We start from the raw sequence: 132,381 nt of genomic DNA on the forward strand, positions 1-132,381 counted from the left end.
TTATAAACATTAGGCTGAACAAAAGAAAGTATACGCAGAAAACATATTCTGCATAATTCCACTTACATGAATTTCTAGAACAGGTAAAATTAATCTGAACTTGAATGCAAAACTTTTTTTAAAAGGAATGGCAAAATAGATTCATCAGGGAAAATGAAGCAGGGGAATTACATATAGAAGGCTATATTTGAGATGACTTCACACCTGTCTGATGTGATTAGAACAGTGAGAAGATAATCTCGTTTCCTTTCTTATATACTTTAATGCTTTTTCACACTTTAAACAGCGTTTCTTTAAAAGAGTTGCTGTGAGGACAGCGGATATCTCCGCTGTCCTCTCTGCCTCTATCACACCAAATACAAACGCAACATGATCGACCACATTGTGCTGCACCGAGAAGAGCGGGTTGTCCCCATTGAAGTGTGCCGATCCAAATTGTCCAAATACTTGCAGGGAGTAGTTTTCCGCTGTGATAAGTGTACCTTCATCTGCTCCAGTGATGAGAGCCTCCAGCAACACATAGAAAAGCACAATGAACTGAAACCTTACAAATGCCAGCTCTGCTACTATGAGACCAAGCACACGGAAGAACTGGACAGCCACCTTCGGGATGAGCATAAGGTAGGGGCCTGGCCTCCCTGCTCCCACCCTCGGCACGGCGTTGGGAGGGGCCGGGCCAAATCTAGCTATGCCGCTCTGTGCAGGACAGACGCACGTGCTAAAATAATGTTTAAAGTGAGGTTCAGTTTATTCCATTATCAATGAACTGTAAGGTCATTTTAGAAAATTGGAACACAGATGAGGGAAAGAAAGCCATCCATAATGCCACCCCCCACGTCTAACTGCTTAATGCTTTTGGTCTCTTCTGTACCCACTTCCTTCTGTTTTATTTCATTCTGAGTATATGCGATCCCTTCTATGAAAGAGTGTATCTTCCCTTTCTTGTTTTCATCTTACCCTAACTAGAGTACTTTACCATATTATTTTAAGTGCATTATCACAAAGCTTGATAATTTTTTTCTGTAAAGGGCTGGGTAGTAAATATTTTAGGCTTTGCGGGCCAGATGGTCTCAGTGGCAACAATTCAATTCTGCCCTTGTAGCAAGAAAGGAGTCCTAGAGAAGACATCAATGAATGGGCATGGCTGTGTTTAAAAAAAAAAAAAAAAAAACTATTTACAAAATTAGGCAACAGGCTGTGGACCCGTAGTTACTGGCCCCCTCTTCTCTCTGATGGCTCTGCCAGCAAGAGTCTCAGTCATGTAAGTTGTTTCCCAATATATTGCTGACTACAGACATTTTCCAAGGCATTACTATTCATGTCTAAGCATTATAAGGACTGTAAAATGTGTGTTATATTTGCGGGAGGGAACAAATTGGTACAGGACATAAAATACGGGGTTTATGAAAAAAATTCTCTTCCAAAAGTCTGCTGATCAGAGGGTAAGATATCCCAGGTGGCTTCCTCACTTCTCGGAGGATAGCGTAGCGCGGATTAAGACCATTGTTTCTGGTTTTGTATATTGTCCAGAGTTCGGGGAGTGTGTGTGGAGGGGGGCAGGGGGAATGATTAGTATTTGTTTCATGAAAAGAGCCTGTTGAAATGTTTTGTAATTAACCAACAAATCCCAAACATCTAGTGAGTGTTTACTTAAAGCACAATGAGAAGCAAAAAATAAATAAATAAAGAGTTGCTGTACTGCTCAGCCATAAAAAATAATGAAATAATGTCATTTTCAGCAACACGGATGGACCTAAAGATCATCACACTCAATGAAGACAGTCAGAAAGAGAAAAACAAATACCATAAGATATCACTTATATGTGGAATCTAGTGTGTGTGTGAAAGTCTCTCAGTCGTGTCCCACTCTTTGTGACCCCACGGACTATACAGTCCATGGAATTCTCCAGGCCAGAATACTGGAGTGGGTGGCCTTTCCCTTCTCCAGGGGATCTTTCCAACCCAAGGATCAAACCCAGGATCTCCCGCACTGCAGGCAGATTCTTTACCAGCTGAGTCACAGGGGAATCCAGAATATGACACAGATGAACTTCTACAAAACGAAAACAGACTCACAGGCACAGAGAACAGACGTGCGGTCGCCAAGGGGAGGGGAGTGCAGGAGGGATGGATTGGGAGCTTGGGGTTGGCAGAGGCAAACTGAATGTGTAAACAACAAGGTCCTACTGTGTAGCACAGGGAACTATAGTCAAAATCCAGTGATAAACCACAAGGGAAGAGAATATGACAAAAATGTGTAAATGTAGGTATAACTGAATCACTTTGCTGTACAGCAGAAATTAACAGAATATTGTAAATCAACTACACTTCAATAAAATAAATTTTAAAAAATAAAAAATAGAGACTAACCTGGTGGTCTAATGGTTAAGAATCTGCCTTGCAAGGCAGGGGACGCAGGTCTGGTGGGGGAGCTGAGATTCTCAGATTCTGCGGGGCAACTAAGCCCATGCCATAACTAGAGAGAAGCCCTCACATTGCAATGAAGATCCCATGTGCAGCAAATAAGACCTGAAACAACCAAATAGTTAAATAAATATTTTTCTAAATGCTTTTAAAAAAGAGTTGCTGTCAGTTGTGTGGCGACTTCTCCTCCAAGCACCAATGTTCTAGTAACATGCCACATTTGGCCTTTTGTTCTCCTGAGAGGTTGTAACTTCTTTCTACAGTTTTCAGTCTCTGGGTTACCTCAGCATCTTTTTTCAGCTTTATTCTCTTTTAAGCTATAATTATATGTCTAATTCCCTATATTAAATCTCATTAAAAGAGAGTTGCTATAGTTTAGCCCAAAAACATGGGCCAGGTATTAAGGTTTATCACTATCTAAATTTAGAGTAAATACTTCTCCTGATGATTTACTTTTTCTTTGTTTGATATAATAACTGTCTTTCTATTCAACAAGAACTTGAAACAAAACTTTTATCATTTCGCCCGATTTCTTGCTTAAGTTGACATCTCTTTCAAATTTCAGAGTCATTCTTTTTCTTTTTTTTTCTGGTCGCACCATGTGGCATGTGGAACTTCCCCAACCAAGGATGGAACCCACACCCCCTGCAGTGGAAGCAGGGAATCTTAACCACTGGACCACTAGGGAAGTCCCAGACTCACTCTTAATTTGTATATCATGAAATTAAAGGAAGATATCAGGAAAATTGGATAATGACTATTGCTCCCTAATTCTTTCCTTTAAAAATGACTTTAAAAAGTATTTAAATTAAATTTAAAATATTGCCTTACATATAAGTAAGCATATCTGTACCTCTTATAAATTCGTAGGCATAGTTTTAAATCAGTGCTCGACTTGTCTTCAGTAAATGGACAAATTGTGATTATTACTAATTCTTTTCTACCGTTGAAAGTGCTAGCCGCACAGTCATGTCCAACTCTTTGAGACCCCATGGACTGTAGCCCACCAGGCTTCTCTCTCCATGGAATTCTCCTGGCAAGAATACTGAAGTGGGTTGCCATTCCCTTCTCCAGGGGATCTTTCTGACTCAAGAATCCAACCCGAGTCTCCTGCATTGCAGGCAGATTCTTTACCATCTGAGCCACCAGGGAAACCGATTATCTAACGACTACTATGTTCATTAGCAAAAGCCTAGAGTGAAATTATTGTCCTAAGCCTGGTGAAGTAATACTTTTTGTTGCATTTTCTTTTTTGTTCTAATTTTTGAATATAAAACTTTGTGATTTATTAATAAAAAAGTGAGTGATTAACAACAACACAGATGTGCAAGTGGTTTACCACAGTTGCATGTCTTGAGTTGCAGTTCTTTACTGCTCCCAAATAAATCTATTTTGCTGGTAAAAATAACTGTTGACCTGGCCAACCAAGGTCCATCTAGTCAAGGCTATGGTTTTCCAGTAGTCATGTATGGATGTGAGAGTTGGACTATAGAGAAAGCTGAGTGCCAAAGAATTGATGCTTTTGAACTGTGGTGTTGGAGAAGACTCTTGAGAGTCCCTTGGACTGCAAGGAGATCCAACCAGTCCACCCTAAAGGAAATCAGTCCTGAATATTCATTAGAAGAACTGATGCTGAAGCTGAAACTCCAATACTTTGGCCACCGGATGTGAAGAACTGACTCATTGGAAAACACCCTGATGCTGGGAAAGATTGAGGGCAGGAGGAGAAGGGGATGACAGAGGATGAGATGGTTGGATGGCATCACCAACTCAATGGACGTGAGTTTGGGTAAACTCCAGGAGTTGGTGATGGACAGGGAGGCCTGGTGTGCTGTGGTTCATGGGGTCACAAAGAGTCAGACATGACTGAGTGACTGAACTGAACTGAATTGAACTGACCTGACCTGTGTTTCAGGTCAACAAATTCTAGGTAAAAGTTTTGCATGCTGAAGTGATTGGGGTGCAATGTATCAATATTTGTAACTTATTTTTAAATTTACCAGAGATAAGATGAATCAATAGCGGGATGGCTAGAGTATATGTGATTAAACAACTACAGCAAAATGTTCATTGTAGAATCTAGGTGGTGGGTATACAGTTTCACTGTACATTCTTTCAGACTTTCTAAATATTGCAAAATTTGCCTTAAAATGTTGGTGGGGGGAAAGAGTGTTAAGAAAAAAAGAACAACAACAAACTAATCTGTAGCGACAGAAAGCAGAGAGTAGGTGTCTGGGGACATGAGAAAGGGGACTGGGAGACTCACTGCACAGGGAGACAAGGGAATTTGATTTGGGTTCAGTTCAGTTCAGTCGCTCAGTCATGTCCAACTCTTTGCGACCCCATGAACCACAGCACACCCAGGCCTCTCTGTCCATCACCAATTCCCGGAGTCCACCCAAACCCATGTCCATCGAGTCGATGATGCCATCCAACCATCTCATCCTCTGTCGTCCCCTTCTCCTCCTGCCCTCAATCTTTCCCAGCATCAGGGTCTTTTCAAATGAGTCAGCTCTTTGCATCCGGTGGCCAAAGTGGAGTTTCAGCTTCAACATCAGTCCTTCCAATGAACACCCAGGACTGATCTCCTTTAGGATGCACTGGTTGGATCTCCTTGCAGTCCAAGGGACTCTCAAGAGTCTTCTCCAACACCACAGTTCAAAAGCATCAATTCTTCAACGCTCAGCTTTCTTTATAGTCCAACTCTCACATCCATAAAATGACCACTGGAGAAACCATAGCCTTGACTAGACAGACCTTTCTTGGCAAAGTAATGTCTCTGCTTTTGAATATGCTGCCTAGGTTGGTCATAACTTTCTTTCCAAGGAGTAAGCGCCTTTTCATTTCATTGCTGCAGTCGTCATCTGCAGTGATTTTGAAGCCCAGAAAAATAAATTCTGACACTGTTTCCACTGTTTCCCCATCTATCTGCCATGAAGTGATGGGACCGGATGCCATGATCTTAGTTTTCTGAATGTTGAGCTTTAAGCCAACTTTTTCACTCTCCACTTTCACTTTCATCAAGAGGCTCTTTAGTTCTTCACTTTCTGCCATAAGGGTGGTGTCATCTGCATATCTGAGGTTATTGATATTTCTCCCAGCAATCTTGATTCCAGCTTGTGCTCCCTCCAGCCCAGCGTTTCTCATGATGTACTCTGCATATAAGTTAAATAAGCAGGGTGATAATATACAGCCTTGACGTACTCCTTTTCCTATTTGGGTTAGTTACGTAGCATTTGATTAGTTACATAGATGTCAAAACTCATGGAACTGTGCATTTAGAACATATGCATTTTATTGCATGCAAATTATACTTCAATGAGTTTTATTTGAAAGGAAAAATTTTAGAGAAGAACACCAACCAACCTCAAAGGGGAAAAAGTAAAACTTAGAGAACCTGGCAAGCCTTGCTTTGGTTGGTCTGTGACTTCAACTCTGAGCTTCCCCCCCACCAAATCTTACCTATCTTTAAGGCCTAGCTGAAACGTCACCATTTCCAGGAAAGTTCCCTGGCCTTTCCAGCCTCCAATGATTCATTTTTGAAGTCAATATTGATTCTGCATATTAATATAAAAAATACTCCACGAACAAGTATAGTGCTTCAGTTTATTAGATGCTTTCAGCTCACTGTCTCATCTGACTTTCACCTTAACCACTAGTTAGGGCAAGGATTCTTCTACCTTCTACCCATTGTAGAGTTGGGAAAACTGAACCTCAGGAAGGGAATCTTAACCTAAATCTTACAGCTTCCAATTCCTGGGCTTCCAATTCTCCTTCTCCATTAGAAGGATGGGTGGAGACAGCACAGGTCAAAGAGTTAGAACTCCTGGTAATATGCTTGAGAAATTCCTGGGGAATATATTTTAAAAAATATTTATTTGGCTGTGGTGGGTCTTGGTTGTGGCATGCAGGATCTTTAGTTAGAGCATGTGAGATCTAGTTTCCTGACCAGGGATCAAACCCAGGCCCCCTGCATTGGGAACATGGAGTGTTAGTCACTGGATCACCAGGGATATATATATATATTGCTAGACTTCAGCTTCCACAGCTATAAAATGAGTGAAATCCCTGCCCTGCCTATGTCTCAGGGCTGTGGTTAGGATTGCTCAGTCCCTGGTTGGTGACTAAGTAATCAATAGGTATTTAATGCAATCAACATATATTTATTGAGCATTTGTGCTAGCACCGTCTGTGGCAGACAGTGGAGATACAACAGCGAGCAAGGAGACAGGCAAGAAACAATAAAGATTATGAAAGATGCTGCAGAGAAAAGGGGTGGAGTTAGGTTGAGAAACGGATCAGGTCAGACCTCTTGACGAGATGATATTAAAGGTGAGGACAAAAGGTTTAGAAAAAGCTAGCCCCACACAGGTCTGGGAGGGAAGCATTCTAGGTCATGGGAATTCCATATCATCTTTCATTTCACAACTTCCATTTCACAGATGAGGAAATAGAGGCAATTCATCTGAGAGAATGACATTGATCTAACCCCTGTCTTCCATGGAAGGGAGGAACTAAATGAACTAAACAGGCATTCTGTGAACATTTTCTCATTTGATCCTGACACTAATACTTTTTGATGGTAATATTCTCATTTTATAGATGATAAAATTAAATAAAGTTATCAAAGGCCATATAGGTAACTGGTTCTATTTACTTATCTTCTGCCTCATTCCAGATGGGCTTGCGCTTGGGTTTCAGCCTCGTCTTCAGCGTTCCAAAGTCCAAGCTCTTTCCCTGACACCAGACTGACGCTGAGAGTCTGAGAGCTGGAGACATAACAGACAACCACCTGGAGCCAAATCCAAGTTCAAAACATGGGGAGGTTGTTATTTCTGGAACACTGCTGCCCAGAGCCAGCACTAGACCAGGATGTGCTCTGCTCAGTCGCTCAGTTGTGTCTGACTCTTTGCAACCCCATGTAACCTGCCAGGCTTCTCTGTCCATGGGATTCTCCAGGCAAGAATACTGGAGTGGGTAGCCATTCCCTTCTTCAGGGGATCTTCCCAACCCAGGGATTGAACCTAGGTCTCCACATTGCAGGTGGATTCTTTACCAGTTGAGCCCATCCTGCTGGATACAAACATATATTCCATACCTATTTTATTTTTTCAGTCCTGACCACATGCCAGGTCCTACTCTAGGCCCTGGAGATCAAGCAGGAAACATACTAGACAAATATCCTCTGCCTTCACAGGGCTTGTAGTCAAGTGAGGAGGTTAGTGAGCCATGTCATGGTTATAATATTAGGGAAAAAATGCCTTCAAAAAACAGAAGCACTTGCTAAGTTTAGGCCAAAGGAGGAAGATGTATACTGAGGGTGGAGATGGGGAACCAGAGAAGCTTTTTTTGACTCAGGGGACTTTTGAGTCTCATTTCCATCATGTATGATGTGCTAGGTTGCATCAGTCATGTCCAACTCTTTGTGATCCTATAGACCGGAGCCTGCCAGGCTCCTCTGTCCATGGGATTCTCCAGGCAAGAATACTGGAGTGGGTTGCTATGCCCTCCTCCAGGGGATCTTCCCGACCCAGGGATCAAACCTGAGTCTCTCACATCTCCTGCATGGGCAGGCGCATTCTTTACCACTAGTGCCACCTAGGAAGCCCTCATTTCCATTACATCCATCTGTAAAAGGGAGAAAATACCAGCCTCTACTCTACAGGGCTGTGGGGAGAATGAAATGAGGTCATGCTTGTGAATCACTTATGGAGGAGCCGGCACGTAGGCAGTCCTAAGTCTCACGACCTTCTCTACTCCTTTTTCTAATAAAGGCTACCTATTGTTTTAATTCAGGCTGCTATCACAAAAATATCTTAGACTGAGTGACATAAACAACAGACAATTATTTTTCACAGTTCTAGAGGCTGGGAGGACGTGCTGCCGTCCATGGGATTGCAAAGAGTCGGACACGACTGAGTGACTGAACTGAACTGAACTGAGAGGCTAGGAAGTTCAAGGTCAAGGTACCAGCCAGACAAGTTGTTGATGAGAACCGTCGTCCTTGCTATGTCTTCTCATAGTGGAGACAGAGAGAGAGAAAGCAAGCTCCCTCCTGTCTCTTCTCATAAGGGCAGTAATCCCATCAAAAGGGGTCCACAGTCATGACCTAATTACCTCCCAAAGACCCTGTCTTCAAATAACATCACACTGGGATTTAGAGTTTCAAAATTTAAATTCGAGAGGGACACAAACATTTAGTCCATAGCGTCTATTTTGTCATAAATAGCAAGATCTCCTCTGAAGACTTCCCCTTGCCAATAGGATAAAGTTCAAAATTCTTAATATGCCTGCCTGCCCTGGGCTTTCTCCTTACCTCCTCCTTCCTCATATTCTCTCTGCTCTCTCTGCCCCTGCCAGGCTGCCTTCCTGTTTTAAATCTCTCATGCCATTTCCTCTGCCAGAAATGTTTTCTTTTTTTTAATAAAAGAATACTTATTCATTTATTTGGCTGTGCCAGGTCTTATTCGTGGCGTGTGGAATCTTCTTCGTTGAGTCATGTGGGATCTTTTGCTCTGGCTGTGGAATCTAGTCCCCCAACCAGGGATTGAACCCTGGCCCTCTCTCTGCCTTGGGAATGCAGAGTCTTAGCCACTGGACCACCAGGGAAGTCCCAGCCAGAAATCATTTTTTGTTCCACCCCCTTTCTCTCCTCTCATCCTTGACTGGTCCTTTCTCATCCTTCATGCCCAAGGTATTTCTCTAGGAACGCCCATCCTGAGTATGGACATTCCCCTGCTGTGTGTTCTCATGGCTCCCTGTGCATTTTGTTTTTTCCCGCCCAGGACTCGTCAAAGTACTTGTAGGACGTTCATCTTTAACACTGGGTTTTAAGGTCCTTGAGGGCTGGGACTGTCTGTCTCATTCACCGCTATACGGCCGCCATCCAGCAGTGTCTGCAACAATGTAAGCACCTGATGATGTTTGCATGGACTTAGAAAAGGGGCTCCTCCTTGGGATTAGAGTTTAGAAACTTGGAATTGGGACAGAAGCTCAAGGCTTCCCTAAATGGGAAGCAACACTGAGGTTAGAGGTGATTCAGAGAGAAGGGGAAAGAAGCTCTTCCAGCTAAGACATGGTTTTTCTCAGAAGCAGGGCCATGACACGGGGTGGCTTAAGAGAAGGTAGGACACTCAGGCAGTGAGTGTACTTAACGTTCCCCCAGAGATGGCAAGTAACTTGCCCAAGGTCTCCAGCCTTGGCAGTGGGGATGGGAGAGAGGATCTTTTGTGGCCCTGTCAGCATCGCAGCTGTCGCCTCCAGCCTTGGGAAAAGAAAGCTGACAGGAAGTTGTAGGACTCTGACATAGGGCAGTGACAAACTCTGAAGAGGATCTAAAGGTTCAGACTTGTGAGACCGCAAGCAAGAAATTTCTCCTCTCTGGTCTTTACTTTCACCATCTGCAATAAGCGTGTCTTAGGCTAAGTACCTTGGTGAGCAGACTCTGAGATGGAAATTTGCACAGGTTTATTGGGAATCAGAATCAAACAGAATTTGGACTGCAAGCGCAGCAGCAACATGGACCTCAGCTGATCACGAAGGGAGCAGTAGAGCTGGGGCAATCCTTGAACTGTTTCAAATAGAGGCAAAGAGCTCAGACCTTTGTATACTCCTCTCCCATCCACCAGACCTTGGAGGCAGACTAGACTGCCTGGTGGGACATAACCGTGAACTTGGTTGCTCCCTTCAACTCAGGGCAGTTCCCAGAAAGGCACTCAGCAATCCACTCTCCCAACAGAGTGTGGGGTGTAGGAAGGAATGCCTGCTACAGTTTGTGTTGCACACGACAGCATCCATTAGAGAAGAATGTAAGTTAGTTTTCTAACTGGTCCATGGAGACTTTGGTTCCAAGAAGGTGCTTCAGTGGGTGGGAAATCGCTCTTCTTGGATGTGTGTTCATTTCTGCAGAAATCCAACATACTTCCTTGGAAGAAAAGCTAGGTTGAAATACTAGGTTGAAAATACTCTGACAGCACCTTGAATCTCTCCTTTTGAGGTGCCAATTGCAGTTATAATTGAAACAATTTTAGTTGTGTAATGATCTAATATCTGTCTCCTCCACTAGATAATAAACTGCAAGAAGGCAGGAGCCGTGCCTGTCTTTTCTACTACTCTGTGTCCAGGGCATTTACATACTAGGTGCACACCATCTGTTGTTGAATGAAAGAATGACCTTGGCATCAGAACAGCAGGGAAGCTGTTAAAGCTGCAAACTTCTGAGCTCTACCTCTAAACACTGACTCTCTAGGAGACTCTGAGGCACAAAAAGTTTGTGAGCCACTTCTCCATTCCACTTGTCCCAGGGCTCTGGTGAATGTTTGAAATCTACTAGAGGAGACTCTGGAGAAGGCAATGGCAACCCACTCCAGTGTTCTTGCCTGGAGAATCCCAGGGACGGGGGACCCTGGTGGGCTGCCATCTCTGGGGTCGCACAGAGTCGGACACGACTGAAGTGATTTAGCAGCAGCAGCAGCAGCAGCAGCAGAGGAGACTCATCCAGCTCCTGTTTCTACCTACTCTTAATAGTCTTCAAAAGCCAGACCAACCAAAAATCAAGCTACCAGAAAGTTTCCACGAACTCCAACCTGGATAAACATGCCCAGGTCCTGGACTGCAGGTTGCAGAAGTCTAAAACAGATTCATTTGATCCAATCTGGAGCCAAGAGTTTTCAATTCTACAGGCAAATCAACTTGAACATGATTTTTAGAGATGCAGACTGAGGGCCTAGGGGGTTTGGGGACTAAAGTAATGCTCTGGAGTCAGACTGGCAAGGGTTCAAATTTTGTCTCTGTTCTGTGATGCTGAGCAGGTATCTGAATATGGAATGACTTAGTTCGAGGTACCTGAACTGTGCTAGGTGCTTTCCATGCATTATTTAATCTACATAACCCTCCTGTGACCCTAGGTATTAATTCTGTTGCATAGATAAAGAACTTGAGGAGAGAGAATTGAAGTAACTTGCTTATGGTCAAACATTAAGTGTCAGGGTTGGAATTTGAACCTGGTTCTGTCTATCACGTTCTTAAGCTGTAACTTGAGGTTCCTTCTCCACATCTGTAAAATGGGACCACCGCTTCTTTCTCACAGGGTTGCTGTGAAGATGGAGCGATTACATTAGGCAATAGTCACTCAATAATGCTACCTGGAAAAGAAAACGTTTTGTCCTGGTTTTTTGTGTAAACTTGAGACACTATGAAACTAATCAACCCTCCTCCTCCCAGGGATAATAAATGACTAGGTCAGGACCAGAATCTACGTTCTGTACTCCAAGTTTGACTTATTTTCTCTCCCACCCTCTCAAATGACTGTAGAAGGAAGAAAAAGTGTATAGGAACATTGCAAAAATGAAGCGGGGATATATACTACCACATGTAAAATAGATGGTTAGAGGGAAGCGGCTGTATGGCACAGGGAGCTCAGCTCAGAGCTCTGTGATGGCCTACGGGGTGGGATGGAAGGAGGGGATACTTGTATACATATAGCTCATTCACATTGTTGTACAGCAGAAACCAACACAACATTAATACAAAGGAATTATCCCTCAATTAAAAACAATTTAAAAGGGATCTCCCTTGTGGTCCAGTGGCTAAGACTCTGTGCTCTTAATGCAGGGGGCAGGGGGGTTCAGTCCCTGGTCAGGGAGCTAGATCCGACATGCCACAGCTGAGAGTTTTCATGCCACAACTAAAGACCCTGCATGCTGCAAATAAGACTTGGCACAGCCAAATAAATATTTTTAAAAATACATGAATTTTTAGAAAATGAAGGGAGGAAAGGGTTACAGGGAAGTCAATCAGGGGAGGCTTCCTGGAGGAGACCTGGTTTTCATTTTGTGACGGCAGCATTAAGAGGAAGTGGGAAACCAGCAGGAGCGGTCTTAACTCTTAGTCATAATGTGGTTTTTCTGATAAGTTTGCTGGAGTTCCTGATGCCCAGAGAAGCTAAGACGATTGACCGAGGTCACACAGCTACCACTAAATGGCACGGGCACAACTTGGAGTCACACTAACTCCTCATGCCTGTCTCCTCGGTTCTGGGGAGGGAGCGAGGGGTGAGAAGCCAGAAAGAATGAAGTGAGGGGGCAGGAGAAACAGAGGGTCCCCCAAGAAATTCTCACATATCCTCCTTCTGCCTCAGGAGGCACTCGGTAGCGGGAAAACAGCAAGGTGAAACGCCATGGCCTCACAATCACGTTGACCCCAGTTGGGATCCTGGCTCAGTCACTGACCTGACTTGGCCTCAGTGATGCCACTTGATCCATGAGTCTCGATTCTCTTGAAAGATTTTGCTGCAGATTCAGACAAATGACCTCCAAGTACCCAGCCCAGGGCCCGGCTGAGTGAGAAAAATAACACAGCCATTATTATTCCACAGCACCAGGCCAGCCACAGAGGGGTGGCAGGGCTGGACACCCAAGGGACAAAAGTAGACTTTGAGTGCCAACCACTCCCAACCCTGCGGTCACTGGGCACGAGTGCTCAGCAGGGTATGGGCTGCTAGGTCAGCTCCCTGATGCAATCGCAGCTCCCTGCTTATGCTAAGAGGTGAACCATGACCCCCAGGAAATGGAAAAACAGCCCATTAACAAGAAGTACAAAACAAAACCTTGGTGAACTTTTATTTCTCATCATACAGAAATGGTAGCAAAGGCAAAGATTTCTGCACTTGACCCTGACGGTCATCACGTCCCCTCTAGAATCCAAACCCCAATGCTGGGGCCTCTTCCCTCCTGCCCTGCTTCACTGCAGGGAGGGCTTTGAGGCCGGAAAGGGGTGCCAGTCGCTCGCCCATGCCTGCACGGGTATGAAATGTGGCACAATGAACCAGGCTCCTCTCCTGCCCTGCCCCAGAGAGGAGGGTCAGAAGTAGCAGCATCTTGGCCCTTGCCTTTCTTCAGTCCCCTCCCAGGCGATCAGAGGGGAGGCACCTACAGCTGGAAGAAGGGCAAGGGGAGTCAGAATTCACAGTTTGTTTGCTACACAGAGTACCTGGGATCAGTCCTTGGCTGCTTCTGCCTCCAAGGGATCCACCTAAAAGCAACCGAGAAGGGACAGAAACTGGGATGGGGGTGCGAAGGTCCTTGGCAGGTAGCCCGGAGAGACTGACTGCAGGCGGGGTGTGTGTGTGTGTGTGTGTGTGTGTGTGTGTGTGTGTGTGTGTGTGTGTGTGTAAAATCCCCAGAGGCCCTCGGGATCCTGCAACGCGTGCAGCTGGCTGCTGGCAGGCTGGGCTCAGAACCTGAATGAAGGCCCAGATACCACAAAATGTGGTCCTACCCCTCAGTCTGTAACTGTGGAAATGGGGCTAACCTGGCCATGACAGGGCCTACACAAGAAACTTGGGGTCTCCTGCCTGTCTCCCTGAGCCCCTGGAACCACCTGGAAAGGCTCACTTTTTTGGCAAATGTCTGTGGCAGAGCCAGGGGAGATGAGACAGCATGGGGTGCCAGCCTCCGCCGGGTAGGTCAGCTCTGGGGAGACACTCCTGCTCTCCTCTCAGACACTGCCTGAGGCTCTGGGGGTGGGCAGCGAAGAACCTCACCCACAAAAAACCGAAACACAGAGAATTTATCATATAATACTCCCTCCTCATCTGAAAGCAAAATGACCAACAGAGACTTCGAACTCTAGAGATAATCTACTTGCTTGACGTGCTTGGTCTCTCTCCTGGGGCCTCACTCCACCAGCTGGTGCAGAAAAGGGTAAGAGGGCAAAGGGGGTCAAGGGAATTGAACCAGGACTCGTGTGACCAGGGAGCAAGGGGCCTGTGGGCTGCTGGACAGAACGGGCTTCTGGGGAGCCGGATGCACAGACCGGCTGTGACCCTGATTTTCACATTGATGGGTGAATGGCAGGTGGGAGGTAATGAAATCTTGTGGAGGAGGGAGCTGGAGGAGAGGTGAAGCCGCTTGGAGTGTCAGTCCCTGGAGGTGTTTGCCCCTCTCCCTGGGGGCCAGCCAGGGACTTCCCAGGCCAGGAAGGCCAAAGTACTCATGCTGCCTGGGCCCCCGCCTGCTGGCACATAAGTCCACGCTCAGTCCATTTTCCTTCCTGTGCTCTTGGCCTCTGAGGGTAAGGGTGGTTAGAAGGGGCTGGCACCTGGGAATCCGCTACGGTCCTCTTCCAGCCCCCCACGCCCCAGAGGCAGAGCTGAGATACCAGAGTCAGTGCGCTGGTCCTGTCCGTTCCAGTGAGAAGGAGGGTGTGGCTTGGGAGGCTGCACGTCACACCCCAGGCCCACCCCCAGAGTAGGGTAGGTGGGTATGGGACAGGAAGAGATTAGGGTCTGTCTCCAAACAGAGTCCTTGCAGCGAGAAGGATGCCCCCACGGTCAGCTGTTCAGGTGCAGGTCTTGCACGTGAGTCAGGTCATGTAACGGGTGATGGCGCGAAGGGCATAGAGCAGGGCGGCTTGCATGCGGGCCTCCAGCAGCAGCAAGTTCACGTGGACCTGGGGGCACACACGAGGGCTTGTTGGCAACTGAAGTCACTCCTTACCATCCCCTTCCCTCCCAGAGTGCCATCATCCCTGACCACCCATTTCATCCTTCCCTTTCCTAAGGCTCTGAGTAACTTGGTGCAAGGACTGTGGGAGAATTTCAAGCACATTTATCCTGATCATGACTAACCTCTTTATCCCCCAAAGCGAAAAACAACAGCTACCTCTGAGCATTTATTTGGGATCAGAGGTTTACCTTCATTTTCTCACTTCATCCTCCCAATGACCTTGAAATGCAGGCAGTTTTTTTATTTTTATTGTCAAGATAACAAGCTCAGAGAGGCAAAATGACCTGCCCAAGATCACAGAGCTCCCAAGTGATAGTGTTATGATTTGAACCCAGGTCCTTCCGGCTGCCACTGAGGATACCCACTTTACAGGTGAGTAAATGGGCTTCCCAGGGGGCGCTCGTGGTAAAGAATCTGCCTGCCGATGCAGGAGACATGAAGAGACGCAGGATGGATCCCCAGGTCAGGACCTCGCTGGGTCCTGAGCCCTCGCCTCCTCCACAGGCTTCCATCCTGTTCCTCCCCCATGAGCCGCACCTTCTCTGAGTGGCGGAAGTGCCTCCAGAAGTGGTTGTACATTCTTCGGGTGGTCTTCTCCGGATAGCAGGCCACTGTCTTGATATAGACCTTGAGGTTCCGCTCCAGGAGCTGGTTCACCTCCCCGTAGTCATAGTCATCATATCTGGATGGAAAGACCCAGAAAGAATCACTCACATGTCTGCTCCCACAGAGCTCCTCTCCCCCAGCCCCACCCTGCAGAAGGGGGACAGAGAGTGGCAAGAAAAGGCAGAAGGTAGGAAGCAGCTAGAAGCTTGGTTCCTCTTAGAAAAGCAGCTAATGTCATATATCACAGGCCACTGGACTCGCAAGGGAATGCACAGAGGCTGAGCACACTGCACTGACCATGTGAACATATATTCACAGAATCCCTGAAACTTCAGTACAGGACTGGATACAAAACTATGGTATACAATGTACTGTGTTCACCAGTCTCATTTTACAGATGAAATGGAGGTTCAGAGACGTGCAGTGCCAGGGCACACAGCTGGGAATGGAATTCAAACCCAGCTCTGCCTGCCTCCACGCTCACAGTCACCACTTTACAGCTAGGGCCATACGTGGAAGATGGGGCAGGAGACCAGTGTGAATATCTACCCTAGAGAAGGAAGAGGGAAAGGGAAAAAGGAGTTGGTAGTCATTTTACTGATGGGCAAACTGAGGCCTGTGGAAGGCAGTCAGCTTGTTCAAAGTCAAAGAGCACCTTGGTGACAAGTCTAGAAGCTATTCTGTCCCTCCCCGTCCAGGGAGCCAGTGAGTCACCGCAGATCAGTGTGGACGAGGAAGGCCGGTGTTAGACTAGAGGGCAGATGTGGTAAACAAAGGTTTAGGAGCGAGGGCCATGTTGCAGAGTGCAGCAGCCTGGACCTGGAAGCTGGGCAGCAAGGGAGACCACAGCGTGCCACATATACACCCTAAGATGCCCATCATCCTTGGCTTCTCCTGGATTGGACACTTGTCAGTGAGGTTGGCCAGTGGGATACCGGCCAATAAAGCACAGCTCAGCCCACGCAGTGAAATCTTGGGTTAGCCAAAAAATGCATTCAGGTTTTTCCATAAGTTGTTAACGGAAAAACCCAAATGAGCTCTTTGACCAAGCCAATACCTGACAACAGTAAGAGCAGGTGGGATCATGAATGATTTTTATTTTCTTCTTTTCATTATCTCTTTTTTTCTAAATTTACTAAAAATCGAATTTCACCATTGGGCATTTCTGTTGTTATTCTTTAATGAGAGAAGAACTGCTACTTGGAATGGAACTACAGACATAACTCTCTTTGTATGTATATATGTGTGTATGTACGTAAGTATACGTGTGTGTGTAATCTCCCTAGTTATTCCTGGGGGTGGAATTAAAGACTTTCAAGAACTGAGGATGGCTATTATCTTTTATAATCAGCCAAGGAATACATTTGATTTGAAGAACAGTATAGGCAGGAAAAAAGGGAAAGAAAGACAAAAAGAAAAAGGAAACAATTGTGAGCTCAGATGGAGGGCTTGCGGTACACCATGCCTGGATGAGGGGACTTTCACTCACCTGATGCCAAAGACGCAGTGGATGTAATTCCAGATGGCCCTGCGGAGCACGGAGGTATCTACTCCACTGTGCATGGCGATGGTGTTATAGGTGAGGCTATAGGCTGCCTGGAACTTCTCATCCAGCAACTGTCCACCCTCAGGGTAGAGCCGCTGGATCAGTGAATAGCCATGGTCTTCCCAGGTATAATCCTGAGAAACATGGAAAGGGGTTGGTCAATGAGTAGAATCCTTGGGGCCCGAGGCTGGCCAGAGAGACGCCATCTTCTGCAGCACAGCTGGGATCTCCATAATGCCTCTCTCCACCCCAACAAATCTAACCCGCTGCTTGGTCTGGACCTGAGAAGCTGAGGAGGATGCAGCTTGGTGATGACTTCCTTCCTGTGGTCAGGATCCCCTGAGCTTAGGACCCAGATGGGTCTTTTCACCTTCAGGGTCTCCCACTTCTTCATGGAATCTTGAAGGAGAGAAGGTGCCCAAATCACTGATCACACAAACTACCCAATCCTGCTTGTTTGTAAAGCAATGCTGGGACTTCCCTGGCGTTTCAGTGGCTTAGAATCCACCTTCCAAAGCAGGGGACATGGGTTCGATCCCTGGTCTGGGAAGATCCCACATGCTGTGGGTCAACCAAGTCCCTGAACCACAATTACTGAGCCTGTGCTCTAGAGCCTGTGCTGGGCAATGAGAAGCCCTCACACCCCAACAGAGTAGCCCTGCTCACCACAACTAGAGAAAGCATGTACACAGCATTGAAGACCCAGAGTAGTCCAAAAAAAATTAATTAATTAATTTTAAAAAAGCAATGCTAAGACCAGTAGGGAGAACCTACCTGGGCACGGAAGGTGGGGGGTGCCTGAGTCCCCCGCCGGGTAAAGTCCTCATATCCAAAAGTGGGGTCTTCCACGAAGCACAGCATATCTGGGTTTGCAAAGGGTTCCAGGATGTCCACTGAGGATGTCAGAAAGAGGTCACAGTGAAGCCAAGGCACGGATCACAGAGGCCTCCACCCCCCGTTAATCATCAATGGGGAGGGGGTGCTGGGGAATGTGGAATAGGGGGCCCAAGAATGCCCCTCGCCACAGTGAGTGGAACCAGGACTTTGGCAGGAGCCAGGCCTGGGGGAGGCGGTAAATCAGACCCGTGGTCCAGGGGCTAAGGTCCCCAGTAATAAGAACAGCAATCCTAACAACAGTGGCTACTTATGCAGCCGCTTACCCTGGGCCAGGCTCTGTGCTCAGCACTTTGCTTCTGTTGCCTCATTTCCCCTACACATGAATCCCTCACGGAGGAGGAGACTGGGACCTGAGACAGCAAGTGACTTATCAGTGGTCACACTGCCAGAGAAGCTAACAGGGACTTCTCTGGCGGCCCAGAGGTTGAGAATCTGCCTTTCATTGCAGGGAGCATGGGTTCCATGCCTGGTCAGGGAACTAAGATCCTGCATACTACATGGCCTGGCCAAAAAGAAAGAAGAAAGGCTAGCAGGCCAGGATTCAAACCCAGGCCTGACCCCAGAGCCCATGCTCAGAACTTCTTGGAAGGGGTAGCTGGGTGTGGCTACCGAGGTGCAGTAACACGAAGGCGCCAGCTTCCCAGCGAGAGGGTGCAAGGAGGGGCGGTCCCTGAGCTTGGACGCCTGTGACCTGTACCTGAGGGGGTCACCAGCAGGCTCTCTGACTTCTCCAGCTCAAAGCGGCTCTCCATCTCCTCCTGCGAGGCGCCCTCATCCTGCAGCAGGCTCTCCTGCAGCTGCCTCATGCGTTCCATCAGAGCTTCCACGTCGCGGGCGGCCTCAAAGCCCTGTAGGAATGACCCGGCGGTGAGCATTCGCCCCTTCTCCCTTGACCCCAGAAACCCCACACGTCCTTCTCACATGCAGGGCCTTTCTGAGCAATCATGAAGGCCCAGTGCCTTCTCTGTGCTGGACAGCTCATGTGGCCTGTGTTTCCGGAAGTAATGTTTAAGCAGCTATAGAACAGAAAGGTCTTCTCCGAGGGTCAGCTACCCTCACAGGAAAGGGCTTTTTAAAGTATCTGTATTTTTAAAATACACACAGACAAGGCCACTTTACAGAATGAGAGGCAACCTTTGTATTGTTACAGTGTTAAAAGCCAGCTACTTTGAGCCCAGGGGTTCCATGCTGAAGCCAGTCACATGGTTATTTCATCTCAGGCTCACAACCCTTTATGAAGGAGTCTTTATCCTCATCTTCCTCATGAGGAAACAGTTTCAGAGCCAAATGACTTGGGGCTTCCCAGGTGGTCCAGTGGTTAAGGATCTGCCTGCCAATGCAGGGTGCACGGGTTCGATCCCCGATCTGGGAAGATTCCACATGCTGCAGGGCAACAAAGCCTGTGCACTACAACCACTGAGTTAGCACTCTAGTGCCTGCGAACTGTGACAGAGAGTAGCCCCCATGGCTGCAGCTAAAGAAAGCCCGGGTATAGCAAGGAAGACCCAGTGCAGCCAAAAATAGATAAATACACCTTAAAAAAAAAAAGACTTTTCTAAGGTTTCTCAGGGTGTGATAAGGAAGCAGCTGCAGACAGGGAGGCACTGTCTTCTACCCAAGGACCAGAGGCCCCCAGCTTCCTCTCCCAGAAAGACTCAGGCCCCTGACTTACCCCGGAGTGGTTCAGCGAGTCCCTGCTGGGGGGTGTGCTCTGCTCACTGGGGGGTGAAGGGGCCTGTGGGGCGGGGCTGCCCTCAGGGTCCCCCTCAGGGAGGATGCCACAGCCGAACACGAAGGACGCCAGTGAGTGGCAGTGTGTGAGCAGGACCAGGGCCTGGATGAGCTCAGCCAGGGACCAGCTGTGCTCGCCCGTCTTGAGCAAGGCCTGGAGAGGAAAGGCAAGGCCAGGCTCGCTCAGTTGCTTTGCCCTGGGCTGCCTGCCAAGCCCCATCCCAGCCCCACACTCCCGCGGGGACCCGCCTCCCTGCCCACTGCACCTGGATGTGCTCCTTGGTGATGAGCCATGGCCGATGGGCCAGCAGCTTGTTGATCTCGCTGAGCTTGCGCAGTTTCTCAGGGGCGCGGTGGAGGCCAAGCAGCCACTCAGGGTCACCGCCAGTCTGCAGGAACTCGGCCATGTGGGAGCCCACCAGGTAGGAACACTGGTGGCGGGCAGCAGCCTGGAGGTGGTGGACAGAGACCAGGTCACCCTATTCTTCCTGTGCTCTGCTCGGGGTGGGCACCCCATGGAGGGAAACGTCATAAGCCTCACTGTTGCCTGAGAGGCAGGAAACTTCGGTTCTAACCCCAGCTTTGCCACTGGCTGGGTGGTCCTGAGTGAGACAGTGTCTTTTTGAATGGATAAACGTCTATCTAAATCACTTTGCTGTACACGTGAAACTAAAACATCATCGTAAAGCAATGATCCTCTGACATAAAATAAAATTAAATTTAATAAAAATTAAATTTCCTACTTAAAAAAATCTAAAATTCAATGGAGGGTCAGATAAAGCTAGGGCTCTGCTCTAAGCCTCCTCTTCTCCTGTTTGTGGAATCAAGCCCCAAGCAAAGAGATCTGAGGGCTGAACCCCAAAATGAACCCACCCCTACGGAAGTCAGGCTCAGACCAGCTCACCATGATGGCGATGTAGTGGCGCCAGGAGTTGGCCAGGGGCCCATCCGTGTGCAGCAGCAGGCAGTGCAGGCGCCAGAAGCTGGTGAAGTAGTCCGGGTGCAGGCCCATCACCACGGCCAGGTTGTCCACCCGGCCCGAGGACATCAGCGCCTCCAGCCCCAGGTGCTGCTCGAGGCTCTCGGCTCCCTCCTGCAGGACCTGCCAAGCAAAGGTGAGGAAAGGGTGACTCCCTCGTGCCCTACCCACCAGAGAAACCAACATATTCATTGCCTTCATTGTGATTTTAATAGCAAGAAACTGAGGACAACCACCATGTCCAACAAAAAGGAGATCAGTGGAGGAAAAGATATTTCATTAAGTGATTAATCAAATACTTATTGGACACTTTATACAATTGTAATCGATAATTATACAATGCTTGCTATGTGCCAAGTACTATTCAAACACATTATATATATTGATTCATTTAATTCTCAAAACTATGAAATTAGAGACTTATTTTCTCAAGTTAGATAGACTCAGGCACAGAGATTAGAATACAGCTTCTCCTACTTTCATAGAGCTTCTTTTTTTTTTTTTTGGCCATGCCACGTGGCTTGTGGGATCTAAGTTCCTTAACCAGGGATTGAACCTGGGCCCTTGGTAGTAATGGTTCAAAGCAATGCAGTCATTGGAAGCAGATGCAAAACAGTTTACATTTCTTGAGTGCTTTCTCCTCGCCGGGTCTGAGTTTAGAGCTTTCCCTGTCTATATTATCGCATCAGTTCTCCCCAATTTCCTGTGAGGTGAATAGTATTATTTTCCCCCACTGACACATGAGAGAATCAAGGCCCAGAGAGGTTTCATTCTTGGCTCAAGGTTACAGATCTGATAAATGAAGAACCAGGATTCAATTCCCAATTAAGTTCAAAGACTATTTCTTTCCTCTGTTACAGAAGAAGAGTAGTTACTTATCAATGAAAAAAAGAAGAATATTTGAGTGTAACATTCTGGGCTACAGCAGGTGGTTGGGCGCTTTCATCCATTTACAAGGGGTGAAAGAAACTGGAGAGTTTAGACATTTGTTAACAGCTCATTAACTATTTGGCCTACACATTTAGAAGGCAAAGAGGACAAGGAAGTTTGTCTTTGTTCAGTGAAGGCCAAAGGAAAAGAAGGAAACGATTATTTTTTAATTTGTCTGTGTGTGTGTTTTGAAGTTCTCCCCACCACAAACCCCCCACTGGAATGGCAGTTTTGTGATGGCAAGGAGTTTTGTTTGTCTTGTTCTCATCTGTATCCCCAGCACCTAGAACAGTGCCTGACAGATTAATCATTCAACAGACACCTGTTAAATAAATGAATGCATGATCTGACTCAGTAGATGAAAGATGTCTCTGATGTATTATGTGAAATAACAAAACATAACAACCAAATGAAAAAAAAAAAAAAACCAACTCCCCAAATGAACAACACTAACAAAATCATGTTACAAACTATGACCTTGGCTCCGAATGAAAAGAAGTCTGGGAAACAGTGGCAAATGGTTAACAGTGATTATCTCAGTGGGGTTGGGATTACAAGAAACTGAAGTTTTCTGAAACACTGGAAATTTTAAAATAATGAACATTCATTACACTTGAAGTTGGAAAAAAACCACTTTAATCCATGTACATTCAAGGGTGAGAAGATAACTACAGATAGTTCTGCCTTAAGGAAAAACAAGTCTTGTTCTGGGAACCACAAGTTTGTTCATTACCTAGCTGTGTTATTAGCATTTTATCTCTCGGAGCTTGTTTCTTCCCAGTAAAATGGGGCTGAGATGCCTGCTTGGAGCAGAGCTGTTTTGTGGATTACATGAGTCAGCAACCTGAAGAGGTAGTTTCAAAGCTGCAATTTCAAGAGACCAGAAAACCCTACCCACCTACTCAGCGCCCCATGTCCTTTCCTCCAGGGACCAAACCATCCTAACCCCTTCCAAGCTTACCTCCTCTACTGGAATGAAGGCGCTGGGCCCTCGGGGGCCTCGTCGGACCCGGCTCTCCCTCTGCTCCTTGAGGGAAACACATCATGGTCAGTCAGAGGTAAAAGGGAGGACTAAGAAGATAGTTCTCTCTCCTTACCAGAGGCGCCACACTGAACTGTAATTTTATTTTTAAGTATTTATTTATTTGGTTGCACCAGGTCTCAGTTGAGGCACATAAGATTTTTGATCTTCGCTGTGACACGTGGGATCAGTTCCCTGATCAAGGATCGAACCTGGGCTCCCTACACTGGGAGTGTGGAGTCTTAGCCATTGGACCACCAAGGAAATCCCCTCACCTTTCTGATGTGACTCACCTTTCTGGTGCACTGGGAGTCAGGTGGAGATATAGACCAGCTTGGTGGGTAGAGAAACGGTAAACAAGCAAGAGAGCTCACCCCACAGGCTGAGTTCTTCAGGAACTGGGAAGGGGCCCAGGAGTCCCCCTGTGGGGTTGCAGGGGCTGGGGTAAAGGAAATTATACAGCCACTTTCCCAGGAGGCCGCCTTTTGGTACCCCTGGAGAACTTGTATGAGAACCTCCCTTGTTTATATCCTGAAACCAGGTTACCAAGCCTCCTAGATTCCTATGATGTAGCTTCATTGTCATTTCTTCATCCATCACCACCTAGTGGACACCACTGTCCCCTGTCTGGACCACCACCCACTGCCTCACCCATGGTCTACCTGCCTCCACAGCCCTGGCCCCTTCTCCATCCTCTCCCAAGAAAACAGAATGAATGAATAAATAAAGCATCCACCCACAACCCCACCTCGGGGACCAGGAGATCTAGTGAGTACATGGCCCTGGTACATGCCTGGTTCATGCCCTAAGGAGGGCAAACTTTGAGTAGCCAGAGTAAACTTTCTCAAGTACAAACCTCATCAACTGGCTTAAAATCCTGCCTCCACCTCCTACTGCCTTCCAGATAGTTAGCGGCTCAGATCCCTCTCAGTGGTCACATGTTTGTAGAATTAACTCCATTTTCCAGGGTCTGAGCACCTTCTTCTGACCTCATCTGTGACCCCACAATTCCCAGTGCTTTTGCTTCTGAAAGCATCGCCTTCTAATTGTCTGATTTAGGTCTCCATATTTCCAGATTACATTTTGTGAAGAGCAGGGCCAGGTAATTCACACTAGTCTGTGAATGAAGAAAACAGAGCTACGTGGAGGGCAACACTGATGGCAGCAGCTGTATCTTGACGTGGGTGTAGGAGCCTCTATGGAAACCACCAATTTTATTTACTCATTTGTTTTGGTACCTGGGCAGCAGGGGTTGGGAGCGGGGGTTGTCAGCACTGGCTTTAGAAACAGTTTATCCAAGCCAGAGTCATATCCTCACTAAACAGAGATGATGTCCCCCTAACTCACCCCTCCTCATACAAATCTAGACTTAGTGTTAATCCCCAGGTGTCCAGAGACTAAGGATTATAAGTGAACCTTCCTTTTCACATAGCTAAAAGCCACCCCCTCACACACACATTGGAAGGACTGGAGCTGAAGCCGAAGCTTTAATACTTTGGACACCTGATGTGAAGAACTGACTCATTTGAAAAGACCCTGATGCTGGGAAAGATTGAAGGTGGGAGGAGAAAGGGACAACAGAGGACGAGATGGTTGGATGACATCACCGACTCAATGGACATGAGTTTGAGCAAGCTGCGGGAGTTGGTGGTGGACAGGGAAGCTTGGTGTGCTTCAGTGCATGGGGTTGCAAAGAGGTGGGGAGGTCTGAGGGGCTGAACTGAAAAGCCCCCTGAGGGAGGCAGAGCTCTGGGGCTCTGAAAGACCACAAAGGAAAGAACAAGGGTACAAAAGTCCCTGGTGTGAGTACCAATTCTGTTGCCACTAACTTGCTGTGTGACTCCGAGAAAGTCACTTAGACTCTCTGAGCTTTAATCTTGGACAAAGAAGGCAGTTGGGCTGACTGCTCAGGTCCTTTGCACCCATACTTCTGGGATCTACCAGACCAGGCTGGTCCAAGTCTAGCTTAGAAACCAGCACAATCCCCAAGCACTCCTGTTTCAGCTTTCCTCCTCCCTCACCAAAGAGAAAAAGCCTAACAGCTCTGTCTGGGAGATAAGGATTGCTGACTCCACAAACTGGGCCTCCCCCTCAGGCGACCTAAGGACAGACAGAAAACCACAGCCAGGTGTGGTGGGGAAGGGCAGGAAGGAACTGGGGGGGTCGGTGCGGGGGACAGGGAGGGCCCACCAGGGTACTAGGTAGGGAGGGACAGAGAACAGTTTCGGGAAGCCCCTCCCTCTCTAAAGTCTGCCCCAGGAGCTCTCAAAGGAAGAAACCGAGGCCTGTGGATCTTTACGTGACAGGTCCGGATCTACCAACGTTATTGGCTCAGTGAAGATGATGATAACGATTTGGACAATAAAGCAGAGTACCCTTAAAAGATAGGGGCTCTTGACACAAAGTGCCTGGGCTCAAAAGACAAGTCCACCCCCTATTATCTGCTAGCAATGTGAGCCTCAGTTTCCTCTCCAAATTATGGGGTAATAATAGTACCTACTTTCACTGGGTAGTCATGGGGATTTAATGAGGTTAATGCCTGTAGAGGCCTTACCTCAGTACCTCTATCACAGCAAGCACTTAGCAAGTCAGTGATCATTAACCTCATTGTTATTTCAAACAAGGGCTTCTCAACCCAAGCTGTACAGGTAGAATCCCTTTGAGAAGCTTTTTAAAAAATACCAATGCCAAGGCCCAGCAATTCTAATTTAATTGGGCGGGGCCTGGCATAATTTGCCAGGGAGGGCCATTGTTTCACTCCATTCATTGATTGCTTTCTCAAGTATAAGGCACTGTGCTAAATGCTTTCCAGATAAAACCAGAATTAATCTGTTCATTTGAAAGAAAATTTTTAAAAATATTTATTTATTTATTTGGGTGCACTGGGTCTTAGCTGCAGCATGAGGAATCTTTAGTTGTGGCATGTGGGATCTAGTTCCCTAACCAGGGGATCAAACCAGGCCCCCCTGCATCAGGAGCATGGAGTCTTAGCCACTGGACCACCAGGGAAGTCCCTTGACAAATATTTCTTATGACTACATTGTAGGCAGCAAGAGTACCGGAGTGAAAAGACAAAATCTTAGTCTTCCCAGAATTTACAAAGGAGAAAGACAATTAAACAAATGATGAATAGGATTTCAAATCACAGATTCTATAGAGTAAAAGAGCAGTAAGAGAGCGTATAATGGGGTGGAGAAGTATGTGCAGTATTCCAGTCCCAGACAGGGGAAGCCACTGAGGAGACAACCTTTAAGCTGGTATCTAAATATCAAATATGTAAATGAGTTGATGGGCCTGTAAAGGGCCTATAGAGATATAGGGACCCAGCATTCCAGGCAAAGGTAGCGGAAAGTTCAAAGCCCTGAAGGCAGGACTGAGTAGATTCTAATCCAGAGTTCCAATACTCTGCATGCTTCCCCAACCCAGACACCCCAAACCTGAGAGGAAGTGGACAGAGCAGAGGCCCACCGCCAAGAAATGACACCTCCAAACCAGCCCTCCCCTATTTCCTGGGGTAGGAAGTCAATAATAATGGTAGGTAACAACACTGATTGCCATGGGCTAAGCCTTTATTTCATGTGAACTTGAGGAGTTCCCATTTTACAGATGGGGAATAAGGTTCAGAGAGGTCAGGTCACTCAGCCAGGAAAGAGGTAGCAGGGTTAGGATACAAATCAGATTTCCTCAACTGCAGAAATGATTCCCATTCTGTAAACTTCTCAAGGTCTCAGTGGCCCAGGGCTCTGGGGTTCACCAGGAGTGAGCCGCTCCTTCTCCCTGTCCACATGTCCAGGGGATCCACTGCCCCAGTAACAGCCCTAGTTATCCTGTGCTGTTTCATACCTTGAGAGCACACCCTGGTTCAAGTTCCCTGTTGTGAACCCAGTACTTAGCACAGCAAGTCCAATAGAACTTTCTGTAATGATGAATAAATATTGTTTATCTGCACTGTCCAATAAAGATGGTAGCCCCAAGCCACTTCCTTGGTGGCTTCTGTGGTAGCTCAGACGGTAAAGAATCTGCCTATAACGCAGGAGACCCGAGTTCAATCCCTGGGTTGGGAAAATCCCCTGGAAAAGGGAGCAACTACCCACTCCAGTATGTTTGCCTTAATGCTGTGGACAGAGGAGCCTGGTGGGTTACAGTCCATCAGGTCGCAAAGAGTTGGACACAACTGAGGGACTAACACTTTCACATACAGTGGCCGAGCGTTTGAAATGCGACGAGTACAGCTAAAAAACTTTTAAATTCAATAAAATCTAATTTATCTAAATTTAAATAGCCACATGTGGCTCAGGATCCATGTTCACACACCTGATAAAGGCAAGATCCCTTCCCTGACTATATGGATGAAGAAAGGGAGACCAGAGTGGGGCAGGTGACCCACCTAAGGCAACACAGCTAGGGCAGGGCAGAGGAAAAACCAATGAGTTTCAACTGAGAGGACCACCCAGGGCAGCAAGAACACTGAGGTCAGTTAGCTGGGTGGCCACTCAACTGAGAAGGCATCAGGATGGTTGTAAGGAAAGGATCAATCACTTCAGCGCTCCGTGCCTGGCTCCTGATTTACGCGTCGACTCACAATTCCTTTTCATATTAACTCTAACACTAGCACACTGGTTGCACTGAATCTTCATCAGTTTGGGAGTGGGAGTAGGGGTCTCTTCTACACACAAGGAAAGATTAAGGTTCCAAAGGTTAAGCCACAGCTGACAAGTGGCCAAGTCAAGATCTGAATTCAGCTCAGTCTGGCTTGCAAGGGTTCTGTCTGCCACCCGGATCAGCCTCAGTCTTTATTCCTGGTAGGCCTGCCATCTCCAGGACTGAGTTACAGACTCCTTCGAGGTTACTCTGCCAGCTGGGCATGGGTAGAGACTCCCCTCCCCATGGGCTGCTGAATTCAAGATACTTGCCTGGGTTTACACTTGAGAGGGAGTCAGAGTCCTCCTTTGGGAGAGGCATATGTGAGTGGTGCCATAAACTCATCTCCCCACCATGATCTGGCTGATTTCTCACAACCATCTGGAGGGAAACAGGTCTTCTTATCCCTTCTTCAATCCGAAAAGAAATCAGTCCTGAATATTCATTGGAAGGACTGATGCTGAAGCTGAAGCTCCAATTCTTTGGCCACCTGATGCAAAGAGCCAACTCATTGGAGAAGACCCTGATGCTGGGAAAGACTGAAGGCACAAGGAGAAGGGGATGACAGAGAATGAGATGATTGGATGGCATCACCGACTCCATGGACATGAGTTTGAGCAAGCTCTGGGAGTTGGCAATGGACTGGGAAGCCTGGCATGCTACAGTCCATGGGGTCGCAAAGAGTCAGACACGACTGAGCGACTGAACTGAACTGATCTCTTCTTCAGAGACAGCTCACTGAGGCTCTTTTGGAGACCTATTCCAGACAGGCAAGCTCAGATCTGACTTCAAAGCCTGTGCACAGTTCACAAGGGTCAGCTAAGCCAACAAGGGCAAATAGTTACGAGCACTTATTAGGTGCTAAGAACAGTGCTGGTGATGGGGCCTACAGTGTTTCCAGTCTAGCAAGGTACACAGACAAGAAATGCCTGATTACACAACTGCTACACTATAACTGGGATAACAGCTCTTGCAGTGAAGAAGAGGGACAGGAAGCAGGTATGCAAAGGTGGGGAAGGAAAGACTTTCCTTGAAGCAGTGATGTTTCAAGAGCTCAGGAGGGCTCTGAGAACACACTACCAGTACTAGAGTGAAGAGTCTGAAGGCCTTGACTTGGTGAAAGAGTGTATGTCACAGTATGAGAGTTGAGGGGACTGTACATTCCTTGTATGTACTTGTATGTACTTGTCTAGCTTCCCTTAGGGCTTGGGCACAGGGCTCTGTAAGTTCAGCACCCTACCGTCTTCTAAAAGATTCTGCTTAAAACAGACATCTTCCCAAGGTCCACTTTTCCTGAGAGAGAAGAATATGTAGAAAGGGGTCTGACATACCAATTCCCCCAGCCCCATCTGATGTTGACAGCTAGCAAGCTTCCATCTAAATGCCCCACCCTCAGAGTCTGCCCAGTCCACCTGGAGCTCGCTTTTCTCCCCATATCACTTCCCAGATGCTGTCCCAAAGAGAGATGAGCCAACATTCGCCTCAGGCACGAGGGGTGGGCTCAGACACCCCCTTGCAAGAGACACTCTGGGGAAGGGGAAATACATGCTGTGGCCACATTCTAACAATACCTAGCGTGTTTGACGCAGGACTTAGTTGCTATGCTCCAGGCACTGTGCACTGGCCTTTGCACGTCTTCTCAGTTAACTCTCCCAACAATCCCTCTGAGACAGGGCCAAACCCCGACGGAAGGAAGCTGCTGATCAGAGAAGGGATCCCTTGGCCAAGGTCACAGAGCAAGAAAGTAGGAGGGCTGGGGGACATGAACCCGTGGCACGCCTGCTCTAGTGCCCAGGTGCTCTCAATAAAGAAAATTATTTCCTTTTTTTTTTTTCACAAAGAAGGAAACTGACTCAGAAAGTAAGATGACTTGGTCAAAGTCACCAGCTGAGAAGAGGCAGGAGCAGTTTTCCTTCCTCCACTTGGGCTGCTAAACCATAACAGGGGGGTGACAAGCTAACAGAAAACCGAGGACCCCCCAGAAACCAAGCTGCTCAGGAAAGTGCAGCCATTTATTCCCAGGATCACAGTTCAGGACTAGCACAGGTCTGACTCACAAACCCAGTAAGACACTTGCACCAGGCTCCAGGCCTGGAAACCAAAGAAACAAGCAAAACTCCCTGCTGAGCCACCCACACTGGGAAATCCTAAAGATACCACAGCAAAATAATGAGCTGCTTTGCAGGGTGAGCCAAGGAAGCCTCTCCACAGCCCCTCCTGGGCCTCAATTTCCTCATCCCCTAAATGAGAGGTAACTGTATAGCTCATATTTTGCTAGTTTAAGTCCTGAGGACTCAGAGAAAAGGCAGAACCGGAGCCTGCCATCCAGTAGGTACGTAATAAACAAGATGTTCATGGTCCGTGGTGATGGTAATGGGGCAGGGGGATGTCAGATTGGATGCAGCCGTATTCCCAGCCTTACTGTAAAGGCAGTCTCTGCAAAACAAACTTCTGGGACGTCAGATCAGTTAGTAGGGCACAGCCAAATCGGCGCTTGGCTTCGGGAGCCGCGGCCAGGATTTTTCCCCTCTGCGAGCTTTCACCGCGGCATACCCGGCAGTCCGCCAAGGCCCCGGAGCTCCCGCGCCCCCAGTCCAAATCGGGGGTGCAGGTGGGGGGGAGGGACGGGGTCGACCTTCGTGGGCCAGCCCCAAGTACTCCCATCACCAAGCGGGGGCACTGGAGCCGGTACACAGCCTACCTAGAAACGGTTCCTCCAGCCCCAGCCTAGAGGAAGGGATCTGCGGAAGGGGGCGGGGAGGAGGAGTGGTCCGGCCGCTGCGCCGGGATTTGCCTGGACTTGAACACTCCCTAGACGAGGGCCCAAACCCAAGATAACCTCGAGAAGGCTCCCCTCTCTTTGGCCGGGAGTCTGAGGGAGCCGCGGAGGGCTCTACAATCCCTACCCCATCCCCGCCCCCAGCTCCGGGGAGTGGGGAGGAGGCGGAGGCAGAGGGGGCCGAGGCTGCCAGTTGATGCAACCCCACTCCGGGTTACGCGCTCCATTCCCCCTCCTCCAGCCGAGGGGGCGGCTCAGACTCAGCTCGCAACAACCCGAACCTTGGACGCGGCTCTGGGTTCGAGGGAAGAGTGGCGTCGGCCGCTGCTTACCTCTCCGGCCCCGGGCAGGTAGCCCTTCAGCTCCGCGCGGCACTCGGAGTCCGCAACGATCATGGTGTGCGCCAGGACCCAGACGCGGCTCGGCGACCGCCCGTGCACCCGAGGGGCTTTCAGATAGACGCGCGCAGGAAGCCGGGACTGGGGGCCGCTAGGGGAGCTTCTAGAGCCCGCGGGGGTGTCTCTCTGGGTTCCAGAACGCTCCGAAAGCCCAGGATCCGGGAACGGCCGCCGCTGCGCTGGACTATCCGCTTGTCTGGCTTCTGGAGGGGTGAATGACCTCGGGATTGGCCGCGGCGCAGGGATTTTCACGGTCCGGAGCTCCTCGGGAGTCCGCAGTGGCCAGCGCTGCTAGCGAACCCAGCGCTCCTCAGCATCTCCGCCTCGGAACTGCCAGCGCTTGCCGGGCTCTGACACCAGCAGAACCTCTCTGCCCGCTGCGGTCCCTGGGGAAGGGCGGGGACACAAAAGCCCCCGCACCGCAGCCAATCAGATGCCTGTTTCCCGGGGAGGCGGGGGAACACCGCCCTCAGGAGCCTGGGGCTCAGCCAATCGGCACCGGAAAGCGCCCGGGGAATTCTGGGAGCTGTAGTCAGCCTCCGGCGAATGCTGCAAACTTTTGCAAGAGGCTTTAGTCAGAATGTTGGCAATACCAGATGAGAGTGACAGCCCCGCAGAGTCACTAAAGCTGCATGATGAAACGGGACTTCACCGGGCTGGGCCAGAGACACATGGGTGTGAAATCCCTCCCAAGTATGTTCTTCAGCTTTTCGGTTCCTGGAGGGACTGGTTCGGGTTAGGAGAGGTAGTGCTAATTACAGAGCTGACCGCCCGATCTTTGGAGATTGGAGCACACAGCCCTGTTCTTCTGGCCTCCGGGAAGGCTCCACCTTAGAATGTACCAGACACAGGGAACCCAGCTTATTTGTGGAGTCTCTGGAGAAGCCTTCATTCATTGGAATCTCCTTGGCAACTTCATGTCTAACCTCAAACCCTGTTGCTGCAGTTTCCCCTCTTCTGCTCCCTTGGGGCCTCCCACCTTGCCTTCTATCCCCCCCCCCCCCCCCTTCTAAAAACTTTGTGACAAGGTATTCTACTGTTTCCCCCGCTCCCTTCTCTCTCTGGCCACTCCTTCTCTGACTCTTCTTTCTCCTCCCACCTCCCGGAACGTGGGTGTTCCCCTAGTTTCTGTTTTCATCTTTCCTCTCCCCAGGCACACTCTCCCTCCCCATCTCATCCATTTCCTGGCCTTCCACTCTCCATTTGGGAGAAGTCGCTTCTACCAGCACCTCAAAGCTGACTTTATCTTCTTCTATTTACTTCCCACAGCAGCAGCCTCTTGACAGTTTTTCTTCAGAGCTCCACTTTTTGTTTCAAAGTTAATGTTTACTAGGGATAGAGAATCCCAGCAGGAGCTCAAGTGGACTGGATGACCTCCAACAGCCCCTCTGGGGCTTCCCAAGTCTGACTTGGTCTCCAGACTCTTGGGAGAGGTAAATTAACCTCATTCTCAGCCAAGCTCAGACCCTTGGGCTGGGGCTCTGTTATCACACTTATTACAGTCTACCTTGTGTTGTACTTTTCTGTGGACATGAGTTTTGATTATAAGCTCCTTGAGGACAGGGCCTACATCTTGACATCTTTGTCTTCTGTGCTGTGCCACCTAACAAAATATCCTGCCAATAACATGCCCTTGTTGACTAAATCTTCCTTATTGAATTCCCCTCTAAGTCACCCTCCTCAAATATGTCAGGTTCAGCTTTTACTTTTAAAATATACTCTGTAATGTCAAATGTTTAGATCAACTTTACTAGTATTTCATCAGTCACAGAATGAAGGTCAAACCCCTACACTGGCATTCAATATCTGCCAAGATCTGCCTCAATATATCTTTTCTAGCCTAATCACCTACCACCTTCATGTTCCTTGTTTGATCTTCAAGCCTTTCTCTCTGCAAATCTCTGGCCACCGAACTCTAGCCCAGCAATTAATGCCCTTATTAGTAACTGTGGTCTGAATGAAAGCTTAAAAATGCCACTTCCTACAGAAAGTATTGCTTTTTTCAACTGAGCTGTAAATAAGCTCTACCACTGTTTAACTCCTCAACACATTGTTTCTACATTTTTGTACCATTGGTCTTCAAATCTGATGCAGTCTTGTTATCATATTTGCATGTCTTACCCCTTCTCTCCAACTAACAATAGAATGTTACTGACCACGTTTGCAAAGTGAGGAAACCCAAACTCAGAAAAGTAAAGCTTTGTGTCAGGGTCATATAATGTCTTATTTTGACTGCACCAGACTGTGTCAGAACTCCCCGAAGGCAGGAACTGTGTCTTATTGTCTCTCTGTCTCCCACTAGCATGTAGTGAGTCCTCAGTTCAGTTCAGTTGCTCAGTCGTGTCTGACTCTTTGCAACCCCATGGATTGCACCATGCCAGGCTTCCCTGTCCGTCACCAACTCCTGGAGCCTGCTCAAACTCATGTCCATTGAGTCGGTGATGCCATCCAACCATCTTGTCCTCAGTTGTCCCCTTCTCCTCCTGCCTTCAATGTTTCCCAGCATCAGGGTCTTTTCTCATGAGTCAATTCTTCCCATCTGGTGGCCAAAGTATTGGAGCTGCAGCATCAGTGAGTCCTTGGGAACTACTTTTATATTAATGAATATGAGTTGCCCTCCTCTGTAGCATAATGACTCTTTAGAACCTTCAAGGAAGCAACTAAATCATTCCCAAGGCTTCACTTACAAAGTCAGTAAATTTGTGAAAAGCAAGAGATACTGATATTCTCAATTGAATGAGATTTTGTGACCCAATCTCCTTTGAAGGAAAGCTTGGAAGGGACACAGATACTACTACTTACTGAGCTCCAAGGATAATCCAGGATTCATCTGTTATCTCATGTAATTCTCACCACAATATCATGAAGTAGGCATTATGCCCCTATCTGACAGATGAGGATACTGAGGCTCGCGAGGTGTGTTGGCAAAAGTCAGACAGCTTAGTAATATATTGAGTAAGAATTCAAATGTAGACAGGAATGACTCCAAAGCAGAAACTCCACTGCATCACTGATGAAAGACCTGAATATGTAAGAAGCAGGCTGGCACAAGGAACTGATTCGTAAAGCAGAATTCCAATATATTAATTGGGAGTGAGAAACGTAATTGTTAAGTGGCCCATGATTGATAGGCCAGAACCTCTTTATACCGTGAAAAGCCAAATTATCATCAGAAAGTACTTAGGGTAGTTGGAATCTGAGCAAAAGGAGCCAGTGAAAAGATGAATCACTAAACCACCTCCACAGCGAATGTGCTGGTTGGGGCTCAGGCTTCTTCCCTCACTCTTTCATTCACTAAACATTTATTGACCATCTAGTGTGTATCAGGCACCGTGCCGGACTGGAAATCCAGCACTGAAGCTTCCAGCCCAGGTGATACTGCCAAATTTGTTCCTCCCCTCCCCCATGCCTCATATTTTTGGTTCAGGAAAGATCCACCTCCTGTTGCCCTTCTCTCTACTCTTGCATCAGCTCTGTTGAGGCCACTGATTGGTCAATGCTTTCTTTTATTCCTCAGTCACATTCCAGTCCTGAAGGTACATCTAGATGCTATTTGAAATGTTTCTGAGGCTCCTTTCACTTCAGACCCTCTCACAGATTTTAACCCTAATGGAATTCTCATCTGTTCTGAATTCATTCTTCATAAATTAATTTTTTAATCCCAAATGCAATATGATAGAATATTTTTATACCCTGACCAGATCTGGGGCTATGATTTATCAACTCAGATGTAATTTTCTGAGCTCTTATTGTTTGCCACACCCTCCCCTTCCATTTTAGAATATCATTTCTGCCTTGAGGGAATTTCAGGAAAGAAATCCAACTCCAGGTGACTTATTTGATAAAACCAAAGCAGACTCAATCTCTGTGGCTCATTCACACATTCATTCATTTAATTACTCATTCAGCAGGCATTCTGCTAGGTGCTGAGGGAGGGCCTTCTGGCTGACAGGTCCTGAGCTGTCAAGTTATACAATCAAAATTGACATTGTCCCCAGGAATTGTGCATTAGGGGGCAGAACAGCCACAGACTCTTGAAAGCAGAACCAACCCTCTCCAAAGAGCCCTGCCCAGGAATCAGACAACTAGGGTTCTAGTTTTTAGCTATGTGATCCAAAGTGATTTTTTTTTTTTTTAAATCTCTTAGGATCTGTTTCTGCATCTGGAAAACAAAGGAATTGAAAATAGCTCTAACTCTCCAGAGGAAGTGTGAGAAGAACTGGTGTTGGGCATTACATATAATTCAGGTAACTTGATTGCATCCTGAGGACAGAAATTTTCAGATTTCAAAAAGTTAACCCCTCTTGGATTTCCCTGGCAGTCCAGTGGTTAACACTCTGCTGCTTCCACTGGAGGGGGTGCGAGATGATCCTTGGTGGGGGAAGTTCAGCGAGATGCGGCCCAAAAACCCCAATAAATTAAAAACAAAATTCACCCCTCTTAAAAAATAAAACACAAAACCTGAGCTCCAGTTTGGTTCAGTAGGCTGTGAGCCCTCAGCGCACCCTGCAGGCAGGACTCTGTTATAGCTCAGAACCGGCTGGGGAAAAAGGTAGATTTTTGAGTTCCCAGAATTGTCAGATCCTTAAAAGAAGCCAGGCAACATCTAAGACTATGAGGATTTCCTTGCTGCCAGCAGGAACCAGACTTCCCGAAGACCACCCCGCTTTCCTCTGCCCCTTGCCCAAATGCACTTCATGTTATCTTGACTTACTCTCTCACCTTATAGGCAGGAATCCTGAAGTCCAGAGAGAAGGCATTTGCCAAAGGTCTCCCAAGAAGCTGATCAGAGAGCAGAATTTAGAAAACTTGGGATCCAGGCCCCCAATCTAGGGCCACCTGCAGACTGCCCCAAGAGCCTCCCGTTTAGAGAGAGAAGTGTCTTCGCACTGCAGTTTTGCTCACCCTCTCTCCCCCTGTCCTCCAGGCCCCGAGGCTGCATATATTCCATTCACAGACAATTATCCTGAGGCCTATCACTGGAGCAGTGCCCCAGAGCCTTGCCACCATCCCTTTCCACCTCTTCCTACCCTCAGAAGTCTTCCCTGCCCCCAGTTGTACTTGGAAGCAGGATGTCAGAATTGAAGGGTCTAGTTCCAACTCTTTAGAGCTGTGGGAACATGGGCAAGTCACTTCACCTCTCTGAACTTGTTTCCTGTTTTGTAAAATGGGCTATAACGTTTACCTTCAGGGGTTATTGCGTGGATGAGAGTTAATGCATATGAGTCTCTTAACCAGGCTTGATGAAGATTAGGTGCTCAATAAACAGTAATGATCATTTAAATGGTATGAACTGTGGTGTTGGAGAAGACGTATGTATGAGAGTCCCTTGGATTGCAAGGAGATCAAACCAGTCAATCCTAAAGGAAGTCAGTCCTGAATATTCACTGGAAGGACTGATGCTGAAGCTGAAGCTTCAATACCTTGGCCACCAGGTGCAAAGAACTGACTCACTGGAAAAGACCTGATGCTGGGAAAGACTGACGGCAGGAAGAGAAGGAGACTACAGAGGATGAGATAGTTAGATGGCATCACCAACTCCATGGACATGAGTTTGAGTAGACTTCGGGGAGTTGGTGATGGACAGGAAAGCCTGGCGTGCTGCAGTCCATGGGGTCGCAAAGAGTCGGACACGACTGAGCGACTGAACTAAACTGTTCTTGTTTTAAAGTACCTAGCTCAGTGACTGGTAGATAGTTGGGTGTTCAAGAAAGTGGTCATGACAATTAAATTTAAAACTTTGGAGCACGAAGCCTGGCATTTAGCAGGGACTGAATAAAAGAAGGTTAGTCATGTTGCTTTTCTGACCCAAGGGCGCCCAGTACCTTTGCGCTCTAAAAGTCTCTCCCGAGCAAAAGCTGCGGCGCCTACTTCTTTTTGCTCAGCAACAGGCTCTCCTTACGAAAACCGTGGCTGCCAATGAGCAGGAAGATGGGCGGGGCTATCTGGCAGCCAGTAGCAGCTCACAGCGGCACTCCGGATAGGCCCAGGCTGGTTTCCAGGCCGCTTAGGGAAGCATAACCCCGAGGCTGATTGCTGGGCGTGGAGTGTCTCCAAATTCTCCTCGCTAATCAACCGTCCTCTGATTGGTGCGAACTTCGGCGGCCCGCCCCTCCCTCCGTCGATCCCACCCCCAGGGGAGGGGGCGGGGACTACGCCGTTAGCTTTCCATTTCTTTTTTTCGCACTTGTTTCCTTTTCTTCTGTTAATCAACTTTTGGTTTTAGTTCACGTTTTTCCTTTCCAAATTATGTAACATATATTATTGCAGAATACTGGAAAGTACAGAAAAGGATAAAGCTACAAAAGAAATAACCCGAAATGATATCCCCTCCCCCCTTTAAAAAAAGGTTTTTCATGCTTTCTACTCTAAACCGGTATTACTCCTGTTCATTGTTCTATTGCTGTAAAAGTGTAAACCTAGAAACCAAAATGTTCATCAAAGAGGACTGGTTAAAGTAATAAACAGATTGGTCTACACAAGGAAACATAATGCCGCACAGAAGCAGAAGGAGATAGCTATTCGTGCTGTATTGCAGGTGCTCTACGTGAAATGAAAAGATGTGCTGAATTTAATGTTAGGTTAAAACAAAGAAACAAAAAACAAATGCACGGTGATACATTCAGAATGATGTAGATATGTTGGTGATTACACAGACGCAACAAAAGTCTGGAAATATATGCAGTTTGCAACAAACTGTTAGGATCCAGTTACCTCTGAGATAAAGGGATAATAGAGAAATTATAAGACTTTATACACTACACTTATTTAATAATCGCTTAAAAGCCAAGATGTAGTACATTTGTAACTTAAAAAAAAGATACTTTCAAAGAACTGAAGAGGGGAAAGAAGGGGGTAGAGGGAAACCCTTTGAAATTCTAATCCTACTACCAAGAGAGATTCAATGTTAACATATTGGCTTTTATTTTTGCGTATATTTATTATATATAAATATAATGTTACTATTATATACTAATTCTTTAACCTATGCTTATATTTACAGTATATAAATTATGTGGACTTCCCAGGTGGTTCAGTGGTAAAGAATCTGCCTACCAATTCAGGAGACCCAAGAGCCTTGGGTTGGATCCCTGTGTCAGGAGGATCCCCTGGAGAAGGAAATGGCAACCCACTCCAGTATTCTTACCTGAGAAATCCTGTGGACAGAGAAGCCTGGCAGGCTACAGTCCACAGGGTTGCAAAGAATCTGACACGATTGAGTGACTAAACAGCATATAAATTGTGTATGGGTGTGGAGCCTGCTTTTTCTACTTACTATAATTCATGATGATTTTCAAAAATTAAATATCCTTTAAACTTAATTTGTTTAAAGTACATAATAATGTGATTTTACTGATAGGTTTTTTTTTTAGTAATTCTTCTTCTTTTTTAATGAAGCTCTTGATGTCTTCATGAAGGTTCTTGATGTCTTGTGGCAGAAAGAGTTGAGCTTTAGCCACTGAACCACCAGGGAATTCCCCTACAACAATTTTTAATGGTTGTAGAATGTTCACGTGTCACATTCATTAATATCTATTGCTAGACATTTTTCAATATTTTATGTCAAAGTGAGATGAAACTCTTACATACAAAATATTGCATTATATTCCTGATTAGTCTCCTAGGTTACGTTTCTAGGAGCAAATTCATGAGTCAAAGACTGTGAACAAGTGTATTTCTCTTGATGCTAACTGTAAAGACTTCTCAAAGTTTATTTCTGTGAATATTTTTGATGCCTATCTTAGGTCAGGCTGCCATAAAAAATATCGTAGACTGGGTAAGTTTGAAAAAAACAGAAATTTGTTTTGTCATAGTCTGGAGTCTGGAAGTCCAAGATAAGGTGCCAGCATGTTGGGTTCTGAGGAGAGCTCTCGTCCTGGCTTGCAAATGGCTGCCTTCTCGTTGTCCACAGATGGCAGAGAGTGAGTAAGCAAGCTGACTGATGTCTCTTCTTAGAAGGGCACTAATCTCATCGGTGAGGGTCCCACTGTCATGACCTCATCTAAAATCACAGAGTGGGAGAAAATTTTGCAAATTATATAGCTAATTAAGGTCTGAAAGTGAAAGTGAAGTTGCTTAGTTGTGTCCAACTCTTTGCGACCCCATGGACTGTAGCCTACCAGGCTTCTCCGTCCATGGGATTTTCCAGGCAAGAATACTAGAGTGGGTTACCATTTCCTTCTCCAGGAGATCTTTCCGACCCAGGGATTGCACCCAGGTCTCCCACATTGTAGGCAGACGCTTTACCGTCTGAGCCACCAGTGAAGTCCAGTTAAGGTCTAGTAGCCATCATATATAAAGAATTCTGGGGGCTTCCTTGGTGGTCCGGTGGCTAAGACTCCAAGCTCCCAATGCAGGGAGCCTGGATTCCATCCTTGGTCAGGGAGCCACATCCCACATTCCACAACTAAGAGTATGCATGCCACAACTAAAGATCCTGTGTGCTGAAGCTAAGACCTGGCGCAGTCAAATGAATTAATTAATTTAAAAAATCCTGGAAACTTAATGACAAGAAGACAAATAATCGCATTCAAAATAGGCACAGGACTCGAAGGGATGTTTACTCAAAGAAGACAGACAAATGGCCAATAAGCACACAAAAAGATGCTCAATATTATTGATCATCAGAGAAATGCAAATCAAAACCATGACGAGCTACCATTTTACCCACATTAGGATAGCTAGAATCAAAAAATCATGTGTAACAAATGTCAGTGAGGGTGTGTGTTGGGGGCCAGAGTGAGGTACTCCGCCCATGGCAAAGGTCATGAGGAAGGAGGCTCCAGTACGCAAAGGCGGGATCGAGCCTCAGGAGTCCCCCTGGAAATCCTCGAGCATCTACCCCCATAACCAGAGCCTGCCTACTTTACTACTTTGTGCTCATTTAAATAGTCGCCTAAGCCGTCTCCCCTTCGAATACCCTGGATCAGCCGGGGCTGGACCCCGGCAGGTGTGAAGAAACTGGATCTCTGTACATTGTTGGTGGGAATGCAAAATGCTGCTGTGTAAAAACAGATTGGCAGTTCCTCAATAGGTTAAATATAGAATTTCTCTATGATCCAGCAGTTTCACGCTTAGGTATTTATCCAAAAGAACTGAAAACAGGTGTCCAAATAAATACTTGTACAGGAATATTTTTAGCAGCACTATTCACAACAGCCAAAAGGTGGAAGCAAGCTGAATGTCCATCAGTTGATGAATGGATAGTCAAAAGTGTGATATAGCCACACAATGGAATATTATTTTGCTATTAAACAATGGAATGGAGGTGTGGGATGGGGAGGGAGGTGGCAGGGAGGTTCAAGAGGGAGGGGACATATGTAAACCTATGGATGATTCATGTTGATGTTTGGCAGAAACCAACACAATACTATAAAGCAATTATCCTTCAATTAAAAATAAATAATTTTAAAAAATGGAATGGGACTTCCCTGGTGGTCTAGTGGTTAAGAATACACTTGCCAATGTAGGTGACATAGGTTCCATTCCTGGTTTGGGAAGATTCCATGTGCTGCAGGGCAACTAAGCCCATGTACCCTAGAGCCATGAGAAGCCATCGCAATGAGAAACCCAAGCACTGCAACTAGAGAGAAGCCCCTGCTCATCGCAATTTGAGAAAGCCCACGTGCAGCCACGAAGACCCAGTGCAGTCAAAAATAAATACAAAAAGTTTAAACCATGTTACACAGATGGACCTTGAAAACCTTACTCTAAGTGAAAGAAGCTAGACACAAAATGTTACATACTGTATGATTCCATTTGCATGTTGATTCAGAATAGGCAAGTCTATGGAGACAGAAAGCAGGCTAGCAGTTGCCAGGGGCTGGGTCGAGGGGGAAATGGAGAGTGACAGCTTAATGGGTGCGGAATTTCCTTCTGGGGTGATGAAAATGTCTCGAACTAAATAGAGGCAATGTTTGCACAACATTGTGAATATACTAAATGCCCTGAATTTTACACTTTAAATGGTTAATGATTAATTTTATGTCATGTGAATTTTATCTCAAGTTAATAAAAAGGATGATGAGCAAGGGGGAACCTGTGGCATCTGCTAATTGCGAGATTGTGTTGGGTAGCCCAGCGTGTGAAGCGTTGGCATAAGTCTCCTTGTACTTCTTTGTTCCTTTGCCTGTTCCCAAGCTTTTTGTTCCTTTCTGATGTTTGAGGTTGAAGACTCCTCAAGGGTAAAAGTGGTTTAGGTGTTTTCTGCTCTAGTAAAGGACTGTGCTTAAAAAGAAGAGGGAAAGGAGCAAAGGAGGGGGAGAGGATGGAAAGAAGAAAGGAAGGACTGAGGAGTGGGACACGGTGACTGAGTCAGCTTACAGGCGGCCGCTCAGCCCTGGGCAGAGTCACAGAACTTCCTATACTCCCTCCTCCCCAGCCTGCAGCGATCCCTCCGTGCAGCAGATAGAAAGGCTGAACTATTGTCGACTCCCCAGGAGCCAAGGACCTCTCCCAGTGCCAGAGGCTGTCACTCGGTCTTGAATGCCAGTCTCTCCTGTTTATCTGGCTGCCGTTTTGTCTCTCCCAGGTCTGCACTGAGTGCCTGTCCCACGACCTCCCCCAACATTCTAAATTCACCCCATTAAAACGACATTGTTGTTTAACCACTTGACTTTGCCAATAGGCTGTGGGTTCAATAAGGACAGGAGTGGGAATTATTTTGTAGTTGAATTCCCAGTGTTTACCAAGTGTCCAGCATGTAGTAGATACTAAATAAAATTTTTATATTGAAAATTAAATGAATACATTTTAAAAGTATGAAACTGGAATCCATAGAATATGCAGCAGTGCATATTTGAAAATAGTGGGATAACCCTGGGTCATCCCCAATGGTCCTGGCAAGACCCACCACCCCCAACCTGTTCCACGTTGAGGAGGGAGCTAACAGGTAGCTGAACCACTGCAACTCAAGACTATGGGAACAGGAGTTCTGAAGTAAAGTCCTTGCTCAGCACAAACCTGCTTGTGTGACCTTGAGAAAGTTATTCCCAATTCCCTGCTTTTGTTTACCTTGGTTATAAAATTAAGCTTATGGTGTATGAACCTATTTACCAGAAATATCATGAGATTTAATGAGTAAATAATTATAAAGTGCTCCATAAATTTTCATGCAATTATTAAATAATTGTTAATCTCGTGTAAAATTCCATAGAAATTCTTTTTTTTAAAAAAATGTTTCTGACACAGGTGGTTAGAAAGCTTAGACAGATCTCCTGCACTTTTCAGGGCTTCTCTGGCCCCTGCCTTTCCTGAGTTTTGTTTGTTCAGGTCTTGAGATTCTGTGAGCCAATAGCCTGTTCTTCCAGTAAATTACTGTTTTTCTCCTCCATAAGCCAGCCAGTGCTGGTTTCTGTTACTTGTAAACAAAAAGATTTTTACTAATGCAATAAACCACTGTAGCATTTTCCAAATTGTATTCTGTGGAATGCAATGTTCGAAAATGCTAATATGTTTTGTATAGAATAATTCTTAATAATTTTTTAAAAAGTCCTAAAATAGCATTCATATTAAGAACTATATTAGAGACTTTCCTGGTGCTCCAGTGGCTGAGACTTTGTGCCCCAATGCAGGGGGCCCAGGTTCTATCCCTGGTCAGGGAACTAGACTGCATGCTGCAACTAAGACCTCGCACAACCAAATAGATATAGTATTTAAAAACTATATTATATAGTTATCTTCATTGTACTTAATAATCTGCCTATGTTGACAAATATGTTGCCTATGTCTGACGATTATTAAAAGTGCCCTGTGCTCAAGAATGTCAGCAAATTTCATTAGAATTTAGAATGGGCCTCAAACTTCAGGGCACATCAGAATCACCTGGGGGAGCTTGTTTAATGACATTGCTGGGTTCCGCCCTCAGTTTCAGCGGGTCTGGGCTGTGGCCTGGGAATCTGCGTTTCTAACAAGCTCCCAGGTGCTGCTGCTGCCGCTGCCTTGCGGCTTCTTTAAGAATCCCTTGCTGTAGTATTTCCCAAATTCTAAGAACCACCTGAGGGTGCTTCTGGGTCTTTGGTTAATCTCATGACCTGTGCTGTGTCTGTGGTAACTGGTTCCTATCACATAAATTATCTTAGGATTTTAACATATATTTGTTTTAAAAATTTAAAGTATTTTAAAACAGTTATATCTTTCCATTACTATAGCATGATAGGAAAACTAACCACAGGTATGTCCTAACAAAAAGACCATGAGTTACCATTTTCATAAAGCTCAGGTAGTTTTAAATTAGGCAGCTCCAAAAACTTTTTTTAAAGAGTTGAAACTCAGTTTTAACCACTGGACTTCCACTGCAGGGGTTTCAGGTTGATCCCTGATGGGGAAGTTCCACATGTTGCCAGGTGAGGCAAAAAAAAATAAAATTTGAACTCATGATTCCTTGTCTTCATTTTAAAGTTTCAACTCTTTGATTCAATCATCTTTAGACTGATTTTTATTTAAAACATAGGACAAGACCAGATGATACACTGCTGTTGAGGAATCAACTTAGGAACATCATTCCCAATAAGCAAAGTATTGATTATAAGAAGTCACAAAACACTATAATCTTCAATTTTTTTCTTTGCCTGTTTGGCCTCGGGGCATGTGGGATCTTATTTCCAGGAATCGAACTCCAAGCCCATGGCAGTGAAAGCAGAGTCCTAACCACTGGACCACCAGAGAATTCCCAAGATTTTGTGTGCCATTTTTTTTTTTTTTTGGTCACAAAGTCCAAAATGGAAGATGTTACTTGTTCCTCAACCAGTTTTTAAATGTTTCAAATTTTGCAGTGTTTCAAAATTTTAAAAAGGTATGTGAGTTAGTTTGACGATTTCTTATACCTCATCTTTAAGGTCATTTTGTTGCTGGCCACTAGAATCTCAGCACTCATACCTCAAGAGTATCTAGAAATAAACTTTCCATCAGTAGCACTATGGGTAAGTTTTAGAAACAGCCATCAAGTGTCTGGTCTGCAAGGATAGGGTCAATGACTTGTCCAAGATGTTATCACTCAATGGTCCTAAAACCTTTCGTGTAAACAAAAAGTCATCTGTCTTAAAACAAATGACATCACAATTCTGGGGCAAATGATCTACCACTGAACTGGTGAACTGAAAATATCTTGCCAATGCCCATGTCACTTGAAGTTGTTTTTTGCATTTTTGTCTAAAAGAGTTACACAAATAGTTTGTATAATAATCAAGGCCTTAAAGTCTAAAGCAAGAGGATGCTTGGCAAAGCAAAATGTAACTTCAGTGATAATTCTAATTCTGTGCTGTTAACAGATTAGGAGTCTAATCACCTGGATGCCAAGGTGACACATGATTTCTAATTCCAGCCTTCTCAACCTGCATGAGGATAATTAGAACAAGGGTAATTAGTTCACATGGAGTTGTCTAATCCATTTTAGATGCAAAATGGTATTATTACTGATGGTGCCTTGAATTAAAACTTTTAAAGTCCATCCTAAAGGGGATCAGTCCTGGGTGTTCATTGGAAGGACTGATGTTGAAGCTGAAACTCCAATACTTTGGCGAAGAGCTGACTCATTTGAAAAGACCCTGATGCTGGGAAAGATTAAGAGCAGGAGGAGAAGGGGACGAAGAAGAGGATGAGATGGCTGGATGGCATCACCGACTCAATTGACATGAGTTTGGGTAAACTCCGGAAGTTGATGATGGACAGGGAGGCCTGGCGTGCTGCAGTTCATGGGCTCACAAAGAGTCAGACATGACTGAATGACTGAACTGAACTGAAGCAACCACTCCTGTTTTCCAGGCTGCTCTTGACCTTATACACTGACATTTATCCCTTAGGAAGCTCTCTCCGACGCCTCTTGACCAGTGTCTGACGGGGAAAAGGGGCTTTCTGTTCCCCGTGTCATGCCGTTTCCTGCCTCTGTTGCACAGCACTCCTCACACTGTGCTTTGTCTCCAAGTTCCCTACTGCGGGTACCCTGTCTTCTGATTCATTTTAGTGGCCCAGTAGTGCGTCCCCTTACCCCTCTTCAGACAGACGCATTAGACACAGCTCACTAATGACAATTTATTATAATTTGTTGGAAGCACACAGGTTGATTTTGGTTAAACCAGAATTATGTCTACATAGAAGTGGGCGATAATAGGTAGCCATTCTGTGGAGAACTTGTGCACTTAGTCGTCATCCTCACTCTGTTTTAGTTTCTTGATCGACTGCTTATGCCGCTCAATTTCTTTCTGCAGGCGCTCAATCTCCTTTGCATGATGAGAGATCTCATTTTCATGGTGTTTCTTCAAGGCGGCCAGCTGTTCTTTAGCACGAGCTCTACAAGGACAGAGTGGCTCTTGGTTTAATACCAGTTCTTCATCCCAAAGAAATCTCTAAGCACCTGAAATACCTAAGGCAAAGAACAGGCATCCCAACCCCACAGGAGTCTGGCTTGCCATCCTCTTCTACCCTCTTCAAGCCCCTATGAACGACGACTCCATCCTAAGATACAACATTTACAGGAGATGGCCAAAAATGATTCCATTGTCCTGGTGCTGCTGCTGCTGCTGCTAAGTCGCTTCAGTCGTGTCCGACTCTGTGCGACCCCATAGACGGCAGCCCACCAGGCTCCCCCATCCCTAGGATTCTTCAGGCAAGAACACTGGAGTGGGTTGCCATTTCCTTCTCCAATGCATGAATGTGAAAAGTGAAAGAGAAGTCGCTCAGTCGTGTCCGACTCTTAGAGACCCCATGGACTGCAGCCTACCAGGCCGCTCCATCTTGTCCTGGTGCTAGTGCCTGAAATTCCTCCGCTAATGAAGGAGTCCTTTCAGATTCAGTAGAAAACTCCAGAGAGGTTTAACTTAAGTCCCTACCTGAAGGACTTATTAGAGAAACAACCCAGAGAACAGAATCCCTTTCTGGGGGGGGGAAAGAGCAAAAGGAAGTGGGGAGATATAAAGGTGCTGCAAAGGACAAATATATGTGTCTTACCACAGTTTATCTAGGGCTGTCTTTGCCTGAGGACTGCAAGGCCCTCTGTAAAGGCCAAAATGAAGGGGAGGAAAAATAAAAAGTGGTCTCTTGAGTCCAATTTAGGTCTCAAGAACGGATGATTCAAATGTTGGTTTAGCCACACATAGGCTTCTGTTTTCCATAAATGTAAAATGTGGGAGGCCAATTAGATGGTCTCTAAGGGCTGCACCTTGTCTCTCTGGTATGACAGGTGCCATGGTGATAATCCTTAATAGTGAGCGAGAGAGGGCAGAAGAGAAAAGATAGGCCAAGGACAGCAGAAGATAGATTAGTTCCACGCTGCTCCCCACGGTGGATACAAGTCAGTATAAGATAACTCGAGGTTGGTAAACAGGGTAGACAGGCCCAGCCCAATCCATGCTCCTAAAGGCTGGGCTGGGCTGGGCGGAGCCGGCCAAGTCTCCAAGAAAAGGGGGGATGGGTGTCCCAACCACGTGCAGCTGCCACATGCTCCTACGACCCCACTCGCTGAGGCGAGTTGCAGAGGCAGAAGCGTCTAGAAATGGCTGAGGGTCTGAAGAATCAGGGAATCCATCCTTGCGGGGCTGGCAATCTACGGCCTGGGATGAAGGCTGAGAGAGTCAGGCTCAGTGAGTCTGCAGATAGTGGAACCGTCGGATCTAGACGCTCTGGGAGGAATCTGGGGGGCGTTCTGCATGATGCGGGTAGAATTCCATGGGTGGAGACGGCAGATGACTCAGGAAGACATGAGTCGAGGTCTGCAGACCCGCAGGTGGAAATGACTTGGATATGGGGGCCGTGGGATTCAGCAGGACACCGGAAGCCCACAGGTGGCGACAGTCGGGCCCTCAAGCCTTGAGTGTTAACAGGTTCAGGGGCCTGTTGGGTCTGCCTGGCGGGGTGAGGTGGGGTGGGGTCGGGTGTGGATGGGACGCCGCAGGACGCTAGGGAGGGATGCGTGGGGGCAACTGACAATTGAAGAGGGACTGGAAGGCCGTGAGGGATCTAGGGCTGGGGTCCCCAGGGCCTCACCGGAAGTATCGCTCCTCTTCGGCCTGCTCTCTTTTTCCGAAGGCCCCACCGGCGTCCCGGACCGCGCCCGCACTGGACCTAACATTATCTCCCTGCGGAGAGAGAGGGGGGCATTGGTACAGACGCCGGCGGGGTGGGGGGAGAGGAGGAATCCGCGCTCAGGGCTGGGGCAGCAGACCCTGCCGCTGGCGTACCGATTCCGAGCCAAAGCCTCGGCCTTGCATTGCCCAGACGCTCCAGACGGCCTGCCGGGTACGCGCCGCCAACGCCGTGGCTGCCATTGATGTCACTGAAGCACCCCTCCAGTGACCTGAAGAGCAGCTTCTCCTTAGGCGCAGCTTCTCCGCAGGCGCTAACGGCCCTGCTGGTCAGGCAGCCAATCGTTTCGCTGGAGAGGCGGGATGAAGCCAGGAGTAGCGAATCATACGAGGGAGAGGCGGGGTTCCTGTAGTTTGTGGCGAATCCTGGCAGAGGGGCGGGCCCATTCTTAGCCAACCCCTAGCAAGGGCTCCAGGGTCAAAGGCCTGGAGAAAAATAATGGAGGAGATTGGGGAAAAGCTGAAACAGAGGCAGTAGCCAGGGTTTCGGCTCTTGGATCTATCAGAACTAGGCGTGGCGTCCACCCCCACCTCACCATTCCTTCTCTCATGTTATTGTTAAACACCCAAAGGAAGCTTTCATTTTTCTGGACTACTAGCATCAATAAGATGGGTAATAAGGGGGCGGGGGGCGGAGTGGGCCGCTCTGTCCATGATGCTGATGGCCAGGGTGCCCTTAGTCATTTAGAGTTGTGGGGATTTTTTTTTTTTTTTTGATGTATGAATCTATGGTTTTTTTGTTGTTGTTGCACTGACATTTCACTCTCAAGTCTAATAATAGTAGACTTGAGCTGAAGTAAAACTTCAGCTCAGAGAAAACTTCTCTGCCCTCCTTCGTCATTCTATCAATAGCTCACTGTTTTGTTCTTTTTGTTTTTGCGCCTTCGAGTTTATAAAGTTGTCAAGTCATTACTGAATTAATATTTGTGAGATGCATTGATGTGTTATCAAATGGACTTGATAACAGGACTTTTGGCAGTGTGGTGCAAAGAAGTTGAAAAGAGCATAGGTAGGCATCTAGGGAAGACATTACCTTGGTCTTCCGTTAGCCATCTAACAAACGTCGTCGAGATAATAGTAGTTCATAGCCTTTGCCTATGTCATTTTCTCCCTCTGGGTCCAGTTTTTTTCTCTTTTAGTTGAGAGAGTTGGGCCAGATTAAGTGTTTTTAGTGATCACCTTTTCGCTGGAAAAATACCAGCCCTGGTTTGTATGACTTATATGGGAGGAAATGGCTGCGGGGCACATTTTCAAATGTTCATTTCACAAAACTTGAAAAAGCATGAAAGCAGAAGGCTAGAAATAATAATCACGATAAGCCCACTACTTAGTGATAATAATTGTGTGTGTCTCTAGATACTTCAGTGCCATTCCTGTTTCAGGGGGCTTCCCTGGTGTCTCAGATGGTAAAGAGTCGGATGAGACTAAGTGACTAAGCACACAGCACAGCATCTGTTTCAGAAACTCTGCTTCTGGTTCTCAGATAATACTGTTTTTTGATTATCTCCTGGGTGGGCATCCAGTGGAAGGTCTTGCTGAGTTTGTGCAAAAGATCCATAGAGGCATTAGGGTGGCTGCAATTTAAAAAAATGGAAAACAACAGGCATTGGTGAGGATGTGGATAAATTTTAACCCTCCTACATTGCTATGGGATTGTAAAATGGTTCAGCCACTTCGAAAAACAGCTTGGCAGTTGCTCCAAAGGTTAAGTATAGAATTACCATATGACTCAGCAATTTCATTTCTAGGCACATACCTCCCCCCAGTAGAAAACTGGTACTCACACCTTCATAGCAGCACCATTTTACAATAGCCAAAAGATAGAAACAACCCAAATGTCCATCAACTGATAAATGAATAAACAAATTGTGGTATACATGTATGATGGAATACTGCTGCTGCTAAGTCGCTTCAGTCATGTCCGACTCTGTGTGACCCCATAGACGGCAGCCCACCAGGCTCTGCCATCCCTGGGATTCTCCAGGCAAGAACACTGGAGTGGGTTGCCATTTACTTCTCCATTGCATGAAAGTGAAAGTGAAGTCGCTCAGTTGTGTCTGACTCTTAGAGACCCCATGGACTGCAGCCTACCAGGCTCCTCCATCCATGGGATTCTCTAGGCAAGAGTACTGGAGTGGCTTGCCATTGCCTTCTCCAGATGAAATACTATTCAGCCATAAAAAGTGATGAAGTAATGATGTGTGCTATATTTTGAAATAACCAGGAAAACATTATGCTAAGTGAAAGAAGCCAGACACAAAAGGTCCCATGTTGTATGACTGCATTTACGTGAAACATCCAGCATAAGTAAGTCCATAGAGACACTGGCAAGTATGGGAAGAAACTGCTTATTAGGTACTAAGTGTCCTTTTGGGGTGATGCAACTGTTTTGAAACTAGACAGAGGTGGTGATTACACAGTACTGAGAATACACTAAAGACCATTGAATTGTTCACTTTAAAATGGTTAACTGTATGGCATCTGTGCATACGTGCTAAATCACTTCAGTCTCCGACTCTTGGCGACCGTATGGGCTGTAGCCTCAATCGTGTTCTACTCTTTGCAACTGTAGCCCGCCAGGCTCCTCTGTCCATGGGATTCTCCAGGCAAGCATGCTGGAGTGGGTTGCCAGGCCTTCTTCCAGAGGATCTTCCCAACTCAGGGATCGAACCCCTGTCTCATTATGTCTCCTACATTGCTGGTGGGTTCTTTACCACTATCGCCACCTCAGTTCAGTTCAGTCGCTCAGTTGTGTCCGACTCTTTGCAACCCCATGAATCGCAGCACGCCAGGCCTCCCTGTCCATCACCAACTCCCGGAGTTCACCCAAACTCATGTCCATCGAGTCGGTGATGCCATCCAGCCACCTGCTGCTGCTGCTGCTGCTAAGTCACTTAAGTCGTGTCCGACTCTGTGTGACCCCATAGACGGCAGCCCACCAGGCTCCCCTATCCCTGGGATTCTCCAGGCAGGAACACTGGAGTGGGTTGCCATTTCCTTCTCCAATGCATGAAAGTGAAAAGTGAAAGTGAAGTCGCTCAGTCGTGTCCGACCCTCAGCGACCCCATGGACTCCAGCCTTCCCGGCTCCTCCATCCATGGGATTTTCCAGGCAAGAGTACTGGAGTCGGGTGCCATTGCCTTCTCCTCCAGCCACCTGGGGAACCCCAATTTAAAAGTTTCTTTAAAGGTATCTGGCTGGGCTGCGACCCCTTTAAGAGACGCAAGGAAGGGGCCGGGGCTGGAGAGGCGGGCCTGTAAGAATCACGTGAGGAGGCGCCTGCGCAGAAGAGTCACGTGGTCGCTGGGCCGGGGAAATGGCGGCTCCAGGAGAGAGCGGGGCTTCGGGTGGAGGAGGCAGCACGGAGGAAGCATTTATGACCTTCTATAGTGAGGTAAACACGGAGTGAGGAATGGCGGCACTGGGGCGACTCCGCCCGGGGCTATCCTCCCAGTGGGAGAAGGCAGTGATCCTCCTGGCCTGGACCGTTGGGCGGCCCCTCCTGTCTGGCCTTTTCGGCGGTGGGGGACTTAGGGTGTGTGTGTGTGTCTCCTCCTGATACTGCAGGGGGGATCCCCTGGAAAACTAAAAAGGGGCGGGGGTCTGACGTTTGTGAGGAGGCGTCGAGTTTGGCCAACGAAGTGCTTGGGCGCGCGCAGAGTTCCCCAAGTTCGCGTAGTCGGGTGCTTTCTGCAGCTGGGAGATTGGGTCTACCTGGGGGCGAGTTAAACGGCTTGGTCCCCGTTTGTATTCAAAACGGAAGCACTCTCTACTCTTAGTCCTCTGTAGTGAGTTTTAGTAGTAGTTATTTCTGCCATTCGAGAATGCTAGGTATTGTGCATCATGCCATGTAGGCACTGTCTCCATTTTACAGATGACATACCTGGAGGTTTAGGGAGGTGAAATAATTTGTTCAGGGTCTTAGAGCAGATAATAGTTTGGTATCATGTTAGGACGGGAGTAAGTTTGGTTTGAGACTTATTTACTGTCGGTATCTCCATCGGGCCCTGCGTAGTAGTTACTCAGTGAGTATTTGTTGAGTGAATGAATGAATGAGTGGATGAATGAATAAATGAAAGAAAAGGATGGTTCTTGGAGTCATAGGACCTCGGATTGGATTTTTGGATGGCTGTTAACATGACTGTGACTGAATTCTTTCAAGCCATTGATTTTGCTAATCAATTTTCACGTTTGTAGAACGAGGTTTATTATTAAAACAAGAGTTTTAATGAGGGTTAAAAGAAAGCTTCATAAAATATAAAGAAGAAGCTACTTTATAAAAGTTAAAAACAAGGCTGAATGTGAACTTCTTTAGCTTGGCGTGGATTTGAGGAATGGAGTTGCTCTCTACCTGGCTGTGATGTATTCAGAGTTAAGCACCGTGTTAAATTCACCTTTTATCTCTGGTATTTGTAACAGTGCTCGCTACATAGTTGGGCTTCCCTAATGGCTCAGACGGTAAAGAGTCTTAACTGCAGTGCGGGAGACCCGGGTTCCATCCCTGAGTCGGGAGATCCCTTGGAAAAGGAAGTGGCAACCCACTCCAGTATTCTTGCTCCGAAAATTCCATGGATGGAGGAGGCTGTCAGGCTACCGTCCGTGGAGTCGAAAAGAGTCGACACGGCTGAACGACTTCACTTTTGTTACATAGTAGTTTCTCCGAAATAATACATTGTAAAACAACGTAGTACATCCACTTATAGTCTACTTTCAAAATGCCTAATTCACTTTGAAGTGTTAATTTGCTGGTAGCAGTGTTTTCTGGTGGCTCAGATGGTAAAGAATTTGCCCAGCATCTGCTGGTTATACAGAAGACCCGGGTTTGAACCCTGGGTGGGGAAGGTCCCCTGGAAAAAAAGAATGGCTACTCTCCAATATTCTTGCCTGAAGAATTCCATAGACAGAGGAGCCTGGCGGGCTACAGTCCATGGGATCGCAAAGAGTGGGACACGACTGAGCAACTAACAATAATGAGTACTGAACAATTATAGGGGAACTTGTTTTAATTTCTTAATTTTTTTTTTAAAGCAATCCTGGTTTGTTTAAATTTTAATGTCAGTTTCATCTGTGAGCTGTATTGCACAGATGACTGTTTTTTGTTTTTTTTGTGGGATGGAATATTTTCTCCTGGGGGCAGTGACTTATGACTGTTTTGCTGTAGTTTGCTCTCATCTTAGCTACCCAGCAATTATGAACAGAAGGGTTTTCATGAAATGAGTTATATGCTCATGGGCTATGGGTTTCATATTAGGTACTGTACAAACATCATGGGTGTCTGATTTTCCCTTTTGTGGCCCCATTGAAATGAGCCGTATCTCTTATGAAACTCCAGCAGTGCTAGAGCTTGCCCTTCAGACACTTTTTTTTTTTTTTTTAATCTACACATTCACTGGCATGGTTTGTTTAATGAGAGAAAATGCCTAAAGGAGGACCATTTAATCATCATTCAACTAATGTTTGTTGAGCACCTGGTATGCACTTCGCCCTGTATTGTTTAGCTCCTTGGAGAAATGGTAGTTGACAGCAGAAAGAAGAATCCTGTCTTCATAGGGCTTTCATCTTATAGAGAAGGCTAAATAATGAACAGATGTACAATATAGTGTTAGGTAGTGGTAAGTGCCATGAGGAAAAATGAGACTGGGAAAAAGAGAGTATGGTGGAAGGTGGGGAGTGGCGTGCTGTTTTACAAGAGTTAAGAGGGAAGGTGCTGAGAAGGATTAGCTTTTCCTGTTATTGAAATCCTTTCCAACTCTGTTTTGGCCATAGAAATAAAGATAGTATATATAATATGCCAGAGGTTCATTCCAACTAAAATTTCAGTTCTGACAGTGGCACCAAGGATGTTTTTCTGGGGCTAGCCTGGTGCTTGTTCTCCTTGGTATCGTGTTCAGGTCAGGGATTTTCCTATTAGAGTTAGAAAGATAGAGTTATTTGCTCCCTCCCATGTATTTTTTAGGTGTACTTTTTTTAGTGTCTATTTCAGTGTAATTGTATTTTTCCTTTCTTAAAAAGTTGTGAATTAAGTTTGAACATTCACAAGTACATCTTCCATCGTTAGAGTAGAAACTCTTTGAAGGTAATAGCTGTGACATATTTATTTTTGAATCTTCTTGCTCCCTGCTCTGGAGTCAAACTGTTGGGGTTAAAATTCTGGTTTATAACTTGAGTGATTGGGCAAAAATCTGAGTGGTTACAAAAAAGTTGAGTGGTTACAAAAAAGTTGAGTGGTTACAAGTCAGTTGACCAAACTCTTAGATTTGTTATCTGAAAAATGTGGATAATGGTGGTACCTACCATAAGGGATTGTTGAGAAGAATGAACACCTGTAAAGGTTTTGTAATTTCACATTATATTAAAAGTCAGTAATTTGTAGCTGTTGTAATTATTCCTAAAGTGTTTAGCAAAGTACCTTGAACATGTAGACACGCAAATAAATGTTTACTGACCATGTCAGTGAGTTATTATTGAGATGACAATTTACAGTTCATTACTGAGCTTTACTAATGAGGTTTTTATTCCCTTTATTTTAGGTGAAACAAATAGAGAAGAGAGATTCAGTTCTAACGTCCAAAAATCAGATTGAAAGATTGACTCGTCCTGGTTCCTCCTACTTCAATTTGAACCCGTTTGAGGTGAGCCGTCTGATGTTAATGTGGCCTGCAGTAAGGAATTTTACCTAGCTGTGGGCAGACTTACTTCAAACACACACCTAATTGGTACTGTGCATAGTTGGAATTGAACTTGGGTGGCTTTATTGTGAGCAGAGCTTGCTGTCATCTTTTAGTAACCCAGATATATATATAGATTTATTTTCAGGTGTGATGGAATAGCTAGCCTTGGTAAATTTAGGGTCTTTGATTTAATTTATTTGTTAAAACTTTCCTGTTTCACCACGATAAAATAACTCAACAAGCAAAAAATGATCATATGATTATAGACAGGCATGTAAACTTTTGAATTTCCTTAGTTTTATAACTTCAGACGTTTCCTGATGGTAAAAGTAAATCATGTTGTTATAAAAATTAGAAATATACAAATAGCAAGAATAGTCATGTATAATTCCATCTAAGAAAACAGCTGTTTATTAAAAAAAAAAATTTTTTTTATTTGAAGTGTAGATTTTTTTTTTTTAAGTATTATTTATTTATTTGGTTGCACTGGGTCTTCATTGCCGCGAGGGGTCTTTCTCTAGTTGTGGTGAGTGGGGACTACTCAATGAAGTGTGCAGACTTCTTGTCATAGCGGCTTCTCGTTAGATTCAGTTTATGCAATGTTGACAAGAATAGCACAGAAGTGACACTGCATTGTCTCTGTCACCTGTAAAGTGGAACATGATTTTGATTTAGCCTATTACTAGTGATGTTAAGTTGATCTCTTAAAGAAGTGCCTGCTAGGTTTGCTTATGAAATTAGCTTTTTCCCCCTTTCTAGGAACACTTTGAGAATGTGTGAATATACTGTCCTTGTCGAGGTTTCAGTTTATTCATTTGTCAGTGTAGACTTGGGGTTTCCTATTTTATTCAGTGGGTTATGATTCAATATTATTTATTCTGATGCTCAGATATCCCAGATTTGACCAGCAGGTTACTTTTAAGCCCGTGCTTGCCTTTTCTTTTTATTTAATCATTCTTTGATTTATAGGCACTCTTGTACTTCTCTGAACCCAGCCTTGAATTAACCATTTCTTTGAGGATCTCTTGAACTCCTTTTAATGAAGAAGGATATTTAGAAGTCAAGATTTGGGTGCTGAGCATACCCATTGCCATTGTCGTTACTCCCAGGCCCTGTTGGTAGATAGGGCTAAGGCGTGTGTGTGTCTGTGTGTACACACACATACATGTATTACATAAAAGTTCAACCCAACACCACAGGGTTTATTCTAGGCCGTTTTTCTTCCAGTGTTCATAGTTCCCTTCTCTGATAGCAGTCTGGCTCCTGTTATCTTAAAGTACTGGTATTTTATTTATGCATCTGGCTGCCTCGGGTCTTTGTTGTGGCACACAGGATCTTCACTGCGTTGTATGGAATCTTTGGTTGCGTTGCATGGGCTCTCTAGCTGTGCCACGCAAGCTTGGTAGTTGTGGCACTCAGGCTTAGTCGCTCCTTGGCCTGTGGGAACTTAGTTCCCTGATCAGGGATCAAACCCTTGTTCCCTGCATTGCAAGGCAAATTCTTAACCAAGGCCCTCCCACTGTCTCTAATATATATGTTTACTTAATTGATCCCCGTGTATGAATCTGATCTCCCATCCCTTCCCTCGTGTGAATGCCCTCCTCTCCCTGCTTCACTCTCACACCAACCCCAGGTTGCCTCACGATGCAGAAACCCTTCTCCCCACCTCTGAACTCTCAACTCCACTGCCAGGTCACCTTCGCTGTGGGTGTGGGTCTCACCTGGCTCTGCCCTCCGTGCCTGCCCTCCAGCTGCTGGGAACTGTCTTCATCCTTCCTGCGTCCGGCATCCTCCCCACCAGGCAGGCATCCTTCCTGTCCTGCTCTGGCTTTGACACCCCGTGTTAGGCTACCTTCCTCTGGGAACACCCTCGTCACCTTTCTTGGGTTCTGACTTCATACTCCAGATCACTCCCTGCGTGGAGGTCCTCTTCACTCTGCTCATGTTCCAGCTCTCTGTGCCAGTAATACCTGGGCTCCTGGTCCCAGTTGGGCTGCTCTGTTACTTTGATGCCCTCTTCCATGGACACCCACCTCACTGTGCCTCGGCTTGCACACCCCATGCTAGGCTTGGGTTTCACGGAGATGTCCTTGTTGGGCTCCTGCACTCTGTGCCCATCTATATTGGCAGTCTCACCCTGCTTAGGTTCTGACACCAGGGGGCAGGCTGCCTGTCCATAGAGATGCCCTCTTCAACCCACTTTGGCACTTCCTGTCGAGTTAGCCTTCTGTGGATGCTCTTCTCACCCAGCTTGGGTTCCAGCACCATGTGACTGGCTGACACTCCTCCTGGGGTTCCTGTCTTCTTTGTCCCAGGTAGACTCTGACGCTCTGCTTTGGCCATCTTGACTTCCTACCCAAAGTAGATGTCTACTTTGCTTGGTCCCACTTAACATATTTGAAAGAGAAGAAGAAAATGAAAAAGCTGAAACTTAATCATAACTAATCATTAATTAAGCATAACTTAACTGATCATTAATCATTTAGTTATGATTTTGGGGAGGACAGAGGGGAAGATGATATATTTGAAACGTGATAAAAGAATCTGACGGTATATCCATTCTGTTGTATTTTAAATTGAGATAGTATATACTGTGAAAAAAGTGAAAGAGGAGAGTGAAAAAGTTGGCTTAAAGCTCAACATTCAGAAAACGAAGATCATGGCATCTGGTCCCACCACTTCATGGGAAATAGATGGGGAAACAGTGAAAACAGTGTCAAACTTTATTTTTTGGGGCTCCCAAATCACCACAGATGGTGATTGCAGCCATGAAATTAAAAGATGCGTACTGCTTGGAAGGAAAGTTATGATCAACCTAGATAGCATATTGAAAAGCAGAGACATTACTTTGCCAACAAAGGTCCGTCTAGTCAAGGCTATGGTTTTTCCTGTGGTCATGTATGGATGTGAGAGTTGGACTATGAAGAAAGCTGAGTGCCGAAGAATTGATGCTTTTGAACTGTGGTGTTGGAGAAGACTCTTTGAGAGTCCCTTGGACTGCAAGGAGATCCAACCAGTCCATTCTAAAGGAGATCAGTCCTGGGTGTTCTTTGGAAGGAATGATGCTGAAGCTGAAACTCCAGTACTTTGGCCACCTCATGCGAAGAGTTGACTCATTGGAAAAGACTGATGCTGGGAGGGATTGGGGGCAGGAGGACAAGGGGACGACAGAGGATGAGATGGCTGGATGGCATCACCGACTCCATGGATGTGAGTTTGAGTGAACTCCGGGAGTTTGTGATGGACAGGGAGGCCTGGTGTGCTGCGATTCATGGTGTTGCAAAGAGTCGGACACGACTGAGCGACTGAACTGAACTGATACTGTGAAAGGGAATCACTTGATTGTATAGCTTACCCCTTTATTCATTAAGCTAATTCCTGTTTTCTGTGGAGATCTGATTGCTGAGGAGTAACATTGTTGGGACTAGGGTGAATGCTAGGATTTTGCTCTCCTGCCAGTTAATGTGGTTCTGGAGGTGGAACTTACTGCTCCATAGCTCCTGTCCTGGTTGTAGGAAGTGTGTGTGAATGTGTAAAGAATACGGTAAGGTTGACACACTTGAGGAGGTGCAAGGTGGTGTTTAAGTTTGTAGGACTCCATGACTGTCCATTAGAACTTTTGTCTTTTCTATTTTTTTACAAATACGCTGGCCACTTTGTAGTACGATGTCATCGTCGTCTCTTTAAATTGAAGTGTAGGTGATGTTCAGTGTTGTGCTAGTTTCAGATGTATAGCAAGGTGAGTCACTTGTGCATATATGTGTGTGTGTGTGTGTGAATATATATTCTTTTTCAGATTCTTTTCCATTATAGCTTATTACAAGGTACTGAATATAGCTCCCTGTGCTGTATAGTAGTAGGTCCTTGTTGTTTATCTGTTTTATATATAAAAGTGTGTATCTGTTAATCCCAAATTCCTAATTCATCCACTCTCCACCCTCATTGTCTTCTTGTAAAGTTGATTTTTGGCCCTAAGTCAGGATTAGGTATTCCTAGAAATTTAGGAAATCTTTCTGTTGAGGGGAAAAAAAAATCTTGTTTAGAAAAAAATCTTCAATTTAGGGAAATACTTCTGTTTCTTCATGCAACAACTCGAGACATCTAAATGAAGCAGACTTTTCTCCAGAAGTAAGCAGACTGGTCTTTCCTAGTAAGAAGTGATGTCATAATAACTGTCCTGTTGGCTGTAAATTGAAATGTGAGTAGTCGTCCAGTGTACCATTTTACTGAGCAGCAGGTAGAAGAGGGATGCTGAGGGGTTTTATTACAGGAATTCTAATCCACAGGGCATTCCCTGCCCCCGCCTCCTGCCATTAGTGCAGCTCCCTATTTGGACATATTTCTAACCTTCAGCTATTATCCGAGCATCTGTCTCTTATGCATCCTAAGAATGTCTCCTCCCCCACTTCTTTCATAAGCTTAGATGAATCTCTGCTCCTGCTCAGTCCTGCCTTCTTCATGTTCCTTTTTTCTGTTTAACTTTAAAGCCCCAGGAGGCAGCACCACAGACTTGTGTTTTCTGTTTATCTTGTTTGGCACTTTGGAAAGAAAGATATTTGTCTCACAGGACTCTGGAACTTGCGCATTATTCACAGGTCAGAGAGTTCAGATATGACCTAAGACTGGATTTCTCTTTCAAGCAGAAGATCCTAAAGGTGACAGTTGCACTTTATTTGAGTTCAGGAACTTATATTGATGTAAATGCCACAGTCAAGCGTTTTCATTTCTGTGTGATGATTTATTCACTCGCTGAGGTCCAAGACTGTGGATTTTTCTTTGCAGCATCTCCAAAGCCTGAGACATAGTAGGAGCTCAGAAAAATCTTCCAAGAGTCTGAACAGACCTGTGTGCTTCCTTAGAGTCATACTGATTGACATAGTATTTATCATTTTGGTAAGAATTACTTGTGACTTGTCTGTTCCTTCCTTTGTGGACCTTAAATTCCAAGAGAACAGTAGTGAGCACAGTATCTAGCAATCCCAGTTGCTTATACATTTGTATTGAATGTATAAACTGGCTTCAAAGAGGTTTGGGCTGGTATAGGCCTGTTGTCTTTACTGTTTCATGGCTACATATGGCACCTGCAATGCTTAAAGATAGGAAAGGAGCTGGATTAGCTAACTTTGAAGGCACTCAGTGAATGTATGTCGCAGTGATCAGTGTTTGTACGATCTGAGTCTTGGAAAAATAACTTTGGCATGTGTGTGTCGGTATGTGTCTGTTATACATTTTTGTTGTTGTTTAGTCGCTAAATCATGTCCACCTCTTCTGTGACCCCGTGGATTGTAGCCCACCAGGCTCCTCTGTCCATGGGATTTCCCAGGCAGGAATACTGGAGCAGGTTGCCATTTCCTTCTCCAGGAATCTTCTCAACCCAGGGATCGAACCTGTGTCTCCTGCATTGGCAGGTGGATTCTTTACCACTGAGTGACTGGGAAGCCCTATATTTATACATACCCCATCATTTTTGCCAGATCATCTGAAAGTAAGCTGTAAACATTGATGCTTCATGCCTAAGTATCTTAGCATGCCTCTTCTCCAAACAAGAACACATTTCCACATAACCACAACACTATTACCACACCTAGGAAAGACCACATTACTGCAATTCAGTAAACATCATCAGGCATAGAGTCCACACTCAAATAACTCTAATTGTCCTAAAAAAAAAAAACACCCAAAACCCTAAGTTATAACTGTTTTAGTTTTTAACCTGGGAACCAGTCAAGGTTTATGAAATACATTTGGCATGATTGGTTCTAGATTGTAGCTTTATTGAGGCTTTTTTTTTCTTTTTTGTGAAGGCAGGATGATTTCCATCCTTTCACGTTCATCTGAACACCTTTTTGGGTGTGCTGGACTTCCATCTGTTTGCTCCAATGCATTCCTTTTTTTCAGAACCAGGAAAGGTAGGGTTCTTTAAATATTTGTGTGTGTGCAGTTATCTCCCTTTGTCTATAAATCTCATTTAGCTGCATTTTTCCTTTTGAGTGACTCCCCCCACCCCCAATTCCTTTCTCCTTTGGGGTGGTATGGTGGGGCACACTCATTCTTGAAAAGTCTTTGTTTTAAAGATTTTCCTTTTCCCTCATCCACAGTTGTATGCCTGATATTTGAGAATTGGTATTCTAAAGAAGTCTCTTGAATGTAGGGGTGATTCAGCTTCCTTGCCTACCAATAACTCTGCTGCTGTAGGTGGGCTGTTTGAATGTTTGGACAGCTTGCTATAAATCTTGACATTACTTGTTGTCAAGTTTTTCTGAGACCCTGTAAGCATCTGACTAAGTTTGGCAGATTATTTTTCAGTTTTAACTTCTTTGGTATGTATTTTTCATTTCAAGATTTTTTTTTTCTCTTTATCCCCTTTAATGATAGATCATCAGTTCTATTAACCTCAAACACACTTATAGCTGACCTCTGTCATCTTTCCTAACCAGGCATCTCAAGCTGTAATATGATTCAGATCACCTGGGGATCTTGTTGAAATCTTGATTCTGATTCAGTCACACTGACGTTGGGGCCTGCTCTTCTGAATTTCCAACAGACCTTCTCACCCTGTGCCCTTTAGCCCTTCCTTACGCCTTGAATACTAAGTAAATAAGTAGATACTATGTTGAATCTATGGAGTAAACTGTGAAATCATCTGGTTTAATTGTATTTCTTATAATGAACCCTTCTTTAAAAAACTGTGTTTATGATAATTTAAAAAATGTTTTCCCTTATTTATCTTTGCATTTCTAAGTGTATAGCAGCATGTTCAGCAGGTAGTAGCTACTGTGTAAATGTTTGAATGAATCTATGTTGTGGTGGTGGGATCAAAATCCTTGATGAGGAATGTCAACACCAGGATACCCAGGGTTGGAGAAGAATGATAAAATTTGTTTTTAAACCGTATTGAGCCCAAAATAACAGATCTTCCCGCCATTTCACTGTGCACTAGTTCTGCTGAGCTGGAATCGGAGTTTCCTGGAGTGAGCCCCAGGCGTTGCTCTCAGGTTTCCACTCCGGGTTGAGAACCATTGAGCTGTGTAAATTTTAACATGGAGCCAAGTCGCATTTCTGAATTGAGGTGAAAATCAGGATATATTTAAAGTGATGAAAGGGAAGAACTTCCAACCAAGAATATGCTACCTGGCAAGACTCTTGTTCATATTTGACAGAGAAATCAAAAGCTTTCCAAACACTCAAAAGTTAAGAGAATTCAGCACCACTGAACCACCTTTACCACAAATGCTAAAGGAACTTCTCTAGGCAGGAAACACAAGAGAAGGAAAAGACCTACACAAAATAAACCCCAAACGATTCAGAAAATGGTAATATGATCATACATATTGATAATTGCCTTAAATGTAAATGGATTAAATGCACTAACCAAAAGACAGACTGCCTGGATGGATGAACACGTGTGCATGGATCTCCACTTACCACATCACTCTACTTAAGCCTCCAAATTGTATGTAATAATTTTATAAATGTTTCCATTATGGCTTGCACTTGTAATTATCTTTTATTTAGTTTATTGTGAAAACTGATAAACATCTTTTACTGTTGTTATAAAAATCAGATAGTCTTGTGGGGGGGTGCTTTATTTGAAAATCAACAGTTTTCCCTCATTTAAAAAAACAAACAGGTAGCCAGCCTAATTATTTCCTTGTTGAGTTGCTATACTTTTTCCACATTTGCAAAGATAAGTTAGAGGGTGGGTGCTTTTCTTAATGAAAAGGAGTGAATGAAGGAGGAAGGCAGCATTTTTCTCATGGTCTGGAAGCATGTACTGGTTATAGTGTAATTTATTATTTTTCTGATGGAGTGAAAGTAACCACTGAATTAATTGAGAACCCTGAAACACTGTCACTGTTACTCTGTTACAGGTTCACTCATTTCTCTTTCTTGAACATTTTTTAAAACTGTTCTACAACACTGACAACTGTTAGATGCCAATTATAATTATTGGGGATCTCTTAAACCTATAAATTTTTAAAATCTCTTTTACAATTTTGATTTTAATTCTTCCAGGTTCTTCAGATAGATCCTGAAGTGACAGATGAAGAAATAAAAAAGAGGTTTCGGCAGGTATGGTACTGTATTCCTGTAATAGGTGGAGTTTGAGCCTTTTGAAAATGTGTTGAGCACATGATTTTCTTAGGACTTAACTGTTACAACTTTTGGGTGAAATTTTAACTTTTTTTTTTCTTCAATTTTGTAATTCTTAAAAAAAATTACAGTGACTTAATCTTAAATAATTGAATGACCATAGCTTACCTATGATTGGAGAAGGAAATAGCAACCCCCTCCAGTGTTCTTGCCTGGAGAATCCCAGGGACAAGGGAGCCTGGTGGGCTGCCATCTATGGGGTCGCACAGAGTCAGACACGACTGAAGTGACTTAGCAGCAGCAGCAGCAGCTTACCTATGAATAGGATGAATTTAACATCCAGATAGAATCTCTCCAGCCCCTTAATTAAGAGCGGGAAGTACAAGATAGAGTAGAAAGCTTTCACGAAGTCATACTGTACAGTACTTACCAAATCCCCTGGCTTCTAGGAGAGAACATGTTAAATGATTCATAGTAGTGATTTACTTTTAAGATCCCATTCCTCAATAATTCTATCTTTTGTGAACCTATATGAATACTCAAAAGATACCTGATTTAATATAAAGAGTGCTTTCAGAAAGTTCTCTCAGAAAGGAGATCCAAGACCTCTGATTATTACTCATTCTAATATTTAATAACTCAGACTGTAGAGTTTATAGTGGCCTTTTAAAACACTCTTCCAGTCTGGGGCTTCTCTGTTGGATCAGATGGTAAAGAATCTGCCTGCAGTGCAGGAGACCTGGGTTCGATCCCTGGGTTGGAAAGATCCCCTGGAGAAGGGAATGGCTACCCACTCCAGTATTCTTGCCTGGAGAATCCCATGGACAGAAGGGCTGGACGGTCTACAGTCCATAGGGTCACAAAGAGTCAAACACAACTGAGCGACTAACACTTTGACTTTCAGTCCAGTTTTGACAGCTGAGTAACCCCCAGCATTTTCCTGTATGAGCTGAATAATCATACTCCCTCTAATGTCTTTGGAAATTAAAATTTCTTTATATTTCATGCCTTTAAAATTTCTTTTTTCTTCAACTTACATCTTTTATATACTTTATTTTAAAAAGTTGTTTTTTGGCCTCACTGTGAAGGATGGGGATCTTAGTTCCTCCACCAAGGATCAAACTTGCACCCCCTGCAGTAGAAGCATAGAGTCTTAACCATTGGACCACCAGGGAGTTCCCTGTGATTGCTTTTTCAATACAGCTATTGCCTTTCCATTGCTGACTCGTAATTATCTTCAGATCTATTATTAAGCCAAGGTGTTTTTAATCTTTGCCTACCCAGTCATTTCCCATGATATAACTTGATAGTTTTTTTTGGTTCCTGAGTTCTACTCTGCACTTATGTTCAGCGTTTGCCTCTTTTTCTAAAATTTCTAGTTTTCTAGTGTAGTACATTAGCAGTTTTCCCCAGTTAAATAAGCATTTATTCAAATTCATAGTCAAAACTTTTAGACTATTTATGTAACAATACAAAGAACTCAGATTTTTTATTTAGTTGTTAATAGGCCCTAATAGTGGAGAAGGCAGTGGCACCCCACTCCAGTACTCTTGCCTGGAAAATCCCATGGACAGAGGAGCCTGGTAGGCTGCCGTCCATGGGGTCGTGAAGAGTCGGATACGACTGAGCGACTTCACTTGCACTTTTCACTTTCATGCATTGGAAAAGGAAATGGCAACCCACTCCAGTGTTCTAGCCTGGAGAATCCCAGGGACGGATGGCCTGGTGAGCTGCCGTCTATGGGGTCGCACAGAGTCAGACACAACTGAAGCGACTTAGCAGCAGCAGGCCCTAACAGTTAAGAGTCTGTGCTGGAGCTGTATGACTTGAGTTTCAGCCTTGGCTATACCTCTTACAAGCACTGTGAGCTCTGGCAACTTACTTTCAACTTTTCTGTGCCCTGTTAGCTCATTTGTAGAATTCATGTAACACTAGTGACTACCTTGGGATTGTTAATAAGGATTTGAATGAGTTACACACAAGCAGTTAGAATAGGTCTTCTTTATGTGCTGTTGTTTATGTGTATTGGTATGCTAAGTTCTTTACTTGCATTATCTCATTTCATCTTTACAACAATCAGTGATCTAAAGGTATATAGTATTGTCCCACTTACAGAGGAGGAAACTGAGGCGGAGATTAAGTGAACTGTTCAAGGTCTCACAGGTAGTTGGTGGTTGCATTTGGAATTGGAACCCAGGGTTCTGGCTCCAGTAGTGCTGGGCTTAGCATTAGATGCCCACTTGCTTTCATCCCAGCGCAATCCCTGTGTTCAAGCTGTTTCTGTCTTTCAGTGACAGGTCAGTGGTTCTGAAAGGGTCACCTGTGGAGGTTTTGTTTTTAATTTTTTAGTCATAAGAAGTTTTAATTATATTTTAAAAAGAAAGAATAAAACAATGAGAGCCCATATATTCACCTTCAGTAGCTGTGTATTTTTGGCTGAATTGTAAATTACAGACACCATGATACTTAATACCTAAATACTGAAGCAGTTATCCCACCAAAGTAAAAGAGGACATTTTCTTTTTTCTTTTTTAATAGGAGTATAATTGCTTTGCAGTGTTGTGTTTCTGCTGTACAACAATGTGAATCAGCCATAAGTATACATATATCCCCCCCCAAAAGGACATTTTCTTGTATAACTGCCTGTCGCACCTAACAAATCAACACCAGTTCCTTTGTATAATATCATCTGATACCCAGTCTGTTGCTGTGTTATGCTCAGTCATGCCTGACTCTTTGCCACCCCATAGACTGTAGCCTGCCAGGCTGCCCTGTCCATGGAATTTTCCAGGCAAGAATACTGGAGTGGGTTGCCATTTCCTACTCCAGGGGATCTTCCCGACCCAGGGAAGGAACCCACATCTTTTGTGTCTGCTGCATTGGCAGGCGGATTCTTTATCACAGAGCCACCTGGGAAGTCTGTGATACACAGTCTAGTAGAGATTTAAAAGAGATTTAAAAAGTACAGATGCCTGCAACTCATTCAGAAGGTCTCAGGCTGGAAAGTAGACCTCTGTATTCCTAAAAATCTTTACAAGGTTCAAGCATAGCTGGAACTGAGAGCTACTGCTTCATATTAGAAATTCTTTCAGGAAAGAGGTGATATCTCAGACCTGTTTAATCCTCTTTAGTGCTCCATACGAGAAACATAAAAGGAACTTGGTACTTTTCATTTTTCCCTTCCCTCACCCAAAGTATCAGAGCATCTTCATGATGCCAGGCTGATATTTGTTCTCAACTAGCTGTTTTCCACCTGTGTGCATTTACCTGTTGATATTTGAATTTTATTAAGGACTAATATAATACCTCTGGGCATTTTATGACATTTATTAATTTGTAAAAAAATGCTTCTGGCTAACTGTTTTTGCCCTAGTATCTTAGAGCTTTTGGTTTTAGAGAGGTGCAGTGCCGGTGAAGAGTTGCTAAATGTTCCTCTTACTGAAAAACTAACTTTTCTCTGATTATAGTTATCCATACTGGTGCATCCTGACAAAAATCAAGATGATGCTGACAGAGCACAAAAGGCTTTTGAAGGTATTTGTAAATTTACCTGCTTGTGAGTAACATTCTGTCAATGCTAAGGACTAATTGTTCCTAGTCCTGGATCAAGAAGAGAATGTTGTAGTTTTGTCTTCTGGTCATGAAGAAGCTGTGGTTTTCAGAATAGTTGTCATTCAAAGCAGAATGTTACTGTTTAGAAATAGGCCTTAACTTTGCTTAGTTAAAACTTTTGTGTGCCAACAAAGACTATTTCTGCGTAGGCTCATTTTTTTTTTTTCCTTTGAACATAAAAAATAATTGGAAGAATTTGATCACTGAATTAAATCTAGATATGGTGTAATTAGCCTTGAGTGCATATTTAATTTTCTTCCAAGGCTCTCAAAGAAAGTCATTGCCGTAGTTGTATGTTTTTAAATTAGTGTAACAACAGTAAATAATTTAACAAAGTAGGGAATGCTTTTAGATGGCACAAGTCCATTTGCACTGCCTGAGTAGAGTTCAGACTTTGAGAGGGTGTTTGCAGAAACAGTTAATTTCAATGTTTTGCATTAGCTGTGGACAAAGCTTACAAGTTGCTACTGGATCAGGAACAAAAGAAGAGGGCCCTGGATGTAATTCAGGCAGGAAAAGAATACGTGGAACACACCGTAAGTATTTATAGTGCTGCTATGTTTACAGGAAGTATTAGTGCGCCTTGGGCACCCTGCAGGAGGGTGAACGTTACTGTTGACATAGCAACGCCTGCCTGGCCTGACTGCCCCTGCGGTCTCCGCTTCTTTGCGGTGGCTGTGGTCATGCACAGTGCGTGCCTGAAGCTGGCCTTCACTCCTGGCGCTGAGGGTGCGTGGCCAAGACGCTGCACCTACCTCTTCCCCTAGCACTCCTGTATGTGGAAAGCTCTTCTTGTCCTCTCGGCACTGTGCCCCGTTCTGAGAGTGCAACAGTAGAGCAGCCATGCTGCTGCTTGGCCCTGGACTGTTACCCTTGTCTCTGTGGAAGAGCTGAAACAGGGGCTTGAGAAAGTCTGGCAAGGGCATATAAGTACATTTTTACAAAAAAATAGGAGGTACATGTCTGTGTTAATAGCAGGGTTGGGAAGGACTCAGCTGAAATGAATTCAGTTATAGCTGGCTGTATTTTTTTGCAATACCTAAATCTCCTGAGTGGTAGGAAGTGTTAATAAACTATCTTAACTATTTTCTAACTAGCTATCTTAAGAGAGGTCTTCATTTTAATTTTTCGCCTGCTGGGGCAAAACTTTTGAGGCTGTTTTATAAGGGCAGTTTCTATTGGGAGTGAATATAGATGTGACCTTTTATTTGAAGAGCTTTGGTATCTATAACAACTGTATAACCAATCATAGTGATGAGGCCAGTTTAGATGAAGGAAATGAGTAAAAAGAAGAGACAGACTGCCATAATTGTGTCTTGTTGGTCAGACACTGGAATTCGAGGGCCAGATTCTGGTAGACACCCAGGAAAGGACCTGACGATTTGTCCACTAATTATTGTAATAGTTACCCTTCCTCTGTATTTTGCCTGTAAAGGAGCTACCACTCTCAGGCTGTCTGACCACAGGGTGGCAGTAGGGCCTTTCTGAGCTTGGAAGGCACTTGGCGTTTTGCTGGACTGAATGGTAATTTATTGGAGTAAATGCCATTCTTATGTGAATGGATATATTTATTTTCTGGGGGGATCTCAATGGTGGCCAAAATGATGTGAAAATTGTTGGTTTAAGAAAGTTTCCCCGTGACAGTTACCCAGAATGCAGGTGTAGAAATGCCAGAAAACAGTCACATTTGATGCCACAAATTCTGTAGCTTCTTTAAAACTTGAAAGATCTACTTTCTTTGCTGTAAACACATAACCACAAGCCCTGAAAGATAGATGCATAATCTGTTCAATGTGTCAAAGACTCTTTGGATCTGGCCTGGGATGTGAGTTGGGGACAGCGCCCCTGTTTGTCCCCCGGTGTTGGATTTTAGATGAGGTTGGAGAAGGGACCCTGGTTCCTTTTTTTCTTCGATTGCATTGCTGGTTTGGAGGGGAGGCAGGGGCTTATCTTTTTTCAATGCAGACTTTTTGTTACAACTGTAGAAAAGCGCACACATCATATGTGTGCAGCTTAATGGATATTCTCAAAGTATAAGTGCTCATTTTTTGATGGAAAAAAAATTCTTTTTAGGTGAAAGAGCGAAAAAAGCAATTAAAGAAGGAAGGAAAGCCTACAAATGTGGAGGAGGATGACCCTGAGCTGGTAGGTTCAAAACGGGAAAGGCCACATCCTCTCGTGTGAATGCTTCACAGCCGGTGGGTTAAAGAGAGGGAGTTGTGAAGACTGATGCGCGCATGCTGGAAGCAGTTTACCTTAAAATATTAACATGTACATTCATTCTGCCTTTTGAAAAATCCAACTCTTTGGGGGACAGAGGACTACGGCTTTTCCTTTGAGGATGTGTCTGCTTGTTGGAGCTCACGCTTGACTTCATAAAACATGCAAAGCATCGTCCATAGTTCCTGTTTTTAATTACTCCTGAAGAACATTGCAAACTGCAGTACCTATGAAGCAGACCAAGAGCAGAATCCTAGATTGTTGTTTTCAGATACCTCACCTGTACCTTGAATTCAACAGCAGTTATTTTTAGAGTCTTATGTTTGACTCTTTCTAAAGCATTCCACTTGGTTTTAAAAGAACCAACAAGGGCGTCCCTGGTGGCTCAGTGGTAAAGAATCCACCTGCCAGTGCAGGAGACTTGGGTTCGATCCCTGATCTGGGGAAATCCCACAGGCCTCGGAGTAACTAAGCAGGTGTGCCACAGCTACTGAGGCTGGAGTTGTAGAGCCCAGAAGCTGCAATTGCAGAGCCCACGCGCAGCGGCTGCTGAAGCCTGCGTGCCCTGGAGCCTGTGCTGTGCAACAAGAGAAGCCACCACAGTGAGCAGCCCATGCACTGCGGCCTGAGGGTAGTCCCTGCTCACCACAGCTAGAGAAAAGCCCATGCAGTAAGGAGGATCCAGCAAATAAACACACCAACAAACATTTGTTTTTATAACCACATTCATCAATTTCTGTGATGTTTTAAATCACCTAAGTACGGTGCAGTTGCAGCTGGGATAGTTAGCTTGGGGAGCAACCACAGTGACTCTGGGTGCACAGCTGTCTACCAGCTGTGGGTACCCGTTGTGCTTCAGGTTATAATATGCTTCCGGGGAAATGCCAAGCATCGGTCGATCCTGTGGGCTCTTCAGTGGGGATTGGTTAAGAGAGAGATTCTACTTATATGTTTGTGTCTCATTGCCTCACTAGCCTGGAAGATTTCAGGTCATCTTAATCTTGCCTCAAGTTAGGTCAAGTAACTTGACCCACGTGCTTATCTTAAAAGATTCATAGAGGGGCAGCTGTCTTGCTAGGGCTGCTTCCTATCAGCTTCTTCCATCAGCAGCTCGTCCCTGCTTCTGTGTGGTAGGTAACACTGCTTCTTGAGAACTGTTAGGCCATCTTTTCCGCTGAATTTTGGGTTTACTCCATTTTAGTATTGTAGTTTTTTCTCCTCAGCCCTACTTTCCCTTCTCTTTATCCTCTTTAGTCTTTTCTGAAGACTCTTATATATTCCTTGGTCCTTCTCTGTTGTTAAGAACCTTAACTTTTTTTTAGTTATTCCCCTCCCCCCACCGATTCTAAAGGAGCGTATGCTAATGATAGAAAAATCAGAAAAAGCAGATAAATACAAAAAAATTAAAACCACCAGAAACGGTCCATCCAGGAACTTTTAAAAATATTGAAATATTCCTGTGGCTTCCATCGCCTCTTTCATTGTCCTTGTTAGGGACTGGAGTTTGCCAGCATTGCTTTCCTTGAGCGCTGCCTGGCAGGTAACAGTGTTTGGAAGTGATAGTAATTGAGGATTCCTTTATTCCCCTTTTTCTCCATATATCACCCTTTACTCTAGTGTTTTTGAATTTAGGATATAAACCCTCTGAAATCTGCATGATGGGTAATTTTTTATATTTCTTTGTGTATTGAAAATATACAAAGTGTTTATATTATGTTACAAATATAATATGGTGTTATATGTTTCTGTCAACGTGTGAGTCAGAATACAAGTTCAACTGCGTGCAACTGAGACCCCAAATGATGGTGGTTTGAACGAGTCGGTGCCCGTTCTCTCCCCAGTGTAGTCGTCTTTGGGAACATGGCTGCTGGACTGTGCGATTCTAGGGCTCAGTGTCCTTTCTGTAGCTCTGCCACCAAGTGTGTCGACTTCATTCTCGCAGTCCAGGAGATGTGGTCACCCCTCACGGCAGGGTAGAAGGAGAGGCCAGGAAGGAAGAGGTGTGCTCCCTCCAAGAACATTCCAGAAAGTAGCTGCATCACTTTTCCTCACAATTCATTCACTGAAACTTCAGTTACATGGCCACAACTAGCTACAGAGAAGCCTGGGAGATGCAGCATTTATGCTGGGTGGCCATGTGCCTTGAGATAAGGGATAGTGCCAGAAGGGGAAGAGATAATGGGGTGAGGATGGGGATAACTAGTAGCTCTGCCTCAGTCGAGAGACTTCCGGGACCAGTCTGCTTTATGGCACCTGCGTATCTCTAGTTGTACCTCAAGTGGTGCCTCACTCAGACTAATTATAAAATATATGTACAAAGAAAAATTGGAGATTATTTTTGCAAGTTGGAAAGGGCCCTCTGAAATTTCAGTGGTTCTGATAAGCAGGTCGAGTTACTTTTGTTTTCCTCATTGATGCTTTTTTTACCAGAGCAAGGCTCCTCTGTATCATCCCCATGTGGAAGAGTTCATAGACGGATGTGTTATTTATCTCCCAGGAGAGAGCCAGCATCAGTTTTTCCTTGTTGGTCTAATTTGCTTTTGTCCTGGGCTCTATAAAAAAATTTAATTCAAATTGCTGATAAAATATTTACTTTACTTTTTTTTTTTTTTGGTAGTTCAAACAAGCAGTATACAAACAGACAATGAAACTCTTTGCTGAGCTGGAAATTAAAAGGAAAGAGAGAGAAGCCAAAGAGATGCATGAAAGGTATATATTGGTATATTTGTTTAATGTTAATGTTAAGTCACTTGCTCAGTCGTGTCCGACTCTTTGCGACCCTGTGGACTGTAGCCACGAGGCTCCTCCATCCATGGAATTCTCCAGGCAAGAATACTGGAGTGGGTTGCCATTTCCTTCTTAAGCCATGTCTAAATACCTAGAGTAACCAAGATGGTCTTTGGGGATTTTTCTGATGCAGCAATTACTCTGCAGTACATCATTTAAGTACTTGAAATAGCAAAACTTTGGAATCACTAGGGTAAGGAATTCTGTCTGACTTCTGGGAAATGTTGAATAGGTTTGTTCTTAGGGCGTTTATAATCAAGAGTGCCGTGTGTTTTCTTCCTGATTTCCTGGAGTGATGATGTTCAAGCTGGTTTTAGAAAAGGCAGAGGAACCAGAGATCAAATTGCCAACATCCGCTGGATCATGGAAAAAGCAAGAGAGTTCCAGAAAAGCATCTATTTCTGCTTTATTGACTATGCCAAAGCCTTCGATTGTGTGGATCACAATCAACTGTGGAAAATTCTGAAAGAGATGGGAATACCAGACCACCTGATCTGCCTCTTGAGAAATTTGTATGCAGGTCAGGAAGCAACAGTTCAAACTGGACATGGAACAACAGACTGGTTCCAAATAGGAAAAGGAGTTCGTCAAGGCTGTTTATTGTCACCCTGTTTATTTAACTTATATGCAGAGTACATCATGAGAAACGCTGGACTGGAAGAAACACAAGCTGGAATCAAGATTGCCGGGAGAAATATCAATAACCTCAGATATGCAGATGACACCACCCTTATGGCAGAAAGTGAAGAGGAACTCAAAAGCCTCTTGATGAAAGTGAAAGTGGAGAGTGAAAAAGTTGGCTTAAAGCTCAACATTCAGAAAACGAAGATCATGGCATCCAGTCCCATCACTTCATGGGAAATAGATGGGAAAACAGTGGAAACAGTGTCAGACTTTATTTTTCTGGGCTCCAAAATCACTACAGATGGTGACTGCAGCCATGACATTAAAAGACACTTACTCCTTGGAAGGAAAGTTATGACCAACCTAGATAGCATATTGAAAAGCAGAGACATTACTTTGCCAACAAAGGTCCGTCTAGTCAAGGCTATGGTTTTTCCAGTGGTCATGTATGGATCTGAGAGTTGGACTGTGAAGAAGGCTGAGCGCCAAAGAATTGATGCCTTTGAACTGTGGTGTTGGAGAAGACTCTTGAGAGTCCCTTGGAGTACAAGGAGATCCAACCAGTCCAATCTGAAGGAGATCAGCCCTGGGATTTCTTTGGAAGGAATGATGCTAAAGCTGAAACTCCAGTACTTTGGCCACCTCATGTGAACAGTTGACTCATTGGAAAAGACTCTGATGCTGGGAGGGATTGGGGGCAGGAGGAGAAGGGGACAACAGAGGATGAGATGGCTGGATAGCATCACTGACTCGATGGACGTGAGTCTGAGTGAACTCCGGGAGTTGGTAATGGACGGGGAGGCCTGGTGTGCTGCGATTCATGGGGTTGCAAAGAGTCGGACACGACTGAGCGACTGATCTGATCTGAGGCCAGAGCCTTCTGTGTGAATAGTGGCTGCAGTTTTGGTGAGTATTTAGTACTGTGCAGTGCACTGTTTTAGAGTGTACTTACTGCCCTAAAGGATGATTTGTCTTCCTCATCAGAAATCTTAAGGCTGGGGCTTCCCTGATGGTTCAGTGGTTAGAACGCCATGCTTTTCACTGCTGAGGTAGTCTGGTTCGATCCCTGGTCAGGGAACTAAGTAAGATCCCAGAAGTCAAGCAGTGTGACCAAAAAAAATAAAAATAAAAAAATCTTGAGGTTAATTTAGTTTACATATTTTGTATTGTTGATTGGTGTTCAGCAATAACTAGGTTTTGTTAGTTGGGATTGTGTGAAGTGGCTTGTTTGGGGATAGGGTTTTGTGCAGAAATCCTCTTGAAGGAGAACTTTTGCTGTTGTGATGGTCACTGTCACAGAAGTAAGGTGGCCTGGCTTCTCGGGATGGATTTGTCAGGGTCTGAGCCCAGAACCTCCGGTTAGTGTTGGCTGGGCTTTGATGACCTGATCTGTCCATCTCTGTAACGGCAGTGCCTGTATTTTGCCCCACAGCCCCGCCCACGGTCTCATCTGCGTGTTTTAGAATGAGACGTTCATGAAGTGCTCTGAGCTCTTTCCAGGAGAACCCTAAGGAGTTGGCTGACTTTGTATGCTGGCTTCTGTGGGGAAGATGCCTAACTTGTATGGTTAACAGAGTCTCCAAGTACCATCTAAATCCTGTGGTTTGGTTTTCCCTCTAGGAAGCGACAACGGGAGGAAGAGATTGAAGCTCAAGAAAAAGCCAAACGAGAAAGGGAGTGGCAGAAAAATTTTGAGGTAAATTTCCAAGGTGACGGGGGACTTTTATTCCAGAGGGAGAAGGCTTCCCAGCTGAGAAACTTGATTGCTGGGCAGTCCCAGGACTGCCTGGGGCAGACTGTCAGGGAGACTGTGGGGAAGAGTAGGGGCTTTGGGGACCAAGTCCTGGCTCAGCCGCCTCTCTGCTCCGGAGCTTGTTGGCAGGGTTGTGACAGGCACAGCTGCCAAGTGGGCTCAAGACAGTGGGTCACACATTTAATTTAGGGATAAATGTGGAGCAGTGCCCCACTTAGAGGTCTGTGAGTAGAACCCGAGGTTCTTGTAACCCCTGGTGTCCTGCCTGCAGAGAGACTTCGGGCTTGATTCCTCTTTGACATCCTGGTTCATCCTTCAGAGGCTCAGCCCAATTTCCTGAATTGAGCCACATTTGGTCTTATCTTCTGTTAACATTTAGGATTCAGGGTAGGGATAGGCTAACCAGAGATGCTGGCTTTGTTTCTGTCCCGCCAAATGTGTGCAGAGAAAGAAAATGAGAAGGCCCCTCTGTAAGGGGAAGGATTCCTGTGGCCCTCCCAGCACAGCTGGCCGGGCATTATGCTGATTTCACACCTCCAGCCAAATTTTAAGGGGCAGAAGGAAGGTTTGGGGGAAAGAGTGACTGTACTGTTGGCCAGACAGGTGGCTTTGAGCAAAGGATGCAGCCTCTGAGCCCTGGTGTCTTGGTTTGTGAAGTGGCATGACACACCGCAGCTTTTTGTGAGGGTTAGAAATGTTATTGTTCAGTCACTAAGTCGTGTCTGACTCTGCATCTCCACAGACTGCAGCACACCAGGCTTCCGTCCTCCACTGTCTCCCAGAGCTTGCTCAAGTTCATGTCCATTGAGTCGGGGATGCTATCTAACCATCTCATCCTGTCATCCCCATCTTTTCCTGCCCTTAACTTTTCCTAGCATCAGGGTATTTTCTAGTGAGTCAGCTCTTCACATCAGGTGGCCAAAGTATTGGAGCTTCAGCTTCAGCATTAGTCCTTCCAGTGACTGTTGAGGGTTGATTTCCTTTAGGATTGACTGGTTTGATCTCCTTGCAGTCCAAGGGACTTTCAAGAGTCTTCTCCACAAGAGTGCTTCTCGTCAGCACAATTCGAAAGCATCAGTTCTTCAGTGCTCAGCCTTTTTGTTATGGTCCAACTCTCACATCCATACGTGAGGATTAGAAATAGCATGCGCTGTTATTAGAAATAGCACTAAATATTTAGGCCAGAGGTCCCCAGCAAAGGATAGCCTCATTGTCATGAGTTTTACTTGTCTCTTCCTCCTTTTCAGCTTGTGGCTTCTCCTGCCTTCTAGGGGGTGGTATGACTCTTTCTTGGGCCCATGGAAGTGGGGGGAAACCTCTGCTTTGTTATACTGTGATTATTCCAGAGGACCAGGCCAGGTCAGCATACAAGGGGGATGGCAGAGCAGGTGTAGCCCTTCCTGTCTCCAGCTGGTTTTCTCACCTCAGACCCCTTTTGTGTTTAGGAAAGTCGAGATGGTCGCGTGGACAGCTGGCGAAACTTCCAAGCCAATACGAAAGGAAAGAAAGAGAAGAAAAACCGGACCTTCCTGAGACCACCAAAAGTAAAAATGGAGCAGCGTGAGTGACCGCCAAGGGTCACGGCCACAGAATCCTCCCCAACTGTCTCCCTCCTGCTTTGAAGGACTCATTCTTTCCTCCCATTTTCACCCCAACATAGAGTAGTATTTGCTTTTTAGTCCATTTTGTTTTCAGTACAATTTAATACCAATCAGAGTAATTCTTTTGTACATTGAAATGAGGGGCTCGGTTTAAAAAGAAACCTCCCCCGATCCTCACCCCCCAGACCAACTGGGACCGGAAGGTGCTGCCTTCTCTTCCCACAGCCTGTAACTTAATGTTTTGTACTTCACTGAAGTGTGATGGTTAGAAGCGTCGTGTGTAGTCTGTGGAAATCATCCAGTTAAACACACTGCTGACACTGGTGTTGCCGTGACTTCAGAGACAAGCCTGGGCCACCTTAGGAAGCCCCCTCGCTTCAGTTCCTTGCTTCTGGGCGTGGCGTCCTTCGAAGCTCCAGATCAGATGGGAAGGCCACCGGCACCCAGAGTGGTCACTGGGCGCCCCGATGTCCCTGGAGTCCGGCATGTGCTTTCCCATCTGACTGGCCAACCCGCGTGGCATGAGGCTCCAAGCCACCCGACCTGTTCACTTTCCAAAGAGCTAGCCGTGCTCCATCCCGTACCGTGGTGTCCTCGCCTGTCTGCATTTGTTAGTGGTAATATTCTGTATGTGTAATAAATTTTTATACCCTAACCACTCACGTACTATTGCTCAGGTGTTATTCCACGGGTGGGTCTCTTGTTGGGCTTGGCCCAGCTGCAGAGTGCTTTGGATTTGGACAGACCTGGTTTCTGACCACTTACGTGCTGAGCCCTAGTTTTTTTCACCTGCAAATGGGAATATAGATCACTGGTTACTTTTAGGGAGGATTAGCTACAGCTTATATAAGGTAGCTACCATAGTGCTCAGCTGGTGTTGCCAGTGTTATTTCTATGAGATGAAAATACTGATTCTTTTGAGGATTAAATGAAATAGTGTATGGATGCATCTTGTCAATGGTATATATACTCTGGTGTCCTGCTGGCTGAGAGAGACAGGACTAGCCCTTGGGAGGGACAAAGGAGAAAGAAAGCTGACACCTGAAATGTGAAGATAGAAACTGGGCGACTTGAAGCTAGACTTTGACAAAGTTGTGCAGTAAAGAGTCCAGTAATCGCCGAGGTGTGATGTCTGGTAGTGTCAAGAGATCCTCCAACTTGTGACTTGCTTCTCTGTGGGAGGGGACAGAAGCTTGGGCGTCTTACTGTCCTTCTAAGTGCAGCTGAGCCCAAACTGCAGGTGACGAGACCACCAGGGTGGCTGGGTGGGGTGCAGAGAGGAAACTTGAGTCACCCTGTGGAGTGACCCGTCTGAGGCAATGCTGCCCCCCCTGCGCTGGGAACATCCGTATTGCCCCCTAGCTTGAGCGCCCCCACCTCACTCCAGGATGGGTGTGTACTTGCCCACCCCTTCCCTGGAGGTTGTGTGGTGGTCACAGTTCAGCTGGCTTTTGTAAGCTCGTGAGGACCAGGCCCTGTCTTTGTCCCCAAGGAGGCTGTGTCAGTGATCAGCTCCAGGTATGCTTGTGAACCCAACAAATATGCTGGCTTAGAAGTAAAACGTGAACGCCATGGGCCCTTGGCACTGACCTCATCTTCCTGGAGCGTGTGGGTGGTGAACCGGCATGAAAGGTTCGTGTGCATCCACCCTCCGAGGAGGGGCCCTTTGATCCTGTTCTAAGTAGTTGGGAGTGCTTCCTGGAGGAAGTGACCTTTTTGAAGTTGGACACAAATGGGGCCTATCTTCTCACAGAAGTCTGGCGGCGGGCTGTCTCCGGGGTTGTACATGACCTCAGCAGTGCCACCGAGGAACCTGGCTCTTCCTTGGCCTCCCCTCTCTCCTCTCAGAAGGACTCATCACCTTACAGCTGCAGCGCCTCAGGTGGTGGCAGCACACACACCTGCTGCCGAGCAGGAGTCATTCCAGCAAGCAGAACTCCCCCGAAGGCGCCATTGGCCCAAAAGCGCAGTGTGGCCACCTCTAACTGTAAATCTGGGAAAACAGCAAAGGAGAATGGGCAGCCCATAGATCAGGGTGTGCCCTTGGGACTGGATACCTACTATTTCCAGTAAAGTCTTGTTGGCAAGAAAGGAAGAAAGGCAGATTGACTGGCTTAGGACAGGACTTGAGGGGAAGATGTTTCCATCAGAGGGAATGGTGTGTGCAAAGCCCTGGAGGGAAGAGTGTAGAAAATTCATGGAACTGAACACCCTTTTGTCATGCCTGGAGCAGAGAAGTGGGGCGAGGTGAGACGAGAGAGATCAGAAAGTCAGAAATTTGGGTTTCAGCCACGACATCCTCTTTTCCCAGATGGACTAACGCCTTTCCATTTCCCTTCTGGCACAGGGTAGCCACAGACCCACTTGGGAGGTCAGCAGTGGTCCCAGCCCATTCCCATAACCCTGCTCAGAGCAATCTTTTCAACGATGACTTTTCCTGAGAGAGAGGTGCGTTAGGCACTAAACCAGCTATGTTACTCAGGCCAGGCATGGCCGTGGCAACTGGTCCAGCCCCTTCATCCGTGAATAGTGGAAGGGGCTCCTTGGGCAGGAAAGGCGGGCTGGAGGCACGCCAGGGTCCAGAAAGAATGGGAGGCTAGATGAACCACTTTTCTTCCTGCAGTTTGCTGTGAATAACAGAGGTGATCCCAGCACTGCCCATCTCCCAGCCTGCAGCTCAGTGCTTGCTGCCTGTGGGCCACCCTGCACTGAGCCAGTTAGGGGTCACACCCAGGCATTTAGACCTCAGCTTCATCACATGTCAAGTGAGAACCATTGCTTTAAAACGAGGTGTAGCAATGGAATATTACTCAGCCATCAAAAAGAATACATTTGAATCAGTTCTAATGAGGTCGATGAAACTGGAGCCTATTATACAGAGTGAAGTAAGCCAGAAAGAAAAACCAATACAGTATACTAACACATATATATGGAATTTAGAAAGATGGTAATGATAACCCTGTATGCGAGACAGCAAAAGAGACACAGATGTATAGAACAGTCTTTTTGGACTCTGTGGGAGAAGGAGAGGGTGGGATGATATGGGAGAATGGCATTGAAACATGTAAATTATCACATGTGAAACGAATCGCCAGTCTAGGTTCGATGCATGAGACGGTGCTCGGGGCTGGTGCACTGGGAGGGAGGAGGGAGGGGGGTTCAGGATGGGGAACACATGTACACCCGTGGCAGATTGATGTCAATGTATGGCAATACCAATACAATATTGTAAAGTAAAAAAAATAATAAATGAGTAAGAGGGATAGCTGGTTAAAATAAATAAAAAATAAATAAATAAATAAAACTAGGTGTCAGACTTCCCTGGTGGTCCAGTTGCAAAGAATCCTGCTGCCAATGCAGAGGACGCAGTTTCCATCCCTGATCCAGGAAGATCCCACCTGTTGCAGGTAACTAAGCCTGTGTGTCCCAACTACTGAGTCCGCGCTCTGGAGCCTGCAAGAGGCAGTTACTGAAGCCCGCGTGCTCTAGAGCCCCTGTCCCGCAGCAAGAGAGGCCACCGTGATGAGAAGCCTGTGTATCGCAACAAAGAGTAGCCCCCAGTTGCCACAACTAAAGAAGGTCCGTGCACAGCAATGAAGACCCGGCGGAGCCGAAAAATACATACAAAGTGAGGAGTAACCACTGAAAGCATCAGTCTGGACACTCAAAACCCCCCTCAAAGTCCCCCACCCCAACCCCATGGCTGTGGACTCTTCGAGGCTGTCTGGGGCTGTCACAGATGGGCACCACATTTTGGCCCCTCTCACAGACTCCAGGTTGGAGAGAGAGAGTGTGTGTGTGTGAGAGAGTGTGTTTGTGAGTGTGTGTGTATGTGAGAGTGTGTGTGAGTGTGGGGGTGTGTATGTGTGTGAGAGTGTGTATGTGTGAGAGTATGTGAGAGTGTGTGTGTGAGAGTGTGTGTGTATGTGAGAGTGGGAGTGTGTGTGTGGGAGTGTATGTGAGAGTGTGCGTGTGTGTGTGTGTGTGTGTGAGAGTGTGCGTGTGTGTGGGTGTGAGAGAGCGTATGTGTGTATGTGTGTGTGTGTGTGTGTGTGTGTGGATGGGTCTGGGCCTGCCCTGGGTGGAACCTCAGTGACTCCTCACCCTAGCACATCCACCTCATCTCTCCCCTTGCAGGAGGTCACTGGCGTTTCTCACCAATGGGTTTGGGGATAGTGGGAACATCTAGCCCTGAGTGTGGAGGAAAGAGCTCAGAAGGGGCTCAGGGTCACCTTGCTTTTTCCCTCACTGGCTTTGTAATCCTGGCCAGTCATTTAGCTTCTCTAGGTTTTAGCTTCCTCTTCTGTAAAATGAGGCTAAAAATACCTTCTGCGTCCCTGTTCCATGAACTCAAATGAGATTCCGTTTATTGAGATTCTGTTTATTGGAGAACAGACCTTGCAAATGGAGGAGACAAACCTTGCAGGCAACAGGCCTGTGTTTGGCGTCAGGCAGACTGGAGCCTTGAAGCTTCTCTGAGTGTCAGTTTCCTCAGCTCTTAAATCTGCTGCCCTGAGGGCGAAGGAGATCAGAGAATCCAGTGCCTGGCACAGCGGGGTGCAGGGTATTCTCCCCAAACCCTCCTCCTGGAGGGTGGTTCCTGCTCCAGGAATTGGGTGGAAAAGCAGAGGGTGGAGGTCGCCTGGGAAACTTGTTAAAAAGCATTCTCTGGTTTCCCTGAAGATTCGGATTCAGGACTCAGGGTGGAGGAAACAGACAACTGGATCTTTAACAAGCTTCTGGGTTAATCCAGCTAGCATTGGAAACTCAGGCAGCGACAGAGAGTCCACTGGGAGGTAGGCGGGGTGGAGAGAGCTTGGGGTTCCGCCAGAGATGTAAAAATCTTCGCCTTACACCTCTGGCTTAGAGCAAGTGAACCTAGCTAGAAAAAGCCTTTAGGTAATCAGCCTCTCCTTGCCCTGGATTCCTCCAGCCTCCCTCCAAGCCTGCTCTGCAACCACCTTCCTACCTTGGAATCACCTGGGTGCTTGTTAAAAATTCATTTCCCTGATTTCCCTAGTGGTCCAGTGGTTAAGAATCTGCCTCCCAATGAAGGGTACACGGTTTTGATCCTGGGTCCAGAAACTAAGATCCCACATGCCGTGGAGCAACTAAGCCCCTGAGCCTAAGCTCTAACCCATGCTCTGAAATTAGAAGTCTGCAGGCCACCATGAAGGCCCAGCATAGCCAAGATAAAATAATAATAATAAAGTAGTCCTCGGCCCTCCTCACTCTAATAAAAAAAAAAAAAAAAAAAATGCATTTCTGGGTCCCCTAACCAGCACTGCTGATTCAGAAACACTCTTGAAGTGGAATCTGAGAAACTGCTTTTCTTTTTTTTCAACAGTTAAAAACTGCTTTTCATTTTTAACAATTTCTCCAATTGAGTCTGATACGGAGAATGGATTTGACTTCCAATTAGCAGCACCAGGCAGGAACTTGGGTAAATAAAGCGGTTGTCACTTGTTGTTGTTCAGTCACTAAGTTGTGTCCGACTCTTTTCGAACCCATGGACTGCGGCATTCCAGTCTCCTCTGTGCTCTACTATCTCCTGGAGTTTGCTCAAACTCATGTCCATTGAGTCGGTGATGTTATCTAATCATCTCATCCTCTGCCACCTCCTTCTCCTTTTGCCTTCAATCCTTCCCAGCATCAATCAGGGTCTTCTCCAATGAATCGGCTCTTTGCATCAGGTGGCCAAAATATTGGAGCTTCAGCTTCAGCATCAGTCCTTCTAATGAATATTCAAAGTTGATTTCCTTTAGGATTGACTGGTTTGATCTTCTTCCTGTCCAAGGGACTCTCAAGAGTCTTCTCCAGCACCACGGTTTGAAAGCATCAATTCTTCGGCGTTCAGCCTTCTTTATGATCCAACTCTCACATCTGTACATGACTACTGGAAAAACCATAGCTTTGAATATACGGACCTTTGTCGGCAAAGTGATGTCTTTGCTTTTTAAAATGCTGTCTAGGTTAGTCATAGCTTTTCTTCCAAGGAGCAAGTGTCTTGTAATTTCATGGCTGCAGACAGGGTATGCAGTGATTTGGGAGCCCAAGAAAAGAAAATCTGTCACTGCTCCCACTTTTTCCCCTTCTCTTTGCCATGAAGTGATGGGTTGGATGCCATGATCTTTGTTTTTTTTAATATTGAGTTTTAAGCTAGCTTTTTCACTCTCTTTCACCCACCCTCAGCAAGAGGTTCTTTAGTTCCTCTTCACTTTCTGCGAGAGGAGGGGTATCGTCCACATATCTGAGGTTGTTGATATTTGTCTTGGCAATCTTGATTCCAGCCTGTGATTCATCCAGCCTGGTATTTCCCATGATGCATAGAAGTTAAATAAGCATGGTGACAATATACAGCCTTGATGTAATCCTCTCCTAGTTTTGAACCAGTCGCTGTTCCATGTCCAGTTCTAAGTGCTGCTTCTTGACCCGCATACAGATTTCTCAGGGGACAGGTTCACTTACTGAGTTCCTATTATGTGCCACGCGCTGTGTCAGGATAATGGAGGGAGTATGTGTGACTGTTACTGACCCAGGAAACTGAGGTTCTGAGCAGGCTCCAGCTGAAGGCCAGAGGCAGCAGTCAAACCTTAGTTTCATAGATTCATAGAGTTAGTATTTGAGAATGCCACCACCCAGTTTTGCTTTCCTCTGTGGCCTGACAGCTTTGCTTCCTGCTAAGTCCCATCAGATATTTCAGAAGGTCAGGTTGGGGGGGGCGGGGGGTGAAGGTGGAGATAAAGAGTAACTCTCAGCACAGAATGTGCAAAGTTGGAGCCCAGGCAGAGTCCTAAGCTTTGACAGAACTGTGGTGTTTTGCCATGGTCAGAGTAGACACTCCACAGAGCAAGGATCTCTCTTTTCCCTCAAACTGGGGGCTCATGAGGGCAGACATGTGTCTTCTCTTACAAGGAGCTGGCTTCAGGAAGAAGAATTTCCTCTTTCCTAACAAACGGCATCCCTGAGGGCAGGCTGTCTCCTCCTTGGCTGGGAGCACTTGAGGGCAGGTTGCCACACCCACTGGACGTTGGCTTCCTGTGGGCAAGACTGGCTGTGCATCCCCTCAGATGGGGGTATCTTCAGATAGCAGCTTTGGGCCTTTTCTAGCATCCTGGGGGTCACTGGAGTCGAGACTGCACCCACTGAAGCCTGGGCTCCTGAGACAGGGTTGGGACCTTTGTCAGGGCCCATCTTCCCCTGAGACAGGGGACCCAGTTCCTTCCTCCTCTGCCAGCCCAGGCCTAGCCCTTCCTCCCAGAGCAGTTCTGCACCGGATGGACCAGTCCAGTGTTGTTGGCTGAGCTGATGTGCAGAGGCAGAGAAAGACTGCCTGCAGGATGTGTGTATTTCTGGTAACCTTAGAGTTGGGGCCCCACCCAAGGACCTGGCATCCTGGCCTTGTGCCCACCCGGTAGTGCCTGCAACCAGGCCTTCCCCAATCCTTTATCCACCGCTGCTCACTGGGGATTGGAGCGTAAAGTGAGTCACGCACCTGGGTCTGGGCCTGCCTTCTGCCTCCTCCCAGTTCCCGGCCCCGTTTCCTGAGTCCTCTGAGAAGCCGGCAGGACGGCGGCTCCCACCGCCCCCTCAGCCTCTTTGTCACCTCCTGGACCACTGTCCCTGCAGTTTCTCAGGTAAGAGGCTAGTGGTCTGGGTGAGAGGGTCAGGTTTGGCTGCTTTGTCTGGCTGCTCCTCAGGATCCTTGAGGCTGGTCAGGCTCTGGAGGGCCCTGCGGAGCTGGGTTACGTCGGATTTCCCTCCCCTCAGCACCCCCTCATGGACACCCAACACCCTTATGACTCACAGACAGAGATCACATCCTTTCACTCCTCACAGACATTTATCACACACAGTCACCAACAGACATGGCATTTCCTCACACACTTGATAGAAAACACAGCGTCATCCCACACAGACACCATCCACGCCCCTTCACAAATACACATCATACGACAGACCCTTAGCATCTGCTGACTCAACCGGTGACTCCTCACGACACACAATACACACGCTGTCACAGTTGACACAACAGTCCCTCATGGGATGTATATCCCACAGAACGAAATACATCCTTACAGACACACAACGTGTACAATAGCACCGACTCATAACATGAGGGCTTCCCTGGTGGCTCAGATGGGAAAGAATCTGCCTACAATGCAGAAGACCTGGGTTTGATCCCTGGGTCGGGAAGATCCCCTGGAGGAGGGCGTGGCAACTCACTCCAGTATTCTTGCCTGGAGAATCCACATGGACAGAGGAGCCTGGCGGGCTGCAGTCCATGGGGTCGCAAAGAGTCAGACACGACTGAGCCACTAACACTTTTACTTTCACACAACACGTGAACCCTTGCAGGACATAAGAAGCCCAGACATGAAAGACCCTCCACTCCTCACTCACAGCAAACTAACCTACTCCACAGAGACACATGTACACATATATAGAGATCAGTGCAATCACACGCACATATCCTAGAAGCTCCTCACACCCCCAAACAGGGCCCCGAGATCCTTGGTGGCACTGCTCAGCTAAGGCGGGGGCTGGGGCCCAGTCAGTAATGCTATCCCTACTTCTCGCCTCCAACCTTGGGCTCTGCTTGTGCGCAGGGGCAGGGAGGGGGCAGCCAGGAGCAGAGCTGGGGGTCCTGGCCACATCATGGAGCATGATGGGCTGGGGGGACGCTTCTCCTGGCTGTCTGAGTGCTGCTTCCTGATGATCCTGGGACTCTGCACAAGCTGATATTAAATATCTAGCTAACATTTATCACATGCCTACTGGGGGTCAGACACCAAGCTCACTGCTTTCCTGAGTACTATCTTATTTGATTATGTGATACCTTTATGAAGTAATACAATGTTTCCCTCATAGCTCCATCGGTAAAGAATCTGCCTGCAATGCAGGAGACCTGGGTTCGATTTCTGGGTCTGGCAGATCCCCTGGAGAAGGAAATGGCAACCCCCTCCAGTATTCTTGCCTGGAAAATCCCATGGAGAGAGGAGCCTGGCAGGCTATAGTCCGTGGGGTCACAAGAGTCGGACAAGACTTAGCAACTAAACTACCACCACCTTTATGAAGTAGATAGATACTGTATTATAACCCTCATTTTTTTTTTACCACAAATAAGATCTTTTATTTGTCACCATTAAGAGTCTGCATTTTAAACCGATTCTTGGACTGGTGGCTCGTATCCATCAGCTCGTTCAACGTTAGCACCTGTCTCATCCCCGGTAGCTTTTCCAGAACTACTACCTTCACCATGTAGCTCCATGAGTTTTCCCAATTCAAATTTGGGCTTCTTCAGCATTTTTACTTTTCTAACGAAGACATCATGGAGTGGATAAATAGATTGGCAAGCCTTTTCTATGTATTTTCCAATGCTATCTGGAATTAATTTATTGACCACCTCTTTCAAGTCATTTGTCTGCACCTCTCGGGTCATGATTTCCATCATCTTCTTGCGGATCTGGCGCACCTGCTGGTACTGGGCGTAAGAGGTCTTCCGAATCTGATTGTTGCGCTTTTTAGTAAAACCCACACAGAATAGACGAAGCAAGTAACCATCGGTAGTCTTGACATCAACGTGAGCTTCAATCATGGTCTGCCATCTTTTGACCATGGAGCACATTTTGTCACGGGTAAGATCCATACCATGAAAATTAGTCAGGCAGTTTTTGCCCTGAACATCCTCAGTAATTAGCTTGAATTTTCTAAATGCTACTTCATCATTCTGCAGATCAGCAAGACTCACTTCAAAAACACGACCTTTGAGGCCATCAGATGTGATTTTGGTTCCTTGAGTTCTGGTGGCCAATGTTTTCCCAATATTCCTTATGTTGAACATAGCTGGTGCTTTCACATCATACCAATCTTTTTTAGAAAATGGGTCAACCACTTTCTTCTTGGCTCCCTTTTTGCCTCCTTTCGTAAGGCGCTTGTTCTTGCCGACCGCCATGGTGCCGCTCAGAGAGCCAAAAGGGCTATAACCCTCATTTTGTAGCTATGTTTCCACAGATGTTCAGAGAGGTTAAGAAACTTGCCTGATATGCCACAGCTAGCAGGCAGCAATGGAATTTAGATCTAGTTAAGTCTTCGGAGAAGGCAATGTCACCCCACTCCAGTACTCTTGCCTGGAAAATCCCATGGATGGAGGAGCCTGGTAGGCTGTAGTCCATGGGGTCGCTAAGAGTCAGACACGACTGAGCGACTTCCCTTTCACTTTTCACTTTCATGCATTGGAGAAGGAAATGGCAACCCACTCCAGTATTCTTGCCTGGAGAATCCCAAGGACCGGGGAGCCTGGTGGGCTTCCATCTATGGGGTCGCACAGACTCAGACACGACTGAAGCAACTTTGCAGCAAGTCTGAGTAACTAACAGTTTCACTTTTGGAGAAAGGAATGGCTACCCACTCCAGTATTCTTGCCTGGAGAATTCCATGGACAGAGCAGTCTGGCGGGCTACAGTTCATGGGGTTGTGAAAAGGCAGAGATGACTGAGCCACTAACACTTCAACTCTGACATCAGACTCCATCTCTTTTTTATTTATTAAATTAAAAAAAAAAGTTTTTATAAAGAGGTCACAAAGGAGCCAGTTAAAAGTTCAGTAGATATGAAAGAAAGAACGCACAGTGAAATGATTCCCTCTTATCCTTGTTCTCAGAACACCCGATTTCATTCTCTTCCCCAAACAGGGATTGAAACCGGGTCCTCAGCAGTGAAAGTGCCTAACCACCGGATCGCCAGGAAATTCCCAGCCTCTCTTTTAACGGGGCAGTCTAGCAGGGTGAGCAGTGGGGGCTGGAAAACGGAGGGCTCCTTCCAGCCTAAGTCCTCTCTTGCCCTAAATTGTCAGGGAGACCCGCTCCCTTGAGTCCCCTGGGCCTGAATCTTCTCCCCGTATCTCACCCCTGGGGGCCCTGCCCCACCCCTGAGGCTTCCTTTCAGGATCCAGTGCAGGATGAGGTGATCCCTCTTACAAGCGAGGGGAAGGGGAGCACTTCTCACTGCTGTCCAAGTTGTGCCCAGGCTGGAGATGGGGAGCCCGTGGGACTCAGCCCTGACCAAAGGAGGGAGAGAGAGAGAGAGAGAGAGGAGACGAGGAAGAGGAGTGAGGAGAGTCGGGACCCGCGGCCAGGCACGGTCCAGGAATTAGGTCCAAACTTAATTCCACGATGAGGTTGAAGGTGTCATTCTTGATTCATAGATGAAGAGGCTCAGGGGACCATGTTAAGAGGCAGAGATGGGATTCAACCTCCCAAAGTTTGAGGGAAGGTGAGTAAGTGAGAGAGTCAGAGAGAGAAACTGAGGCTGTGATGAGGAGTCATGGAGGTTTCAGGATGGCTGAGCATCAGGGCTGCCATCCCCGGGATGGTGAAAGAGTCTGCCGCCCCAGTGACTTACAGGCTCTGAGGTCTCTGGTTTTGTAGTCATCCCCCTCCTCCAGTGATTCTTTCTCTATTCTGCCCATTTGCACTATTTGTCTAACCTTGTCCTTTTTTTTTTTTTTTTTTTGGCAGTACCGCTTGCGGAGCTAACTTGACAGATCTTAATTCCCTGAAAGTGAAAGTCGCTCAGTCGTGACTGACTCTTTGCGACCCCATGGACTATACAGTCCATGGAATTCTTCAGGGCAGAATACTGGAGTAGGTAGCCTTTCCCTTCTCCAGGGGATCTTCCCAACCCAGAGATAGAACCTAGGTCTCCTGCATTGCAGGGGGATTCTTTACCAACTGAGCTATGAGGGAGTATTAAATCCAGGCACATGGCAATGAAATCTCCAAGTCCTAACCACTGGATCACCAGGGAATTCCCCATCCTATTTTAATTACTATAACTTTATTGTAAATCTTGATATACAATGTGGCACTTTCTTTTTTTCTTTTAATTAATTATTTTGGCTGCGCTGGGTCTTCGTTGCTGAGTGGACCCTCTTTAGTGGTGGGAACTGGGACCATCTCATTTTGGTGGCTTCTATTGCTGAAGATGTTGGCCTCTGGAGCACAGGCTCAGTAGTTATGGCCTACGGGCTTGGTTGTTTCTTGACGTATGAGGTCTTCCAGGACCAGGGATCGAACTTATGTCCCCTGCATTGGCAAGTGGATTCTTAACCACTGAACCACCACCAACCACTTTCTTGACTTCTCTTTCTCCAAATTATCTCTGCAAATCCCAGGCTTGGGTATATTTATAAATACATATTACAAAATACTGTGCACCTACTGCTGAGTTAACTAGAATATTGAAGATATAATAGAAGCCTTCTGTGTATCCTTACTAACCCTGCTCCCTCCCTCTCTCCCCAGGCATAATCATAACCTGAATCTGTCTTTATCTATTGATGCATCTGTATTGTGCCCACCAATAATAATAATGTTTAAAGTCTTAGGAAACAGTATCATGTTATACACATCCTTCTGCAGCTCGCTGTTTTAGTTTAGTATTATGTTTATTATCCAGGTTATTACATGTAGCTCTGTTCATTTTAACATATGTATAGGATTACACTGATGTACAGGATTACATTGAGAAACATACAAATATTAATATCTCCAGTGTGAACCTAAGAAGAACGTGCACATTAAACTTTAGTATGAAATTAATTTCCAAAATGGTGGCACCATTTGTCATTCTTTTTATCAGTGTAATGAGGGTTTCCACTGTTCTACATCCTCCTTGGTACTTGGAATTGGCAGACTTTCATTTTTTCCAACATAGTAGGTTTGTTTAAACTTGAACTCCTGATTTTTCTGAAACCATATTTTTGACCATATTTTGACCATATCTTTTGACCATATTTTTATGTTTGTTAGCCTTCAGGCTTTTTCTTTTGTAAACTGCCTACTTCTTTCTTTACCCATTTTAAGGGCTTTTCTTTAAGTTACTGGTTTTTAGGAATTACTATCATATTATGCCTGAAAATCCTTTGATACATATGATATAAATATCTTCTCCTGGTCTGTGACTTATTTCTTTACTACTTTTTTTTTTTCTTTACTACTTTTATAGTATCCTTTGAAGTATGCAGTTTTTAACTTTAGATGATCACATTTATCCAATTTTTCTTTGTTATAATATTAATAATTTCAATGTCTTTTTTCTTTTTTAAAGACTTTTTTGATGTGGGTAGTTTTTAAAGTCTTTATTGAATTTATTACAATATTGTTTCTGTTTATGCTCTGGCTTTTTGGCTGTGAGGCATGTGGGATCTTAACTCCTTGACTAATGATCGAATCTGTAAAATTTCCCTGACCCTTAGCTCATAAAGATATTTTCCTCTATACAAAGTTTTTTTTATCATCATAGCTAGTTCTTTATGTCAATAGAAGTTTAATTCTGGATATGGTGTGAAGTAGGAATCTAATTTTGTTGTATTTTCCCCCTAATGGATAGCCAATGATTTTCACAAGTATCTACTCTGCTGCTGCTGCTGCTAAGTCGCTTCAGTCGTGTCGGACTCTGTGTGACCCCATAGATGGCAGCCCACCAGGCTCCCCCGTCCCTGGGATTCTCCAGGCAAGAACACTGGAGTGGGTTGCCATTTCCTTCTCCAATGCATGAAAGTGAAAAGTGAAAGTGAAGTCACTCAGTTGTGTCCGACTCTTCACGACCACATGGACTATACAGCCCACCAGGCTCCTCCGTCCATGGGATTTTCCAGGCAAGAGTACTGGAGTGGGGTGCCATTGCCTTCTCCGAGTATCTACTCTACTGATCTGTAATGGCAACTCTGTCATATATATCAAATTTCCATGTTTATGATCTCTTTTTGTGATCTCTCTTTCCAGTATGTCTATTTTATTCCTTTTGTCTATCTGCTTGTCCCATTGTTAATACTACCCTGTCTTACTACTATAACATTATACTAAGACTTGTTAAGAGATGCTTGCTCCTTGGAAGAATAGCTATGTCAAACCTAGACAGTGTTTTAAAAGGCAAAGACGTCACTATGCCGATAAAGGTCCATATAGTCAAAGCTATGGTTTTTCAGTAGTCATGTATGGATGTGAGAGTCGGACCATAAAGAAGGCTGAGCGCTGAAGAATTGATGCTTTTGAACTCTGGTGGTAGAGAAGACTCTTGAGAGTTCCTTGGACTGCAAGAAGATCAAACCAGTTCATCCTAAAGGAAATCAGTCCTGAATATTCATTGGAAGGACCGATGCTGAAGCTGAAGCTCCAGTATTTCAGCCACCTGATGTGAAGAACTGACTCATTGGAAAAGACCGTGATGCTGAGAAAAATTGAGGGCAAGAGGAGAAGATGGCAACAAAGGATGAGATGGTTGGATGGCATCACTGACTCAGTGGACATCAGTTTGAGTAAACTCAGAGAGATAGTGATGGACAGAGAAGCCTGGCATGCCGCAGTCCATGGGGTTGCAAAGAGTCAGACGTGACTTAGCAACTGAAAACAACAACAACATGAGATAGCAGAAATTCTATCATGTGTCTATGTTCTTGTGTGCATCACACTTTTGTTGGCTAGTCTTGGCTCTTTGCTTTTGCATCTGGAATTTTAGGAATTTTAGGATCAGCTTGTAAAGTTCCTTGCACAACTCTATTGGGATTTTTTTTTTTTGGAGTGCTTTACATGTTATTTTTACCCCAGCTTTATTGAGGTATGATTGACAAATGTAATTGTAAGATATTTAAGATGTACATCATAGTGATTTGATATATATACATTGTGAAAGTACTCCTAGCATATAGTTAATTAATATCTATTTGGATTTTGATTGAACTGGCACTGAGCTTATTGATTTAATTGGGAAGAACTTACATCTTTATGATATTGATGATTCCATGAATGAATATTTTGCATGTACCCATTCATCTAATTCTTCTTGATTTCTTTTTCATTTATTTTTGCTCTGATTTTTATGATTTATTTCCTTCTATTGACTTTGTGGGGTTTTTTGTTCTTCTTTTTCTGGTTGCTTTAGGTGTAAGGTCATGCCATTTATTTGATGTATCTCTTGTTTCTTGAGGTAGGCTTGTATCAACTTTCCTCTTAGTACTGCTTTTATTGCATCCCATAGGTTTTGAGTTGTGTTTTCATTGTAATTTGTTTCTAGGTATATTTTGATTTCCTTTTTGATTTTTTCAGCATCTAGTTCTCATTTAGCTATTTTTCAATAATTTTATAATTTCCTCCATTAAGACTCAATACATCTTAGGCCAACATAGTTTTCTTGGTATCATAAATTGGGTCTTAAAAAATGACATTTTCTGTTTATTGCTTGTTTATAGGAACATGATTGATTTTTTTTTTCTTTTTGGCCACACTTCATGGGTTGCAGAATCCACGTTTTCTGACCAGGAACTGAACCCTGGCCACAGCAGTGAAAGCACTGAGTCCTAACCACTGGATCATCAGAGAAACTCTGGAACATAAATGATTTTTATTATTGATTTTATATCCAGAAATCTTACTGAGGTCTTTTATTGATTCTAATAATTTTCCCATGGAATAGCTTTAATTTTTCTATAAATCATATTGCATGTGAAAATGATTTGCTTTTCTTTTTCAATCTTCATAACTTTTTTTTTGTCATGTATTCGTCACAACAGAGTGAAGTACTTATGCTATTCCCAGTTTGCAGATTCTGAAACAAGTTTGAAGAGGTAAGTTGGCTTTTCCAAATTCAAACAGAGACTTGGTGGCAGTCAAGGTTTTGAACTCAAGTGTCTTTGATTCAAGAACCCATGCTCTTTTCTCTGATGCTCTTCCTCACACATCCTCCACCGATGGGTGAGAAAAGGATTGTTCCCAGAAAGAAAGTGTCCACGTCACTCTGAGTGAAGGATAGCTTGAGAGAGCAGAATGAAGTCACCAGAGCCTTTGTAACAGGTGTGCAGGGCTTCCCTCGTGACTCAGTGGTAAAGAATCTGCCTGCCAATGAGGGAGACACGCATTTGATCCCTGGTGCAGGAAGATGCCGTGGACCAACTAAGCCTGTATGCCACAACTACTGAGCCTGTGCTCTAGATCCCACGTGCCGCAACTACTGAAGCCCGCACGCCTAGAGTCTGTGCTCCATAACGAGAAGCCACTGCAGTGAGAAACCCACGCACCTCAACTAGAGAGCAGTCCCCGCTTGCCACAACTAGAGAAACACCCGAGCAGCAGTGGAGGCTCGGCACAGTCAACAACGAATAAATCAATAAATAAAGTTATTTTAAAAAGGAGCCGTGCAGGACTGAACTAGGGTTTAGGGTATATAGAGTTTAATGTATCTGGACTCTAATTCCTGTTCCATCTACCAGCTATGTTGCTTTGGATAAGTCACATCGTCTTTTTAACCTTATTCATTCATTCAATAAACTTAATCAAGGAGCACCTGCAATGTGCCAGGCAGTGTTCCAGGTAATTGGATACAGTACTGTAATCAACAAACAAATCCCTGCTCTCAAGGAACTTACAACCTAGCTGGGGACATAGATAAGAAAACGAGTAAAATATACGAAGTAAACAAGTGAAATATACGATGTGTTAAATGTGATAAGTGCTGTGGAGAAAAATAAAGCAAGGTAGGAGGGCCTAGGCATGTCAGCGAATGGCTGCAATTTGCTTAAGTAACTGGGGAAGCCTTACTGAGGAGGTGACATTTGAGTAAAGACCTGAACTCTGGGTGCCTGGGGAGGAGAATTCTAGGCCGAGAGAACAGCAGGTGAAAAAGCTGAGGCAGGTGCATGCCTGGTGTGCTGCTGGAGATCAGCAAAGTGGTCTGACTTGGGAGTGGGGGGGTGAGAAGTTGGAGATGAGCTCAGGTCTTGTATGCCCTTGGGGGCATTTTAAAGGACTTGGGCTTTTAAAAAGATAATTTTATTTATTTATTTTTTGGCTGCACTGGGTCTTTGTTGCTGTGAGTGGGTTCTCTGGTTGCAGTGCACAGGCTTCTCATTGAATTCTTTCTCTTGTTAGAGCGTGCAGGTCCTAGAACACAGGCTCAGTAGTTTCAGCACACGGGCTTAATTGCCCTGAGGCATGTGGGATCTTCCTGGACCAGGGAACAAACCCATGTGCCCTGCGTTGGCAGGTGGATTCTTAACCACTGGACCACCAGGGAATTCCAGGACTTCAACTTTTACTCTAGTGAGGTGGAAGTCACTGGTGGGTTTTGAGCAGAGGAATGATGTGGTCTGACTGATGATGACATTTAATAAGCTCAACTGCACTACTGTGTTGAGAACAGACTGAAAGAGCTGTGACGTGGAAGCAGGGAGAACAGTGAGGGGCCACATCCGGGTGAGACATGATGGTGGCTTGGACCTGAGCCGTGAAAGTGCAGATGGTGACAGGTGGTCAGATTTTGGATTGATTGATCAATCTACAATCAACTATCATCATTTAAAGTTTAAGGTAAATTTATTCATTGAAAATATTTGTTTGATGAAGGAAACTTTAAAATCTCTTATAAACCCAAACATAAGGCCACTCTTCGAATAAGCAATCCCTTATTTTCCTGATGACAAGATTCCCCAAAGATATTTTTTTATTTTTGGGCTTCACGGTTTGTGGGAGTTTTAGATTCCTGACCAGAAACTGAACCCAGGCCAGAGCAGTGAGATGGAGGAGTCCACAGGGTCCACTGGTCCACAGAGAATTCCCTCAAAAGCTTTTTAAGGCCAGCTTGAATATATAAACTCTTTGGAATGAAGATGACATAAGCCTGAGTTTCTCAACCTCAGCACTGTTAACATGTTGGGCCAAATACACTTTTGTTGCAGGGACTGCTCTGTGCCTTGTAGGTTGGTTGGCAGCCTTGCCGGCTTCTGCCCACTAGATGCGAGCAGTACCCCAGTGCCCCCCTTCCTGCCACCTGTGACAACCAAAGATGTGTCCAGACATTGACACATGTCTTTGGAAGGGAAAGTAGCCCCTGGTGAGAATGGCTGCTAGAGTCAAATGCCTATATACAATATTTAATTATTTTTTATTTTGGCTGCACTGGATCTTTGTTTCGGCTCCTGGGTTTTCTACTGTTGCTGATCTAGAGCTCCGTCTCAGTAGTTGGGACATAGGCTTAATTACCCCCAGGCATGTGGGATATTCCCAGATCAGGAATTGAATTTGTGTCTTTTGCTTTGGCAGGTGGATTCTTAACCACTGGACCACCAGGGAAGCCCTAACTTATTCTTTTTAAAAATTATTTAATTTTTTATTGAAGTATAATTGATTTACAATGTTGTGTTAGTTTCAAGGGTACAACAGAGTGATTCAGGTTAATTTATTCTTTTAGTTACTGACATAATCATTCTGGGCAATAATTTACTATTTTATATATAATGCTCTTTTACATGCTCAAATTTCATGAAACTAGTTTAGTCACATCCATTATATATGTTATTGATGTCAGCATCTTTACTGTTATTGTTCTTTTCTTTCATTTAACATAATATTCCCAGTTACATCATTTTTACCTCAGGTATGCATATGACACCACCCTTATGGCAGAAAGTGAAGAGGAACTCAAAAGCCTCTTGATGAAAGTGAAAGAGGAGAGTGAAAAAGTTGGCTTAAAGCTCAACGTTCAGAAAACTAAGATCATGGCATCTGGTCCCATCACTTCCTCGGAAATAGATGGGGAAACAGTGGAAACAGTGTCAGAATTTATTTTTGGGGGCTCCAAAATCACTGCAGATGGTGATTGCAGCCATGAAATTAAAAGGCGCTTACTCCTTGGAAGGAAAGTTAAGACCAACATAGATAGCATATTCAAAAGCAGAGACATTACTTTGCCAACAAAGGTCCATCTAGTCAAGGCTTTGGTTTTTCCAGTAGTCATGTATGGGTGTGAGAGTTGGACTGTGAAGAAAGCTGAGTGCTGAAGAATCGATGCTTTTGAACTGTGATGTTGGAGAAGACGCTTGAGAGTCCCTTGGACTGCAAGGAGATCCAACCAGTCCATTCTAAAGGAGATCAGTCCTGGGTGTTCTTCGGAAGGACTGATGCTAAAGCTGAAACTCCAGTACTTTGGCCACCTCATTCGAAGAGTTGACTCATTGGAAAAGACTCTGATGCTGGGAGGGATTGGGGGCAGGAGGAGAAGGGGACGACAGAGGATGAGATGGCTGGATGGCATCACCGACTCGATGGACATGAGTTTGGGTGACCTCCGGGAGTTGGTGATGGACAGGGAGGCCTGGCGAGCTGCGATTCATGGGGTCGCAAAGAGTCGGACACGACTGAGTGACTGAACTGAACTGAACTGAACTGACCTTGTATGAGATACAGCACTTAATGTGCTAAGAAGATGCTATCATAGGAAAAGTCCATCCCAAGACACAATTATGCTTTTAATGGCTTCAGGACAATTCTTTTTTTCACTGTTGTTCTCATCTCTAAAATTCAAACAAATATTGAATTACATTAAAAAAACAAACAACAAAAAGCCCTTTCTTATAAAACATTAAAAATTCATGCAAAAGTACACCTAAGTTATAATGGATCCCCAGTATTCTTGACAGGAGAGTCCCATGGACGTAGGAGTCTGGTGGGCTACAGTCCATGGGGTCAAAAAGTTAGACACAACTTAGTGACTGAGCACACTACATTCAAGGTATCAACACACTCTAAGAGTAAGGAATTATCTAAACTTTGATATATGTACTGCTGCTGCTGCTGCTGCTAAGTCGCTTCAGTCATGTCCGACTCTGTGCAACCCCATAGATGGTAGCCCACCAGGCTCCCCCGTCCCTGGGATTCTCCAGGCAAGAACACTGGAGTGGGTTGCCATTTCCTTCTCCAATGCATGAAAGTGAGAAGTGAAAGTGAAGTCGCTCAGTCGTGTCCGACTCTAGCAACCCCATGGACTGCAGCCCACCAGGCTCCTCCATCCATGGGATTTTCCAGGCAAGAGTACTGGAGGGGGGTGCCATTGCCTTCTCCGGATATATGCATTAGCCACTCATTAAATTATCAGCTTACAAAGCCACATCCTCCTTAACAACATAAACTTTGAAAGTAGAACTAAAACAGTGTTTTTTTAAATTGCATGTCATTTTGCTATATGTAGACTCAAGCTTTGGCTCTTTTAAAGTTACATAAGCCTGACTAAGGGAACAGGACCAAACTTTTGAACCATACATTGAACTAATTTGAGACTATTAGCTTATTAGCAAAATCAGTATGAACTTGGGTGTTATACTTAAAGAAAAAGTAAGTTAGGACATGTCTCTACACTGGGTATCTGGAAACTTCCAGGGTGTCTCAGCACTGTAGCTGTGTATCATTGCTATAAGAGTTGAACAGTGAAAAGTATTTCAGTTCAGTTCAGTTCGGTCACTCCATCGTGCCCCACTCTTTGCAACCATGGACTGCAGCAAGCCAGGCCTCCCTGTCCATCACCAACTCCCGAAGTTTACTCAAACTCATGTCCATTGAGTCAGTGATGTCATCCAACCATCTCATCCTCTCTTGTCCCCTTCTCCTCTTGCCTTCAATCTTTCCCAGCATCAGGGTCTTTTCAAATGAGTCAGCTCGTCGCATCAGGTCGCCAAAGTATTGGAGTTTCAGCTTCAGCATCAGTCCTTCCAATGAATATTCAGGACTGATTGCCTTTAGGATGGACTGGGTGGATCTCCTTGCTGTCCAAGGAACTCTCAAGAGACTTCTCCAACACCACAGTTCAAAAGCATCAATTCTTCTGTGCTCAGCTTTCTTTATAGTCCAACTCTCACATCCATATATGACTACTGGAAAAACCATAACTTTGACTAGATGGATCTTTGTTGGCAAAGTAATGTCTCTGCTTTTTAATATGCTGCTAGGTTGGTCATAACTTTTCTTCCAAGGAGCAAGTGCCTTTTAATTTCATGGCTGCGGTCGTCACTATCCGCAGTGATTTTGGAGCCCCCGAAAATAAACTCTGCCAGTGTTTCCATTGTTTCTCCATCTATTTGCCAGGAAGTGATGGGACTGGATGCCATGATCTTAGTTTTCTGAATGTTGAGCTTTAAGCCAACTTTTTCACTCTCCTCTTTCACTTTCATCAAGAGGCTTTTTAGTTCTTCACTTTCTGCCATAAGGATGGTGTCATCTGCATATCTGAGGTTATTGATATTTCTCCTGGCAATCTTGATTCCAGCTTATGCTTCATCCAGTCCAGAATTTCTCATGATGTATTCTACATATAAGTTAAATAAGCAGGGTGACAGTATACAGCCTGGACGTACTCCTTTCCCAATTTGGAACCAGTCTGTTGTTCCATGTCCAGTTTTAACTGTTGCTTCCTGACCTGCATACAGGTTTCCCAAGAGGCAGATCAGGTGGTCTGGTATTCCTATCTCTTTCAGAATTTTCCACAGTTTATTGTGATCCACACAGTCAAAGGCTTTGGCATAGTCAACAAAGCAGAAGTAGAGGTTTGTTTGGAACTCTCTTGCTTTTTCAATGATCCAGCAGATGTTGGCACTTTGATCTCTGGTTCCTCTGCCTTTTCTAAATCCAGCTTGAATATCTGGAAGTTCATGGTTCACATATTGCTGAAGCCTGGCTTGGAGAATTTTGAGCATTACTTTGCTAGTGTATGAGATGAGTGCAATTGTGTGGTAGTTTGAGCATTCTTTGGCATTGCCTTTCTTTGGGACTGGAATGAAAACTGACCGTTTCCAGTCCTGGGGCCACTGCTGAGTTTTCCAAATTTGTGGCATATTGAGTGCAGCACTTTCACAGCATCATCTTTTAGGATTTGAAATAGCTCAACTGGAATTCTATCACCTCCACTAGCTTTGTTCATAGAAATGCTTCCTAAGGCCCACTTGACTTCGCATTCCAGGATGTCTGGCTCTAGGTGAGTGATCATGCTATCGTCATTATCTGGGTCATGAAGATCTTTTTTGTATAACTGTGTGTATTCTTGCCAGCTCTTAATATCTTCAGCTTCTGTTAGGTCCATACCATTTCTGTCCTTTATTGAGCCCGTCTTTGCATGAAATGTTCCCTTGATATCTTTAATTTTCTTGAAGAGATCTCTAGTCTTTACCATTTGATTGTTTTCCTCTATTTCTTTGCACTGATCACTGAGGAAGGCTTTCTTATGTCTCCTTGCTATTCTTTGGAACTCTGCATTCAGATGGGTATATCTTTCCTTTTCTCCTTTGCCTTTAGCTCCTCTTCTTTTCTCAGCTATTTGTAAGGCCTCATCAGACAACCCTTTTGCCTTTTTGCATTTCTTTTTCTTGGGGATGGTCTTGATCACTGCCTTCTGTACAATGTCATGAACCTCTGTCCATAGTTTGAAAATGCATTGGCAGGTAGATTCTTTACTGCTGAGCCACCAGGGACCACCAGGGAAGCCCTATATCTTTTGTATGTGTCTCTAAAAGATAAGAACTCTTTTAACATACTTGTGAAATCATAGTATGAAAAGTATTTACATATGTAAAAAATGTAGACCTCGTCAGGAATATATGACAAACATTCTTGTCATTTAACTCATGGCGGTGATTTAACTTTCTACTCAAAAGTTCTGAGGGCTTCGCTGGTGGCTCAGACAGTAAAGAATTTGCCTGCAATGAGGGAGACGAGTTCAATCCCTGGGTTGGGAAGATCCCCTGGAGAAGGGAACGGCAACTCACTCCAGTATGCTGGCCTGGAGAATTCCATGGACAGAGGAGCCTGGCAGGCTACAGTCCATGGGATTGCAAAGAGTCAGACACAACTGAGCGACCTTCACTTCACTTCACTTCAGGTACCATCAACCAACACTAACAATTATCAACCCATTTTTTTTTCAGTTGAAGTACGTCCCATTTTATTCTGAAGCGAACCCCAAATACATAATTTCATCTGTAAATATTTCATGTTGTTGTTGTTATTTAATTGCTAAGTCGTGTTCAATTCTTTGCAATCCTATGGACTGTAGTTTGCCAGCCTCCTCTGTCCATGGGATTTCCCAGGCATAAATACTGGAGTGGGTTGCCATTTCCTTCTCCAGGGGATCTGCCTGACCCAAGGATTGAACCTGCATCTCCTGCATCGGCAGGTGGATTCTGTACCGCTGAGCCACCAGGGAAGCCTTCTATATTTCATATGTATCTCTAAAAGATAAGAATTCTTTTAACACAATCGTGAAATCATTAACCTAACAATCCACATTAATTCCTTAATATAGTTGAATATCCAGTGTGTTCAAATTTCTGATTGTTTTGTAATTCCTCTTTTTCTTTTTTTGCTCCTCTCTCTCTCATTTGTTTGAATTGAGATCCAAAACAGGCTCACACACAGCAATTTGGTTGCTATGTCTCTTAATTCTCATTTAATCTGTAGGTTCTTCCATCATCATTTTCTCCTGTATAATTTGTTGGAGAAGCCAGATGGTTTGTTCTGTGCATTCGCTGCAGTCTGAATTTGCTGTGGATATCCCTATGATCTGTTCCTTTTATGTATATTCTGTAAACTGGTAATTGAACTTGCTAATTCTGTTTCTATTTCCTTGGCAAGACTGTTGCATAGGTAGTGTGAATTGAGCGCGCACAAGCACAACTTTATTACGAAAGTTTCCAAACACACAAGAAGAGAGGGAAGTGTAATAAATCTCTGTATACCTGGATTAGTTTCATACAGCTGCTGTAACAAATGACCACAAACTTGGTGGGTTAAAATAGCACACATTTATTCTCGTACAGTTCTGGAGACCAGAATTCCAAAATCAGTTTCTTTTCTTCTTTTTTTGGACTGAACGACACAGCACTCCTCAACCAGGGATCGAACCTGGGCCCTGAGCAGTGAAACCTCAGAGTCTTAACCACTCGACAGCCAGGGAATCCCCCTACAATCAGTTTCGATGGACAAAGAGTCAGTGCTGTGCTCCCTCCAGAGGCTCCAGGGAGGAGTCCCTTCCTTGCCTCTTCCAGTTTCTGGTGGTTGCGGCATTCCTGGGTTGTGGCTGTCACTCTGCCTCTATGGCCACATTGCCTTTTCCTCTTCTGTCTGTGTCCAGTTTTCCTCTCTTACTCAGATATTGGTGACTACATTAAGGCTCACTTGGATAATCCAGGATAATCTCCCCATCTTAAGAGTATTAATTTAATGATACTTGCAAAATCTTTGTCATGTAAGATAAAGTATACAGCTTCCAGGGATTCAGTTCAGTTCAGTTCAGTCACTCAGTCATGTCCGACTCTTTTCGACCCCATGAATCGCAGCACGCCAGGCCTCCCTGTCCATCACCAACTCCCGGAGTTCACTCAGACTCACGTCCATTGAGTTGGTGATGCCATCCAGCCATCTCATCCTCTGTCGTCCCCTTCTCCTCCTGCCCCAAATCCCTCCCAGCATCAGAGTCTTTTCCAATGAGTCAGCTCTTCGCATGAGGTGGCCAAAGTATTGGAGTTTCAGCCTCAGCATCAGTCCTTCCAATGAACACCCAGGACTGATCTCCTTTAGAATAGACTTTTTGGATCTCCTTGCAGTCCAAGGGACTCTCAAGAGTCTTCTCCAACACCACGGAACCTATTTTTGTGGGCCATTATTCAGCCTACACAATCCCCATCCCCTAGATTCAATATTCTGCCTCTCTCTCTTTTTATTTTCTTTGTTCCTTTCATCCTTCTCTTCCCTTCCCTCCTTTCCCCTCCACTCCTTTCTCTCTCTCTCCTTATTTTACTGTAATATTTTAAAGCAATTCCCTGTAATTCCATCCTTAAATATTTCCATATATATGAACATTTTCTCATGTAACCACACCCTCTGCAGTGGAATCACCAAGTCTTAACCACTGACTGCCAGGGAAGTCCCTGAATTTGATTTCTATGTCTCTTAAGTCTCTTTTAACTTAGAGATTCCTGGATTAAAAGTCCTGTCTCCATTCCCCATACCCCGCTCCCTCCGCATGTAGTTGATCGTTGAAGGAACTGCATCAGTTCTCCTGTAGAATGTCCTGATCCCACATTATGGATTTGACTGATTGATTTCCTGAAATGCCTATTAATTTGTTCCTTTGTCACCCATATTTCCTACAAATTGAAGGTTGGAGCTAAAGGCTTGATTAGGTTCAGATTTGGAAATATGTTAAAGCAGAACAGATAGAATTGGTAACAGCATGGATGTAGGTGTGAGAGAGAGGAGTCAACCTCAGTTTCCTCATCTGTAAAATGTGGATAATAACCTGCCCTGATTACTGATCATCTCAGAGAGGTGCTGAACTGTGACTGCTCCGTGCACTTACACAAGGGACCTCTGAAAGCCAATCGTGAGCCTGGGGTCGAGCCAGCTGTCCTGTAGTCTGAGGTCAAGGTTGATACCAGAGGCCCCTCTGTCCCTCCTGGCATGGCGGTTCCTGGAGTGGTGGCTGGGGGGCGGCTGAGAAGGTGAAGCCAGGTTGGAGGAAGAGGGTCTGAATTGGGGAGCAGAGCTAGGACCCGACTCAGGTAGGCAGTTTGTGTGACAGTTAAACACGATGAACAGACCACCACGTCCTTTTGTGTCTCAGGCACTCAAGGCTCAAAATGCCTCCAAGGGAGACGAGGAGGGATGACCAAACGGGGCCGGCTGGGAGGCCTACTGCATCTTGGGATCTGAGGAGAGTGTGAATGAGCAACCCTGGGCAGGTGTGAGCTAGAGGGTGTGACAGATGCAACACCCGAGTCTGTGAGTGTGTAGGTGAGTGTGTGTGTGTGGGGGTGTCTCTGTATGCTGGTTTGTACTGAGTGTGCAAGGATTGTGTGTAGGCGGTTTGAGTGGGTTCACCTGCATGTGATGGGCTGGAGTTGGGGGAGAGGGACAGATTTTTGGCTCCAGTTCCTCAGGGCTGAGCCACATATTAGAGGTGCCTTGTCCTCTGAGATCCATTTTTGGCTTAAATAAGGAACAGTGAGGTGGGGTCCCAGTGAGTGGGAGGGGCCAGTCCAGACCCCAATGGTGGAGTTGAGGCTAGACCATGCATGGGGAATCAGGAGCCTGATCTCCTAGGTCTGCTTGGCACCTGCCTGACTGTGGGGCCCTGATCCTGTCTAGGCCTGTTCCACCCCCCCACCCCAGCCCCCTGCCACCTATAAGGAGGCTGTTGGGTTGGCTGTTGACTGAAGGGTTCACTTCCTTAGTGTCCACTGCAGCGCCTGGGGCCTGCAAGCTCAATAAATGGTTATTGGTTGAAAGAAGGAGTGGATAAATGGACTGGAAACTGAGGCAGGGAGATCGGGCCCATCCCTCACCTCGGTTCACACACAGTCTCTGACATGGGACTCTGACACAAACACACGCTCACTCAGTTTTGCTTGTGTTTACTTCCTCAGTTGCCCACACTTGCTCACCCTCTCCTGTTCCCACTGACTCACTCGCTGCCAGATTCCTGCCTGGGGTCTTATGACCCTTCCTCCTGTGCCAGCCCAGCGCCGCAGGGCTGTGTGCCCATGGGTTCCTTGGTCTTGGCGCTCCTTGGCCACCAGGGGGGCCCAGCCCGGCCATGGCACTGACCACAGCAGTTCTTAGGAGCTCCTCCCTTCTCATCTTCTTTATTTTCCAGCTGCCTCTCCTTTTCCTCCTTTGCTCCCTTTCTTTTGTATTGTCTCTCATGCATACACACACGCACACACACACACACGCACGCACGCACACACACACACACGCACACACACGCACGCACACGCACACACACACAGGCCCTCTCACTATCTGTGTCATCTTCTTCTCTGTCACTCCCTTGGGTTTTGTCCTCGACTCTCCTCATCCCTCTCATCTGTCTCTGTTTACATTTGCCGGTCTCTCTGTGGGCCTCTCTCTCTCTCCATCTCTTAACCCCTCTCCCCTGACTCTCACATTCTCCTTTCTCACTCACAGCTCCTCTTGCTCACAATCGTGCTAGGCGGCGTGTCTCTCCCCCACCTTACTCTCTCCTGGTGGCCGCTGCCCACACCCCACCCTGCCCCGCATTCTGCGAAGTCTCCAAGTGGCACCCAGGGCCTGGGTGACCCAACTCGAGGTTTTGTAGCATGTCCTTTCCGCTGATGGGGCCCTGGGGTCATGGCATTTCCTCCTGGGGGTGACTTGGCAGTGATGTGAGCTATTTCCTTACTTCTGCAATTACAGACAGCACAGAGCCTGCAGCTGCCGATATGCTCAGACCTCGCAGCAGCAGCCACTGCCCCTGGACAGGTAAGGGGGTCCCAGCCCTGGCCCGGCTTGGGGGAGGTGTGTGACAGCGTCCCCAGGAGATCAAGGTCCTGCCCCTAGACTCCGCCTGAGCAAACGTGTGCTTCTGTTTTTAAGGGACGGTTCTGGCATCTTCCCCAGACCTGAGGCTCTCATTTAGAAGGACTTCCTCGTGACTAGACATTCCCAGGGAATCCGCTACCACCTCTGGTTCTCTGAGGTCAAGGCAGCTCTGAAGTGACCTCAGAGACCTCCCTGGGGGGTGGTGGTGGTGGTGATGAGTGGGGGGCTGCCTAGATCTCAGGGGCCTGGGTGCTGTCTGCTTCCGTGGCTGTGTGGCCTTGGCCATGTCACTGCCCTGCTCCTCCGTTTCCTAGAGTGCCACATGAGGCCAGTGCTGTCTCCCCAGCAGGAAGGTCGGGAGGCAAAGGGTCAGGTACCGGGCTGGGTATCTAGGAATTGACTAGGTGCTGGGTTCTCCTGCGGGGGTGATGAGGAAGATAACAGGGTTGCTGATACAAGAGTCCTGGCCCACAACCTGTTCCCGCCATCAGGTCGCAGGTGTTAGGGACTGAGCACAGGCTGGGAGCCCCTGTCCTTTGCTGGCAGGAAGTCAGATGTGGCCATGGAGAACGGCGGCTGCGGCTCAGACTCTTACTTACTTGTGAAGAATGAGGGAACCTGCAGACTTGCTACCCAGAGCATTCAAGCAGCTCTGATTTAACGCTTGACTGAATACACAGCTGTTCCAGGTGCTTGGCATGTGTGTGTGTGTGTGTGTGTGTGTGTGGGCGTTAGGGAAACGAAAGATACATCGTTGCCTTTAGGTACTGACAACACAGTGAAGGAAGGAAGCCCCGAAAGAGATGAGACTGAGCCTGAAGTGGGCAATGGGGTTTTGGCATCAGCTCTTGCCTATCAGCTGGCACCTTGGGCAATTCAGGAGCATCCCTTCCTTCCTTACTGAGGTTTAAGTACTGACCTATGAGTTGGCGGGAGAGGGTGAAGTAAGAGGCTGGTGGGAAAGTGCTTTGTCAATAGTAAGCTGGTGCGCAGACATGAGCCAGTATTACTGCTGGTACCAATACTGTTATTCTTACTGTAAATGCCTCACGGAAGAGGGTTTGTTTGTTCCTCATTTTATCCTTACTCTTCACGTGGCATTTGGCAAGTCATACAGTCTTGGAACATGAACTGAATGGGGAATGAGAAAGTAGTGTGTTGTACTGGAAGAGGATGGACAGTGAGCCTGAGGTCCAGCATCTGGTTCCAGCTTGGCTCCTGATTCTGTGCTCACTTGGGGCAAATCCTTTCTCTTCTCTGGGTCTCAACTTCCCCATCTGTCCAAAGAAGGTTTGGGTAAGAAAGCCACAGTCTCTGCTGTGTGTAGGCTAAGTCGCTCAGTCGTGTCCGACTCTTTGTGACCCCATGGACTGTAGCCCATCAGGCTCCTCTGTCCGTGGGATTTTCCAGACAAGAATACTGGGATGAGTTGTCACTTCCTTCTTCAGGGGATCTTCCCCTTCAGGGATCTAACCCACGTCTCTTGTGTCTCCTGCACGGGCAGAAGGTTCTTTATCACTAGCGCCCCCTGGGAAACCCATAGACTGGTCTACAGTAGTAATGTCAAAATGGGCCTCCAGGAGTGAGTTTCTGCTCTGGATTGATGGGGGCTGGGGCCGGGGTGACGAGAGGCTGGGATTCTTTCTGTCCTTTTATAGAAAGATTTTTATGGAATGCCCTCTTCCTCCCTATCCTAAGCCTGCGAACTCGCCCTTGTTGACAAGAAAGAGCTGCTTATTTTTTCCAGTGAAGTCCCTTCTTTCCCGTCCTGGTCTCTGCCTCCCCATGGATCTAGGGGGCACCAGCTAAGCTCTGGCCTGGGGACGCCCCCTTATGGATCCAGGGAGAATGTGTCTGGTTTCAGAGGGGAGCCCATTCTCAGAAGGGTATCTGCTGGGCCCCCGGTGCAGCCATGTGTCTGATCACAGCTCTTGGGTTCCTTGGCAGCATGGTGGAGGGGAGAGAAGCCTCTGCTATCTTTGTGTGTGCATGTGTGCCTGTGGGGTGGACTGGAGAACTGGCTCTGGGTATATATTTCCATGAGTGCCTGGAGTGTGGCCAACTATGGGTGGGCCTGTCCAGCCCAACAGTTCCTAGAAGCAGGATCATCAACCAAACCAGTTGAGAGGTTGGCACTCCATTCTTCCCTCATGTCTTCAGCCAAAGAGAATCCAGAGCCAGTGTGTGTGTGTATGTCTGTAAGATGTAGGGGGAGGAGAATTTGTGGGGGGAAGACTATCATTTAGTAGCCCCTCCCCACCTGTTTATTTCTATAGAAGGGGGAACTTCAGGATCTAGGTTTGGAGTTGAGCTCAGCTGGCTGATGTGAGAACAGCGTCAAAAATCTGTGCAGCGCCCTTCACAGTTGGTAAAGTCTGTTTTGATTTTCTAAGTTCTTGACTGTTTACCAAAGCCTTTGTTACTCTCAGCAATCTTCCTTTTCATAGCAATGTTTCAGCTTGGTGGGGAGGCGTGTGCAGATGAAGATCCCAAGGTTCAAAGCTAGGGAGAGACTCACTCAAGATGGTTAGGGGCTTGGCTGAGGCCAGAGCCCAGGTCCCCTGATCATAATTCCTAATCGTGATTCATGCTTTTCTTCAGCCACCCTTGGTTGCTGCTTCTAACGGAAGAGAGGTGGCTGCTTTGGTTCATGGCTGATTTGTTTGCTCATTCATTCATGCAACAAATATTTTCTGAGGTTTGGGGAGGAGCTCCCAGTTACTGAGCTATAACCAGGTGTATCAGTTGCTTCATTCTGCACATATAGCTACCCTGTGAGGAAGGTTTTATTGTCATTACTTTTTTGCAAATGAAGGAAGAGAGGCTTTGAGGGTCAAAGATCAGCTGGGAAAGAACAAAGCCAGGTGCAAATCAGGGTCTGTGTGACTGCAGGGCCTGCGCCCTGTACCCTACGTTTTCCCTCGCCCTGTACCCTACATTTTCCCTCGGGCCAGGCCCTGAAGATGTGAGAGTGGTTCCTGGTATAACAGAGGGGTGTGCCCTTGCTGCGGAAGCCCAGAGGAGGAAGCACCTCCCTGCCCTCCTTGCCCTGGCTGACTTCCAGGAGGCAAGGAGTGGGGAGGGTAACTCACAGACGGATATTTTTTTTTTTATTTTATTTTTAAACTTTACATAATTGTATTAGTTTTGCCAAATATCAAAATGAATCCATCACAGGTATACATGTGTTCCCCATCCTGAACCCTCCTCCCTCCTCCCTCCCCATACCATCCCTCTGGGTCATCCCGGTGCACTAGCCCCAAGCATCACAGACGGATATTATCTGCGTATCTGGAAGCCAGAAGGAGAGACCCAGGCCAGGCTCAGGGTCCCCCAACCCCACGGGGATGTCCTAGGCCAGATGAGTCGAGACAAGCAGAGACTGAGTCTCATCAATGTAATATACATACCTGGGACCAGCTGGACCCCAAGTGAGAGAGAAAGCTGGGAAACTTTGATACCCAGGCCACCTCCCACCCCCCATCTCTGGGGCCCTAGACCCTGTCCCTACCTCTCCCCAGACAAGGAGCTCCGTTCATTCACCAATAAACGTGCCCAGTGGGGTCCTAGCCTCCTTGAACTGGAAACCAAGGGGAGCCTAGTGCAGAATTCGCCAGAAATCAGGAAACTTCCTCCTTTCCTTTGCCCCTCAACTCCCTCTGCTTCCTGGACAAGTGGTAATGAAACCACTCCATGAGGGGGTAATTTTTGGAGGATATGAGCAGAGGCACAAAGGCATGGGCAGGCCAAGGCACAAATATCAAGTGTCAGAGGAGGCCAGAATGGGTAGCAACTTATTTCTTGAGGATTTTAGAGGTTCAACTGCCTTCAATCTCAACTGACCTCAACATTGTGAGGTCAATGTTGATATCATTTCCATCTGATAGATGTGAAAACTAAGTACTCACAGAAGGGCAATGATTAAACTATGGTATTTTACTGGTTCCAGGAATCTAAGGGCTGGGAGTGGCTGAGGCTGGTGTGAGAGGGTTTAGAAGTGAGGGATGAGGGACAATGTGACTCTGTGTGTGTGTGTGTGTGTGTGTGTGTGTGTGTGTGTGTGTGTGTAATGCCCGAGGCCCTATACCCAGGGAGTTCCCAGCCCGGAAGGAAGGCGATATCCACAAGAAATATGGGAACCAGAGGTGGTTCCCATACTCCTTCTTGGGTAGAGAAGTATGACTAATAGCCAACATTCATTGAGCTCTTCTTATGGATCAGGCATTTCCTATTCAATCCTTACAACAACCTTATGTCATAGGGTTAGGGTTATTTTTTTATTTTTATTTTTTTTACAGATAAGTAAACAAAGGCTCATGGAGGTAAAATTAATTGTCTTGGACAAGGATTCAGTTCAGTTCAGTTGTGTCCATCTCTTTGCGACCCCATGGACTGCAGCACGCCAGGCCTCCCTGTCCATCACCAACTCCTGGAGTCCACCCAAACCCATGTCCATTAAGTCAGTGATGCCATCCAACCATCTCATCCTCTGTCATCCCCTTCTCCTGCCTTCAATCTTTCTCCGCTTCAGGGTCTTTTCCAATGAGTCAGTTATTTGCATCAGGTGGCCAAAATATTGAAGTTTCAGCTTCAGCATCAGTTCTTCCAATGAATATTCAGGACTGATTTCCTTTAGGATGGACTGGTTGGATCTCCTTGCAGTCCAAGGGACTCTCAAGAGTCTTCTCCAACACCACAGTTCAAAAACATCAAGGGTTGGCTGATAGCATTTTGCCAACTGTCCCCAGTTGCCATAAAATTATATGACTGGTTCCCAGAAGTTTTCAGGGTTTTATCTTTTTAATATATTTCTTATTATTTATTTGGCTGCCCAGGTCTTAGTTGTGGCATGCAAACTCTTGGTTGCCACATGTGGGATTTACTTCCCTGACCAGGGATCAAACCAGTGCCTCCTGCATTGGGAGAGCAGAATCTTAGCCACTGGACCACCAGAGAGGTCTTCAGGGTTAATGATATATCTGGAAGCCTTATGTAAATGGCTTCAAGCTGGGAAGAACTTGGGATGAGCTTGATGTGAGCAGTTGCAATGACAGTGGTGCTATTTTGACATTTGATCTGATCTAATTAGCAGATGGTCTGGACTTCCTGTAAATACAGCTTTTTAGAGCTGTTGGTCATGAGTATCTGAAACTGGGCTACATTACTCACTGAGTCTTTGCATCATGCTGGGAACTATGTGCTTGGAATATTATGAGCTCCATATACAGTGGAAGGACCTGAGGCTCAGAGAATGATCAGCTTGATTATGGTCGTGAAACCAGGACGTGACCAGAGGCAGAGTTTGAATGGAGGTTTGTCTGATGCCAGAGTCTGTGATCTTAACCACTGTCCTTTCTCAAATGCTTTCTATCCTCTGTCTCACTGGATGCTCACGGAAATCTCTATAGGGTAGATCTGTTATTGTTCCCATTTTATAGATGAAGTTCAGAGAGGCGAAGTAGTTTTTACTAACTGTTGCACAGCTATTAAGTGAAAAAGCTAAGCCATATGATTCCAAGTTAAAAATATACAGTGTATTTTCAAATCGGCCATTTCTGAGGCCCATTAAAATTCTTTGTGATAAAAATATGTAAGATGGATTTACCCTCTTAACGATTTTTAAGTATTATTAACTATATACACATGTTGTACCACAGATCTGTAGAACTTTTTTGTCTTGCATGATTGAATCTCTGTGCCCAGTGAACATCAGCTCCCTGTTTCTCTCTTCCTCCAGCCCCTGGCAACCAATATTCTTTTTGTTTCTATGAGTTTAATTACTTTCAAAACCTCATATAAGTGGAATCATTCAGTCTTTTTTGCGATTGGCTTATTTCACTTATTAATATTCTCAAGTGTCATCCATGTTGTAGCAAAAGACAGAATTTCTTTCCTTTTACAGGCTGCATAGTATTCTATTATATGCATATTAATCTTTTACCAGATTTTGTTTATCCATTTGTCTGGTGATGGACATCTAGGTTGCTCCTGCCTCCTGGCTATTGTAACTAGTGTTGCTGTGAACATGGGTATACAAATATTTCTTCAAGATCTTGTTTACACTTTTTTTTAAAAAAAGAAATATACCCAGGAATGAGATGTCTGGGTCATATGGTAGTTCTATTTTTAACATTCTGAAGAACCTTCATACTAATTTCCTGCATCATCTTACATTCCCACCAACAGTGAGTGCACAACTGTTCCAATTTCCCCACGTCCTCACCAACACTTGTCATTTTCTGTTTTGATGAGCGAGGCCATCCTAATGGGTGCCATCTCGTTGGAGTTTTGATTTGCATTTCCCTGGAGATTAGTGATGTGGAGCATCTTTTCATACGCCTTTTCCCCACCTGCCCCTTGACAATTTTTTAAACAAATTTATTTTATTGAGTTATAGTTGATTTATAACATTGTGTTGGTTGCTGCTCTACCACACAGTGATTCAGTTATACATATATACATATATTCTTTTCCATACTATTTTCCATTATAGTTTATCACAGGATATTTTTTTCACTGTCCTCTGTTTCCCTCAGTATATCCCAGGATAGTGAGTATATTTCCCCATGCTACCCAGTAGGGCCTTGTTGTTTATCTATTCTCCGTATAATAATTAGCACCCGGTAATCCCAAACTCCCAATCCCTCTCTCCCCATCTTTTCGTATGCTTCTGGCCTTTTATATCTTTGGAGAAATGTTTCTTCAGGTCCCTTGCCCATTTAAAATTTTTGTTGTTGTTGTCATTATTGAGTTGTAAGAGTTCTTTATATATTCTGGATGATTATTTGCAAATATTTTCTACAGTTCTGTAGGTTGTCTTTTACTCTGTTGATTGTTTCCTTTGGTATACAGAACTTTTAAAGTTTGATACAGTTCCAAATGTCTCTTTTTGCTTTTCTTGCTTTTGGTATCATACCCAAGTAATCATTGCCCATTCCAATGTCATGAAGCTTTCCCTCTAGAAGTTTGATACTTTCAAGTCTTATGTTTAGGTCTTTAATCCACTTTGAGTTATTTTTGTATGTGATTGAAGATAAGAGTCCACCTTCCTGGTTTTGCATGTGAATATCCTGTTTTCCAAATATCATTTGTTGAGATTATCTTTCCCTGATTGTGTAGTCTTGGCCCCCTTGTCAAAGATCGTTTGACCGTATATGTGAGCATTCATTTCTGGGCTGTCCACTCTGTCCCATCGTTCTGTATGTCTATCTTTGTGCCGATAGCACCCTGTTTTGATTATTGGACTTTCTAATATGTTTTGAGATCAGGAAGTGCGAGGCCTCCAGCTTTGTTCTTTCTCAAGACTGTTTGAACTGTTGTGGGTACTTTGAGATTTCTTATGAATTTTAGGATTTTTTTCTGTTTCTACAAAAAATACCACTGAGATTTTAACAGGGCATTAAATCTGTAGATCGCTTTGGGTAGCATGGACCTTTAAACAATATTAAGTCTTCTGATCCATAAACATAGTGTGTCTTCCCACTTACTTGTGTCTTCTTTAATTCCTTTCAGTAACGTTTTGTAGTTTTCAGTGTATAAGCCTTTTGCCTCCGTGGTTAAGTTTATTTCTAAGCATTTGATTCTTTTTGATGCCATTGTAAGTGGGATTGTTTTCTTCCTCTTTTCTTTTTTCAATTTTTATTTATTTCTTACTTATTTATTTTTGGCTGTGCTGGATCTTTGTTGCTTCACGGGCTACTCTCGAGTTGCAGCGTGTGGGTCTCTCATTGCGGTGGCTTCTCTTATTGCGGAGCACAGGCTCTAGGGTGTGTGGGCTTCAGTCGTTGCGGCACGTGGGTTCAGCAGCTGTGGTTCCTGGGCACTAGAGCACAGGCTCAGTAGTTGTGGCACACGGGCTTAGTTGCTTCGAGGCATGTGAAATCTTCATGGACCAGGGCTGGAAATCTGAGTCCCCTAGATTGGCAAGCAAATTCTTTACCACTGGAATACAAGGGAAGTCCCCTGGGATCGTTTTCTTAATTTCCTTCTCTCTTAGGCCCATTTTATCTTCTTTCTTCTTTTTTTATTAATTTTTTTTATTGAAGGATAATTGCTTTACACAATTTTGCTGTTTCCTGTCAAATCTTAACATGAATCCGCCATAGGTATACACACATCCCCTCCCTTTTGAACCTCCCTCCCATCTCCCTTCCCACCCCACCCCTCTAGACTGATACAGAGTCTTAGGCCCCTTTTAAAATCTTCATTCTACCAACAGGGAGACAGAGACCCAGAGTCATGGAGTGAGTTTAGTGTTTGAACCAGAATTTGCTTCCAACTTCACCGCTGCCGGGCAGGAGTGAGATGGATACAGAGCGGACTCTCCTTTCCATGGTCCCATTCAATTCCCCGCTTTGGGGAGCAGAGGGAAAAGCAGGGCCCCAGGTCAAAGGCATCTCTTCCTGGGTCCTTGCAGCCTCTGAAGAGCCTGCTCTCGGGCCATAGGACAGGTCTGTGAGTGGAGGAGTCGGCCACAGAGTGGTTTGCTTCCAGCAGGGGCCACAGCTTGGCCTGGGAGAGACAGGCTGGGCCTTGGAGTTCAAAATCTCATCAGCCATTTCCCAGTTATGTGACTGTGGACAAGTCTGTTTCATTCTCTGACCTCACTTCGTTCCCTGGAAAAATGGGCATTTTGTAAAACTCACTTTGTGAGGCTGATTTGAGAAGGAACTATGATCATGGGTAAGAGGTGTCTGTTCATTTAATTAGTAAACGATGCTCAAGGCCCTCAGCTTAGGTGGGTGGCTCCTACACCACCCCCCGGCCACATCGTCCCCCACAGAGCATGGTGTCCTTGAATCCAGGCGAGAGTGCTTCCTCAGAGCCTGAGTTCCTCCCACACTCCCAGGCTTGCGGGGTGGTGAGGAGTTGCTGAGGCATGGAATGTGGATGAACTTAGATATGACTGATTTTTAGCTTATAAATATTTAGACGCTTGTACTCTGGACCCCAAATGGCCCCACAATATTAGGGGCCAGTCTGACTGGTAAACACAACTTTCCAACCCACAGTCCGCACTGGGGAAGTACCCAGCACACACTTCCTGTTGCCCAGATCTCAGTGGTTCCTCCCCTCTAACGGTCCAGCTGAGGACAGGAGCCTTTTCTCCAGGTCCCCTAGGGGCCAGATTGTTGGCAGACAGATGAGACTGGTACCAGTGGGAGTTGGGACTGAATAGTCTGCAGGGCAGAGGGTGGGAGATACAGATGGTAGAATTCTTCTTGTCTTCATGAATATTTATACCCTCTTGGCCCAGCTTCAGCTAAACGTTGGGCCTGAGCTTGCTGCCTGGACTTGATCCATCAGGGTGGCCCTGCCCGCCTGTTAAGTTGAGTGGTTCAGAGTTGCCTCCTTCTCCCTCTAAATGCTCATTCCCTTCCTGAGTTGTTGAAAGCTTTGCTGGCATTAGCCCAGTGCTGTGTCTGGAGCTGGCAGGAAAGGCAATATGTTAGAGACCCTAAGGTCACTGGTGATCCATAGTCCCCTCCCCTGTCTTCAACTGACTGGAGACACTTGAAGTGATTGGAGACACTTGGAGACCAACAGTGAGAGAAAGTCACTTGAAGTGATTGGAGACACTTGGAGACCAACAGTGAGAGAAAGTCCTGACCATTTGTGGCAACTTTGTATGCTTATTTTTGGAACTTTTGTTAGGGTTATAAGATTGTGCAGATGAGGAAATCCAGGCTCCGAGAGGTAAAGTCACTTGCCCAAGGTCACACAGTAAGCAAATGCAGAGTCAGGTAACAACCAAGGTATTTCTGACTCCAGAGGCCTTTTCCGCAATCTGCTATGTCTCCCCTAGGGAGACGGGACACCTTTTGTTTATGCCAGTTTCCTCTAAATAATCATCAGGGCATGGTCGTTCATGCATTCGATCCCCTGTGTGTGACACTGAGAAAAAAGAGATAAAAAAGATCTAGTCTCTAACCTCAAGAAGTTCTCAGCCTGGTGAGGAAACAGCCACAGAAATCAATATTTACAACATGTTATGCTGACAGCTGTGCTCAGTACCATGTCAACCCAGGCAAGGCAGCAACTCGTTCTGTCTGGGGCAATCAGAAAAGGCATTCCAAAGGAAGCCCTCTTTTAGATTAGGTCTTAAAAGATGAGTAAGATTTTCCTGGGTAAAGCGATAGGCAAAAGGCATTCTCAGGAGGGGCCGTGGCATGTGTGCGGGCACCGAGGTCTGAGGAGAAATCGTTTTTAAAGAAGCAGCAAGAAGTTCAGTGTGGGGACTTCCCTGGTGGCCCAGTGGTTAAGAATCTGCCTTGCAATGCAGGGGACGCCGGTTCGATCCCTGGTCGGGGAACTAAGATCCCACAAGCCATGGAGCAACTAAGCCCTCTCACTGCAACTACTGAACCTGTGCGGTGCAACTAGAGAGTCTGTGCACCACAACAGAGGATCCCCAAAGACACAGTGAAGATCCCACGTGCTGCAACTAAGACCTAATGCAGCCATATCAGGAAAAAAAAATTCAGTGTGATTAGAGGGCAAGGGGCAGTAGAGGCTGGTGAGAGAGGAGGTGGGAAAGGAGCTTGCACCTGGTCCTGGGCAGGGCGGAGCCATGGAAGGTGTTAGAACAGGCAAATATGTGGCTGGCAGTGTGTTGAGGCATAGTACTGCTCAAAATTCAGTGTGCATATGAATCACTGGGCAATCTTGTTAAAATAGATGCTGTAACAGCAAGTCTGCTGTAGAGTCAGCTTCTGCATGTCTAACAAAGCTCACAGGTGATGCTAATACTGCTGGTGAACGGACCACAATTTGCATCATGAGTTTGTAGAGGGCTCAGCCTGCCTTCTCTGGAGGCTGCTCTCAGGGGCCGGCAGCCACTGTGCTGTTTAGTTACTGGAGAGATAGGCCTCCACCATCCTCTTGGGTCACCCTCTTTCAGCTCTCATCTCACAAGAGTTGATGTTATTGGTTGCTAGATATTTGCTTACTAGACAGATGTTTATCAAGCTCTTACTCTGGGGACTTCCCTTGTGGTCCAGTGGCTAAGACTGTGAGCTCCCAATGCAGGGGGCCTGAGTTCCATCCCTGGTCAGGGAACTAGATCCCACATGCCACAACTAAAAAATAAATAAAATAAAAGCTCCCCTCTAGCCAAGTTTGTATTGGGTGCGGGGATAGAGAGAGGGATTGGAAATGCTACTTTCTGGTCCATGTCACTCCTGTCTCTTGCCTCTGAAATAGTCTCTCTGCTTCCACACTTGTTCGTCACCATCTATTCTCTGCCCAGCAGCCAGAGAGAGTCGGATTATGCTGCTTATCTGCTTGACATAGTCCAGCAGTCCTCCAGTGCTTATAGAATAAAATCTAAACTTCTTACTGTGGCATAAGAGAGATTTGGGGTCTGTTGCCCTCTGATCTCATCCTTGTTGTTGTTAAGTTGCTAAGTTATGTCTGATAACTTTCTTTGCGACCCCGTGGACTGTGGCATGCCAGGCTTCTGTGTCCTTCACTAATTCCAGGAGTTTGCTCAAACTCATGACCATTGAGTCGGTGGTACTATCCAGCCATCTCATCCTCTGTCATCCCCTTCTCCTCCTGCCTTCAATCTTTTCCAGCATCAGGGTCTTTTCCAATGAGTCGGCTCTTTGCATCAGGCAGTCAAAGTATTGGAGCTTCAGCTTCAGCATCAGTCCTTCCAGTGAATATTGATTTCAATCCTAAAGGGTTGGTTTCCTTTAGGATTGACTAGTTTGATTTCCTTGAAGTCCAAGGGACTCTCAAGAGTCTTCTCCAGCACCATAATTTGAAAGCACCAATTCTTCAGTGCTCAGCCTTCTTTATTAGTCCAACTTTCACATCTGTACATGACTACTGGAAAAACTATAGCTTTGACTATATGGACCTTTGTTGGCAAAGTGATGCTTCTGCTTTTTAATATGCTGTCTAGATTTGTTACAGCTTTCCTTCCAGGGAGCAAGCGTCTTTTAATTTCATGGCTGCAGTCACTGTCCACAGTGATTTTGGGGCCCAAGAAAATAAAATCTGTCACTGTTTCCACTTATTTCCCCTTCTATTTGCCGTGAAGTGATGGGACTGGAGGCCATGATCTTAGTTTTTTGAATGTTGAATTTTAAGCCATCTTTTTCACTCTCCTCTTTCACTTTCATCAAGAGGCTCTTTAGTTCCTCTTCGCTTTCTTCCATAAGGGTGGTGTCATCTGCATATCTGAGATTATTAATAATTCTCCTGGCAACCCTGACTCCAGATTGTGCTTCATCCAGACTGGCATTTCACACAATGTATTCTGCATATAAGTTAAATAAGCAAGGGGATAATATTCAAACTTGATGTACTCCTTTCCCAATTTTTAACCAGTCTGTTAGTCCATGTCTGATTCTGACTGTTGCTTCTTGAGTTGAATACAGGTTTTTCAGGAGACAGGTAAGGTGGTCTGGTATTTCCATCTCATGAAGAATTTTCCACAGTTTGTTGTGATCCACACAGTCAAAGGTTTTCACATAGTCAATGAAGCAAAATAGATATTTTTCTGGAATTCCCTTATTTTTCTATGATCCAGCAAATGTTGGCAGTTTGATCTCTAGTTCCTTTGCCTTTTCTAAACCCAGTTTGTACATCTGGAAGTTCTTGGTTTATGTACTGTTGAAGCCTAACTTGAAGGATTTTGAACATTACCCTGCTAGCATGTGAAACGAGTACAATTTTAATGGTAGTCTGAACATTCTTTGGCATTGCCCTTCTTTGGGATTGTAATGAAAACTGACCTTTTCCAGTCCTGTGGCCACTGCTGAGTTTTCCAAATTTGCTGGCATATTGAATACAGCACTTTCACAGCATCATCTTTTAGGATTTGAAATAGCTCAACTGGAATTCCATCACCTCCACCAGCTTTGTAGTAATGCTTCCTAAGGCCCACTTGACTTCACACTCCAGAATGTCTGGTTTTAGGTGAATGACCACACCAACATGGTTATCCAGGTTATTAAGACCTTTTTTGTACAGTTCTTCTGTGTTTTCTTGCCACTTCTTCTTAATCTCTACTGCTTCTGTTAGGTCTTTACTGTTTCTGTCCTTTATTGTGCCCATCCTTGCATGAAATGTTCCCTTGATATTTCCAATTGTCTTGAAGAGATTTCTAGTCTTTCCCATTCTATCCTACTCTTCTCATTTCTCTGGAGACACTGACCTTTCAGTTCTTTGAAACTGACACCTTTACTTTCGGCTTAGAGTACGATGAATTTATTCCCACTGCAGGCCCTTTGCACATGATACCCTATGCCTGGAGTACATTTCTTCATCTACATTTTCTCCTGACTTGTTTCTTCTCACTTTTTAGATTTTAGCCATGAGAAGATACAGGTTTTGTAGGACTCTAAAGTTTATACAATTTGGGGGGCCTTCTTTAAATTAAAGATATGAAATTATAAATATACAATTAAGAGCAAGGCCTTAATATACAATTAAGAACAACTTCAAGGCCTAGGAAGGGATCTTGAAGTTTATGCTTCATTGGCTTCACAGTAGATCTGCCTTTGGTTTCATTTATATGTCACTTCCTCTGAGAAGCCTTCCCTGGTTACTCTATTTTAAGCAGCCCCCATCCAATAATCATCACGTCAAACTTTTTATTTCTTTTGTTGAATATATCACAAGTTGAAATTACCTTGTTCTTTTATCTCTCTCCTTATTTTTGTTTGTTTTCCACATCTAGAGTATAGCTCCTTAAGAGCAAGAATCTTGCCTGTTTTATTCCCACAATGTCCCCAGGACAGTTCTGGGCACCCATTTGGGTATCAGGTGAATGAATGGACACGGTCTTGGTCCTCTGGGAGCTATGGCCCAGTGCTGGAAGGACACACACAGGCAATTTCAGTGAGTTTTGGGAGCCCAGGGGATGGGCATTAACCAGGCCTGGGGAGAGAGGAAAGGGTATGAAAGGGTCAGGGAGGTTTAGGAAAAACTCCCTGGAGGAACGGAAGCCTTAAAGGATGACCAGTAGTCAACCAGGCAGAGAGAGGGAGGGAAGCAGGAATGAAAGTGTGGATGGATGAGTCCCAGACCCCGAGGAAACTTGGCTGGTTACATTTTGGGTGATTTCAAGGGTTCTGTTGATGCGAAGGGACTTCTGCGCACCATATTCGGAACGAGGGCCAAGGGAGTGGGAGTCACCTGGGGACCTGGAACTAGAAGGAAAGTAGCCGAAGCAGCAAGAGTCTGGGTGGTGGGAACTGGAGGCTCCAGAGACAAGGCTCCAAGCAAAGGCAGGGTGTCCGCCTGAGACTTCCACACTGACTCTGGCCCTGTGTCTGGAAGAACGAGGCCTACTTCTGCTCGGCCTCCTGTGGGGCCGTGTGGACTGGGGAGGATCAGGGGTCAGACAGACCCAAGTACACATTGTCACAGGTTGGGTTCCTGGGAAGATGCTTCTCACGTGAGATTAGCCCACAGATGTGTTTTTCCTGGAAGATTTTTAAGCAAAACCGAGATATTGTATAATCCTACCTGTAAATTCTTTTTGTTGTTCAGTTGCTAAATTGTGTCAGACTCTTTGTGACTGCATGGACTGCAGCACGCCAGGTTTCCCTGTCCTTCCCTGTCTCCCGGAGTTTGTTCAAACTCATATCCATTGAGTCAGTGATGCCAGCCAACCATCTCATCTTCTGTCACCCCCTACTCCTCCTGTCCTCAATCTTCCCCAGCATCAGTGTCTTTTCCAATGAGTTGGCTCTTCGCATAACTACTTTAGTTTGTGTGTATAATAGATCAGGAATTAAAATCTAAAACTAGAGACATCCCTGGTGGTCCAGGAATTAGGACTATGAACTTCCACTGTAGTGGGTGTGGGTTCAGTCCATGGTGACCTAAGATCCCAAATGCTGGGCAGTATAGTAAAAAAAAAAAAAAAAAATCTAAAAATATATAACCAATATATCAAAATTACAACCTCACAAAATTAACATCATTTTTTTTTCTTTTTCTGGCTGTGCTGTGCAGTTTGAGGGAGCTTAGTTCCCTGACCAGTGTGGAATCCTAACCACTGGACTGTTAGGGAATTCCCAGCATCAGTTTCTTAATTCCATCTAATACTTTGTATTGGAGTTCTCCTAGTTGTCTAGCAAATATTTTTTCATAGTTTGTTTAAAACAGGATACACACAAGGCCCACACACAGCATTTATTTGCTCAGCTCAGATTCTTGAACGAGAATTTGATGTTCCACTTCCTTGCCTCTCATTCACGCCTCCGCTCGCACTTAGGAAACTGCTCTCCCTCTGATCACGAGGGATAGACTTCCGAGTGGCCCGTGCAGTGTTTGCTTTTTTGTCTGCACTGTGCTGGGTCTTGCTGTGGCTTTTCACACCACTGGCCACTTTCCAACACTCTTGAAACTGTCTTCGCATGAGGACTCCAGTGTGGTCCCACCCTGGTCCTTCTACCTCTTGACCACCCTGTCCCTACCTCCTTCCTAGGTTTTCCCTCCTCCTCTGACTTCTCTTTTGATGTTGGGCTCTTTAGGATCCTCCTGGGTGTTTCTTAGGTACTATCCCTGTTACACGTCCCCCATGGAATTCCTCCTCCCTACCCACACACTCTTCCTCTTCAGTGTCATCTCTGTGAAGACAGACTCTACCCAGCTCTAATCATCTGGGTCAGAAACCTGGCCATTCGTGTCTCCTCCCTTTCTCTCAACCACTGTCCCTTGCATCACTAAGTTCTGTCCATTCTACCTCCAAATCATTCTCACAGCCATCCATTTCCCTATGATCTGCCATGGTCCAAGCCTCCTCCAGCTCTCTGGACAATTGCAATGATCTTTTTCACCATCTCTCTGCCTCTGGCCTGAAGCCCCTCCAGTTTGTTCTGTACACAATAGTCAAGTGGATGTGAGAGTTGGACCATGAAGAATACTGAGCACCAAAGAACTGATGCTTTCAAACTGTGGTGCTGGAGAAGACTCTTGAGAGGCTCTTGGACTGCCAGATCAAATCAGTCAATCCTAAGGGAAATCAAACTCAAATATTCATTAGAAGAACTGATGCTGAAGCCAAAGCTCCAGTACTTTGACCATCTGATATGAAGAGCTGACTCATTGGAAAAGACCCCGATTCTAGGAAAGATTGAGGGCAGGAGGAGAAGGGGGCAACAGAGGATGAGATGGCTGGATAACATCACTGACTCAATGGATGTGAATTTGAGCAAACTGCAGGAGTTAGTGAAGGCAGGGGAGCCTGGTGTGCTGCAGTCCGTGGGGTTGCAAAGAATCAGACAAGACTTAATGACTGAACAACACAATGCTCAAAGTCATCTTCCATAAACACAAAATGCTACATATGTCAATGACTCCCTGTTTTCTGCAGAATCAAGTACAAACTCCTTTAGCCTAAAATTCAAGACCCTACTTCAGTAGACTGATGATGCTTACTTTGTAGGTCCTGTCTATCCTCACCACCACCCCATCCCCTTAGTGAAAAGTGAAAGTGCAAGTCCCTCAGTCGTGTCTGACTCTTTGCAACCCCCTAGACTATACAGCCCATGGAATTCTCCAGGCCAGAATACTGGAGTGGGTAGCCTTTCCCTTCTCCAGTTTTAGCCAAACCAATCTTCTCAAGTTCCCCGAGAAGAAGGCACATTCTCTGCTTTCTTCCAGGTCTCTTCCTCTCTCCCAGCTGCATCAGGCTAACTCCTTCTCTTCCTTCAGCCTAAGCAGGAGTTGTTCTGGACCCTTCAGTCTGGGCCGTGGGCACCACTCAGAATGACCCTGACATCTAGAACCTCCACCATAACACTTGTTCAGTCGCTAAGTTGTGTCCTGCTCCTTGTGACCCCATGGACTGCAGAGCACCAGGCTTCCCTGTCCTTCAGTTATCACTTATCTGTTTCTGCATTTCTCTCTTGAAAATGTCCTGTTAGTCCCTGAAGGACAGAGACAAGGTCTGTTTTCAGAGGCCTCAGAACTGCCCAGCTGTGAGCTTGTCCAGTGAAGGTGTGAGTGAGTGACCGAATGGGTGAGCTGCGCTGTGAGGTGGTATTCCCCATTCACATGGTGAGAGTATTTTTTGAATAATCGATTAATGCCCCCAAAACCCCATCCCACCCCTAAATCCATGACGAACAAAATACCAAAGTTTTCAATGAAGTCTGCATAATAGTGCCAGGCAGGGCCATATTAGAGTCTGAGGGAAAAGGAAGAGTCAGTAATACTGATTGGGATTCTTTAAAATTGCGTTAAAATGTTATTTATCTGGATTACTGAGGTTTTTGGTGCTCCCTTAAATTTTGTACCCAGGTGAACACCTCACAAACTTTATTGTAATTCTGATCTGGGAGGGAAGACTTCCTCAACAGGCCTGGACAGGCGTGGTACAGGGGTCAGGGCCCAGGAGAGTGTCCTGGGTGGAGTCCTTTGTCTGGAGAAAGATCACTTTGGAGTTTTCCCTACCCTGCTGGACTGGAGCCTAAACCCAAGAAGAGGAAGGGACTTGGTTGGGGAGAGGGGTTGGGGGTGGGGGTGGTTAGGGATGCAGCTTCCTTAAAGACCCACAGTGAGCACCACACACTGCCCAGTCCATCTGTGGGCTGCCTCCCCACCTCTCAGACCCCAGGAACAGGGTCCGCTAAGGCATGAGGGTTTTGTCCAGCAGGAAAAAGAATCAAGGGGAGTCCCAGATGAAGGGGCATCTCAGGCTCACCAGAAATGAAGGGAAGGAGGCGGAGCTGACATGATGGAGCATTGATTTTCAAATTTTCTAGTTTCGAGATCTCTTTATATTCTTCAAAATTATTGAGGGCTCCAGGGAACTTTTGTTTACATGGGTTATATCTCCCAATGTTTACTCTATTCAAAAGCAAAAATGACATTCTAAAACGTTTTGTTTTTAAATATGAAACCAATAATAAACTCAGTTCATGTTAACATAAATCATGGTTTGAGTAGAAAGTAACTAAAGTTTTCAAAACGTAAACAATTTAGGGAAAAGAGTAGCATTAATTCACATTTTTCTTTTCCAATCTCTTTAATATTGGGTTCAATGGAAGACAGCTGGGTTCTCACGGCCACTTCCTCATTCAATCTATTGTGATAACACTGGGTTGAAGCATACGAAGAAAATCGGCCTTCCCACAGCTATTAATTTGTAAAGGGAGAAATATTTTTATGGAGTTTTTCAGACTAATTGATGATATTCTGTCTTAAAACATTACTTATTTATCTATTAACTTTTTAACCGCACTGGATCTTTGTTGCTGTGGGCGGGCTTTCTCTAGATGCAATGCGTGAGCTTCTCCTTGAGGTGGCTTCTCTCTAGTTGCAGAGCATCGGCTCTAGGCACTGCTCTGCAGTTGTGGCACACGGGTTTAGTTGCTCCGCAGATCTTCCCAAACCAGGAGCCAAACCTGTGTCTCCGGCATCGGCAGGTTAACCAGTGGACCACCAGGGAAGTCCCTTGTCATCTGTTAGCAATGTGATGTATTGGTCTATCTTGCCCTTTGAATCTTTTACCTCTGTGTAACTTGGAAACATCATGTTTTCCACTTTTGGAAAACGTTGGTTCACTGAGATATATAGGTCTTCCAAGTATTGACCTTTCATTATGAGGTGTTTGAAGGACAGGGAAGCCTGGAGCATTGCGGTCCATGGGGTTGCCAAGAGTCAGACACATCTCAGCGATGAAACAAGAACAACAATTATAAGGTATAAAAATTGCATTTATTAACGTAACTACAAAGCTCATCAGAACATTCTTTAGCTGCTGGAAAGCTGTCAACCTCATGCTGGCAGAAACAATTTTTCAAAACTTCTAGTTTTCTCTTGTTAAGTTCAAGTTTTATCATTGGCAACAAGAATGGGTCATTTGTTTTCCTTGATGAGACAGGTTCATTTTATTTATATTTGAGAAAAAGTCTGCCAGATACTCAAGTCTCTGAAAACACCGTAGTTCGCCAGTCATTTTTTCAAGTGATAACAGTGATATGAAAAATGGCTCAGCTCACAACTCAAACAATGGCACAATGGTCTTTTTCTGAAGACAACCACTGTATTCCAGTTTGCAGCAGTGATGTTTCCTATGTATTTCCCATTCTGATACACAGATTATTAAAAAGATGTGTAGGGACTTCCCTGGTGGTCCTGTGGCTAAGACTCAGTGCTCCCAGCACTGGGGTCCAGATTCAATTCTTGGTTGGGAAACTGGATCCCACACGCTGCAACTGAAAATTCCACATGCCTCAAGTAAGATTCCAAATGATGGAACTAAAGATCAAAGATCTGGCATGCCACAACTAAGATTCAGGGTAGCCAAAAAAGAAAAATATTAAAAAATAAAAATTTTAAGAAATGAAAAAATTAAAATAAAAGAAGTGTACTTAAGATTTAATAAAATAATTTCCTTTCTTTATCAAGGACATTTAAAAGTGAAATTGGCTTCTCTTTTTTTTTTAACATGGAATGCATGGCGGTGAAGAATATGGCACCTGTGACAATTTGGTATCTCTGCCTTGATTGGTGCTAAGGAATCAGCAGTTTTATTCACCCTTTTGTAACATTAGCACAAATGTCAACACAGTGAAAAGGACAAATAATGTCTTGGTATTATTATGATGATTGTTTTGACCTCATGGATCCCCTGAAAGCTCTCTCTCGTCCCTCATTCACATGGACCACTCTTTGTGAGTTATTATCCTGTACCTTTGAAATAAAATGGCAGGATAGGTCACCTTTAGGAGTGGGAAAGTTCCCAGCTGAGTAGAAGCTAGCAATTTGCCGCTGAGGAAGCAATTTATGTATGTGTGAAACTCATTCACTTCACTGCATACTTGAAACTAACACAGCATTGTGAATCAACAGTACTCTGGTAGAAATTTAAAGAATTATGTAATTAAAATCAACTATGTAATTTACTCATTGGAAAAGACTCTGATGCTGGGAGGGATTGGGGGCAGGAGGAGAAGGGGACGACAGAGGATGAGATGGCTGGATAGCATCACTGACTCGATGGACGTGAGTCTCAGTGAACTCCGGGAGTTGGTGATGGACAGGGAGGCCTGGCATGCTGCGATTCATGGGGTCGCAAAGAGTCAGACACGACTGAGCGACTGAACCGAACTGATGTAATTTACAATTTTACTGGAGGGTGAGTTTTTTGTTTTTAAAGGAATCACAATGATGTGTTTGAATAATGGAACCTACATTTATTCAGCTAACATAGACAAACCACCACCATACTAAATGGAGCGAAGAACAAAAAGTTTATCAATCAACAAAATTCCAGTTACAACCTTTGATTTCTTTAAATTCACCTGGAAGTATCCCTAGACGTCTTCAAGTGTTTCCAATGCTCTGGGGCTCCTTAAAGGGTGGGTGTAATTAACAAGGCTAACCCATTCCTTTAAACTTTTTTTTTGGTTTTAAATTTAGTTATTTTTTATTTTTGGCTGTGCTGGATGTTCGTGTCTGAGCGGGTTTTTCTCTAGTTGCAGAGAGCAGAGGATACTCTCTAGTTGAGGTGTGTCGGCTTCTCATTGCTCTGGCTTCTTTTGTTGCACAGCACAGGCTCTAGATCACAGGCTCAATAACTGTGGTGCATGGGCTTAGTTTCTCCATGGCAAATGGGATCTACCCACACCAGGGATCTCCTGCATTGGCGGGTGGATTCTTTACCACTGAGCCATCAGGGAAGCCCCCTCTTCTTTTTATTTATTGGTTCATGGTGCTGGGAATAGAGTAGAATAGACAAAGTCCTTGATCTTGTTTTGCTCACAGTTAAGTGGGAGAGGGTGAAGCAATCATACAAACAAGAATATGATGACAATCGAGCTACGATTTAAGAAGTCCAGGGAGTTTTGAGATGGGACCTGACCTGACCTGGAGCTGACTGAGAAACTCCGTGAAGGAGTGAAATGAAGCGAAGGTCTGAAGCAAGAGTTGGAGCTGGCCAGGTGGAAGTATATGTGGACCCGGAAGAGCGCTCCAGGCAGGGGCATGGGTGTGCATGCAGCCGGCTCAGGCAGGAGAGTCCTGGGTGGGCTTGAAGACCCACCTGGGAAGTCCATTTTGGCTGGAGCCCCGTGAGAAGGTGGCACGAGATGAAGGTGGAACTGCAGCCAGACGTCAGGTCAAGGGTCATCAAATGGCTGTTTTTTCCGTTCCTGAAATTCTTTCTTGCCCTAGTCCTAGACCCACACAGATCCCTCTACCTGGAGCACTCTTCCTCGGCTCCTCTTTCAGGCCTCAACAGAAGTGTCACTTTCTTTCAAAGTAGATCTCTTTTTTTCTTCATATCAACACCCCATTTTCTTTGTATAGCAACTGAGTTTGTTTACATTGCCTTTGTCTGTCTCCCCTAGGAGACTGTAAGTTCCCTGAGGGCATGGTCCTGTCTGTCCTGTTCATTCTGCCTCTCCTGTGTTTAGCAGTGAGCCTGACATGCAGTTGGAGCGCAGAAATATTTGTTGGATAAATGTATGAATGAACCAGATTTGAGATTCTGGCTCCATTCCATAATGCTGTGTGACCTTGGACAAGTCACATGACCACACTATACTCTGTAAAATGGGGATTTTACTTCCTATCTCAAAGGGAATTTGTGAGACTCAAAGAAGTACTGACTGTGGAAGCACTGAGCAGAATGCCTAGCTTCAAAAGAGGTACTCCTAAGTGTTTTGGGTTTTTTGGGGGGGGGGTGGGCAGCATGCAGGATCCTACTTCCCTGACCAGGGATTGAACCTGTGCCCCCTGCATTTGGGAGCATGGAGTCCCAACCACTGGATTGCCAGGGAAGTCCGCTCCTAAGTATTGTCTTCCTTGCTTCTCGCTGTCAGTTCCCTACTTTTTTCTCTGGGCTGTGATATATGTATGATGAACTTCAGGCCTTGCTTAATCCCAACTGAGTCTCTTGCCATCCCATCCCCTCAGCTGCAACACAAACATCAGAGGTGCTTCTAAGCTTATGCGATGGCACCATAGTAAGAGGAACAAGAGTAGAGGGGAGGAAACACTGGTTTTGATGGAGAGTGGATGGGAGTGATGAACTGTTGAAAATGGACCAGACTTTGATTAGTGTGATTATGGCTAGCTTTAATCTTCTTTAATATACAGTTGAATCTTGAACAACTCAGGAGCTAAGGGAGGCAACCCTCCACGCAATTGAAAATCTGCTTATAATTTTAGTCGGCCCTCCCTCTATGGGGTTCCATATTTGTGGATTCAACCAACCATGGATTGTGTGGTATTGTAGTATGTATTTAATTTTTAAAAAATCCATGTATAAGTGGACCCACACAGTTCAAACCTGTGTTGTCCAAGGATCAACCATACTTTAAAAAAACTTTTTGTTTTTAAATTTTAGGCCTTTAAAAAGGTTGCAAAATAGTATAAAGAGCTCATGTATGGACTTCACGCAACATTCTCAATTCATAAACTACAGTACAGTGATCAAAACCAGGACATGAACATGGATACCGAGTTATCTAAATTATAGACCTTATTTGAACTTCACCACTTCTTCCCTCAGATACCAACCCAGCATCCCATGTCTCACTTAGTTGTCCTATGTCTCCTTAGTATCCTCTGACCTATGACAACTCCTCAGTCTTTCCTTTCTTTCATGACCTTATTTTTTATGTGGCTGCACTGGGTCTCAGTTGTGGCACGTGGGATCTAGTTCCCTGACCAAGGTTGAAACCCAGGCCCACTACGATGGAAGTGCGGCGTCTTAACCACTGAACCACCAGGGAAGTCCCAGCCTTGACACTTTTGATCATTTATTTTGTGGAATGTCACACAATTTAAGTTCGTCTGATGTTTTCTCATGACTAAATTGAGATTCTGCATTTTGACAAAAATACCACTGAAGCGATGAGTGCTTTTCAGTACATCATACCAGGCGTACCTGATGTTGCTGCGTTTTGTTAACAATGATGCTACTCTTGATTGCTTTGTTAAAGCAGTGTCTTTTGGGTTTCTCCACTATGCTTTTATTTTAAAATTATATTAAAATTTTTTAAATTACTAAAGCAAAACATTGCTCCTAAAAAGTTCAAACAAACAAAAAGTATAAAGTAAATATCCTTCCCACAACCTCTACCTCACCTTCCTAGAAGTTACTTACTTGTCAACACACTTTGAGGTATATCATTCTAGACCATTTTCTATATAATATCCACATATATAATGAGTTCATACCAATTTTTTAAATTTTGTTTTACTTAATAACATTATCCAGGGACAACTTTCCATGTCAGTACAATCAGATCTAACTTGTTCTTTCTAATAAATAGCTGCTATTTCGTTCTCTGGGTGACCCTAATTTACACTTCTGTATTTTCCAGATTTTGTATGAGCACATAAATTATTTTTTTAACATAGAACAGTTTATCATCAAAATTTCTATCTCAAATTTCATCAGTACAAAAATATTCAAATTTTGTCACAAAATTAAAATCATTATAATTTAAGTTAATATTTTAAATTTTATATATTTCATCACCAGGAATAGATTACCTAAAACTTTAAGTCAAAATGAGGTCAAGGATAAAAAGATATGTTTTAAAATGAAACAAGAGAAAAGAAATTCCACTGCCACTGATTTTATTGAATCTCAGAGGCCATTCATTTTAAAAACACACCATTATTTTATGTAGGAAGAAGAAACATTGTCAATTAATTGGAAAATGCCATCAATTTTAGAGTTTTTAAAGTGTGCAAAACAGGAGTCTTGAACAGAGTAAATAAGAAAGTACCATGTTGGCCCTTCATTGACCAGAATCCCTATGTGGTCTTTCAGGAACAGACAGGATCCTATGACCAGCCTCTACTTCCAGCACATAGAGATGGAGCCAAATAATTCCTTTCGTGTGGACTCAGAGTTCCGATACACCCTCTTCCCAATTTTTTACAGCATCGTCTTTGTGCTGGGGGTCATTGCCAACAGCTACGTGCTGTGGGTCTTTGCCCGCTTGTACCCTTCCAAGAAATTCAACGAGATAAAGATCTTCATGGTGAACCTCACCATGGCTGACCTGCTCTTCTTGGTCACCCTGCCCCTGTGGATCGTCTACTACTACAACCAGGGTGACTGGATTCTTCCCAAATTCCTGTGCAACCTGGCTGGCTGCTTCTTCTTCATTAACACCTACTGCTCAGTGGCCTTCCTGGCTGTCATCACTTACAACCGCTTCCAGGCAGTGACAAGGCCCATCAAGACTGCTCAGGCTACCACCCGAAAGCGTGGCATCCTTCTGTCCCTGATTATCTGGGTGTCCATTGTGGGCGCAGCATCCTACTTCTTCGTCCTGGACTCGACCAACAGGGAGCCCAACAAGACTGGCTCAGCCAACATCACACGCTGCTTTGAACATTACGAGAAGGGCAGCATCCCGGTCCTCACCATCCACATCTTCCTGGTGTTCAGCTTCTTCCTCGTCTTCCTCATCATCCTCTTTTGCAACTTGGTCATCATCCGCACGCTGCTCACGCAGCAGGTGCAAATACAGCGCAACGCCGAGGTCAAGCGCCGGGCGCTCTGGATGGTCTGCACCGTCCTGGCTGTGTTCATCATCTGTTTCGTGCCCCACCACCTCGTGCAGCTGCCCTGGACCCTGGCCGAGCTGGGCTTCCAGGACACCGACTTCCACCAGGCGATTAACGATGCACATCAGGTCACTCTCTGCCTCCTTAGTACCAACTGCGTCTTAGACCCCATTATCTACTGTTTCCTCACCAAGAAGTTCCGCAAGCACCTCACCGAGAAGTTGTACAGTATGCGCGAGAGCCGGAAGTGCTCCCGGGCCACCTCGGAGACGGGCACGGAAGTGGTCGTGCAGCTCAAAGATGTCCCTGTCAAATCCCTCAAATATTAGTCTAACTGTTGGAGCCAGGCCCGGAGGCTTCTTCTCCATGGACATCATCGACTGACCTGAGGGGTGGGGGAGGGAAGGGGTGTCTGCCATGGTCCTGGCACCTCCTCCCTGGGCACTGGTGGCTGGTTAGGTATGGAGGCTACCTCACCAAGGTGGGGGTGCTGGCAGAACCAGACCGCTGGGAAATTCAGAACTTGAATGAGCCCCTTCAGCCACCTTTGGACACATGCCATATAACCTTGGCTGGCAGAGTCATCCCAGTGTGATAGCTCTGGAAGGGATGTCAGGACCAGGGGGGCAGTCCTTGGGAGCAGACCCTGAGTCACCCCGTTCACGCCAGCAAGGTGGCAGTCCCAAATGAGTCAGGCCCACAGTTTTGGCCCACCACTCCTGTTATCACTGAAAAGACAGAGAAGGGCTTTGGGGAAAGGGATGCGCCCCTGGCTATGGCACTGTCTTTGGGATCGACTTCTGAGCTGGGAAGATCCCACCCAGTCTCCACTCACAGGCACAGGCACTCACAATTCTTTGCGACACTTCCTAGGGGAGGGCCCCAGGTGAAAGGGGAGCCACTTCCACCCGGCTTGGTGGAACATTTTCCTAAATCATGTATAAACCTCTACTGAGTGGTGACCAGCAAAGATAGAACATGCATGGACCAAAAACTAGGACAGGGAGCCTTTCTCCTGAATCAGATGCGTCTCTTCCACCGGCCTGGGGTAGCTCTGGGGCAGCGGGAGAAACTCAACTGCCACTTCCACTGTCTGTCTTAACAAGGAACTCTGAGAAAGTAACTCCTGTGAGGCAGCCACCCACTGTGGACGGGCAAGGCCCGTCAAAGCCAAATTGGGGCCCTCCAGGCCACTGTGATGCCTGGAGGCTTCCATGGGAAACAACACTCAGGCTAAGAAGTGCCTGCGGGTAGGTGAGGCCTCCAGGGTGGAAGGAGCCTGTCATCTCCCCTCCCTGCCTCACTTTCTGGGAGGCCCCTCTGATTTAGCTCCTAGGAGGTGAGGGGAGCAACTATAATCCCTAGGGAAGGCAGGCACTTTGAACTCTGAGTGCAGAAGAGAGGGGGAAACTTCTCTTGAGGAGCTTTGGATGTCGGATCCTCCTCTCGCACCCTGAGCACCTGCAGTGTGAACCCAGCAGCCTCAGACTCAGGGGCTTGGAGGAGCCTGCCCCGATTTCCAGAAACCATCCTCCCTTCCAGCCAGTGTCCCTGCAAGGCTGGGATCCTGGTTTCCGGCACACTGGGATGATTTTCATAAATGCCTCTCAAAGGGCTAGTGACCTGCTTAGTCCAGTCGCCTTGGGCTGGACTTAGCAGAGGTGACCATGTGAACAGTGGAGTGGATTTGAACTTTGGTGTCACACAGACCCGGTTTCAAGCTGTGGCTGTGTCACTTCCTGCCAAAGGACTGCGAGCTGGATTTCCTACCTCAGAGTTGTTAGGAGGAGCAGATACCTCTTGGTCAGGGTGACTGCTCCTCCCAGAGTCTCTCTGTTTTTGAGACTTTGTTCCCCCTAAATCTTCCAGTAGGGGATGAGAAGTGAGTGTCTGGCTCTTGTGGGGCCAGACAGGTTCTCGCTCGGGAATAAGCAGCAAAATTCAGGGATGCTCTTTCAGGTTCTGCAGGCCACTCACTTGAATGCACATAAACTCTGGAACTGTGAGTGTGTGTGTGTGTCTACGTGTGTGAGGTGTGTGTGCCGCCAGCACAGCAGGGTGGGGAAGGTATCTGCATGAATGTAGTAGAGATAATAGCTTTGCTCAGAGAGAAGAGATGTGCAGAGTCAAGCAGAGACCAGAGGGGACCCCAGGGACCTGCTGGCTCCCCTGCTCTACGTCCAGCCCTCTTGCCCAGTCCTTCTCAACGCTCCAATCTGCGCCACTTCCTTTGGGTCCTTGTGAGATTCCCTTGTTAGGATACACCCTCCTATTTTGCTCAAGTTCATTTGAATGAGTGATAATATTGATTACTTTGCAACCAAAAGAGCTCTGAAGGAGATAAATACTTGTATGCTAAAGCAGTGTTTCTTGAATTTCATCTGTTTGTGTACCTATATCATGAATTTTGCAAGATCCATGTACCATCTGTATGTTTTGCTTAATAAATATTTTTCTCTAGATTGAGTCACTTTTTAAAACTTGTGCCTATTTAAAGACCTAAACTGTAAATGAAGGTGAATGCCACCTGGCACACATAGAGGGAAACATAAACATAAAATGTCACTATTAAAGTCAAAATGTTCTTGGCATCCTATCTACAGTCACCTCATGAGCCCCATGACTTGCACAGCACACTTTAGGAGACATGGCTGTGATGTGTATAAAGCGCACGGGGGTCTGCATTTGCTAAGTGCTTAATAAAGAGACAAATGTTTTTGAGGTGATAGCTTGTGATTGCCCCTTGCTTCTCAGAGAAAGTTGCCCCAACACAAAAGCCAGGACCTCACTCCCACCAAGGAGTATTTCAGGTTGTAGCTCATGCTATGACCCTGTTGATCATTATCTCATACTCTGAACACAACCACCTTCCCCCACCGACCCCATGACCTCTACCTGGTTGTGACCTTCTCAGATGCTTTCTCTCTTTTTGATCTAGCCCAGAACTCCTCCTCCAGGTAGCCTTCCTGAATTCCTCCAGATGAGTTAATTGACCTAGCAGCACTTTAGGTCTAAGAGGGTGCAATTTTTTTTATACCGCTTACTCCTTGGAAGAAAAGTTATGACCAACCTAGATAGCATATTCAAAAGCAGAGACATTACTTTGCCAACAAAGGTCTGTCTAGTCAAGGCTATGGTTTTTCCAGTGGTCGTGTATGGATGTGAGAGTTGGACTGTGAAGAAAACTGAGCACCAAAGAATTGATGCTTTTGAACTGTGGTGTTGGAGAAGACTCTTGAGGGTCCCTTGGATCCAACTAGTCCATTCTGAAGGAGATCAGCCCTGGGATTTCTTTGGAAGGAATGATGCTAAAGCTGAAACTCCAGTACTTTAGCCACCTCATGTGAAGAGTTGACTCATTGGAAAAGACTCTGATGCTGGGAGGGATTGGGGGCAGGAGGAGAAGGGGATGACAGAGGATGAGATGGCTGGATGGCATCACTGACTCAATGGATGTGAGTCTGAGTGAACTCCGGGAGTTGGTGATGGACAGGGAGGCCTGGCGTGCTGCGATTCATGGGGTCCCAAAGAGTCGGACACGACTGAGCGACTGAACTGAACTGAACTGAATAACTATTGAAGTTTATCCATTTCAATGTATCCTTTCCTACCCTGGGGGCAGTAACTGAATCTCTCTCTTTTTAAAAAAAAGATTGAAGTATAGTTGAAGGAATTAAATCTTAATCATCAGTATATCCACATTTCTCACTCGAGGTCTAGAATGAGCTCTGTCTAAAAAGCATCCTGCTTCCCCAGGGTGTAACATGAACACACACTGAAACATACATGCACTTGTTGTGAGAGAGTTTTAGAAGACTCTCTAGGGACACCTAAGAAAGGAATTTAATGTATATTTTCCCAAAGTTATATTAATATATCTATATTTTAAAAAAGATGTCAAGGATTTTCAGAGAATCAGAATTTTTGGAGATGGGAGGGTCCAGTTCCTTCATCTTACAGAGAGGAACATGGGGCTCAGAGGGGCTACGTGACTGTAGAAATTACATAGAGTGGAATGCATTTCTTGCAATGGTAACAGGGTTATGGAAAAAGCTGAGTTGTAATTCTTTCAATGAAATATCACCAATCAGGATTTTCAAGTCATGTTGCACATCAAGAAGTCCTCACCCTGCATTTCCCCCTGATCTCAGTCTTGACCTCAGGGTGTTCTCAGTGTTCTCAGAGAACACTGGCTTAGGGAAGACCTGGCCCCTTACCTCACCCAGATGAGTCATAGCCACTAGAGCAGTAAGGGCAGGTCACAGCTGACTAGAACTGGGCACAGCTGTGCCTATTTTTGCTCATCTCTGTTATATCTGCGCTTAAGACCTGAGGCCATAAGCAGATATAATAAAACCCTCTTGTAAAACACTTGTTTTTTTTATTTTTTATTTTATTTTTTTTTAACTTTACAATATTGTATTGGTTTTGCCATACATCAACATGCATCCACCATGGGTGTACACGTGCTCCCCATCCTAAACCCCCCTCCCACACCCCTCCGCATACCATCCCTCTGGGTCATCCCAGTGCACCAGTCCCAAGCTTCCTGTATCCTGCATTGAACCTGGACTGGCAATTCATTTCTTATATGATATTATACATGTTTTAATGCCACTCTCCCAAATCATCCCCCCTCCCTCTCCCACAGAGTCCAAAAGACTGTTCTATACATCTGTGTCTCTTTTGCTGTGTCACATACAGGATTATCGTTACCATCTTTCTAAATTCCATATATATGTGTTAGTATACTGTATTGGTGTTTTTCTTTCTGGCTTACTTCACTCTGTATAATAGGCTCAAGTTTCATCCACTTCATTAGAACGGATTCAAATGTGTTCTTTTTAATGGCTGAGTAATACTCCATTGTGTATATGTACCACAGCTTTCTTATCCATTCATCTGCTGATGGACATCTAGGTTGCTTCCATGTCCTGGCTATTACAAACAGTGTTGCGGTGAACATTGGGGTACAAATATCTCTTTCAATTCTGGTTTCCTCAGTGTGTATGCCCAGCAGTGGCATTGCTGGGTGGTATGGCGGTTCAGACTTGGTATTTCTGTAATACAAATCATGATTCCCCAAACATATATATTTCAGTTCAGTTCAGTTGCTCAGTCGTATTCGACTCTTTGCCATCCCGTGAACTGCAGCAATCCAGGCTTTCCTGTCCATCACCAACTTCCAAATCTTACTCAAACTCATGTCCATGGAGTCAGTGATGTCATCCAACCATCTCATCCTCTGTCATCCCCTTCTTCTCCTGCCTTCAATCTTTCCCAGCATCAGGGTCTTTTCAGATGAGTCAGTCCTTCATATCAGGTGGCCAAAGTATTGGAGTTTCAGCTTCAGCATCAGTCCTTTCAATGAATATTCGGGACTGATCTCCTTTAGGATGGACTAGTTGGATCTCCTTGCTGTCCAAGGGACTCTCAAGAGTCTTCTCCAACACCACAGTTCAAAAGCATCAATTCTTCGGTGCTCAGCTTTCTTTAGAGTCCAACTCTCACATCCATACATGACTACTGGAAAAACCATAGTTTTGACTAGATGGACCTTTGTTGGCAAAGTAATGTCTCTGCTTTTTAATATGCTGTCTAAGTTGGTCCAAGGCAATGCCAAAGAATGCTCAAACCACCGCACAATTGCACTCATCTCACATGCTAGTAAAGTAATGCTCAAAATTCTCCAAGCCAAGCTTCAACAGTATGTGAACCGTGAACTTCCAGATATTCAAGCTGGTTTTAGAAAAGGCAGAGGAACCAGAGGTCAAGTTGCCAACATCCGCTGGATCATGGAAAAAGGAAGAGAGTTCCAGAAAGACATCTATTTCTGCTTTATTGACTATGCCAAAGCCTGACAGTGTGGATCACAATAAACTGTGGAAAATTCTGAAAGAGATGGGAATACCAGACCACCTGACCTGCCTCTTGAGAAATCTGTATGCAGGTCAGGAAGCAACAGCTAGAACTGGACATGGAACAACAGATGGTTCCAAATAGGAAAAAGAGTACGTCAAGGCTGTATATTGTCACCCTGCTTATTTAGCTTCTATGCAGAGTACATCATGAGAAACGCTGGGCTGGAAGAAGCACAAGCTGGAATCAAGATTGCTGGGAGAAATATCAATAACCTCAGCTATGCAGATGACGCCACCCTTATGGCAGAAAATGAAGAGGAACTAAAAAGCCTCTTGATGAAAGTGAAAGTGGAGAGTGAAAAAGTTGGCTTAAAACTCAACATTCAGAAAACGAAGACCATGGCATCTGGTCCCACCACTTCATGGGAAATAGTTGGGGAAACAGTGGAAACAGTGTCAGACTTTATTTTCTTGGGCTCCAAAATCAGTGCAGACGGTGATTGCAGCCATGAAATTAAAAGACGCTTACTCCTTGGAAGAAAAGTTATGACCAACCTAGACAGCATATTAAAAAGCAGAGACATTACTTTGCCAACAAAGGTCCATCTAGTCAAGACTATGGTTTTTCCAGTGGTCATGTATGGATGTGAGAGTTGGACTGTGAAGAAGGCTGAGCACAGAAGAACTGATGCTTTTGAACTGTGGTGTTGGAGAAGACTCTTGAGAGTCCTTTGGACTGCAAGGAGATCCAACTAGTCCATCCTAAAGGAGATCAGTCCTGGGTGTTCATTGGAAGGACTGATGCTAAAGCTGAAACTCCAGTGCTTTGGCCACCTCATGTGAAAAGTTGACTCATTGGAAAAGACTCTGATGCTGAGAGGGATTGGGGGCAGGAGAAGAAGGGGATGACAGAGGATGAGATGGCTGGATGGCATCACCAACTCGATGTACATGAGTTTGAAT

General features: G+C 45.4%; 4 protein-coding genes and 1 pseudogene across 7 annotated transcripts; 2 read left to right on the forward strand and 3 right to left on the reverse strand.

Moving 5' to 3' along the window:
- Positions 1 to 13,017: 13,017 nt before the first annotated feature.
- On the reverse strand, positions 13,018 to 30,834 carry SESN2 (sestrin 2). Of its 3 annotated transcripts, XM_027518867.1 has the most exons (10): positions 30,393 to 30,834; positions 22,581 to 22,646; positions 20,615 to 20,812; positions 19,977 to 20,159; positions 19,652 to 19,864; positions 18,677 to 18,827; positions 17,857 to 17,975; positions 17,026 to 17,216; positions 15,468 to 15,612; positions 13,018 to 14,874 (listed from the first exon to the last, which is right to left on the reverse strand). In XM_027518867.1, the coding sequence occupies exons 1-10, from the start codon at positions 30,453 to 30,455 to the stop codon at positions 14,788 to 14,790; spliced, it is 1,416 nt and encodes a 471-aa protein (XP_027374668.1). In that variant the 5' UTR covers positions 30,456 to 30,834; the 3' UTR covers positions 13,018 to 14,787. The 3 variants fall into 3 exon arrangements, with proteins under 3 accessions (XP_027374668.1, XP_027374678.1, XP_027374658.1); XM_027518877.1 differs by lacking the exon at positions 19,652 to 19,864 and having other exon boundaries at positions 30,393 to 30,815; XM_027518857.1 differs by lacking the exon at positions 13,018 to 14,874 and having other exon boundaries at positions 15,163 to 15,612; positions 30,393 to 30,818.
- A 13,638-nt stretch (positions 30,835 to 44,472) lies between these two features.
- ATP5IF1 (ATP synthase inhibitory factor subunit 1) lies at positions 44,473 to 46,832 on the reverse strand. Its single transcript, XM_027518892.1, has 3 exons — positions 46,631 to 46,832; positions 46,437 to 46,528; positions 44,473 to 44,744 (listed from the first exon to the last, which is right to left on the reverse strand). The coding sequence occupies exons 1-3, from the start codon at positions 46,715 to 46,717 to the stop codon at positions 44,594 to 44,596; spliced, it is 330 nt and encodes a 109-aa protein (XP_027374693.1). The 5' UTR covers positions 46,718 to 46,832; the 3' UTR covers positions 44,473 to 44,593.
- Positions 46,833 to 49,818: 2,986 nt separating this feature from the next.
- On the forward strand, positions 49,819 to 74,558 carry DNAJC8 (DnaJ heat shock protein family (Hsp40) member C8). Its single transcript, XM_027518904.1, has 9 exons — positions 49,819 to 49,928; positions 53,065 to 53,166; positions 61,222 to 61,278; positions 64,767 to 64,833; positions 65,353 to 65,447; positions 66,985 to 67,056; positions 69,749 to 69,840; positions 72,163 to 72,238; positions 73,741 to 74,558. Exons 1-9 carry the CDS (start codon positions 49,851 to 49,853, stop codon positions 73,861 to 73,863), a joined length of 762 nt encoding a protein of 253 aa, XP_027374705.1. The 5' UTR covers positions 49,819 to 49,850; the 3' UTR covers positions 73,864 to 74,558.
- Positions 74,559 to 83,001: 8,443 nt separating this feature from the next.
- Positions 83,002 to 83,872, reverse strand: LOC113878067 (annotated as a pseudogene). The gene has a single exon (XR_003506894.1). The product of XR_003506894.1 is annotated as a 40S ribosomal protein S3a pseudogene (transcript).
- Positions 83,873 to 100,370: 16,498 nt separating this feature from the next.
- Positions 100,371 to 128,020, forward strand: PTAFR (platelet activating factor receptor). The gene is made up of 2 exons (XM_027518920.1): positions 100,371 to 100,993; positions 124,812 to 128,020. The coding sequence occupies exon 2, from the start codon at positions 124,828 to 124,830 to the stop codon at positions 125,884 to 125,886; it is 1,059 nt and encodes a 352-aa protein (XP_027374721.1). The 5' UTR covers positions 100,371 to 100,993; positions 124,812 to 124,827; the 3' UTR covers positions 125,887 to 128,020.
- The last annotated feature ends 4,361 nt before the right edge of the window (positions 128,021 to 132,381 follow it).

This window comes from Bos indicus x Bos taurus, chromosome 2 (assembly GCF_003369695.1).
Source record: "Bos indicus x Bos taurus breed Angus x Brahman F1 hybrid chromosome 2, Bos_hybrid_MaternalHap_v2.0, whole genome shotgun sequence".
Classification (NCBI taxonomy): domain Eukaryota; kingdom Metazoa; phylum Chordata; class Mammalia; order Artiodactyla; family Bovidae; genus Bos; species Bos indicus x Bos taurus.

Excerpts from the sequence above, each read along its gene's own strand:
- SESN2 (XM_027518857.1), bottom strand. The coding sequence starts at position 30,455 with ATGATCGTTGCGGACTCCGAGTGCCGCGCGGAGCTGAAGGGCTACCTG. Across the intron at positions 17,976-18,676 it reads CCTGCTGGTGACCCCCTCAG|TGGACATCCTGGAACCCTTT; the intron begins GTACAGGTCACA and ends TGACATCCTCAG. Across the intron at positions 17,217-17,856 it reads CCCCCACCTTCCGTGCCCAG|GATTATACCTGGGAAGACCA; the intron begins GTAGGTTCTCCC and ends CATGTTTCTCAG.
- ATP5IF1 (XM_027518892.1), bottom strand. The coding sequence starts at position 46,717 with ATGGCAGCCACGGCGTTGGCGGCGCGTACCCGGCAGGCCGTCTGGAGC. Across the intron at positions 46,529-46,630 it reads GAGGCTTTGGCTCGGAATCG|GGAGATAATGTTAGGTCCAG; the intron begins GTACGCCAGCGG and ends CTCTCTCCGCAG. Across the intron at positions 44,745-46,436 it reads GAAGAGGAGCGATACTTCCG|AGCTCGTGCTAAAGAACAGC; the intron begins GTGAGGCCCTGG and ends CTGTCCTTGTAG.
- DNAJC8 (XM_027518904.1), top strand. The coding sequence starts at position 49,851 with ATGGCGGCTCCAGGAGAGAGCGGGGCTTCGGGTGGAGGAGGCAGCACG. Across the intron at positions 49,929-53,064 it reads TTATGACCTTCTATAGTGAG|GTGAAACAAATAGAGAAGAG; the intron begins GTAAACACGGAG and ends CCTTTATTTTAG. Across the intron at positions 67,057-69,748 it reads AGGAGGATGACCCTGAGCTG|TTCAAACAAGCAGTATACAA; the intron begins GTAGGTTCAAAA and ends TTTTTTTGGTAG.
- PTAFR (XM_027518920.1), top strand. The coding sequence starts at position 124,828 with ATGACCAGCCTCTACTTCCAGCACATAGAGATGGAGCCAAATAATTCC.